Source organism: Cheilinus undulatus, linkage group 9 (assembly GCF_018320785.1).
Source record: "Cheilinus undulatus linkage group 9, ASM1832078v1, whole genome shotgun sequence".
NCBI classification, from domain to species: domain Eukaryota; kingdom Metazoa; phylum Chordata; class Actinopteri; order Labriformes; family Labridae; genus Cheilinus; species Cheilinus undulatus.
Genome location: NC_054873.1, coordinates 21,290,751 through 21,403,103, shown reverse-complemented (window position 1 = coordinate 21,403,103; position 112,353 = coordinate 21,290,751). Strand labels below are relative to the sequence as shown.

Below are 112,353 nucleotides of genomic sequence, written 5' to 3'. Positions count from 1 at the left end.
CCATAATGCAAATGTTAAACAGGGAAATTAAAATTCAGAAGCTTATAAGTCGTGAGTTACTCAACCAACTAGGGAAATCAAAGGATAAACGCTGTAAGATGCAGTAAGAAACATGAACAGCCCGTTTGAAAAGCACATAGGCTGCCTTAAATCTACTGTAATTATGCTAAATGTGACGTCACGTCACATTGTTGACGTAGTACGCTCTGCATACATAGGCTGTGTCCAAAATAATAATAACAATAATAATAATAATAACTTCATATGTATAGCACCTTTAAAAACAAATGTTTATAAAGTGCTTTAACAGACATAGCAAAAGCAAGAACTCAGGGGTTAATAAAAAACAAAGAACAAATTAGCAATAAACTAGAAAAAGAAAGACTTGATAATCAAACAGAAAGTTAAAGCAAACTGAGATACTGATGTCTATTGGCATAAATAAAAGGAAAAGGAAGGACATAGATGATGATGAAGGCAGTTAAAATAGTAAAAGATGAAAATATTTAGGGAAAGACAGAGTGCTATTATATGACAGTAAAATCATGAACACACATATAAGAAGACACACATAAGAAGACGACATCACATCATTAGCAATAAAACAAAAATAAGAAGATTAATAGCAGGTAAAAAGAGAAAGAAGGAAAGAAACTTGAAATGAAATAAAGTAAGAATAGAATTAAATGAGAATAAAAATCAGATGATATTAAGATGGCAATGGAAGGAAAAGTCAAGGTAAAAAGCAGTAAAAGCAAGAGAGCATAAAAAGAGTGATTATAAAATAAGCAAAATAAAGTTTCACATAAAAGCAATTCTGTAAAAGTGAGATTTAAGGAGTGATTTAAAAGATATCACTGAATCTGCTAGCCTAATCTCCTTGGGTAGATCGTTCCAAAGTCGAGGGGCCTTGACAGCGAAAGCCCTGTCTCCTTTAGATTTGAGTCTCGACTTTGGAATGACCGTATGACCAAATACGTCAATGTTTCAGGGACATGATCCCGAGACGACAGACTTTTGAAGGTCACATATTTTACCCCTTTAAGACAAGTTTATATTCGTCTCAGAAAACACAAAACATGCCTGTGAAGTCTGTTTCTGAAAAACACTCCAGTATTGGATTTTTCACATGTCTTAAAACCTCTCAGTTTCAGGACCTGTTTCTGTCTCTGCAGCTTTAAATGTTGCTGAGCTGTCTGACTCCACCCCTGTCTCCGCCTCTCTCAGGAAATGGATGTGGCTCTCCAGCCAAGAGGAGGATCAGGAGAGGAGGGCAGAACTTTCTTCCAAGCAGGGAGGGCCAGCCGAACCTGGGGGCAGTGCTAACTCCCCACATGACATCATGAGGGGAAAATCTGAGAATGGCCTCTTTCAGCACATATTTTCTGAAAGGTGGAGAAAGAGAGGGGTTGTGGCCAGGGGCACATATCTATGTTAGAAAAGCCTGAAAAAGTGATTTTTGCATAATATGTGACCTTTAAATTTGACTGAAAGTATATAACGTGTGTCCTAAATTGCATTCTTCTACTAAATACTTGGTGTAGGGGCTAATGTACTGTTAGCAAGCTAGTACGCTGGATAACTTAAGCATCCCCTACCTAGCTAACATGTTAATAGTAACAGCAATAATAGCAACATTCAATCAAGAAAATTTTTTATACAAATCAAGTTACTTGAATTTAACAAAAGCTGTCAGAATTCAGTTACCATTGCCTAACATTTGTTTACAACCTGCTGCTAACAAATAAGTAGAAGAAAACAGAGGCAGTTAGTGCCAAATAGCAGTAGGCGATTTGAGACAGTACTAGCCCGCTGTGATTTACAGTATACTAACAGAAGATTAGCAGTATGTAAAGGTAATAGTATGCCGTATGGGACCCAGCCATGGACACCTGATCTTAGTTTGAAAATTTCACAGCTGCAAAGCAACCCAAATTTTCTCCTCAGTCTTACTCTGTGGCCAAAAAAAAATCCTCCTCCAAAATATTGCGTAAAACTATGGATTTTTGAAGTCACAATAATAAATTACCCTAATATGACCTCTTTTATCATCCTTTTTCCTTCCATTTTGATGCTTTATTTCTTTTGTCATGCAAAACCTTTGTTAAAACAGACATACTGACTGCCTGTTTCTCACTGTTGCATGATATGTTTGACAATCAAAACCTCTGTACATCCCTTTTGCACAATTTGTGTATACTTTGAAATTTTCAATAAAGTTTGAATTTTAAAGAATAATCTCTATGTTAACAACAAAACAACCTCTCCTCAGTCTCCTGCTGTGATCGGCTTGTAACATGCAGGCTACCCGTTGGATGTTTGATTCAGACCTGATACAAACAAAATGCTGTAACTTAAAATTCTTAATCATAACCCTGGGTCACTCTGTGAAGCCATGCTGGATCACCAGGCATGTAGTTCAGTCTGCTAGCTGACAAGCTAAAGGCTGGCCTTGAGATTCAAAAAGAACAGAAAGAGATGGTCAACTCAAATGCAGCATGTATAATAATAATAATATCCTTTAGCTATTTCAGAGGTCAAGGAAAGTGACCTGCTCACAAGGCTGATGGTGTGGGTTTTGGGAGTTACTTAAAGTGGGTCATTTTATCATGTTGACCCTGGAAAGTATGGATGGAATTTTTATTGTAAAGCCATTTCTACAACCAGAAATCTCCTTGAAAGGTTTCCCCAATTAATGTTAAGAGGATAAAAGGAGGAGGAGAAAACCAAGGGAGTGTATTTACACCTGTTCAGTTACCTATATTTGGATATTATTGTAATCCAGTATAGGTTGAAAATAGATATCTAATTGGATGTTAAATTGTATAATCTTAAGTTTTTTGAATGCTACATGTATGTAACTGAATCTTTCAGTAGAAGATTTTTCAGGTTACAATGTGCTTGTTTTATTTTGACATATCTTTTATATGATTCCTACCGCAAAGTCCAGTGCACCCTTCTGTTTCTCATCCTTTCTCTTCGACTGTAAAAAAGAAAACTAACATGTTAAATGGGTGGCCTTCTGTGCCTTGTTATTAGAGATGATTTAACCATTACACTTCTTAGAAACCTTGGAAAGTAGTGCACACCCAGGAAGACCCACATGTCAAGGAGGAGAGGCGATATGAGGCTGAAGAAAAAGTGGTCGTGATAATAAGCGGTTGTATTTCTGTACATGGCCACACCCGACAGAAGAGGATGAAATAATTACACCAGTACAGGGCTGTGCAAACCACTTTAAGGGCGACACAGGGGGAGCAAGCTCTGCTACTAAATTTGACCAGAGTTGAAGTATAGGCTTGAGAGATGGCTGGGAGGAGTATGGGAGCTTCTGATAGACCCTGCCCTGAAGTCTCTGTCAAAGTGGGAACAGGCAGACAGATGTGTGGATGACTGGTAGGAGAAGCCATCATCTTTAACTAAACAAACACTAAACTAAACATCTGAGTGACAGCTCAAGAGTTCACCAAGAATCTTTGAAGGAATCATCAGCAAAGAACTGAAAATATAATGACTATAAGGACTATGACTATCATAGCTGAAATAGAGGGTTCAGTTTTAAATTACAATGGAAACAGATGCTTCTGTTCAACTGTCTTGACATAATGTTTAGTAGTTTAGATGGGGTGAGTTAAAGACCATTTGGCTGGCTGTAAAGGACTTCCAGGAAATACTTGAAATTTTGCTAAACAAATTAGATGTATACCTAAACAAATAATTTATCCAGAGGTACATAGAAACAGGATATGAAACTCAACTAAGAACTCAAATCATTGTAGCCTCTTATCTTTGTTTAGTGCAGCTTCATTTGTATAGTAACAAATTATATGATACTGATTACAGATGTTGCCACATGGTCTGGCCATTTATTTAAGTTGTTCTTTTTTTAACTTGGTTCCACTTCCAAGTTTTTCAAACCCTCCAGTGATAGTTTGCCAACACCAGACATAATATATGTAGAGGCCATATTGACTGGCTGGCCGTACGTCAATGTCAGCGTCAGCTATGTAAGGTAATACAAGCAGACCAGGGACATGTGAGTTTTCAGAATAAAAATTACAAATGGTCACATTAAATTGATTTTAATTAATAGTTTTATTCTCATTGATCCATATTCATATAAGTACTGATAAGGAAAACCACTTAGACAAAAAATAAATGAGATTTTATTGGTGAAACAAAGAATCACATTGCACTTTCTTCCAGAACTTGCAAAATGCATTTTTACTCTTTTGGTACCGAAAAATGGCCTTAACATCATAACTAACCAGGATAGTCTATAAACTCTTACATTATAAGGGTGAATACTAGTGCTGAATGTCATGATAGGATTTATTTGCATAGGATTTTCAGCTCCAACAATTACTGAAATTTTAGCGTGGAAAAATAAAGGAACCCTAAATGGAAACACATTTGTTCAGGGTTGAGTGACCAGTTTAGAGTGACCAGTGGTAATCTTACTTTAATTTATAGAAATTTTGAAGGTATAAATAGTAAAATAGATGGGATTTTTGGTCATTTTTATAACCTTACAACAGCGTTATTATACTTAAGTCGTTAATATCAGCTTTAATTTTTACTGTGAGCCTAATAACAGCTTAAATTGATTCAGACATGTAATATCTGTAATGTCTTTGCATTTTCTGGTGAATATAAAAAGAAAAATAAGTGGTATAAGTAGTGAAATGTATGTTATTTTGGTCAGTTTAACATCATTTTTACTATACTTAAATTGCATAAGTTTTCCTTTTCACCGTGAGCCTCATCGCTGCTAAAATTCACAGTCATTTATTATTAGTGGTGATCACAGGTGTGCTGATGGAATAATAAGATAAAACTGGCAGTAACATTACTTGTACATTATTCTGAAGCAAGTCACTCTATGCGTCCAAAAGAAAAATTCAATCAAAATCAAAATCAAAATTTTTGTTTAAGTAACTTCTTAATGTGCAAATTAAACTCGATATGTGTTTATTTTTCCATTATAAACGTCTTAATGTGCACTTTTTTTATACCATAAAAGGGTAAGGAACCATATATGGTCACCTTGTTGACCTTGAAATACTTGTTTCTGATTGGCTACTTATCAAGTTCAAGAACCTCCTGGACCATGGTAACATCTTTACAAGGTGTCTTTCTGTAAACATTAATATTTTAGACGGTGAAACTGACTTTACACTGAACTTTCTATATTTTTTTTTTATTTCATGGTAAGAAGAATACAGAAGTGTTAATGTATGCTCCTATTTATATTGAGTTAACGAATTCTGTGGATAAAGGTACTCCCTTAAATTAGTCGGCGAGCTAAGATTAGCTGTCGTAGCTAATGCTTCAAAATTAAGCTAGCAGGAACTATGACGTTTTACTTTAACTTGTCCTAAGTGTCTTTAATGAAGACATTTGGGTAGTATCTGCTCAGCTCCAGACACCTCCGTGCTATTGGTTTATGGTGTTGGAGCCACTCCCACCGGAGCCTCCCTTTGTGACAGGGATGATGCAGCAGTCAGCAGGGCTCAGTGGGTGAAGGGGGGGCACCCTGGCAAGCAGTCTAGTCTACTAGAGGAGGCGTCTCTGAACCGGCCGACTGTGAAGGGTCGGGACGGCAAGATAGAAGTCGTCTGGCTGGGTTTATCCCGGTGCACATGAGGACCGAGAAGCTTGGATACTCAGAGGACTCAAAATGCACCGAATAACGGGAAGGGCAGGAGGGGACAGTTTGATTGAGATGAGCCCCACAGACTCTGTCAATGGTAAGTTGTGAGCGAAAAAGACTTGACTTCACCTTTTATTTTTAGTTATAGTGTTAACATGTGGTCTTCGTCAGTGTTTGTGTTCTCCTGGGGGACTGAAAGTAGTTTGATAAATGCCTGAATGTTGGCAACAGCTTTAGAAACACTTCAAAAATCACATGAAACTTGTGAAATACCTCAAAGCTGATTTTTTTAAAGCATATTTTAACAAAAAAAACAACATTGCAAAATTTGAGTATCTTTTTAGAATATTAAGTACAGTTCACAGGAACTGAAACTTTCTTGCCCACACATTATTACATACTCAGTTTCAGCTAAGGCACACATTAAACTTAAGATTTACCGCTACTGGTAAGCCTTTTTGGCACTAGGCCTACAGGAAAATTACAGTGTTTATGAGACCAGCAACAACAACCTTCATCATCTTCAATTATACTCAAGAGATCTTGAAACCGTTGAAAAAATAAGTTATCAAAAAAGGAAAAAAAATCCACTCTTCGCCTCTAAAAACACCATGACAAGCTAATAGTCTGACTTTCTTTCCATGAAAGAAGCGGTGACTTACAGCCAGCCACACTGACAGCTGGCCTGCCTGCTGGAAACTCTCTGTCACCGGCAGACAGCCTCTTTATCCACCAGCACTAACCCTGGACCCCTCTCTGCCTCTGGCTGAACATGAGTTTTAAACAAACTTGCACTAGGCTGTGTTTCTTTATCCATTTATGGTGTTGCTGAATGAAGAGTGAATCACACTGGGTGCTCTCTGGTAACAGTGGTGTTTTTGAATCAAAGTAGTGCTGTGTTTATCTGCAGAATAGAGAGAATTGTATGATAATCGTCTAGCTTAGAATGAGGTGAGAGTGATCACTGCAGGATCATGACCTATAGTTACTGTTACCTTGGTGTTGGATGTTTATGGTGTGTGAAGATAACACTGTTTACCATTAATCACACTGACAGCTCCATGTCTGCAATAATCCAAATTGTAATAATTTTACTACAGAGGAACAATGGTGCTCTTTTTTAGACTTTGACTATATAGATTATGTTCTATTAGAAATACAGTCCAAACCATATAATGGTTCGGCTTCTTATCTCCAGTTGATTAAGTTTAGCTAAGGGTATCTTAGTTTAACAACTTTGTGTGCTCTTTGTCCAGATTAAATTACAATGAACCCACTGTACCTACAGATTACCAACCTATTAGAAGTTGTAGTTTGCCCTTAGATTAAGACTATGATTGTTGTTGCATTAAGGTCCGCTATAAGGTTAATATGAATGTTATTTATGTAACATTGTCTTATTTGTGATTGAGCTTGTTAAATTAGAGCAGTTGTGATGAATAAGAGTATTTATGCAAAGCAAGTGATGCACATTCCTTGTGATAAATAAATTCCAGTTCTTGATGAATTGGCTGCTTTTTGATTCTGTTTTAGTTTCAGTGGGATATTATTTAGCCAACAGGTTTTGTCTTAAGCTTGAAGAATGACAGAAATAGAGATTAATATTTGTAAGATTATTGCTCTTTAAAATATTGAGCAATGCAAGCACACATTGCATGTTTTTCTCACTTTGTGCAGGTCTAGTATATATCTGCACGTGTGTACCTGAAACCTGTAACCATAAACAGGATGAAGGCCGATGGTTTCCTGTGATAGAGAATCAGACAAAACCCACCCACTGTGTGAAGCAACTGGAAGTAGTGCTCATTTAGTTCTGTTGACAGCTTTTCCCGGTGTTAGTAGTAGCACAAAAGAACAACATATACACAGCTTGACACAGACACACTAGCAAGAAGTAAGAGCTCAGAGAGAGTTCTTTGTTTTATCAGAATGAATCAGCTGTATTTTTCACCTTAGGATATTTAATTTACTGTATATGTCTGGTTTAAATGTAACAACGGGCACTGTCCTATGCCTGTTTGGTTTCTGTGCTAATAAAAAGTAACAGAGGCAGCCTTGTGGCATTTCTACTGTGATCAGCTGCTCCCTTGAACAAAGCTGTAACTGTGGAGGCTTCTTAGCTAGCTGGCAGAAGGCTGAGGCCTGGCTGAGTGGCTAGTACTGAGTGATGCATTATGGTGTCCTACTGTGAACAAATATGTTCAGCTGTTAGAGAGGCATTCTCAGATTCTGTGAAAGAACTATATCGTGAAATAAGCCATGTTTGACATCAGTGTCATAACTGATAAAAAAAGACACTGGCTCAAACATTGTTTAAAAAAAACACTAGGCCTATATAACTCAAGAAATTAGATGTCATGTCTTATTGTAGCTTAAGCCAACATTTCCTCTAAATTATACCAGTACTGTTTCAGATTTTTCAAGTGGGTAACCTTTTTTTTAAAGTTCCACATCCTGCCTTTTTGTGAAATATTTACAAGTGTAATATAGCAGTAAGTGTGCCCTTTATATAAAGGACAACAGCAAGTTTGGTTTTATTTTGGTTTAAACATTAGTTTGAGAAAGTATCAGGAATCTGCAGTGGTAAAACCCAGTAGGAGAAGTACTATCTCTAGCTCTGGGGAGGAGCTGTGATCGCAAATATGTTAGTTTACAACCCCTAGCATCTATTTTGTAAACCTTATACATAGTAGCATTGAGACGGAGTAGGTTTAGCATAATACAAGGGTTGAATTCTTGTTTCAGGCCTGTGTAAGCACATTTTCTGTGACTAAATATAACCTTAGAGAGACCATCAATTAGGATGGCTGTACTTCTGTTTCAAACCAGAGGCTCTAACCCTCCTTAGCTGTATTGTTTTTGGCCATGACAGTGTACTTGTCCATTTTGTTTTTTCAACCTGCCCTGCCATTTGACTATGTAAATCTTCTATCTCAGAACAAGAATTAGTTGTATTTGACAGGCAATGAAGGGCAGGTGAATCAGAGCTCTGAAGATATCACACAGTCAACTTTCACTTAGAGTAATATATAAGAAGCTTTACCAGACCTTTCAGTCTCACTTCCTGCCGTGTAGTGTTTGGGTCACGCACAGAAACATGGTGGGGAGTTTTCTATCTCAGTGAACCTGTTAAGTCATGCTGTCTGGCCCGTGAGGGTGCTGCCACAAAATGTTGCACAAATTTAGACCACAACATTGGCTCTGTGTCGGTCCTCTCCTGTTAACCCTGTCAGGCAGCTGTTCGCAGGCAAGAGACGCAACTTTACTGCCACCAGCCTGGGTGTCTTGAGTTCACTGTTCCACTTACAGGGTTCCTGCAGATCCTTAAGAAGTCTTAAATTGGATTTTGAAATATTTACGGCCAGAAAGTGGTCTTAAATTTAATTTATTTTTTGTGTATGATTGTTGCATATGTCACAATGAATATTATTTTACCAAAAAGTGATATAAAGAAGGCCTTTAATGGTGTTTATGACCAAAAAATCTTATTCTCCTATATCAGTTCAGCTCTTAAAAAGGAATATAAAGTCTTAGACTTGATTCTTAAAAGTGTGTAGGAACCCTTACTTAAATATTTTCATAAAACACTTCTAAATCAGTTGAATTTTTAGAGATACATGATATTTGATTTTTGCCTGATAAGCAGATCTTAAAATTAAGTGAAACCAGTACCAATAATTAAATGTAGTTCAGACCTAAGAGTTTAGTCCTTAAAATACACAATTTAAAGTTTGAGGACAGACACAAACTTTGTACAGCCAATATTTACAGCTGATACAGGCAGATATTTATAATCAAAAAAGTGGTTGTTAATATCAGCTGAAATTTTTACATCTGACGATACAGTCATCAGCCAATAATACTGTGCATCCCTATTAATTTTCTTTGTGTCTGTGTTGCAGATGACATTAATGGCTACCACCAACATGGCTCATCCGGCTCAGGATCCCAGCAGGAACAATCAGGGGTAAACACCAAACTCACCCCATGTTTACATTCACTCACCACCTTCATATATTTCTACAAAGCATTTTCTTTTACCTTGGTTATGTAGAGAGGTTATTTTCATACAGATCTCAAGAGATGATCTCATAACATCCCACATTATTGTTCATGTTGGCACAAATTCAACTGAATTGTTTGCATATTATTTGACTGTTTAAAAATAATGAGGCTACATTAAAACACATCCATGTTTTTGTTTATTGCTAAGCTTTCCAAGACATATTTCTTTTTGACAGAATCAAATCTCAACTTCTAGTGTAGCTTGTAAACATGGTAGCAGGAAGTTCATTGTGTACCAGTCAAATGCTTGATTTAGAGTTCCTCCCTTCCTTCTGGTTTTCCCATTAAATCCACAGTCGACAGCAGGAGAGTTTAGCTTCTGTATTTTAGCTGAGTGAAAGCTAATAGCCTCAGATTTAGAATAACGTTCGTTTTTACAGTAGTAGTTTACGGCATGTAATTTTCATGAGTCAGAGATAACATTCATACTTCTGTCATTTCTCCATCTGCCATGCTGTACTTAAAGTCTCCTGTAATGCCTGATGTCAGTGTAGAGACCTGTGAGTCTCTAAACACCAGCCTGGTCTCGCTGGCCCCCTCTGACCACAGTGACAGTCCGCCGTTTGAGACCCAGACCTTAGAGCGTATTGATGATTTGACTGGGGTAAGACACCAGTCCAGAACAGATGCATGCTGGTGTGTCAGTGTCTGCGTGTTTTTGTTAAAATATTAAACTCTGTAACTGAGAAAGACCTGTTTATGCCTGATATATAACACATTTAGAGTGTTATGAGCATAACCTGTAACTGTGTTCACACATAATAAAAGTGTGCCTGTCAGTTTGGATATCCTCAGTATTACTGCAGCTACAGATTTAGCTGTATGGTGTTGACTTTGTTGTGTTTGTAGGCTTTCCCTCACTATCCACTCGGTTCCTCCACAGCTGGCAAGAAAGCGGGCACTTTTCCTGAAGTTTCGTTCCAGGGTATGGCATGGTAAAACAGGCTTTTGATGTGATGCAATCTATGCATATGTCTGCCTGCCTTTATTACCTTCTTCAGGAGTCTGTTCAATGTTGAGCTCTTAGTCCACATAAGATATGCAGAGAAAAGCGCTGACATGGGAGATGAAATCAATAAGTAGAGAGCTGATGTTGACTTCAAGAGAGCATGTCTTTTATGTTTCCTGCAGAGAGTAATGGAAAAATGGCAGCATGCGCTGTGTGTTGCATCATGAGAGTTCATTAAACATGGAAAAGGTCCTGATCTTGCTTTTTTCTCACCTGTGATAGTTGTCTGCTTCACTGGGCAGAAATCAACAGTGTGCTGGTGTTGTAGCATAATTAAAGTTCACACCTACAAAAGTACACAGGCTTTATACTGCAAATTTGTCTGCCTAGCTGTTTTTTTTTTACGCGCCTGTCCTTTATAAGTGTAAACAGTCAATGCTGTAATCATGTGGCTGTACTGCAGGTTTTTCTTTCCTTCTTTCTTCTCTAAAATGTGGTCTTTCTGAAACAGCTTGTTGCCTGTGTTACAAGAAGTGACGTCAGAACAACAGCATTTATTTAGGAACCAAACAAAAAGCAGCATTTCAGTTTGAGTGGGAATACATGAAGGCGTTTTAGAGGGGAGGCAGCTGCAGGTCTATTAATTGCCTTGGTAATGAAGAATAGAAACATGAGCTGAGCGTATAGCCCTCTTGTTGAGAGATATTTAAACTACATTTCTACACTGTTGTCAATGTGAACTTTAAGAGAGTCTTACAGAACCACAAACCACTTTCTGTAAGTCTTAGAATTATAGCGTTCATACTCCTTTTTTTAGCCCTGAAGAAAATCATAACATTTGGGGATGTAATGGATTAAAGCTACAGTAAAATCCTGGGATCAAGACGTCACAAAAACATTGATTTAGTTTTGATAATGATTATGACTGTCAGCATTAATCACAGTTAACTGAGGTCCACATTTAGAACATGTTTTTTAAAATTAAAGTGATTAATGCTTTATTTTCCATTTCACCACACTTTGTTTGAGACACTGCAGCATCTCCCTACAGCAGGGGAGCCCAAACTATGGCAAAACAGGTAATTATGTAAATAAATGGGAAACATTTTGATTCTCAAAATAACAATATCTTGATTTATAATGCCCAGATGGCCTAGCAGCAATTAGCTGCATAAATGATGTCCTTTTCCCCACTATCTGCTCCGTCTCAAGGTCTGATATACAAAGCATATTACGTAAACCATCTTAAAGCATCGATACTCCTATGAAGTTTAGCAGCTTTGTGCAGTTTGTTCTTGATTCACCAGCCCCGGAGCTGGCCCCCTGGAGTCCTGGACTATAGCCACAGTAATGTAAAAGAAGTATACCACTACTCCCCAGTGTCCTATTTCACTTTAAAAAACCTCACAGACAGCTCTCACAGACACTTTTTATAATCAGTCAGTTTTTTCAGTTCCTTTACTTCCTTTTCAATCCAGCACAAGTTCCCATTTCTGGGCGACATGGTCTTCAGTGTTGGAATTATTTGACAGTTTTGATCCACCAGTGTTCGTTCAACTCTGTATAGAGTCAACTGGTCTAATCTCCGCCCACTAGGATTTTAAATCCCGGAGAATTTGTGGACTGAGTTACCCATCATGCACTTTGGTGCAGTGTTTAGGTGTGTTTTATTATAATTTACAGTGGGGTTCTTTTGCTCATGTTTCTGGTGGATTTTTGTGTTTTGTGATGTGAGACACATTTGCACCATGAGTGAAGTTAAACACTGAGTTAGCATTCCCGCCTGTGAATTTAAGTGATCCTAAAGGGCACTTAGTAAATCAGCCTGCATTGCTTTGCATTGGGTTTGACTCTGTGTTCTGTGAACCAACTTAAAGTCCTACATTTGACTTTATTTTACTTTATTAAAAAGCTACGAATTTACCTGAACAATCTGGTTGGAGATCTATTCTCTTTTTTTTCTTGCCATGATAAGTAAGATCACATTTTACAGCACAACTCCTCAGCAGCTATTTAGTACTTAAAGTACTAAATAGCTTACTTAAAGTAAACTCTCAAAAAATTGACAAAAAGGGAGATTAATTCCAGTTAACCAAAATTTGAGATTAACCGCATTTAATAAGTAAACCATTTGATAGCCCTAATACTAAATAAAATGTTGTTTGCTTAAAACTGCTAAAACTATATATTTGAATGTCTGCAATGTAATGAAGCAACAAAAAGAGAAGAGAGTTGAACTCTTGTCATTAGATCCTGTGGACCTGTGCATATTAGAGAGTGAGAGGAGTAGAGAATAATGATAGACAACAGAGTTGATGTCAAGAGAGGCATGGGGTGAAGAGAGGATTCTGGGTTATGATACAGTAGCTGTGATATATTTGAATCAAAAACATGACCAGATCTATTTTAAACTCCTTTAGCCGCCCTAAAAAAAACAAAGCTGTGGAGGTACTACTTACAGAAACCTCTCCCTGTAACTGGTAGCCCATTTATCTTACACCATGTTTCACATTTACCCTCCTTAATTAAGATAAAAGGCATTTATGTATCTGAACACCCAGTAGTTAGGGTTTAGTTGGTAAATGTATAGAGAGTTGTGGCATTTACCAACTCTATGAGCAGTGGCAGATGCACTGATTCCATACAGCTAATCTGTAATTACAGAAAATTAGAGAGTCTGTGCAACGACGTCCCAGTTTAAGAAAGCATCCACCCTGCCATGTTTAACATGGCCCGATGTAGACTCTGAGGCAATCCAGTCCAGAGGTTAATATGCTTATATTATTTTTGGATGGGAAAACATTTGAAAGGTGGAACAAGTAAACAAAAATGCTTGTAGCAGTTAGGCAGATCAAGCCTTAGAGCTGAAACAGCTTTTAGAGTGGATCATTGCCTTTATTTACCTGCAATAGTTACTGTATCTCATTTGCACTTTGAACGCTGTTGTTGTAAGTAACTCTCCAGAATGTTTCATCGATTAGTTACGAAAAATCAATCACAATGTGGAGATTATGCGCTATTTATCAGTTTTTTCTTGACTGGAGTTTGGCCTTACAAGACAATATTTTAACCACGTTAAGCTTTCTTTTCAGCCGAGGTTTTATGTGAGTTATTGAACTACATGCCTCCGGACTGATGTTGTTACTCTGCAGAGTGTCAGTGTTGTACAGTCTAGTGATGCCGCCTCTGTTTTCCAATGCTGCTCTCTTATTACATTAGCAAGCTAGCTGGCAGTAGCTATGCCATCCCTCGTGCTGATGTCATCTCTCAGAGTCCCCCCTATGCTCTCTCCTAGTATCTCTCCTCCTCTCCCTTGTCTCATACTCTCTCTTTTCTGGACGTGAGTAAGTAAGCGAGTAAGTAAGTAAGCGAGTAAGGGCTTGTCTTAGGGGGTGTGTGGAGTGGATGGAGCTCCTCTGGCCTGGGGGATCAGTGGAAAGAGAGAGAGAGAAGAAGGGCTTTCAAGGCCGGACACTGCTCCCCGGAGAAAGGCAATTTTGTCCTATCAGGCTGCGAGTGCTTCCGCTGATGCATCATAACCAGAAAGGAAGATGGCTATGGAGGTGAAGTACTGCTTCTTTCTCTGTTCAAACACAGTGTTGTGCTGGTGGAACAGGCAGACTCCTTCAGACCTACAGTCCTGCAGCCATGTGATGTGGCTGAGCACCATGATGTAGTTTTTGTGCTGCTTCTCTGAATTGTCTGCAGTCCTGTGTAGGTTGTCACTGTTGTGATGTGTTGGGTAGACAGGGGTTCATGGCACGTGGTTATTTTTAGCTTTCTGAGCAGCTGAAGCAGCTACATGAAGCAGTCATGCCCTCCTTTCCTCTCTTAAAGCATTCCTGTGTAGTTCATCACTCTTTAGCCTTGTTACTGAAAAAGAGACCACTGGAAGGCTAGTTTCTGCTGATACATGCATGCTTGGAATTTCCTAGCCACTAATACAGGTTTTAGACACTGTGGACTGAGGGTTTACAGAGAAAAGCACAAGAAAATGCTGCAGTGTTTGGCCTGATAAGGCTGCTTTATGCTCCTGTTGTGTGGAGAGTGCTTTCCACGTTCTAGTGCTCTTGCCAGTCTTGTTTTTTTCAGTGAGAAGTAATATTGTAGGAAATCAGAGATCTCATAGGATTATGTGGATATCAGTCTGTTACATAACAAAGATTTCCTCAAAAGCCCAAATTCTTATCTTAAAGAAGTAATGAGCACCATGAAAGTACTCACAGCTGCTGCATTTTGCTGCCTGTGTTTGGAGTGTAAACATGGTAATCAGTATTTGTTGTTTGATGTGGATTTGAGGCCTTGTTCTTTGGGTTTGCTGTTAGCCACCGACGCATAACTTGACTGTCTGCTGGGCTGCTGTGGTGGATGCATTCAAAGGCTGCTGAACTAATGTTTTATGTGTTGGTATAAATGTTGTTCCTTCTGTTCTATCTCATTATAGATTGACAAACAGCAACAAAGTAAAGACTCCGTGTTCTTCCGGGATGGACAGCGCAGGATTGATTTCGTCCTGTCCTATGTTGACGATAAAGATGGTGAAAGAAAACTGGTAAGACAAGCTTATAGTCCTGTTAATCCTAGTTTCATTTCCACGTATGACTCACTGCAGCCATCTGTGTCTGGAGTCATGACTTCATTATTTGTGTTACTTCCAGCAGCATGGCAGAATTATTATATATTTTGACAAGAGCTAATTATATTGAAATCCTAAATTAAATAATATTGTTTCCATTTTTTTCGATTGAAACGTTAAAAGTTGTTCTTACAGGAAATCCTCAAAGTTCACAGTGTGAGTCCGTGGCATACCCTAAATACCACAACACTGATGAAGTTATACAAACTGTTTTGCTCATCTTGAACTCCTAATCCTCTCAAGAGTTTTTCTGAGAAAGTCACATCTAGAGACAAACTTACAACCCTCTTTTCAGATTACATTTGAAGTATTTTAATGCTGATGTAGGCTACATGTCTTTTCCTGGCTTTGTTTCTTTATCAGCTGAAAGCCGCTCAGTTTGATACTAGGCTGTTAGTCTTGACATCCATGTGTCACCAGCCCTCTGGTATGAGGCATTTTGTCTCAGCAGACTCACATTTAGCTAAGCTTGGCCGTGAGTCAATGCTCAGACCTCTGGCCTGGTCAGGAAATCGCTCATACTTTCCACTGTATGAGGAAGGGCAAACATGAGGCCTGTTCCTGTGAATTGTCCTCATGGGGGATGAAATAAGACTGTAAATGTTAGCTCTTAACAAGGGGGCGATGATTTTGATGACATGGATGGTTACCTCTATGTGCCAGTTTATGAAAGCAGCATATGGTGTAAAGTTATGCCTTATTAAACACAGGTAATTTTCACTACCTGTTTACACAGCTTGACTGCTGCTCAAAGTACTGAGCTAACTGATTTTACTGGCACTTAACAGTTTAATCATTACCTGTTTAATTTTCATCACTTAAACATGCTTCACTGACTGACTTCATCTTTTGGATGTTTGTTATTGTTTCTTTCTAACTTTTCACTGTAAATTTTATGTGATCTCTCATTTTCAGAGTTCAACATTATTTTAGTTGTATATCATACAATTATTACACACCATGTATTAGATACTGGACACTTCTTTACATTTACATTTCTGCTCATAGTTTTTATATATGAAGTTCAACCAGTATTCAGGCAACATTTTTTTGTGTTATTTGTTTTATAACAGATTTTACTGTTAAACTTTGACAAAAGAAAGATTTTTATCACATGAATAAGTATTTTTGTATTTGCTTTGTTTTTCTTCTAAAGGAAAGGAGGAAGGTGTACGAGTCAAATCTTGAGAAAGTCGGCCTGGAGCTGGAGACAGAAGATAAAATGGTAGGAATCTTGAGACATTGTTGTCTTATAAAAAAGGAAATACAGCACACAAAAACTTAACAGATGCAAATTATATCCCATGTCTGGTCTATTGTTTTTAAGTGTTTTTAATGATATATTTTGGGGCTTTTTTATGCCTTTACTCAGAGAGGAGGACAGAGGATAGAGTCAAGCCACAGGCCTGACTTGAACCTGCGCCGCTCATGTACATAGGACTTGACCTAACCACTAGGCCCCCTGTGCCCATTATTTTATCATTATTTTTTAATTCTTCCTGATTTTATGATGACAAATAAAGAAAAAAAGGTTTTACAAACCAACACTGGGAAAATCCAACTTGGTTAATGTTGAGTGAACAAATGAGGATGAATTGGGTGCACTAAAATAGATGACACAACACATTGTACTGAGTTTTTAAACTGTGAAGGATGTCTACCAAATAAACATATAGATTTAAGATAACATTTTTGGGGGAGGGGCATCTTAAATATTAACTCAAGTACTTAGGATGAGCCAACTAATTTTAAAATTTTCTGCCAACTCACCGTTTTTAGCTATGAGCAGGTTTAGTCATTTAAGTGGCAATTTAAAGTATTAAGTTGGTCCCCTTAACTCAAAAAAGCTGTGAAATGTTTTGCTGAAGTATTTTTTCAGTTTGGCTCTCATATTTGTTTTTATCGTGCAATTCCTAGCCCCTGTGATATTTTGCATGAATTCTAGGTCTAACTTTTGTTGTTTTCTGTCTTATTGGCATTTTCCATTGTAATGAGATGCTAATTCTGAAAGTTAGAGCATTCAAAGATTAAACAAAACATGCTAATGTCATCTGATACCCTTTTTACTGGAAAACATGATTATTCCTCTGCTTCTGTCTGTCTCTTTCTATCTGTTCTGTTTTTTTTTCTTCGCTTCCCTTTTCTTGTAATATTTTGTATCTTTTATGAAGCCACATATAAAATCTGGCCAGGGACCTCAGACATAGTCTAGCTTTTTGGCTAATTCTGGCATATTTACAGAAATGTTCATTGACATGCACCATTCCTGTAAAGTAAAGTAAATAAAGAGATAAACAAGAGGACAATAAGATAGAATGACTTCTAATAATGAAGATGTGTATTTTGCAGACCTTTTTAGCTCTGTATCAGTATTTACATGGTAATAAAGTCAGTGGTGTGTTGTTAAAGAAGGTGGGCCATGACCTTATTTACTTAATAGCAGTCCAGTAAAGATCTCACATCAGCACACATGGGTTTTAGTTTTAGTGTTGTTTGCGGTGCTGTTAGCTGGTGGCAAAGAAAGTATAGTACTTTAAAGCAGGTGTAGAAAGGTAAAAATTACATTTACTCAGATTACTGTAACTGAGTAGCTTTTTGGTGGACCTGAACTCTTTTGATTACTTTTTAAAATCACCACTTTTACTTAAGCTGGGTTAAGTTTTGTACCTCACTACATTTGAAAAAGCATCAAGCACTGAGTAAAAGAATAAACACTAAAAGCGAAACCGACAAGACCAATAAGAAAATTGCCAGTTGTTTGGCTTTCACAACACATGAGGGTCAGTCATGTGTTGTGAAAGCACATAGCATGAGAATGGTCCAATATGTCATCCCAAATCAAATTAGGTTAAGTCAAATCATAAAAATCAGTCTGCCTGGACATCCATATAATATTGTTATTGCACATTTAGGAAAGATCATATTTTACTGTGGAAGCTAAATTTGTGAGTCGCTAAATCAAAAGTAGCTAGTCACTGCTCAGTACTTTGAGTAAAAAATCAAATGAATTAAATCTACTGTTATTCGAGTAGATTGATAGTCCAGTACTTTTACTTCGACATAAGGAAGTTGTAACCAGAGTAACTGTACTTTCACTAAAATAGTCTCTGCTTTGAAGTACATGCATTGTAAACACAAACTGCTAGCACGGCTCACTGCTGTCTATTTCAAAACAAGCTTAATTAAAGCTTGACATAAATGTTAGCATGGTCACTAAGAATCATCAAGTATCATTGAACATTCGTGGATGTTCTGAAATTCTAAATATTTCACAGATTAGTCTGTTTGTTTTACTGATGCCATGATTTATGTTGTTCACCTTTTCAGGTTGGTAAATCTGGAATTCTCCATTAATTTAGAAAGGATTGAAATCAGGGAATAAAAACACCACTCTCAAAGAAACGGTCTGATTTTAAGTACAACAACAAATGGTGGAACAGGTACCAGAACTTTCAGGACATTGAAGAGGCTATAACTTCTAATACAGTTTAGTTATATCTCATTCAAAAATGAAGCAGTATTTGCTATATTAATGGGAAACATTGTTGGTAAGCAACAATGGCTAGCCACAGGGAAACACATTTTTCCTACTTGTGCTGTATCAGTGGGGGTTCCACCCATAATCATATCTACAGCAGAGCCCCCAGGATAAGGTGGACATAAAACCTGCAGAACAGTTAGTTTTGATATTGAAATGAAATCCTCTCGGGGATCTTCTTTTTACTTTTGTTTCTGAATCAGCAGCATTTATCTGATATAGCTCCATTTGTCTCACTTCATAGGAATCAGAAGATGGGAAGACTTATTTTGTGAAGATTCACGCTCCGTGGGAAGTGTTGGCCACCTACGCAGACGTGCTGAAGATAAAGGTGCCATTCAAGGCCAACGACATCCCAGACAACAGCGAGATGCCCATGAATTGGCTGGCTACTCCTTTCCGTCTGCCAGAGCACATCATGCATCCTGAGCCGGATTATTTCACAGCCCCATTCAACAAGAGCAAGTCCGACTTCTTCCTGATTGATGATAAAGAGACATTCTTTCCCCCTTCTACGCGCAACAGGATAGTAAGGATGCTTTGACTGCAACTTTCTTATCTTTTCATGGCCTAAAATCACATTAATGTCTTCACATTCTGCAGTATGATTTCAGCTCACAATTTTAGTAAAATATATTTAAGTCTAAGCTTAACAATTAAGGAGGTTGCTGTTGCCACTTCCTTTATGTCATAATTGTCTCTTTCTCTGTGCAGGTCTACTACATCCTGTCCCGCTGTTCTTACACCAGGGAGGACTGTGCAGATAGAGACAAGAAGGGAATCAAGCGGTTACTTAACAATGGCACTTACTCTTCTGCCTTCCCACTACATGATGTGAGCCTCATTGTTTTAAATTTTCTGCATTTTTTTAATGCATCTAATAGAAGTTAATGCTTCACTTTCAAGCAATAACTCCTCTTCAAAGCTGTTCTAGATGTTGATTTTCTAGGATGTTTTACCTTGTAAAGAATGTGGTGAAGTGTGTCTCTTGTGTGTGTGCAGTGTAGATACTGGAAAAAATCAAGGGATGCAAACTGCGAAAGTGAGAGGTACAATCTCTACAGATACTGGGCTGGATTTGGCTCATTCTTCAAGGAGCAGCCTCTCAATCTTGTACGGTAAGACTCTAAAGCCAAGTAGTCCAATATCTGATATATGTATTCCATATAAATGTGGTACCAAAGGAACTTATAGAAAATGTATTTTCTTTCAACAGGAAGTACTATGGGGAGAAGATAGGTATTTATTTTGCTTGGCTGGGTTTCTACACAGAGATGCTTTTTTTTGCAGCGGTTGTCGGGACGATTTGTTTTGTCTACGGATTCCTCACCTTTGATGACAATGAGTGGAGGTGACTGTTTTCCCAATGTTGCAATCCTTTATTGTTAGTCTTTAAATTAATATGTGTTTTATATTTCTTGTATTGTTTATTATATTAAAAAAATGATTTTCCTGCAGTAAAGAAATTTGTAGTGAAGAAATCGGAGGCGAAATTGTCATGTGCCCACTGTGTGACAAGAAATGTGGCTACTGGAAGCTTAACTCAACATGCAACTCCTCATGGGTGAGGCATCCTGGCTTTTTTTCTTTTTGAATCATGTCAATTTAACTATATGCCACATTTAAATCATGATTGTAGCTAAATGTCAAGAAATTCCTTTTTTTCTTTGTCTCAATTTTCATAAAATGTCTTCTTCCTCAGCAATCACATCTGTTTGACAATGTGGCAACAGTGTTTTTTGCCATATTTATGGGAATCTGGGGTGAGTAAAACTGCCTGATCTAAACTTTCAGGATTTTTCCAAACCAGTGATACGGTGCTTTTAATAAGTATTCACCCCCTTAGATGTTTTACCCTTGTTATTGATTTTAGAGATTACTCATGTTCAATATTATGTGGCTTTATTGACAAAGAAAACAAAAAAAAAAAAAACTCTTTACTGTCGAAGTGAAAACTGATTTCTACAAAGGAATTTAGATTAAACAAAAATATGTAAGCTAAAATAACTGACTGCATGAATATTAACCCCCTTTAAATTGACTAACCTAATTCAACAGAGGTCCAGCCAATCAGTGCCAGTAGTCTCACAGTTTGTGAAATGAGATTCACCCGAGTGCAGTAAATGTGCCTCAAGTGACTGTAGTATAAAGACACCTGTGTCTGGGAGGTCCAGTCACTGCTTAATCAGAATTCCTGGCTACCATTACACCATGAAGACAAAAGAACACTCAGCAACTCGGAGAAAAGGTGACATTTAACATCCCCCGAAGTTCAGTTGAATAATCACCTAAATCCTAGATCAGGCCGTCCTTTCAAACCGAGTGACTGTGCAAGATAGAGACTAGTGAGAGAGGCCACCAAGACACGTATGACCAATCTGAAGGAGTTACAAGCTTCAACAGCTGAGATGGGAGAGACTCTGCATACAGCCTTTGCCCAGGTTAAAGCTTTATGGGAGATTGGCAAAGAGAAAGCCACTTTTAAAGAAAAAAAAATCAAATCTCAACCACAGTTCACCAAAATGCATGTTGGAGACTCCATGGTCGAGCAGGAGAGAGTTCTTTGGTCTGATGAGACCGAAAGGGTGCTCTTTGGCCATCAGACAACATGCTATTTAGGTTGACACCAAACATTACATATCACCATAAACATACCTTTCTGACTGTAAAGCACGTTGGTGGCAACATCATGCTGTGGGAATGCTTCTCAGCTGCTGGTCCCAGAGGGCTTGTAAAGGTAGAGAGAAAAATGAATGTTGCAAAATATAGGAAAATCATGGAGGGCAATTTTGTTAAGTCTGCAGTAGAACTATAGCTTGGGAGAAGGTTTATTCTCCAGCAAGACAATGGCCTGAAGCATACAGCGAATGCTACACAGAAATGGTTTAAAGTCTACAAGGTGAATGTTCTAGAGTGGCCAAATCAAAGCCAAATTATACTGACCGTGGTTGATTTATAAAGTCAGTAAACAGGTTAAACATCCAGGGGGATGAATACTTTTTAATAGGCACTATAGATCTAGAACTGTGATGACTCATTTAAAGGCACATTTTCTTACTCTGCTCATCGAGGGCCTTCAAATTCAAAACCAGAAACAATATTACTCAGCTTGCTTGCCAGATCTCTTGATAAAAACTCAGACATATTAATGGGGGTAAAAATGGTGGAAGCTCTGACTTCTTACATTTGGTGGTTTGTTTGTTCTGTAGTGACACTCTTTCTGGAGTTTTGGAAGAGGCGGCAGGCTCGTCTCGAGTATGAGTGGGATCTGGTTGACTTTGAGGAGGAACAACAGCAACTGCAGCTTCGACCAGAGTATGAGACCAAGTGCACCAACCGCAAGCTGAACCGCATCACTCAGGTGTTTGTGTGCTCATGATATGACTCATGACTAACATACTGTTTGATTATGTTCACATATAAAGCTCTAGGTTCATATGCCTTTACTTTGGCTTTTCTACAAAGATAATCTGTAAGGTAGGCTTTGAAATATTATGGTATCAGATGCATTTATTTGATAGAGGTTCTGACTTTATCCCAGTTACTCATCGGGCAGCTGCTGAACTAAAAAACGATGTCAGATGGAGCCCTTTGGTTTGGAACATTATTACTAAGTGAAATTTACAGGCGCAGACTTGTGAAAAAACAGAAACTGCTTGCTGTAATTTTCTTTGACCACATCCCACCCATCTGTAGGAAATGGAGTTGGTTCTTCAAAGGACTCCTACAGATATAGTGGGGAAAATGTTTGTGTGCTGGGCCACCGTGATACTCTGGGTAAGGGTAGCACTTTACGTAGTGTCAAACTGGTGACACAGAGGTTACGGTGTGGTGTATGGATAACAGACTTTTCTGGAAAGACTCAGGGGCACGAGTTTCCTCCTGTCTGTCTGGTTGCTCAGTATCTTGAGATGATTTTGAAAAAGCATGACTTCACCAGGAGACTGCTTGGTGAAAGATTTGGATTGTGATTAAAACGCCTACACTTAAAGAGCTCTGATTGTATGATCTAGCTCTGCCTCGATTCTGAGGCCAGTGATGATAAAGGAGCCAGGCCTTTTAGAGACGTCTTTTCAGGATATAACAATGGATGACTTACTCCTGTGTCCATGCTTTGCTTGCCTATTATTATTTAGGAAATGGAGCCATACTTACCCATAACAACCAAGTGTGCACGCACATGTCTGTCTGGAGCCACCGTCCTGTTCTGGGTGAGCATAGTGTCTTTGGCATACTTGGTAAATCTATACCTGATCTTCCACTCTGTATTTTGTCTTTACCATCATACCTAAGTAATGTATCTGGAGATGATCTGATGTCTATACCAAGAACAGAAATGCCTCTGATAGGACATAAAATGTATATTATGAGCAAGTATGCACTGATGCTAGAAAACTAAATGTATAAGCTCTTATCGGAATTTACTTTTTCCCTCTTCTCTAAGTACAAATAGGAATTATGGCTGCAACCAGAGCCACTGTTTTAGTTGGCATTGAAGAACTGATTGATGGTGAATTATAATAGCAAATCAAAAACAACAACAGTGCAAGGGTAGCATAGAAGGTAGAAAGTCCAAATGTCTGTAATCACCAGAGGTGGAAAAAATACACAACTAGTGTACTTAAAACCCTTGCTCCCTTGTATTTTTTAGCTCCATCTGTCCTTGTTTGTCCAGAAAACGGACATGCAGAAAGGTGTTAATAAAATACTTATTTTACTCACTGCAAAGAAACAGTTGCTATAAGTTGTTTTGGTGCCATAGACACACAGTCAAAAAACGTGTTTTTAATGGAAGTCTATTTGTCCAATTTCGGACAAAAAGGATGGATGGAGCTATTTCGTGTCAATCGAGTTCTATGGGCAACACGTTTTTTTGTTTTGTTTTGTTTTTAATATGAAGAAAAATAATAACTTTGGCCAAGTTTGATGCCTCAATCTATAAAAATGTGACTATCAACTTAAAAAAATGATGATAAAAATGATGAATTTCCTCAAAACGGACATAGTAGGATCCGAGGGTTAAGAAAAAGTACACTTATTCTGGTTAAAACTTACTTAAGTAAAAGTAAAAGTACTGGTCTATAAATCTACTCAAGTAAAAGTAAAAAGTATTACATTTGAGGTTTACTGAGTAGCTGCTGAGGAGTTGTACAGTTACATGTAAGTATGATCTTCTCTTAGCAAAAACAACAAGAGGATAGATCTCCAACTAGGCTGTTCAGGTAAAGTCACAGCTCTATAATAAAATAAAATATACAGCAAAATTGACAGTGTTAAATATAACTCATATAGAGTTATATTTAACACTTTGAAGTGTCTTCATTGGTCCGCTCTACATATAGTTAGCTTTCACTTTTAAAGTGTTAAATGTTTTACGATATGGCAGAGCTGCAGTAACTCTTTAAATTTGTGGCAAGGTGGGTTTCCTCTGGCAACAAAGCCAGAGGAACAAAGCAGAGAGTCAAACTCACAGCAAGGCAATCATACTGATCTAGGATAGATACTATGCATCTTTTAGGAGGATCTGAAGTCACAGGTGGAAACTCTCTAACTCAGTCAATAACTTCACTCATGGTGCAAATGTGTCAAACAACAAAAACAACAACAATCCACCAGAAACATGAGCAGATACACCCAGGAGGGATCATTGTACAATAGGCAACATCCACACACAACTACACACTCTGTCAAAGAGCATCATGGGTAACTCTGCCCACACATCTCCCTAGATTTAAGATGGCAGTGGGTGATCAAATGACACTGATTAGATCAACTGACTCTTTACAGAGTTGAACTAGCTCAAACTACTTCTCTATATGGACTAAATATTGATCAAAACTGTCAAATAACTAATACTATGGACGATTTCACTCAGAATAGAGATAAAATTTGACTCAGAAATGTTTAACCCTGAGATCAGCCCTCCAGTTTTTGCTGTTTTTGGATGTGAAATGGGATCATTCTCTCTATTCGCTACGATGTAGTCAACAGAAGTGGAAAAGTACGAGTATTGCACTCAAGTAAAACTACAAAAAATTACAGTTACTGTGGTTAAAACTTACTTAGGTAGAGGTAAAAGTACTTATTTCCAATTGTACACAACAAAGTACAAAGACCAAAAAAAACCCTTCCTCAATTACAGTAATTTGAGTAATTGTAATTAGTTACTTTCCACTCCTGGTGATCACTTATCTGGTCAGATAATTACAATAATGAAACACCAGAATTAATGGTGTTTAATGCTATAAAGTATTATTATTGTATCGACCTTTAAGGTGCATCACACTGATAGTGAGGTAGTGGGGTACTCTGCATCAGCCAGTAATTAAGTTTAGATATTGGAAGTAAATTAAGAGGTAAAAAGTGGTATCAGGACATCTCCTTATGTGAGCAGAGCCAGTGTGTATAAAACTGTACGCAAAGAAGCTCTCAAGTTTTTTTGAACCGTTTAGAAAAAAGACAATTGAAAAATAAAGATCACAGGTTTCCCAATAATAAAAGTTAGGCACAATTAGTAATTCTGGTAATACTGAAGTTACTGCTTTATACATACTGGCCTTGATATTATCACTCTTTATATATATGTTTGTAAACAAAACCTAAAGCATTTGAATGAGCTGATTGTATGGTTTTGGTGGATTTCTTTTCTAAGGGCATGTGTGCACACTTCAAGCATGATAACAACTTCTAACATCTTTTTTGGTGATAATTCAGCTTGCTCCATTCATATGTCTTTTGTGTTTGCTTTGCATCACAATTGGTGTGCTGTGTTCGCTGTACTGTTGTTTATGTGACTTGCCTTGTAGTTGTCTTTCATGTTGTCACTCTCGTCCCTGTCCTGAAGATCTCATTGATTATTGCCTGCATCATTGGGGTGATAGCGTACCGCCTGGCGGTATACGCAGCCTTCGCCAGCATCATGAAGGACAACCCCACCACCCAACTGCAGGTGGTTGGTCCGTTGATCACACCGCAGTTGGCCACCTCCGTCACCGCCTCCTGCATCAACTTTGTCATCATCATGGTTCTTAACCTCATGTATGAGAGAGTGGCTGTCTGGATCACTGACATGGGTGAGGGTCAACAGAAAGAGAGCAAACAGATTACAGTAGTCTTCTGTTTTTATAATGCTTTTTCATTTTAGAAATATAGGTTTGTATTTTAGTTGTGTATAAAATCTCTTTTTTATCTGGCAGAAATCCCCAAGACCCACCTGGAGTATGAAAACAAGCTGACAGTGAAGATGTTCCTCTTCCAGTTTGTAAACTACTACTCCTCCTGCTTTTATGTGGCTTTCTTCAAGGGCAAATTTGTCGGCTATCCTGGAGATTATGCTTATATGTTTGGCAAGTGGAGCAAACTGAGGAATGAAGAGGTGACCGATATATTGAATCAGTTAAGAAAAGCACTGGCAAATAACCTAGTTACCTTGAATTTAATGTTTATTTTACTTCTAAAATCCTGTCTTCATCCAGTGTGACCCTGGTGGCTGTTTGATTGAGTTAACCACCCAGCTGGTGATCGTGATGACAGGTAAACAGGTTTGGGGCAACATCCAGGAGGCTCTCGTCCCGTAAGTACTCCAGCAGAAACAACCATCCAAGATTCCGTTCATCTTTAAGACCAGGATTTTTATCAGAAATTTGGCCAATTAATTTATAAGAAATTCTATGTCAGTGTCAGTGTGTCCATAAAGATGTCTCATAGCAAGTGTGGAAGATTCAAATTCAGCTCCTACAGGAAAATCTGTGCAAACTACTGAAAGTTGGAGTGCCCAGAACCTAATCCGTGAACATTTGAATCGCTTACCTTTGTCTTAGGTGGCCCTTTACAGGTCAAGCTAGGTGTATCTTCCTAATATTTCCTAACTGTACATACAGGAGATATACAAGGGTTAAAAATAGAGATGTCTTTTGTTTACAAAAAACAGACATGAAACTCTAAGGAAAGGAAAAAGTGGACAGCTAACAGGGTCACTTAAAAAAATCAGTCCCATGTGTACTGCACTGACAAGACAATTGTGTTGGGTGCGGACTCCAGGAAGAGTAGCAATGGTTTTAGCCAAAGCTAATGGAGATCCAAATAAATGAAATGAAATGAAATCACTAATGTTAGTATTAATATCTGTACTTTCAGCAAATCAACAGTACAAATTTCTGCTATGGAAACAGGCTCTTCCTCTGCATCAGCCAGTTTTGAATCAGAACAAGCACAGAAATAAGTCATTGTTTTGAGTTAATTGCAACTCAGTGCACATTATGCATTTCAGTTGTGTAGTTCTAAAGCTCTCCATCGCCCTCTTGTGGCCTTCAGGTGGTTGATGAACTGGTGGGGCAGCCGAAAAGCACGAAGCCACCCAGAGAGTCTGTACAGCCGCTGGGAGCAGGACCATGACCTGCAGGGCTTTGGACAACTGGGCCTCTTCTATGAGTACCTGGAAATGGGTAAACATTCAGCACATGCAGTGGTCCATCTGTAGTACTGTGACAAGATAGTCTGCAGTCAAGACCATCAAACTGGAATCCAATAACAGCTAAGACTCTTTACTGAGGCAAAAAAGCAAAAACTACAGAACTATAAAAACTCTTAACAGTAATGCAGTAAAGCTTGAGAATATGCAGGAACATTTAATTCTAAATAGACAGATGCAGTTACGCCTGAGATTCTGCAGATGGTACTGTTTCTTTCTTTCGTGTCTTACTAACTTCACTCCTGTCTGTGTCCCAGTGATCCAATTTGGTTTCATCACCCTTTTTGTTGCCTCCTTCCCCCTGGCACCCCTGTTGGCTCTCATAAACAACATAATTGAGGTGAGAGTGGATGCCTGGAAGCTCACCACACAGTTCAGACGTCCTGTAGCAGCAAAAGCCCACAGCATAGGAGCCTGGCAGGAGATCCTTAACGGGATGGCTGTCCTCTCTGTTGTCACAAATGTGAGTACTGGGCTGCATGTATGTCTAATCGTTACTTAGGCACAGTCACATTTCTAGTTTTTACCCCTAATCTTTGTTTTTAAGTGACCCCTTGTTCCTAGGATCAGAGGTACAAGGGGTAGTGGTCCTACAGAATAGGACAGCCATTCAAGATAAGTCATAGGTAGTTGTCAACAACATTTACATGAACAGACAGGACTACACTATCTGATGTTTCCAGTATGCCGTCTTCTTTTATTTGGTTTTTACATGCTTATTCAATATGGAATTACCATAATGTACTGGACATTTCTTTTGTTACTTCAGCAGTCTTCTTGCCAATAATTTCGAAGGAATTTTGATATTGCCATAACATTCAGTTTGGAGCATGCCTCTTGAAAATCTCTGTTTAAAGGGCCATGTACCCTTCGCAATTCACCGTAGCCAGACATTCCAACAAGAATATGGATAGGCTACCCAAGAAGAGCACATGCAAAACATAGGAGTAGGGCATAGCGGTAGGGACAACAGCTGTTCGGACCAAGCCTTTGTTTTTTGTCCATGTTTGTTTTGATTTTCAAACTGTTTTTTTTTTCCCTGCTCTCCAGGCGTTCATCGTGGCCTTCACCTCTGATATGATCCCTCGGCTCGTTTACATGTACGCCTATCAGCCAGACGGGGAGATGAATATGAAGGGCTACATAAACAACAGCCTGTCTGTGTTTAACATCTCTGAGATCCCGCTGGCCAATAGGCCTGAGGATGGGGAGAACCCTCTCTGGTTCAACAGCTCCATCACAGCCTGCAGGTGAGTGGGATTTTAAAACAGAAACATTGATTACATGCAGCCACCTTAATGTTTGTATAATATAACTGCTGTGCCTGAAAAAATCTGATCCTTTGTCCAGTTTAAAGTAGAAGTAGAATTATGGTTAATAGCTCTGTTGAAAGTTAAAGTCTTCATTCAAAACCGAGAATTATTACCTGAAATAAAGTATAAAACAGTGTTTATTTCATTGACTTAAAGTATGAGATATCAGGACTCTAATCGGGCTAATACACGCACTTCAGTAGATGGTAACTGTCACATCCCTATGCACAAAAACTCTCTGGACAACCAGCCTTCTCTGTTACAGGAGCAAAACTGTGGAATAGTCTACCCACTGAAAATTAAACATGATTTCAAAGATTTTAACAAAGGTTGAAAATTATGGCTGAAGGACTAACAATATTGTTCCCACACATAAAATGTGTTACTGCCTCATTTTAAAGAAAATGAAAACATTTGAACAGAAATAAGTTAATTAGACCAAAATATTTATTCGGTTTACTTTGTTTGAGAGTCTGGCTCCCACAGCATCTGTCAAGGAAAAGCTGGCCCTTTTACCTATGTAGGTGATGACCCTTGCTTTAAATTGTATAAAATTACCAGATGTTTGTTAGTTAAAACCAAAGCAACTAGTGAATTAAGTTGTTCAGTTCAATAAAGTGTACCCTCTGGGTGGTAGGATACAAGACTTGGTGTCATCAATTAATGATTTAAAATTTTAGACAAAATAACTGAATGACAATTATTGTGTGGTAACTGATGTACAAGTTGCAACGTTTAAGTGCGGCCGTATTTATCATTAGGGTTTCTGTCCCTGTGCCACAGTATCAGAGTTTTTATTCCCTTTCAATCTCTCGTCTCCATTTTTTGTAGGTATCGTGATTATCGCTACCCTCCAGGCCATGAGAAGCAGTACTCCCACACCATGCAGTTCTGGCACATTATAGCTGCCAAGCTGGCTTTCATCATCATCATGGAGGTAAAATCAGAACACTGTGTTCCTAACAGCACCACAAAAACACATTTAGTGGAAAATAAAAATCCCTGGTGGAGATTTTTTATCTCCCTATGGTTCTCAAATTTAAGTAAAACTGAACCCCTGTCCTCTCTTTCTTATCAGCACGTCGTCTTCGTTGTGAAGTTCTTTGTGGCCTGGTTGATTCCTGACATTCCCTCCGATGTCAAGGCTCGAGTGAAGAGAGAGCGCTACCTGGTCCAGGAGTACCTCCATGACTACGAGGTGGAGAAGCTGAAGATCCAGCTCAGCCAAAACAGCCAGGATGGGTGTACCTGCACACCTATGATCTATCCGTCCTTACCCAGACATGAGGTGCTGTCAGAGTGTCTCTAGCCCAGCGAGCAGCTGCTCAGTCAGCTCCACAGGAAGAGAAGTCACAGTAAAATAGATTGTCCTGCTTGTTTATTTAGATACTGACCATCACTCTGCTGTAGTTCTATTTAAGAGCTTGAGGCTTCACTTCTACACCAAACTTCTTGACTAATCTGCTGACAAAGAAAGTGCACACGTGAAAGACTAAGTCTCCCTGCATGCTGAAATCTGAGGCAGATTTAACCCTGCCTCATATTTATGTCTTGTCACTCTCTGTTATAATCAAAGTGCTGAAGATAATCCAAACTTGCTGTAAGGGAAGGAGAGAAACTAGAAAACACTGTGTCTAAGACAAGCAACATACGCTTGCCGTAATACAAGACTATTTATTGAAGTGCCACTATGAGTAACCAAAGGTTAGATGCCTTAATATATCACACACTTACTGTATTATTGTCTCCATCAGCCTTTCCAGTACAGCTGATATTATTGAAAACTGAGAGTTTGCTTATTATGGGGCTTTTATTTTTCAGATGCACAGCTGTATGAAGGCTTACAGTGGCATAAATTGTAAGTCAATATTAAATTCTACTTCAGGCCAAGATCTGAGTGAAGTTTTTTTTTTTTTTTTTTTTATGAAGGGTAACCTGTGCTGCTGTTGCTACTGTGAGGACACATTTAGTCCAGCCATGGCCAGTTCGAAGCACTATCAGCTGTTCGAAGATCACTGTTGACATTTTTCTGTAGAGTAGCAGCTTTAAAACAGAGAAAGTGAAGAGATCCCTTTTTAATGTGCCTCTGTTTACCAAAACAAACTAATGACAGCCTGCTGTGCTCTATGAACTTTGTTCACTCCTTCACACAAAGCTCATCAGCCATCGCCTTGCTCCTGTGCTGCTGCTTTCCTCAGCTGTGTCTGTGTAAAGGAGAAAGGATACACATTCTGTTTTATTGTTTATTTTTGCACAAAGCACTTAATGAAACAAGACTACCAAGACATAAACATGTTGGTCTACTTTTTAAGACACTACGCGTTCATAATCAGTGTTTGGAAGCAGCTATGTGGATTATTTTTGTTTATTTCAATGCGACACCAGTTGTACTGTAGGGAAGTAGAAGAATTTGATGTTTGAGTTGATCCGAAAGGGGAAATGTGTAGCTTTTTGTTTAGGAATTGTATGAAGGACTTTGTGTTTATCAGGCTGCCTACATAAAACTCTGTGTTGTTGAAGAATTTAAAAAATGCTTGCTTTGCTACAAACTCGGGCAACTAAATGCATGTAACTGTAGCTGAGAGCAATGTTCAAGTTTCCACATACTCTGCTTAGATAAACTCATGCCTGGTGATGCCTTAATATTTACATAACCATTTTTTCTACATTGTATTTAATTTCCCTGTACATCTCTTTTAATGATTTTTTTTAATGTCTTTTTTTGTTATGATTCAGTTTTAATTTTATACTACTTGGAAAAAAAGGTGAATCTGTTTTACTGTAAAACAAATTACATTTTAGTTTTTTTTGTAATTGTCCTGTATCCAAACTGTAAACATTGATAAATGTCTAAAAATAAACTTTATCAGTTCAACTTGATTCATTGTTGGATCAGTGTTGTAAACTTTTGATTAGGACTTCTTATCTGAGGACATTAAAGTGTGCTAACATGACAGATGGCCGGAGAGGACACTGATCACTATTCAGTGTTTGTTCACACTCGTGGTGTTGGTGGGTTTTACACCTAAATACTATGTTGGCAGGGCAGTTTGACTTGGCACACAGAGAGGACACTGCAACAAAGACATGGACTAAACTCAGGTTCAGGTAAGATACAAAGACTCAGACTTTCAACACAGTAATGATGGTTAAGAAGCTTCATATGTATATCTGTAAGGGGAAAAACGCCAACCTTTAAATTCAACATTACTTGTGTGCACCCAAGTTTAGTTGCTAATAATTAAATGAAGATGTACAAAAAGAGTGAGGAGATTTAAACCACATAGACAATAATGTAACTTCCTTACCTGTGAGCCTGCAGCCTACAGAGGAAACCTTTGTAACCAGGATCCAGCTGAAGGTTAACAGGTGGTTCTTCACCTCCTGATGCTTTCCTACTTCTTAGGCATGGTTATTCAAAAGCAGTCCAGCAGGATTAAAGCTGTCAGATAGGGCCAAATCTTGAAATCAGGTTATTTTAAAGAAAAGAAGGATTATATAATCAGATTAGATCACATTATCCAAATCTGCTTTGCATCCAGATAAAATCCTCTGAGTATTTAAATGGATGGCTGTTATAATTTAGCTGGCAGGAACATCAGTTTGAATTTTTTTCATGGACAAAATCCCAACATAACAGTCCTACTTCCTTAATAGGTTCATGCCAAAAGATCTATGTATAAACTTTCTACTATTACCAAGGTGTATTAAAAAGAGTATCTGTTGATTTAAAAAAATAATTAAAAAAAAAAAAAAATCAAGTTCAAAAGCTTAAATTCAGGGGAAAAGGCTTAGTTTTCTTAACTTTAAAAGCCAGAAATTTATGTGAAGGAAAACTTACAGTTTTTGAGATCATGAAGTTGAAAATAGGTGTTTGTGTGGAGGAAAATCCTACCACATGAAGTTGTTTTTCTTTGCACAAGTCCTGCTGTTGAGAGCATAATCACTTCATACTATGATTGATCAATAAGGAAATACTTGTGGTTTTAGCCCAGAATTATTAAACTATCAGGAACTAAGAAGAGACATTTCTGTAAACTGGAGCTTTCCAACCGCTGTTTTCAGTTTGGTGTCTCCTCAATTTGCAACTTTATGTCTTAAAATTATGACTTGAAACAATTGAAATTTTTGAATTTTTAACATCAAAATCTACAACGATTTAAATTTGTTTTCTTTCACATAAATCAACAGATACTCTTTATGTAATAATTTCAGGGTTGCCCTTAAACCCTGCCACACATTCTGTTTCTAACCATGATTTTTGAAAAGTAAATAACCATCTTATTTGACAATATCAGCACAGACAGGGCCAGCTTTGGCCTCCCACCCAGGGGTGCCAAGACCTCAGGTTGGGTACCACTGAGCTAACAGGATCTTTATGTTTGAGGGAAATTTGGCGCCCCCTGTGGACAAAGTAAGCAGTGTGAAACCTCCTTTAAAGCACAGGGAATCCATAGATTACTGGATCAAGCCAAACCTTTACAAAAAACTACCTAAGAAAGGTTAAAAGGTTAAAAATGAACTTGATCATTGCTTGAAAAAAGTACCTTACCAGCACTGATGATACTGATTCTTGTGATTCTTCCTCAGTCTGCCCTCCCTCCATGCTTTTTATTTTGCTGGTCATCCAACCTAGACACTTGCCTCCTAGCTGAGGGCAGAACAGCAGAATGAAGACACTTTTTCTGTCATCTTCTTCTATTTGGCACTGCCATGATTATGAGACCCCTGAAAAGATATCAGATTTGGCCTTCCACCACAACAGCCATAACTGTGCTGTAACCACATCTCCATTACAAAAATGACCCCTTAAAATCTTAAAAGCTTTACGAAACTATCTAATGCACAGTTATGTAGATGTTCTACATTTGAAAACTCCAAGCAAACCAAAAGCAGGTTAGTGGGATGATCTGAGGAAATGATAGAAGTCTTCATCAGATCAACATTGAAACGGCTTTTTATGGTGGAAAGTCACTTATTGGAGTCAGCTCCGTATTAAAGCTCCATATAGTGTACATCATAAAAACCGTGTGGATAAAACAATACGTGTATGTTTTTAATTTGCTCAGGAGGAGCCTGGCATTGCTGGAATGAGGTATTATCTGTAATGGTTTGATTTGGTTCTTACACAACACCGCCTCTCTGTGGCTGACTGAGCACTCTGCTGTACAGTCTGATCACACATGCGTGAATAACATGTTAAATTCGCCTGTGAAAACCAGATAAACACCCTGTATGTTTGATTTAGAGGCAAAGCACATCAGAAAATAGTGAGTCAAGTTCCAACACTCTCCACAAGTATAATTAGCCCCAAATCACCGGATGTAGAGGAAGGGTGTGGAGGTGTGGATGCGCGCTTTGTGGCCGCTACTGAGAGTGATTTTTAAGTGTCTGCCCGTCTTTTAAAGCATCCCTGTCCCGTTTGTGAAGCCGGGAGGTCGTAAAATTGACCATCGAGGCCGTTAACAGATTTTTCGGTTGTAATTGAATGAGAGCAGAGCAGAGAAGGAGCAGAGAGGAGCGGAGGGAGGGAGGAGGGGCTGCGCGGAGCTGCTGACAGGTAGATGAGCTGTGCGCTGTCCGCGGTGCTGAAACCTCCTCCGGCTGCTGCTTACCGGAGATCCTCACCTCTGATTAAACCGGAGATCTTCTAACCTGCACCGGATTGACTTTGACCACTTTCCTCCCTCTCTGGTTCTCAAAGGAAACTCCGAAAAAGTCTACTTTTTCTTCCCTTTTATGGCCATTTTCTTATCGCTGCCTGGATCTTAAGATGGCACTGCATGGATTAACATTGCGCAAGGCAGAAGCGGACTTATTTGACTGCTGTTTTGTGACTGTGAAAGCAGCCCTCTCACTCTGAACGGGTTCCCCCTCTCTTTTCTCCATTTTCTTCCTCGTCTTTTTTTTTGTTCCCAGGGACATCTAGGCGTTTCTGCTTCAAACCAGAGGCGTGCTATTTGGATTATTATCTCAACAATATGCTCTTTATTGCAGCACTTCCATCTGGTGTAGTAGTATAGAATTTTTACAGAGATTTTGGACATGGAGCCAGGACAGGAGCGAGCTCTCCCCTCTGCTAAAGAGGGGCTCAAACAGATCGCAGGAAAGGCCCTGGGGAACCTGTACAGGTAATTGACATTTTTGCACGATTTTTTATTATTACACATTCACAAATTATTTGAAAGAATAGAACAAATCCTGATGTTAACACCACATAAAAAGAAAGCTTTGCTTTCATTGCATTTCCTATTGAATAAAAAAAGGACAATAAAGGGGGAAATCTCTTCTTTCTGAGATGGATCACGCACAGGATGCTGGATGTGGCCCGAATATTTAAGGATCAGATATTTCCCTGGAGGATGATCCCTCCACCAGCAGCTGTGGGTGTTTTTTTTTTAATAATTAATGAAACAGAGCGAGTCGTGACACAAGGTCGGAGGATATCTATTACCTTATGAATCCATCTGGATTCATTCAGGATCGATGGACTTCATATCAATTATTTTTTCTTACACTGGCACGAGAATGTGAATGAAATGGGGTCCAATGAGGGACGGCAGAGAAAATAGATCCTCAGTATTAAATCAGAGCAGGGGATGTGGAGGTGGTGGAGGAGATTTTTTACATTAATAGAATCTTATTAATTTCATTTTTTAAAACACAAATTAACGCAAAATAAAGACAGGGAATTATAATTTGTTCATAAAACACTGAAAAAATCATCGCTGCTATTAAATCTGCACGTTTAAGACGAGCACTAGTGCACGTGCATGTCCTATTATTTTACAAAAATGGATGCGATTGATTGAAAATAATCAGAGATGACTCAAGCCTATCAAAGCAGAACAGAAATGCTTAGGTTTGACTTCAGGCCTGTGGCAGTGGTGGATGAGGCCTTCACATTTTCACGATTCCCCCCCTTTTTTTTTAAATGCACCTCAAATTCCTTCAAACAAATTCCACATTAAATCCAAATCAAAATAGCGACGCCGCATTTACGAGCTCATAAATAATGAAAAATGGCAGAAATGTCTCCAAACAACGGTTGCTGCTGCTGATATTGCTGCAATGCGGTATTAAGGTCATTTTCTCTTCGTTTGCCAGCGAGCTTTTTCTCTCACAGGAATGTGGAGAGTTTGGGAATGGAGGGAAAAATTAAAAACAGTGATTTTACACGAAAAGCTGCTGATTTAAAGGCCTGATCCAAGTTAGATGCTAAAATTAAGATATTGTAAAGGCCTGAGGTTGTAAGTGAAGATGAAAGGCATTTTTAGAGGCTGTATAAATGTAAAAGACTGCACTTATAATAATCATATGATTGATTGTTGCTGTTATTGTGGAAAATCAGCAAAATAATAATTAAAAAATCCCGATTAATGCTCTTAAAAAAACAAGGAATTTTGTTCCATTGAAACCGTGAGTTTTACCTAAAAAGAAATGATATTTAACCGAACAGGAGGCTGGAAAAGAAGCAGCAAACCAGTGAAGCGATCGAGCTGACGGAGGATGGGAGACCCAAGGCGGACACGGAGCGGAAGGCGCCCCTGTGTGACTGCACGTGCTTCGGACTCCCGCGCAGATACATCATCGCTATGCTGAGCGGCATCGGCTTCTGCATCTCCTTCGGTATCCGGTGTAACTTGGGTGTGGCCATCGTCAGCATGGTCAACAACCACACCATCCATCAGAACGGCAAGATCATCATCAAAGAGGTGCCGCCCCCTCAAACCCCCGCACGAGCCCCTGTGTTTGATTAGTGATGAGGGCCTAAAGACACACCCTCACTGTAGCTACATGTAGCAGGCTAGTCAGTCCTACTTTAAAGGTGTTTGGCCTGGTTGGAGTTTTATCAGTATTTTTTTCACAACTTGTTTTTTCTATGAGAGAAAAAAATGTAGATTGAAGTCTGGATTTTTTCCCCCTCTAACGTCATTACGCAGGAAAAAAACTCTCTTGTACGGTATTTTCCACCCACAAGAGGCTTTTCATTCATGACTGATCTGTTTCCTGAAAATATGTCTTCATGTGTTTATGTGAATGTGTTTTAAAGAAAGCTAAATTCAACTGGGACCCGGAGACGGTGGGGATGATTCATGGCTCCTTCTTCTGGGGTTACATCGTCACTCAGATACCAGGAGGGTACATCGCCTCCAGACTGGCTGCAAACAGGTAACAGCACGTGATCACTGCCTAGAACAAATCCAGATGTTATGGGTGGGGTCTAAAGATATCTTAAGTAAAGAAAGAAGGAGGATTATATTGTCCTTTCTTTTTTTATTCATGTATTATTTTAGCAGGGAGAAACCAAATAGACAGTGGTCTCTTTTCCAGGGGTGCCATGGAGCAATACAATAAAAGAAAGAAGAGAAAAAAATCTGTGGAATAATGGCAAAAAAATCACATGCCCTGGTTAATAAATCACATTGTGATACAGCTGTTATTTCTTATTATTAAAGCAACAAAACAGGAACTGTATCTATGTAAGCGGCTGTACATATATAGCCCTTTTCCAAATGAAAACCCAGTTTCTTAAAACGAAATTTCTTTTTATAAATAAAGTTAACAATGTGGATGAGCACATTGAACTAAAGCATGTGGAAAGTAATGTTAGACTTCAAACCTAGGCCATGATGTGCACAAATATCAGGATGCCAGAAAATAAAACAGAAAAATTGAGGTAACTCTAATGGATATGATAACATTGTTATGAAAAGAGGCAAAGAAGTGGCACAATTGCCAATAAAGCAGCAAAAATATGTAAAAAATAAAGGCAAAAATAAGAGGCAAAAATGAGTTAAAAGCAACTTAAATTGGCTTAAACAGCAAAAAATTAATGGAGTATTAATGCCAAAAAGAAGTGGCAAAAATAGGTGTTGAGTGGCAAAACACTGAGAGGGACCCAACTGCAGTCAAGATGGCTGACATGGGCGTTGCTATACATCCAATCCATGCCGGAAGTCCCAAGCGGAAGTTTCTTCTTCATGTTGGACTCAGCTGCCAGTGTTTGTCAGTCTTTTTCGTGCCTAAGCCTAACCCTTGGTGCTTGATCTCAAATATATGACCTTCTCCACTGCCTTACCCTGAACTTAACCACTCAGGTTTTAATGGCTAAGCCTAACCTTAGACGTACGGACTTCCAGGTGAGACTTTCGGTATAGATTGGATGTATGTCGGCCATCTTGTCTGCATCAAGGTACTCTTGAAAACAGTGAGAAAACTGTCCAAAAAGTGGAAAAAAATTATGTAAAGTGGCAAATAGAAGCTATAAAGGGCAGAAAAATGGGTTAGATTGGTTAAATGTAGTTCTAAATGGAAAACATGGGCAAAGAGTGTTAAAAAGGAGTTAACAATGGTGATAATTCAACAGAGGCAACAATAGGTGGAAAGTGGCAAAAACAGGCAGAAAATTGGGGTGGAAAGGTTTAAAAATGGCAGAAATGGGTGGGAAAAAACGTTGAAATCGGATAAAAAAGTGGGAAAAATTGGTTACAAGTGGCAAACATGGTTGGTAAAAGTGAGGAAATTTGTGGGGAACAGTGTGAGCTTTGGATTAATCAGAGTTTGTTGCTAAAAATTGAAATCATGTTTCAGTTGAGAGAGAGCTTGACTGTACAAAGGTGCATAAGTGTATAAGACTGTATCGTCAGTATAAGGATTAGTCTTACATTTTGCTATTGGTTTAGTAATGCCATTAATATACAATGAAAACAGAAGTGGTCTTAAGATTCAGCCCTGAGGTACCCCTGTATTTATCACCATATAGGATGATCTTACATGATCAACAAAAAGTATTTGGTAAACCAGTAACAAGCCAGCAAATCTAGACCAAGTGAAGGAAATCTACTCATTAAGAGTGGTGGACTGAAGATGGGTACACATTTTGATGAGATAAGACCACCCCTGATGAATGAAATGTTTATTTATAATCCTTAAATATTTTGGAGCAATGATTAGTCTGAGTAGTATTATTCTACCAGGCGTCTACTTCTGCCTTCCATTTTTTTGAGTGAATTCTGGTGTCTGGTAAGCCTGGGCATATTTTCTATTCATGACACAATAATGACATTCAATCAATCAATCTAAATATTAGCTTCCCTTTCTCTGACATTTTAAAATGAAAATATGACTGTAATGTTTGTAGTATGAGTGCATGTGGTGTTCCTGGTTTGGAGGAGTCGGTCTGACCTTACAGCAGATAAACTGGGGATTTGGCTGATGCCCACCAGGCGTGCCTCCTCATGTTAATGAGATCCCATGGGACCACCGTGTCTAATCCTTTATGTTCACAGACATGGCAACCACAGCAGCCACAGCTCGGTGTGAAATGCTTCTTGGTGATGATTGGTGTATGAATTCAATGGCCATGCAGCCTCTTTTTAATATGATTTCCACAAACATTGATTATTCTGCAAAAGACACAAGTTAAATGTGGCTAAAAATGTTTTCAGATGTTTCTGTTGTTCAGAAAAGTCATGCACCATTAAGCATGTTAGGATAAGGTTACACCATACTGTATGTTACACATGAATATCATACAGGATAATGAGATTTTTTACAAGAGAGATGGGATCTAAATAAGATGCAAATCTTTGAAGAGCTTCCTCATGCCAAGTCAGCTGAGCCCACTGACGCCTTCTGCTGCAAACACCTCCTGTCTACACTCCCCTCACACTGAAGGACGGCCTGCTGTGTGTGTCTGTGTCTGTGCTGCCCAATTAGGACTGATTTTTCCTCCTTTACAAAGAGGATCATTGTATGCTATCTGAAGCCTCTTAAACTGCCTTAAAATTGAACATTTAAAGCTCCTGTATTGAATTTAATGGTCTTGTTTTGTTGATATCCTGACTAATATTACTAACACATTGTTCATGCAGAGTTTTTGGAGCTGCCATCGTGCTGACATCCACCCTGAACATGATCATTCCCTCTGCCGCCCGCGTGCACTATGGATGTGTCATCTTTGTGAGGATACTGCAGGGCCTGGTGGAGGTACTGATGCTCTGTTTATCCATCACATCTTGACCTTTTAGACACTCGAAAACAACGGCTCATTATCAAGCTAAGGGCTAAACTCGAACCCCTAATGAAAATGTCCTGACATTCAGAGTTTAAGCAGTTTTACTGTCCTTCTGTTTGAATTTTCACTGGGAAAAAAGCCCATTGTTTAGATGATCTAATCATAATACTGTCTACAATTACCAGACTAGCACACAGGCAGCAAACGTAAAACCTCTGAATAGCAGGAGCTTATGTGTGTTAGTTCAGCCTCATGTTCACATAGAAACACGTAGAACAAAAGGGATAAAAAGCTCTGGATGAGGGCGGCTCCCACAGCTCCACAGAAAGGAGAAGACTTCAGGGAGGGACGCTTTTATCGGACTGAAGGTCATCCTCTTTTGTTTTTTTTGTTTTGCTGCGTGCTGTCGATTCAAAAGCAGCTCATGTAAGAGAAAGCGAGAGAGAGAGAGAGTGGACCATGTTCTCGCCCATCGACTTATTACTGCAAATTAAACATTAGCATTTCAGGGTGTCTCCCACTGCAAGCCCCAGCAATTTGTGTCTATCAATAGTTGATTGTATGCCACTTAGTGTGTAATGAAGATTTAATAGGGAGCGATTCAGTTTTTTCTCCATGAAGCGGGTAGTCCACTTGAATTTGCACTGACTCACACCTCAGCCATTAGTCTTTATTAGAAAGGTCAGGTACGATGCACGTCAGTCTGTTTGTTATTAACTACAATTTATCCTACGAGTCTGTGACAAATGAGAACTGGCTGCGTCAATCAAGGAGAACTGCTCTGATGTTACAGAAATGTAAAAACTATCCTAACTGATCAGTTAGGAATCATTATTTGCCTCGTGTGGATAAAACTGAAGTGATACTCGTGTGTTTATACTATGTGAATCCTTCTGTCTGTGCAGGGAGTCACCTACCCAGCATGCCATGGGATCTGGAGTAAATGGGCTCCACCCCTGGAACGAAGTCGTCTGGCAACCATCTCTTTCTGTGGTATGAAATAGCCACATTTCTGTGAAAATACACCAACAGGTTTTGTCGTCACATACACTGGGATGCAGGTTTAGAGTTACAAAATATTGTCCCTGAATTGTGCATTTACATTCACTGTACACGTTTGTCACCAAACACTGCGACAACATTTCTCTCAGAATCAGCAGTCAGGGTCAGATTCTGCTCCGTCATGATGTTCTGTCTCTTGTAGGATCCTACGCTGGTGCAGTGATAGCCATGCCTCTGGCCGGGATCCTGGTCCAGTACACGGGATGGTCCTCTGTCTTCTACGTGTATGGTGAGTTTCAGTGTCAGGAGATGATGGGATTTAACATCCTGAAGCAAAATTATACAGCCTATACAAGAGTAAAAAATACACCTAAAGCAGTAACCCTTTCAGTTCCACTGGACTTTGTTTCTGCAGCTCAACCAAAGAGCCATAATGTTGGAAAATACCTTCATAAGAGCTGCAATCCAAACTTGGGGGTCCAATCACTATTTGATTAAAAGCAAAAATAAACAGAACATGTCCAGAGCTTGCTTTTTAGCTTTCATTTTTCATTATTTTTCTTTATCTCCAGTTAATTAAGATTATTTGGGTTAAAAAGCTAGTTTAGGCCAATAATTTTTACCCCTATGGTCAACTCCGTAAGATAGTCAACACCATCATGTGATGGTTTTGTTCATTTTACAAAAACACATTTTTCTCCATTCACTTTATTCTGCTTATTTTGTTAAAATGCTTTATGAAATATTAACTCGTTTATTTATAAATAAATATTAGTTTGATATAGTTAGTATTAAAGGTAAAGTAAAAAATCATAAGCTTCAGATGAGATGCGTTAAAAAAAGGTGAAGATTATGCATTTAGTTAAAAAAAAATACCATTACTAATACCAGGGTTGGATAACTAAAAATGTTAAATTCATCTTGACTTGATATAACAAAAAAGTTTTTTTTCAGGCTGTGTTTGTTTATTTTGGAGTGTTTGATTTAACATTATTTGGGGATGGGATGCTTTGAAATTTTTAGGTACTATATGGTAATTTGAATTTATTTTTATTATTTGATTTGGACATTTTTCCTGGAATTTCCTTCTAATTTTTTTTTTTACCAAGTTTTCAGAGAAATTTTAGTGAATTTGTTTGGATTTTTTGAAATATAATTTTTGATGGATTTGAGGGGAAAGTAATCTAAAATTTTGGGGATTTTTATTGAAGATATCGGGTGGAACTTACTTTAAAATTTTGGGAAACTTGCTTGAAAATTTTCCTCATATTATTTTTTATTGGAATGTTAATGCTAGGGTACAATAAACAAAAATAAAAAGGGTACACAAAATAGGGTAAAAAAAATGGGTAAAAAAATAAATTAAAAAGGGTACAACAAAGTTTCATGAAACATTTGTGGAATATTTTTAAAAAATCTTGGGGTACTTTAAAATATGTTGGCACTTTAGAATATGTTTAAGAACTATCACTGAAATTCGAGGTAATTTCTTTGAGATTATACAGAATTTGTGTGGATTTGGGAAGGGAAATTTCCAAGAAACCTAGAACTTTAAGTGAAAATTTTGTTGTTGATGCATGGCCTCAACAAGTCCTTGTGGTCCATCATCAAATTGACTCCACCCTCCCTCTCTCAGATCTTTTCTTACCTTCAGGAGATTTTTGGACATCCTTTTAGGTCGAAATGAATTCTTTTTACACCTTTCAGGTCCTACTTATCCCAGATAAATGTAAGAAACTAAAAAAGCATTTCAATCAAAAGCTCAGGACTCAGAAGGATATCATGCATCAGTGGTGTGTGAATGTTTATGGATGTGCATGAATGGGATGACCACAATACTTAGCAGCTTTCAGTGTGAATGAGGAGTGAATGAGTGTGAATATATAGTGCAGTGAAGCTGATTTTACTCAGCTTGCTTCATTTACCCATCTGCACTCTCACAAAAGCCCGAACCTCAAGGCTGACCATGAAGCCAAAGCTTAAGAGCTCCTCTCATTTTCACTTGAGGCTAACTCCAGAAGCTTATGTATTCTTATGGACTCCAGTACGAAAAAGTCTAACAAAGAATGTAGAAATACACATGCTCACCAACTGTTCGGCCTCTTAAGCTCAGTTCCCCATCCACTACATTAGCCTTTCTTAAGGCAACGTAGAAGCAATTAAACAAATTCATTACTCCTTTCGATTCTCCTTTCAAAGCTCTGCCTCCAGAAGCATAGATGCACATTGCCGGCTGATAGAACTAACTAGCTACATGCAAAATGACTTAACACAAACTAATCTGGTTTCTGACGGCTGCTTTGCCTCAATGGGGTGAGCATGTTTCACTCACTTTCATGGTGTTGCTGAATTGTTTTTGAACCAAGGCTCTAAAATGAGCTATGGTGCTGGGTAGCGGTTGGTGGTTGTGCTACAGTTTAGGCCTTAATTGATAAAAAATATCAATTTAACCAAATAATTTTAATGCTGATTAGGGAGGGTGCCACTTTTAGTCAAGCAATTGGCAAATTCCAGATACTACCCTTGTTGTATGCCGGCTTAATGGTGCCACACCTTTCAACCCCATTGCATTTCACATGGTAGAGCATGGGTGCCTTGAACTGACAATGTAAAAGGTGCTGAAGATGGCACCAACCACAAACCAAATGTTATGTAATCTTACTTCCATTAGAATCTGACATTTGACTCGGTTGCTTAACAAACCTAAATAAAAACAACAAAGACCTTTTGGTGTGAGCACTATGAGTCTGAAATGATCAAAGTTTTATCCCTGAAGTTCCAATCTCATATTTTCAGGATGCTTTGGGATCTTCTGGTACATGTTCTGGATCTTAGTGTCCTACGAGAGCCCAGCAGAACACCCGACCATCAGTGACGAAGAGCGTCGTTACATCGAGGAGAGCATCGGTGAAAGCGCTCAGCTGATGGGTGCAGTGGAGGTGAGTTCTCGGTCTGTCTGTTATTTATAACCATACGCTGAGTGCTGTACATCCAGCTCATTCTCTGTTTGTTTGAACAGAAATTCAAGACTCCCTGGAGGAAATTCTTCTCTTCCATGCCCGTCTATGCAATTATCGTGGCCAACTTCTGCAGGAGCTGGACCTTTTATCTGCTCCTCATCAGCCAGCCTGCATATTTTGAAGAGGTGTTTGGCTTTGAAATCAGCAAGGTAAATAAATCCTTTACACCGCCCTGTGTCAGACATAAAAATATCCTTCAGCATCATGTGATCATTGTTCAGGATTATGGTTATGATCTCCTTTAATTATGCACAATATTATTCATCAAATATGTTATCACAACACATTTGAATGGTTTTATTCTTAAGATTTAATCCCATTATTTTCCATTCTATTCTAGATAGTGACAGCAGTCTTTACTTTTCAGTTGAAAATGAATAAAGTGTTGGACAAGTATTTCCCTAATGGGAGAACCGGTTGCAGCTGTGAACCTACTGAGATTTATAAATTCCTTTGCAATCTTTCTGTGTTTTGGCTACTTTTTAACATCTGGTTACAGCTTTTCTACTCTTCATAATTCTCATCACTCTCATGGTGGTTTTTAGTGTCAGTAGTCAGCTTCATACAGTAAGGAAGTTTAAATAATGCAACTCACACTATCAACTGAGAGCCATTTCAGACTGTGGTTTCGCTGTCATTATTCCTTGTACTTAAACTTTTCATCTGTGACAGAGCACTATCAGTGTCTCGGTTGTGTAACATCACTGTGGAGGTTTAAGAGGCACAGTGTGTATGTAGACACACAATAATGTTACAGATTGTCATTGTCCTTCCCTCAGTATCCCTCCAGCACCACTTATTATGGCACATCAGGGGAGCAGTGCTACATCTTCGTGTTACACATTGTGAGCAAGGTCTAACCAGTATAAAATTTGCCATTAAAATTTTCCGTCTTCTGTAAATGCCAAAAGTTAGGGGTTAGCTTGAAAGTACAGGGGAGCTTTTAACCTCTAAGGCCGGCCACACATGACACGATATTTAAATCTGAAACGATTTTTAAAACTGTGGGAGACCACAGATATGAGGACAATTTCAAAAGATTTTTCATCTTTAATTCTCTGAACGCGCACACTAAATGACTGAGCCAGACTGTCAGATCACTGGAGACCACACACCTGCCGACCTGCCAGCAACCTCGGTGATCACCAGACTTTAGAAAAAAACAATCAAACATGAAGGTCTGTCGATATCCTCTTGCTGTCCCTCCACAGCAGGCTGCCCTGGCATGTGTTACAGTTGAAGCAAAATCATAAAACATGGGAAAGACTCAGGATGAAATCCAGGCTGGAATTAAGTTAAAGCCGTGTTTATGGTTGTGAGTGGTGAAATTACGTATGATCCGGCTGTGACGCTACCCCGTCTGCTCACTCTCATTGGTTGTTGTGGGTACTCCGTCAGCGACACTACGACCTGGAATCATAAATATCGAACGTGTTTGATATTTATGATTCGGGATTTTGGAGGCTACAGTGCGATTTGGAGCAGTAAAACAATCGTGCTGATACCACACACACGAGGATTATTCAGGCAAACAGTTGTTTGTGACGAGGCTCCTCTCAGGATCCCCCACGATCTTGCCCCATATCAGGCTTTAAATCCTGTTGTGTGTGGCCGGCCTAAAGAAGCAAACACTGTAAAAAGACAGGGCAAACACCAAAAACAGAGGTAAAAGAGCGTAACTTTTGAACATTTTTTCTTATATAGACACAAACATGATAGACTATAAAGTGTTTTTCTTTTGTACTATTACTGAGGGTGTCAATAAACAGCTGTCTACTGATTCGATGTTTGCTAAAGCTGTTGTGAGTTTAGATGTTATCTTTACAGTCATCTTTAAAATTAACTTTGTTTTAAGTTCCATTTGAAAGATACACTGAGTACAATTTTTGAATTGAAATATCTATATTAATTGAACAATGACTTTCCCTATGTTGACAATTTTTGCTCAATCAATCAATCAATCTTTGAAACCACTTTACAAAGAAGACAGGCCTAGACCGTGCTCTCTGTTGTGGCCTATTATAATGCTTATTTCTGCATATATTACTTATTTATGAGTTAATCATAAATATCAGCATAAAGATTATACCCTATCATAATTGATACCAGTGTTAATCACCATGAGCACAGCACTAGCAGCTATAGCTCTGTACAGCTTTGACATAAACCTTCCCTCTGCTGAAGCTGCACTGGGGTTTTAAAGGGCTAGAAGGAGAAAGCAGGAAGAAAGGAGGGACGTACTTTATTACCAAAGTATTATGGTCTGTCTGAAACGACCATGTTTTATTTTTATTTTTCTAACCAATAATTGGAAACTGCTTGTTTCTTGATTTTGACTGTTAAGTACATTGAATGTTACAGTGACTTTCTTGACAGAGCCACCGTGACGGACATGACTTGTCATGGAAAACACTAGATATGACATGAAAGACTGCTTCATAGTGCAGAGGGAACTGGAAGCTGCCGCTGTGTTGCTGCATCTCATTCATGTTTTGTGCTGCTCACTTGTGATAGACAACAATTATTCTCTGCCATCCCTTATGAGTTCAATTGTCCAAGCTCAGCGCCATAATGACAAACTCCCCTACCTGTAATGTTTTAGCCACACAAGGCACCCCAAGGTCAAGCAGAGTCTAGACGGGCCGAGGACTGTGTTAAATAAAAAACACACTTCATAAGGTGTAATTACTAACAGTAAACTGTTTTCTTGGTTTCGCTGATGATTTACACATAGTGGTTTGTGCTGCGGGATATTAAAGAATGCCCTGAGGTTTGTTAGCACTAAAAAGGAAAGCCCCTTTTTTTTTTTTTTTCAAGATTTATTTTTGACAGGACAGTGGATAGAGCCAGAAACAGGGAGGAGAACGGGACCCAGATTCGAACCCCGGTTGCCTGCGTATATGGTGCGGGCCTTAACCACTCGACTACTGGTGCGCCGAGGACAGCCGCTTTTAACAGCTTTTCTCACTCATTATGCGAAATTCATCAATGAAACAAAACACTGGTTTACAGAGCTGAAGGGCTAAACTTGCCATCTTTTGTTATTGTTTTGATTGAGAGCACCCAACTGCAAAATTGTCAACGTTAACGTATCAAATAACAATCCTCTTTACTTTTAATCCTCTTTGCACTGCTTTCCTTTGGAATAATCTTTCACTAGTTACTGCTGCTGAAAAAAAAACAGTATTTAGAGAACGTCTTCAGCAGTTCCATGTAAAAATACTCTGATTTGGTTATTACCTCGTCTTTCAGTAAGTTTACATTTCAGCCGTATCAATAATTCAGTTTAGTCTAAAAATTCCTCAATCTTTCTCCTCCCTGTGAGAGTGTGAGACATAAATCAGGCGGTTCGGGTCTAAATCAGGCTGTGTGGATTACTGCGGATGAATTATTGCTTAGAGCTGATGTTGGAGTCAGAGGGTGAAACAGACTCACAGATTGGCTCTGAGACAGAAAGAATCACTTTTGTGATGAAAGTGTCTTTGTTCTTGTCACATTTTGCTTCAAACAGCTGTTTGATGTTTTCTCAGGTGGGAATTGTGTCAGCACTCCCTCACCTGGTCATGACCATCATTGTGCCCTTAGGGGGCCAGTTAGCCGACTACCTGCGGACCCACAACATCATGTCCACTACTATGGTTCGCAAAATAATGAACTGTGGAGGTGAGAATCATTATAAGGCCTCTGGCTATAGAATGGATATGATAGAAGTATCCCTGATTGGATAACGCTTCTTCTTTGTTGTTGTTTTTAGGGTTTGGCATGGAGGCCACTCTCTTATTGGTGGTGGGTTACTCACACAGTAAAGGGGTGGCTATCTCTTTCTTAGTTTTGGCGGTAGGCTTCAGTGGATTCGCAATATCAGGTAAGCCCAAACTTTTTTTCAGTTCATAATTTATCAAGGTCTGTCCTTCAAATCTGTGCAGAACTATAGAACTCTACCTTTTGTTGCTGCAGGTTTCAATGTGAACCATCTAGACATTGCTCCTCGCTATGCCAGCATCCTCATGGGCATATCCAATGGTGTGGGTACGCTGTCAGGGATGGTCTGTCCACTAATTGTGGGAGCCATGACAAAGAACAAGGTGAGACATTTTCAACACAGTCATCTTCATTGTAATGTACACTAGCAAGACTTACACAAATTCACATTAAGATTCCAGTCAACAGTCAGCTTGAGTAAGTGGACAACAAAAATGATGGCGGTTTCGTAACTTCTGTTTTTGTTGCTCACAGCCAGAGGAGGCTGGCTCCTAAAGAGAATCAGTTCCTTAAGACCCCCATATGAGAGTTATAGAAGATATAAAAATGTTAACAGTCTGATACAAAAATAACTTCTCTGCGGTTAAATTATCTCATTTATGTGTCATGTTTTAAAGTTTGTACTCAGCCTTCTGTATGTTTTACCCTTTTATTTATTTTTATATATCAGACACAGTCAAAGTATTTTGGCTTTTTTTGACCAAAAAAATTGCAAAAAACTCTTTCGTGTCTCAGTGGAAACAGATTCCTACCAAGTAATGTCAACTAAACATTAACATGTAATGTAAAATAAGTGACTACATAAATATGCGGATCAGCCCTTTTCAAGTCTAGCAACAAATTCTCTATTGGACTGAGGTCTGTGCTTTGACTCGGCCTCTCCAGAACTTTCACCTTGTTGTCTTTAAATAATTTCTGTATAAATTTTGATGTATGCTTCAAGTTGTTGTCTTCCTGGAAAAATAAATCTTAAATTCTTCCTATATTTTGCTGCATTCATTTTACCAACAACCTTTCAACCTGCTGCTACCTCTGCAGTTTACAGTGGGTAGGTGTGTGTGGTGATGTGCTGTGTTTGGTGCCCGCCAAACATAACATGCTGTCTAATGGCCAAAAGGCAACATTTTAGTTTCTTCTGACAAACAAACTTTGGTGTCTCCCACAAGCCTTTGGCTAAACTCTCGCCGAGTCGAAATTTAATCTGAGTTTTCTTCAACAGTGGTTTTCTCTCCCATAAAGCTATGACTGATGAAGAACCCAGACAACAGTTGTATGCAGAGTCTCTCCCATCTCAGCAGCTGAAGCTTGTGACTCCTTCAGAGTAGCCATAGGTGTCTTGGAGGCCTCTCTTGCTCAACTCCTTCTTGCATGGTCACTCAGTTTGTGAGGATGGCCTGATCTAGGCAGATTTACTCTTGTGCCATACTCCTCCCATTTCCTCATGATTGATTTAACTGAACCCTGGGGGATTCAGTGCCTTGGAAATTTTTGGAAATATCCTGTGACTCATACTTTTCAATAACCTTTTTCTCTGAGTTGCTTGGAGTGTTCTTTTGTCTTCATGGTGTGATGGTAGCCAGGGATTCTGATTAGCCAGTGAATGGTCCTTCCAGGAACAGCTGTCTTTATACTAAAATCACGAGACACATTCACTGCACTCAGGTGATCCTGATCCTTTAGCACCCATTGGCTGAACCTCTGTTGAATAAAATCAGTCACTTTAAAGGGGGGAACATTCATGCAGCCACTTTTTAAACTTGCATATTTTTAATCGTCATTACTTTATATAAATCTGTTTTCACATTGACAAAACCTTTCACCAACTACATCCATTAATTCAGAGTGAAAAACATACACAAAAACCAAAATACAGGAGTCTCTTATGAGAACACGGCTCAAGCCCATTTCTGATGACAAGAGGTCAGCATCAGGACCTTGAATAAGTGATTCAGCCTGACTAACGCCTCCCTCTGTCTGCAGACACGAGAAGAGTGGCAATACGTCTTCCTCATCGCCTCACTGGTGCATTATGGGGGCGTGGTGTTCTATGGCCTCTTTGCATCCGGGGAGAAGCAGCCGTGGGCCGACCCTGAAGAAACCAGCGAGGAGAAGTGCGGCTTCATCGACGAGGATGAGCTGGCCGAGGAGACGGGCGACATCACGCAGGGGTACGGCGCCATGGGTGGTCCAGCTAAAAGCTATGGGGCCACTGCGCAGCTGAACGGCGGCTGGGTGCAGGACTGGGATAAGACGGAAGAGTATGTGCAGGAACCAGCGGGGAAGATGTATTCTGAGCGCGGCTACTCTTAAACCAGTGGTGAGTCTGCTTCCAAAAGAAAAAAGCACAGACTCTCCATGTTGGATTGCACAAATAAGCATTATATTAGATATTTAATTCATTCTGTGTATTCAAGTGAAACGGTTACTAGTTCCAAAAAGCCAATGTAAAGAAATAGTTTATTGCAATGCAGAACAATCCTCATTAGATTGTCCCATGTTTCTCATCACATCTACAACTGTAGGGCTTCACTATTCAGAGAGCGGTTGCAAAGAAATCAGCAGGCCGATGTTGTACTTCTTCTTAGGCATCCTAACCTCATCAATCTACTTGAACATGAGCCAGATGACACTGCAGTTGACCATCATATAGGGTCTTTACCACTCTGATTGCACTGAAACTATAAGTATTCAAATACAAAATTCTATTCTGTTTCTCAAATGTGTTTTATGTACATGTATATACCTGTATACTGTTTCTGTGAGACTATTGTGGATTTTGGGTCGTTGATCTGTGTTAACATTAATATAAAAGGCCATATTTTTCATGGACAGTACCTTTTCAGGGAGATGTCTGCTTGCAAAAAAGGTCTTCTTCTTTGAGGCCTGTAATACTCTATGACAAAAATAGCGTGAGTGAAGTTGAACTGTAGAGTTTTAGTGTGTGTTTGCATGAATTTGCTCAGATCAATGTTTCAGATGCAGCCGCCTCACGGTCATCGATAGTCTTCATTCAGCCGATACTGCTTCGTTCTTAGATAAGTGTCTTCTGACATTAGAAATACTGATATTAATAATAAAATGAAACTTCATGATCAGGTTCCAGTCGTGATGTGAGACAAATCAAAAAAGTTTTCGAAGGCGATCGCTCAGAAGACATTGTTTATTGATGTTTGGTGTGCACTGCAATAAATTCTGTGTACCAGCCTCCACTCATCACATCCTGTTTTTGTAATGTAACACTGGCCTGCTGTATCTAACTGTAATTGTTTTGGAGTCATGTGATGATAAACATTAAGGTGTGTGTTTTAACAAATTACTAGTGTCTGGAGAATCCAGCTTTAGTGCTCATGATGCCGGACGTGTTGCATTTTGACAGCGAGGAATGCAGTACTGTATATGAACAACCAGGTTTTTGTGCTCGCTCTCTCTCTCTCTCTCTCTCTCTCTCTCTCTATCGGTGTTTCTTGGTTGTTCTCATCGTCACCAGAAGTACTTTAATGGACACTTTGATATTGTCACGTTTGAGTGGACCATATGAACTAATAGATGGCTCTTCCACCTGATTTTATTTGCTATTTGAACACTTTATTCATTTGCTGTATGAACTCTGCAAGGATGTTTAAAATATATGAATATATAAGAATGTTTAAGATGACCAAAAGATGCTATCACGGCTTTGTGCCTGGAGTTTATGTAAACAGATAAATGTGATTTTATGGCTTCTAATATTGTGTTTTATGAAGAGGTATGTTGATGTCAAAAAGTGTTATAAAAATACTCATATCATTTTATAAAAAACAAAACTACCCAAGCCATGTTTTTGTCATTCTTACTTCTATTTCAGTCTTGTGCACTGGGGTGATTTACAGTAGTGGGGGTGTCCAAACTTCTTTCAGTGAGGGCCACAGGAAGTCAGATGTAAGCATCACTGAGCCACTTTAATATACCTGACCTTTAGTGAAGTGTTACTCAACCCAACTCAACCAAAGGGCCAAACTGTTGAAAAAATACCTTTGTGAGAGCCACAATCCAAACCTTGGGGAGTGAATCAATAATCTCTAAAAATACAGATGAGCACGAAATTATTAGCCCCCCATTAAAATTTCAGTTTTTAAATATTTCCCAAGTGCTGTTTAAAAGAGTGAGGATGTTTTTCAACGGAGCTGTACCCAACACCCTAGCTTTATTTTGGGTGCTTACATTATTTTACTTTGCACACAGAAACAAAATGATTTCATGAAAACCAAATTATTAGTCCCCCCATGGGTCTCAGACACGTCTCTTGAGGAATCCCAGCCCATTCTTCTTTGGTGAATTTCTTAAGCTCCTCCAGATTTGATGGTCTTCTTGCATGGACCTTGGTCTTTAGTTCACCCAACAGATTTTCAGTGGGATTCAAGTCAGGGCTGTGTGTGCAGGCCAGTCAGTAACGTTCACTGTGGTCTGTTCTGTTCTGAGGTAGTTCCTCACGATGACCCAGGCCCAGTTTTTCTGCTGACTGTTTGAGGTTTTCTTTCAAAATCTTCACATATCCTTTCCTCATGATTCCTTCCACCTTTACATGATTCCCAGTACAAGATGCAATGAAGCATAATACTCCCATTGCTGCATTTCACTGTGGGGACGATGTTCTTTGGCTTATACACCTGTCGCTTCTTTTTCTGATATAAGCAACATCTCTGTGGTCAAAGAGCTCTAGTTTGGTCTCATCTGACCAAAGATTCTTACACACTCCAAAATCTTCTCCCAGGTTGTCCTTAGCCTACTTCAGTCTGGCTCGAAGGAGTCTCTTTTGCAAAAGTGGCATTTTTCTTGATCTGCAACCTTACAGGGCTCTAGTGCTTTGAGACTATAATTTCCATTGTCTTGTTAGTTGTTCGTGGGTCTTTAGACACATCTCTTACTAGTTTTCTTTCCAGAGTCTCTGAAATCTTTCTCCTCCTACCTCTGTCAGGCTTCTTCAGGACTGTGTGGCTCTCTTTGACTTTCTTGATGACACTTCTCACTCCAATTCTTGACACTTGGAAACGCTGTGATAACTTTGTATGTCCTCCCCTCTGTTTTGTGAGCATCAACAATTCTTTTTCTCAAGTCTTTCTTTTGTTTTTGGCGTAATGCTTTCACAGTGACAGCTCAAACCTTTTCGGAGGTTTTTATACTGGGTCTAAATTGGAAGATAACCCTCAGTTTTAATTTGATTTTACAAGTTTTGAGCATTACAAAGTTAAAAAACATCATTTCAAAACAGTGGTTTGTGCTGAGACTCAACAGAAAGGTCAGTTCTAAAGGGGGGTAATAATTTTGACCCTAGTAGTTTTTCTTTGTTGTGACATAATTTTGTTTCTGTGTGCAAAGTAAAATAATATAAGTATTCAAAAACAACATGGATGTTTGGAAATGTGTTAAAAATTCATTGTCCTGTTTAACATCACTAAGAAATACTTAAAATAATGTATGGGGGTCTAACAAGTTTGTCTTCATTTTTATATCACAAATGGCCCGTTTGGCTGTAGTCTGGACACCTCTGGACTATACTCTAATCTAAGGCTGTCAGAAAGTGTTGATGCTTGTCAAGACGTCATGTTTTAAAAGATAAAATCTCTTATTTTTATCATTGATAGTGTCAAAATAAAGACGATTAAAAGAAACTGTGTATGTAGGAGAGGAATAAATCCATCAGAATCAAGTGAACTCCTGCATACTGTCTAAATTGTGTCAATACATCACCAAAACATTGACAGATTTGTGTAATTTGGAAAGTGTGCAGGATTTGCATTGAATTTATTTGTAATAAAAAATAAATTACACATTTCTTGATTCTTCTATGTTTGTTTTTTTGCAATTGATATAATTTGATTTTCACTGGCAAAGTTTAAAAACCTGACTGATAACAGCACTCGTGTGTTCAGCAGTTAATCTGAAGGTTACCGGTCCTCAGAGACCCCGAGGAAGAGGAACACTATCAAACCTGTTGACCGCCTTCTCCAATCAGCATTGTGCATCTCCCATTCTCTCCACGTCCTTCATTAGTAAATCAATGACTGCGGTCTCTGGAGTCCAGGGGAGAGTATTGGACCCTGTGGCTCTGTAATTTGTGAAAGGAGAGAGAACACTAATGTTAATGCTATTACTAGAGTTTACATCCCTACAAACCACTACTATGGTCTGTCTACCACAGGCTACTGACTTTAATATGCAGCGTAAACTCTCCTAAGAGGTGTCATACAGCTTTATAAAAGTGTGATGAACTCAGTAAGCAGCTCCTCACACTTTGGAGAGGAAAAAGAAAGATCAGAAGCATAACTAAAAGTAAAACCAATTTTGATAAACTAAGGAGTGTATTAATGTATACGATACGACCTCAGTGTGTTTTCTGCCACACACAGCGGAGGTCAACAGTGTTTCATGTAACACATTCAACTATTGACCGAGCTCCTACATTAAATCTAATCACAACACAAATCAATACTGTTTAACTCTCAAGTGGTTTGAAATTAAAACAAAAATGCTTCAAATGAAAGTCTGACCTTCATTCTTGGGAAAGAATGTCCTTCCATGCGACTTTGCTTCATGGTTATTTGCGTTTGATTTTTGGTTGGAAAACAATAAACAAATCAGGTAGAAATGGTCATAACAGTATACCAAACTGGAGTTCCAATCGTATACTTGATATGAGTGAATACTGATGTAATGAACGCAGATTTAGACTGAGATTATCTCTTGGATGTCAATATCATTGGATTTTGAAATGTTTTGTGTGAATTTGTGCTCATTCATTCAGTTAGGAAGTTGTGATGTCAGGCACTGTGCCCTCTACCGTTATCCCTCCTTCACCAGACTTCACAGTTAGCCCAATGCAGTCAGGAGGGTAATGCTCTCCTGGCATCCGCCAATCCCAGAATCGAAATGTAATTCATCACTCTACAGAACACATCTCCACTGCGCCACAGCCCAGTGTCGGTGTGTTTCACACTACTCCATCTGACACTTAGTATTGGACTTGGTGATGTGATGCTTGTATGCAGCTTCTTGGCCACAGAGACCCATGAAGCACCCATCGTACAGTTTTTGCACTTACATCAATGCCAGTGAAAGTTCCTAACTCTTCAGCTTTAGATTCAGCTGGTTTTTGGAGACCTTCAGACACAACACTCCTTAGCAGTCATTGACTCTACTCTGTGATTTTATGTGGTCTTCTGCTTTGAGATTGAGTTGCCATTGTTCGTAAATGCCTCCACTTTCTAATAATATCATTAACAGTTGACTGGGGAATATCCAGCAGGGATGAAATTTCACAGTCTTACTTTAAAGGTGGCCACCATCACAGACCATGCTTAAAGTCACTCAGCTTTTCAGACCGACGCATTTTGTATCTCAAATGTTTGCAAATGAAGACTGCATGCAGGTACTTGACTTTATACACTTGTGGCAACAGGTCTGATTGAAACACCTGTGTTCAATGATTAACAGGTGTGACCAAATACTTTTGCCCATATAGTGCATTATCCTAGTGGCATAAATCTCAGCTATTACAAAGATGTTTACTGCTTGCATGTGGGTCACACAAAGGAATTTGTATTCTTGTAGCTAGTATAAGAAAAGAGTGCTGATTTGTACACTGCAGATCTAAATGATGAAGCTCTGCACATTCACAAGAGTCTAATGAAGAACTGACTGCAGTCTTATGGACCTGATTAGATCTGAAATAAGAAGTGTAAACAGCAAACAGAAAGTTGATATCACCTTTTGTGGCTCCTCTGCTGCATGTTCAACAAACTGCTGTGCAAAGAACGAGCTGCAGTCGATCAGTGAGATGACTAATTCAGGAAAACATGGCATCCATCCATCTATCCATCCACGTTCATCACTCCAAGCTTCTCTCCACAGCAGGAACGGCTTGATGGTATGAGCTTCTGTAACTGCATATATGCTGAGTTGAAGCTACTCCTAACTTAACTTGGTTTTAGCTTTTTTTTAAGGTCTGTCCAAGTTTTTACTTGTTCCCACTCATTTACCGCCTTAAATCCATCGATAACTCTACATTGTCAAAGTTCTGACAGCCAAGAAGACACCACCAAGTCACCCAAACCTACCTGGCCCTATGTCAGAAAGTCATGGTCATGGTGCACTCTGTTCTCGAGCATGTCTTGATCTCAGGTAGTGTGGTCCTGACTACAACACTGATGACAGATATGCAAAAAAAAAAAAAAAAAATCAGAAGTGGGGGAATACTTTCTCAGCACTGTATCTCTGCTTGGCTTACCACATTTCAGACAATGCTTTGGAGTGTAAGGTGGACTTTTACTCCAACCTGAACTGTCAGTATTTCTGCTCTGTGATTGACTATTAGACCTTTATAAATAGATATACATTATCCTCATAAATAATGTAAAAAAAAAACCCTATCAAGGTGGTTTTATGTCTCAACTTTATGACTAGCAGGGAGGTTTTCCAGTTTCCTTTGACTGTATGACTAGCTAAATATAAGCAGAAAAATTCTCCGTAAATGATAGACAGGCATGAAGAGTGTGGGGGTGAAGGTGTTGACTGTCGGTTTTATGCACGTGATGGACAGTTTGAATCAATTAAATGTGCAGCAGCAGAGCTGAATCCAGAGCAGTCTTGTTCTGTGCTGACTGATGCTTGGATCATAGGAAGCAGCTCTATGTCAGAAACAGTTCAAGCAGCAGCAGTAGCAGCAATTACAATAAATCTCAGTTTCTCCTCCGATTATCCGCCCAGCCAAGGAGGGAAACCATTAATGCTCACCACCAGCTGCTGCTCACTGCACGTGTTAATTTGACAGAAAATACAATTGTGTCACCAGCCACGTGGAACATGTTTTCTCATGCCTAACCAGCCACGCCGGTCATGGCTGTTGCACCCCGGTGACGTGCCTAATGTGGGGCTGATAATTGGAGGAGATCTGGTGTTGACGTTTCCTTTCTACCAAGAAAGTCTCTCAGTGTTTATCCACCTCCAGCAGTCAACCTCTGTGATTTTGCAGCGTCTGAGGCTCAGTCATCCTGATTTTTCTGTAATAGTGAGGGTGAGTGAGGAAGGATTGAGTAGTAGTGCATCAGTGGGGCAGGTGCAGTGTGGCTCCTCGGGGACTGTAATGGGATGAGGCCCAGCCAGAATGAGTGTTTGATGACGGGGTTGCACTCATCCCTTGGGACTCCTGTCTGCATGCAATTATCCTCCTGATCCCTTCTCTCTCTTGGACTCTGCAGCTCAAATTGTACACAGGGATCTCTGCAAAGTGCCGCCTGGATTTTCTTTAACTTACAATCTAAAATTCAGCCAGAGGGAGAAGTGACTATAAGCCAAAGTTTTAAAGCAGTATTGGAGTAATTACTGTTTTATGACACCCTGCAACATGACATTACTCTACCTCAGGGCAATTGAATTTACAAACGCCCCCTCCTCCTCCCTTGCAAATTGCTTTATTAATGGAGAGCTTGGCACCCAAAATCAGTCTGTCACACCCATAATAATATTAAACATCTCTTTCTGTACCCAAAGCCCCACAAACTCATTTTTTAAAATCCCATTTTTTTTGCAATACATTCTAACAAAAGGCATAGCTCCCTTTTGAGATAATCTAACATCATCCACAATTAGATAGCCATCATAGAATCACATGCTGCCACGTTTCATCCATGCATACCTTCCACAGCTACTAAAACATTTATGAGTATTAAACTAGATAGATTTCTCCCACAGTAATGAGGCAAACCACAAGAGCTACATCTCCACAGCTGCCATGTTTGCAGTAAGAACTACATCTTCCACAATCACATGAAAAAAGGAAGGAGATTTTCTACATCCAATTGTTTTCGCCTACAGACCTGTTTTTCTGCAACGCATGTGAGGTAATCTATCACAGGTCCTTCCAGCTCCCCTCCCCCATATCACATTACATTGACAGCTTCATACCCTCTCTCTGCAGCACACTGCTATCGGCCTTGTATCTCCTACGAGACAAAGGATGAGAGGATGATAAGGTTTTACACAATCCTAGAAAGGCTGCCGGTGCTTTGCTTCAAAAATAGAGATAAAATGATGGGAAGATTTGCAGATAATAAGGGAAAAATTGAATTTTGATCTTCTGAGCATAAAGAATGTGAGATTACCATAAAAAGCCACAATATACCCTTTTGGGGGTTAAGTGCTTTTTTTTAAACAGATCCTAAACAATTGATGAGTTATTCAAATGATTTATGGGAAACTTTCTGTTTGTTTTACTTTTGGGCAGGGATTTACCAGTACCTGGCCATGTGAAGCAAATTTGGTACAAATGAAAGACAATTTACACCACTTAGCCAGAAAAGCATGATAAAACATGAAGAAGAAAGGCGTAAAATAAGGAAACAGCAGTTACACTGTCAGAGCAGTATGATCCTCTCTTATGTCGTGCAAAATTATGAGGGAAACTGTACGAAACAGGAGAGAGCCGGGGTGAAGGAAATATAATGTTTAACTGAGAAAAAAGTCAAAATAATGAGAATAAAGTGAAAATTTCAAGGATAAAGTTAAAGTAAATTTTTGAGAATGTTGAGAAAAAAGACAAAAATACAATTTTGGCATTAAAGTTGAAAAGTTGAGAGTAAAGTCAGCTCTTGGATGCGACTGACAGCAGTTTGAGCTGCCAGAGTCTTTACAACGTAACACTGATAACATTTAAAGCTGACAACCAAGCTATGTTTGTTTATGAGCTAAAAGAGAAAGAAGCTCTTTGTTGTTAGATCCAACTCTGAATCTCACGTTCATCGATACAAGGTGTTTTGTACAGACAGTCAAGACAGGCAGTTTTTTAGTCTCATAAGTAGGGCTGCCAAGATTAATCGCCAAGGATGCACTATGTTTTTGAATTGTGATTAATCATATGTTTTATTGTCCCTTTCAACAATCTTTGGTTAAGCCACATTGGTGTCTCCAGTCACAGCAGTCTAAAATAAGTCCACCACTGCTCCTTTATGTTTCCTTTTACTTAAAAAAAAAAAAAAAACTCAATGCGACAGCTCAGCGGACAACTCAGAAGTTATCTGAACCTTGTGTTAGCAAACATTTACCTGTTTACTGTCCTGTTATTTCCTTTTCATGTGGTTGATTTCATGTTATGATCTTTGATCTACCTGTAAAAGCCTGTATCAAAACAAGTCAGTTACTCTTAGTTTAAGGCCTTGTTCACATTGAGACAAAAACAATATATTTCCGTTTTGTTTTGAAAAGGTTTTCCATAAACACGGGATTGTGTGGGCTATCCTATGAATGACACAATCGTTTCAAGAAAGATGTGGCTGGCTGTCCACACGAAGACAAATTGGTAAGCATTTACAGATTTGTTCACTCTGGGACCCGGTCTCAAAAAGTAGCATTTACGGCCTCCTAAAATATCATTTCTGTGTGGATGAAACGCTGATATACTCCTTCTTCTGACCTGTAAAAATCTCTTATTTGATTCAGCAGCTAAATAAACCAGATGCCAGCATAAAAATTACAGTACACAACAGAAAAACATTGGTAACTGATTAATGTCCATGTAACATCATTTGGTTTGAACATTCGGCCTGTTGGTAACCGATGTTAAACCAATGTGATTGATTACTGCATGGCAATGTTGCTTGTAGAGTTTTCAGCCATGATTGGACCAATATCATTTATTTGTTGAGATTTATGCTGATTTCTAAAGAGCTTTATCAATAAAAAGGATGTTAATATTTATCCAACTGTCTTCACTGATGGAAAAGCAGCCATGAGCACAGATTGAGGATGGCACCCATTGTGATATTGAATCATCAAATCAAATTGTGAGACCGGTGAAGATGCACACCCCTACAAAAGACAAAACACCTAGACAGTTTCTCTGCAGCCACAGCACCTCACTCGGTGTCTGACGGGGCAGATTTTCTGGGAAATTCTGGTGTGTATTTCTTTCATCCTCTTCTTTGTAAGTTACAAAAACACCACCTGAGTGCAAAAACAAATGCCCCAGTCACGTCCCCACTTTCCCCTCACAGCTTCACAGAGAGAAAAATTAATTAAAGCCCAAGTCCCTCTCCCTCCGTGCATGCCTGATGAAGGCTACTGCTCATCATCAGCGTCCACAGAGTGGGACACAGGTGTGACGAGGGGGCCCTCCCGCCTCTGTGATCCGTCACCGAGGCCAGACGAGGGCCGGGCTTGAAGCAGCTTAGGCGCGTGCCGAGGGAGGGCTCTACACCCCCTCCTCCACCCTGCCCCTCAGAGGACTCCCTATTCACACCGCCAGATGGGGGCTGGATCAGAGTTTTAATGAATGCTATCCTTCACGACCCCCTTTAGAAGCAGCAGAACAACAGTGGCCCTCAGCACGTCTCTGCAGTTTGTCACCTCACGCTGAAGCACAACAATAACACAGTGAATGGAGGAGAAAACAAGCAGGGAGAGGATGCAAGATGGACAAAATACAAGTAAAACAAGTGTGTTACTTCACCCAGAGGTGACAGAAATACACAACAAATACACACTATTCAACAGATTGGGCTGGTGGTCGACCTCCTGCAGTTTAAAGTGATATCATTACACTACCCAGTAATTTTACCATTAAGGTTAAGAGGAAAGGGTCATTTATGTTCATTCATGAGCCAAAACAAGTGCTAGTTAAACATACGCTCTGGTAACGGAGGGATGGCCCTGATCATTAGCTTATCTTTGTTACAACAACACCAGTCGCTCTCAAGGTAAGGACTTTTTGGTACTATTAACCACCCATAAAGGGGGATAAAGGAGGAGAGCTTTCTGGGGCCCTGCCAAAGTGGGGGCCAATAGAGTTCAGCAAAATCATGGTCCATTGTAAAGTAAAGCTGTGACAACCGTTTCTTTTATTTTTATCCAAATGATAACTCTTATCAGAGCAACACAGAATTTTGGTGTTTTTATGCTGTAGTATATAGCCTTCTTAAGAAGTAAACCCCTTTTCTTAAAACAGAATTAAAATGGGATTAAAGTGGCAAAAAAGGGCATTAAAGACACTAAAATACCGTTAAAATGAGCAGAAATGGGCAACACAAGTGGTAAATAAGGAATAATGGTGGCAAAAATGGGATAACCATAGGTGGAGAAAGAGGAAAAGATGTGTAAAAGTGTCAGAAATGGTGGAAAAGGAGGTGAAATGAGATCCTTATAGTAGAAGAAATAGGTTAAAAGTGGCAAAAATGTTCTGAAAGTGGCAAAAAAGGGGTTAACAGAGGCAAAAAATGCCAGAAAGTAGGCAAAATGATCTCAAAGTGGCAAAAACGGGTATAAAAATGGTGAAATACAGTTAAATGGGCAAAAATCATTGTGAAATAGGATTAAAAAGTGGCAACTATGTGTCAAAATTAGGAAAAATGGTTTAAAAGTGTCAAGGAGAGAAATGGGCAGAGAAGGTGGTGAAATTGGATTTAAAAGTGAAAATCATGAGTACAGGAATGAGCAGAAACTGCAGTATAATGGGATTTTGAAACTAAATACATGTGTTTACAGAGGCAAAAAATGGTTTAAAGTTGCAGAAATTTGTTAAAAATGGCAAAATGGTTGGAGAAGGTGGTGAAAATGGATTTTAAAAGTAGCAAAAATGAGCTCAATTGGCAAAAATGGGTAAAAAGAAATGTAAAAAGAGACAAAAATGGGTAATAATTGTGCAAAATTGATAAATTTGATAAAGTGGGAAATAATGGTTGCAAAAATAAGTGGAAAAATTTGTTAAAAAGTGGCAAGAATACATCATTTCAACATCAGAACCTTACAATAACGGACACACTTTTCTGCTCCAAAATGAAATAACCATTAGCCAAGATGGTTTATATATACTTAGACACTGATACTGTCAATACATCATAACTGTAGGGACCATTCTCTTGTTCGTCAGGGGTCCAGGCAAATCTGTGGGCAGCCTGCAGTTGAAAGAAATACTTACCTTCATTTATAGTATGCAGAGGCCCGAACAGAAGTATTATTTGAACTGTTCTTCAAGATCTTGACTTATTAATGTAATTTTCTTGGAATAAAAACACTGGTAATAATGACTATTAGTAATTTTCACTGGATCACAATAAAGTGACTCATTATCATGGGAAAACCAGTGTTGTTATGGTATAATGATAAAATACAGTATGTCAAAATCTAAACTGAAAATTTTAATGTGATCACTGGAAAACAAAGTAAAGCTTCTGCATTAGTATCATTTGTTAAACATATGGGTTTTACCCTGTCGAAAATAAAACGCTGAACACATTTTCTCTGGTACATATGGATACAGGCATTGGATTAAATTGTGTGCTGCTTTTCTTGCAGGTTTCTCATTTGGAGTCAGACAGTAACACACATGAATCATCACCATGACTGCTTACACTCTGTGCCAGTTATGTGTAAGGCTGTGAAGAAGAGTGAAAAACAGAAAATCTATAAAAGAAAAAAAAACAGCTCAGAGGCTGAAGAGCGATGTGCTGCTTAGTAACATGTGGCAGAAAAAAGTCCATGTTTATTTGGCTCAACAAGCTCAGTACGCCTCTGTGTTTGTCCCTTAATTATTTGTCTGATTTCCTAACACTGAAGTGGCTCAGGTGGGATCAATACTACCAAAATGAAAATTCAAAGTAAATGACTCATGTATTTATAACACAGAGCAGGTGAGATTTCTTTAATAAGTGTTGGTTTCTATCCAGCCAGATGCATATGTTCCTCACTGGTTGAAAATAAATTGGTTGTGTACATGCTGCCCTTTACTCAGTGACCCGTGTCTGTCTCTACGTGGATTGCTTTCACGGCGTGTTAAACGAGCCGTGGTCGTGTTGGTGTTTCCCTGCACTCTGCGGGGTCTGTAATCTGCTGTCTGCCAGAGTTATGTCACACACCAGCTATTGTGCGGGCTTTGATTGAAGACGCCTGATCTGACTAACTGATCCCTCCTCGCAGAGGTGCTCCGGCACATGGGCGAGCTCTCCGAGATGTGTGAATTGGCAGTCGAGTCACATGACTGGCAGCAGGCCAATCAAAATTTTCAGACCAGGCACAGCTTTGTGGTGAAAAGGCAATGCTGACAGATGGTGTGTGAGAAATTATTTTAGGTGTGAACGGTGATAAAATTGGATCAGACAATGCCTGTTTTTCCTTTGCTTATTGCATTTCCTTCTTTGTCTTAAAGCAGCGAATTACCAAACACATCTCTCTCTGCAGCTTTACACAAAAGGGAAATCATTTCTTGAAGACCTCGTAAATCAGCAGCTAAAAAATCATTTTAAAACTGCACATCTATAATTATCTGGTGGTAAGCTGGAATTTATGATGCTGAATGAATCCTTAAATCCCCAGAGACTAGTTTGTTAAGTATTCAGGTGCTAACAATTACTTTCACTGTAAGGCACAGGCTGCTACTGCTTACAAGGCCGCATGTGCTGCTATCAAACCCTGTGGCTGTCAATTTATTTTTACTGATATGCATTTGAATCACTACCACCTTTAATACAAGGAGTCTAGATGAGATAATATGCCAGTATTTCATATGGAAATGTCAGGTGAGTGCAAGTGTTTTTTTTTTTCCTGAAATGTGTCATTGATTTTTTTGCACACCTGCAGTATAAGATTGTCTTTGAGTCCCATGAGTTAACACTATTATATTTTGCTGTTATTATCTGTAGTATCAAAACTTAAACTTGAATAAAAAGGGAACAACAGTGATTGTATTAAAAACCTACATGAGTGTGCACTGACCCTCAGGTGTTTGGTATTGATGAGAATTCATGAATTTCTAGTCTATAAAACAAAGAGAACAAAGCTCTGCACTAGATGCAGATTAATGTGAAGATCAGGTCAGATATCGATATCAGTGTTTAATATAATTTAGTGATGCTGATGCAGTTTTTTTTTTCAATCATGTCTTTTAGTGTAAAACTCCCACTATATCAACATTTTCTCCAAGTTTGATCATGGAAATAGATCGGTGTTTGTCTTAATGGTCACTTCTGCTCTGTAAAAAAATCATACTAAAATTGGCAGCTTGACACTTACAATAGTAATGCTTTTTCTTTCTTTTGTCTCTAATCATTTCAGCTCTCTAAATGTTTTTACTTTTTATTACCACTCTTTTAATTACTTATTAAGACTTCCTCTTAGTCCCAGGTTTTGTAGTTGGGTTCCTGTGCTGGCTGGGTGCTCATGGGTTCTTATGAAGTCTCAGGATGTCTTCATTCTTGAGAAATCTTGGGATGTCTTAGGTCTAGGGAGGTCTTTGTTTTTATGATGTCTTTAGATGTTTTAGTACTACTGATGTCTGAGAATCAATGTTTTTTGGGTTTAATATAGGGATGCACAATTTCATCGGTATGATATTGGTATCAGCAGATATTAGACTAAAAAGAGAATTATCGGAAACAGCAGATATGACATTTCAACCAATATATTTTGGCTATAAAAAAACTGCGTTTATCAGCTGTAGACATGGTCGTACCAACTTTTTAGTTAGTGAAGTTTTAGGTTGGACCAAGGGAAGTCTTGTTCTTTATTCATCAACATTTATTACACTTAAAAATGTGTTTAAAGGACTGTAATTTGTTCCTCCTAAAAATTTCAATCGTGTGTTTTAAAAACTGAAGTTTCAGATCTGAACTACATTTCCTACTACTACATACCAGCATATCGTATCCCAGCAAACTGTGATATCCTTGAATATGTAGATTGGGGTTTTGTTTTGTTTAGGTTTGTTTACCTCTAGGTTTTTCTTGATGTTGTTTGGGTATGTGACGTTCTTTTGCTGTCTTTCTCTCTTGTTTTGGGTTCTGCTGCTTTGTTTTACCTGCATGTCAAAGCACTTTGTAAACCCTTGTTTTTGAAAGTGCTAGAAAAATGGTTATAATTATCATCATAGATGCCAACATAAAATTACTGAGACACAACAGATAAACATTGGTAACTAATATCTGTTCATGCTACATCATTTAGCACATGGGCGATACTGATGTTCAACTGATGTATCAGTGCATCCCTAGTGCACACACTTCTCAGCTCCCAATGAGTAACTTTAAGATTATATATTCCTTTATTAGTCCTTTATTAGTTATTGCTTTAATCTGTCCCAGAAAACAGAGATATTAAATATCTTGGCAAATTTTATATGTTGACTAACCTCACACTTAGTCCAGTAACACTGCCTTCAGAAGGAAACCATTGAATGATAGGAATATATGAACTAGTAGAGACAACACATAGTCTTAGCTGCTTTCAATAACTGCTGCTTCTGACACATTTGATTTAGTATTAGGAAAGTAATGTGCTTTAATAACCAGTTCTCCACAAATACAGCACTAAGACATTAACAGATGTGAACATTACAGCTTTAAATAAAAAAATACTGACAGTCAGCTGTTTAATACTGACAGAAGGTCTCCCCAAACACTCAGACCTCTGACATCGAAGTCTCCATCAGAAATTTTCAGTGCATGTAGCTCTTTTCCCACATCCTCCCTCAGAGAGGGGCTGGCTGTAAACAACGCCCTAAAATGCTCTATTAGTTTCTGATAGGACACAGTGGTTTGGTTTGTGCTGGTTTGAACCCATTCACCTTCAGTTACATTGTACTCCATATAAGAGGCCCACTTCTTCAGTATGTCCCAGTACAAGTCTTTAAACTTCTGATGTTTTTTGGCCAGGTTTGTTAGCTGAATAATGGGTAATGCAGAGCACATGTGCTGCAGCAGTCTGTGCTTCCCCCACAGCCAGTCCAAGAGAAAATCCTGTGATGCAGTTTGTGAGTTTTTTGTTATCAGCAGAGCTGCAGTGATGACCAGACAGAGGTGTTCAGCTTGTCCTTCATGTCCCTGGACAACAGAGTCCAGAAAGCGCTGTGTGTGGCATGCATCACTGCCTTGGCTCAAAAGAGCTCCCAGCCTCTCCATCAGCATCACCCCCTGCACCTCAGCCTCAGCACCCACAGATGACAGGTCTGTGAGAGGACTCAGGAGTTTACAGGCTGATTTGCACTGGATTATTTGGCTGCAAAAGCCGGTAACATCCTGATCCTCACTCTCTTTGGTGTTAAGAGGAACAACAGTGTCAAAAAGTATCTTAATGATGGAGACTGGTAGGACAGGATTGTTTAACAGTCCATCAAGCAACAAGTGCTGACATCGAGAGAGATCCGAGAAGGAGACATCGGTGTATGAAGGAAAAACGGCTCCTAAACTTTCATTTGTGACCTGCAGCTGCTTCTCCATAATCCTCCTTATGGTGGGGTTATGTTGAAACCTAGAAAAGAGGTTTTCGCAGTACCGTGCCCAGTGAAAAGCTCGGGTCAGAGTTTGTTTATCCCACTGATCCACCACACTGCTGTGCGAGGCTACAGCTAGCAGCTCCGCCGTCTTCGCTAAGTTTATCAGCACTGCCTCCATGTGGCGCTCTCTGCGTTCACAGTTCAGCCAGAGAAATCCGCCGATGAATCACTACAGAGGAAAGACTTGACTTTAATAGCACCAAAACTGCCCTCCGTCGACAACTACGTAAACAAAGCTAGCCCCTACGTGGCAGGTTAGCGAAAGTAAGCTAGTTTCAAAACTAACTGTTAAACAACACTTCCGGTGGTACGTTTCTGAAAAAATATTGTATTTGCTCCATTTTTTAAAATAGAATATACAGCTTTACGTCCATACATGATTACGACACATTCTTATATTAATTTTAAGTCGAAATATCTAAAATAGCAGGTAGTTGTCATTTAATTTATACTCACTTGTCAGCATCAGTCTCGTGTCAAGCTGTTGTTACAGCCCAGTGCCGCTTTCACAACAACGCATGCGCATTGAGTGCAACATTTCCCCAACTTTATTTCCTTCAAAATAAAAGCCATGGAGGTATTAGATTTGAAGTCTGAATGGAAGTTAACTCGGTCATTACACATACATTATGACTTTTTAGCCGTTTATATTTTTGGGATTAAACGAGTGTATTTACAAAAAAAAAAAATTTACCCATATTGTACAATCGACACTAATGGAAAAAAAAATCTTGCTAGAACGATTCAATTTTAAATATATATATATATATCACCATTGGGCTTTTCATCATTATTCGTATATGGTGTGGATTACATAACTTTACTTAGTCTAAATGAAAGGAACGGTGTCATTCTCGTTTTCTCAAAGTAAGCATATGTAAATCCTACATAGTCTATCGGTTTGATCAGATAACGTGAGCACACACAAACAAAGAGAAATCCACTGAAACAGGCGTGTCGACATATCAGTTCGAGCTGACCTGCTGAACTGAATCCAGAAATGTCATAATGAGGCAAAACAAAGCGGAGAGAAGAGGGAGGCAGTGCCAGCAGGATTAAACTTCCCTCCCATCAGCAGCAGCAGCGGTAGTGTGCTGTGTGAATGTACATATGTGTGTATGCAGTCAGATCCTTGTACAAACTCGCTGTGAGAAGGAGAAAGACCTCCCCAGCTAACAGTGGTTCAGTGTTTTGGACCCTAACCTGTGGGTCGGTGCACCGCTCTGCAAAGCATGAAAACTGGGATCCAGCAGCTCACAGGACGAGAGAGAGAGGAAGGTGCACAACCAAGGAGCTGAACCCTCGGGGTGAGCACGGATAACGAGCTTTGTTGTAGACCTGATGTTTGAAACTTTTTGCTTCTTTACTGCTAGATAAACGCCAGAGTTTTAAAACTATCTCTACTTTGCTGTTATACTTTTATTTGTGCTGAAGAACCCCAAGCTACTGTCACCACAGTGATGAGACTGAATTCCATCTTTTGTGGCTTATTTGAAAGTTGTGTCTCACTTTTATCAGTCTTAAAGCTGTTAAGTTGACTTTTAATTTCTCTTAAAAATAAGTTAAGGCATTGTATGTTACAGAATCTATCTTCATTACAGCCTGTGCATTGGTTTTAATTAGTGTCTGCTATGCTAGATTTGAGTCATAACTCATCAGGCGTCATCCCTTGATCCCATTTCCAGACTGGTTCCAGTGTCTGTTGTGGCTGTTTTTATATGTGACAGTAGTAAAGGAGGAGACAGCTTTAGTCTTAAAGCTGTAAAATAAATAAGTGTTCAAAGAAGCCAAAGCTAAACCATCCAAATAAAACTCATTGTAGTTCTTAATTGAGTTTCAATTTCAGTTATAATTCTAGCTTTCCATAATCATGAAAAACAAGTTAATGGAGATTAAATCATTACTATGCTGCTTGCAATGTTGTGTTGTTTTGTCCATATGCTTTACCATGTATGGTAAATAGAGCACATTCTCCCATGTGCTCTGTCCCTTTGACCAAAACAGCTCTTGCTTTAATTTAAGTGAGGAGCAGAGAGAGCCATGGTACGCACTCAGGTTAGTTTGAAAAAAGGGAAAGCTGAAGTAGATGATTTTAGCCAGATGATTTTGACAGCCAAAGAAAGGTAAAACTTGAACAATGCCAAAAACATGCAGAATTTGTTGCATGTTTGAGGCTGCCCCTACGACATATAGGGATGCACAATATTTTCGAATCATATCGGTATCAGCAGATATGAACATTTCCAAGAGGATCTGGCCGCAGATCACTATGGTGGGGTGTTTTGCAGACACCTACAGTGGGGCAACCTCGGCCGTGGGGTTGGAAGTGATGTACAGTTCATTTCCCAAGCCAGAACCAGAATGACGTACTGAATGACTTATATTTTCTGTCAGAGGTTACAGTAAGTGGCTATTTTTCACAACCGAAGAATGTTATTAATAAAAATTTACTGGGTAAATTTCTGTCTAACACACCACAAACTAAGGAAACTCTAATGAGGGTTAGGGTTAGGCACCAGAACCCTAAAGGTTAGGGTTAGGGTAAGGGGGGTTGGGGTTGAATTACCCCATTGTAGAGGTCTGCTCATATATACAACCAATATTTTGGCTATAAAAATCTGCCTTTATCAGCTGTAAACATTGATCATACAAACAAGTAAATGAGTGGAGTTTTTGGCAGAACCATCATACCTTCTTCAGCTAGAGTCTTTTTCTTTTTTATCATCATTCCTTATAACCTGGCACGCCAGATGGATGTGTTTCACACAACCATCTGGTAAACCACTCATAGACAGTGTTTGGGAAAGGGAAGAGCCTTTGAAAAACAGCTGCACCCCTACTGAAGGTGTAAACTCCATATAGAGCTGCATAACGCAAACCATGGTGACTGTAGACATGTCAGTACACAACTTTTGTCGTTTTTGAAAAGAAAACAACTCAATGCTGTTCTTTGTTCTTTTTAACGAAGAAATGTCATCAAGTTCTGATAAAACTGGCGCTTTAGCAGCATCCACGCTAATGTCCTCCGCCACAATTGCACCGGCCTCTTGTTGCTACTTGCTTACGTCATGACTCTGCCGTGCCCAAAAGTACTGCCCCTCGACGCTGAGTGGTCCTGTCACTTTCTAACCAGGTGCAAACGGTTCAGACGGGAGATTTGCAAGATGGATTCACTAGTGAGAAACACAGAAATGGGCGAATCTATCTGCTTTGCAAGGTTACATTATGTACACTTTAAAGTGGGATTTAAAGGCAGAAGTTTGTTAATTGGATTTTCCTTCAACTTTAATTTGTGTGTTTTAAGGACTGAAGGTTTTGGCCTGAACTACATTTAAATATTGCTATCAATATCAGTATTGGCTAAAATTAGTTTGTAAATATCAACATATTTGATATTAGCAAAAATCCAATGTCGTGCAGGCTTACATATATCTGTAATCATTTGAAATTCATGTACAAATTGATAGATCATATTTTTGATCTTATTATCTTACAAAATGACCAAATTATGATTTCTATTATAATCAAGCAGCCCTTATACATTGCATTGAATTCAGGCAGTGCCCAGTTAGATCTTTCTCTGTAAGTCTTTCTTAAATATTGTCTGTCTGAAATTCAGTTTTTCATATTTAAGTTAAAAAGTTAAAAGATTATTAAAAGTGTGCAACTCATGGACCTGTAAGAAGACTTTCTTCTTTAAGTCAAGAATAAATCAGTCCATGGTTATGGCTCTTGATTTACACTCAATGTGTTGCACTAACAAACACCATGACATTTTATTTGCTGAAGGCTGATTGTGTATTTTGTCTTGTTAAAGTTAGCGTAGTGCAATTTTCTACTTTCTACTCTAAAGGTCTAAAGGTCACACAACTGGTGATACACGGTGATGGCCAAATACAATGCAGAGTTCACACAGTGCTTATTTGCAGTGGAAACATGCTTATATCCCTTGTTTAAATGCGCAAATTAGCCCTCAGACCAGTTTGCTGTTGTAGAGGAGAAAGACATGAAGGAGCTGCGTGGTTTATGAGGACAGAGCCACTCTTGTTTTTTGCTAATTGATGTGATTCAGCAGTTGTGTTCCCATCCCTGGAGCAATCTGCAGCAGAGCGTGCTTTAGTGGCTTCACTGAAGTCACAAGGCTCTTCTCAATGGGATTATGCACATTTGTATATCCCTGTATGTTTGAATATGCTGGGCTGATAAGGGTTATCTTATTCAGCCTACTTTTGGAGTCTGATTCTAAGAATAACTCAGTATTAAGCTGAGCAGAGTGGCAGCGCTGGCTGTGTTTTTGGCGTGCAGCTCAAAGGTCAGGCTACAGTGTGGTGAGAGGAAACAGATATGTGTAACAACAGCAGATTGTTTATTTGGTACTCTTTCCTGGGAGAAAAACCCAGTTTGATGTTTAGTTATGATCCTGCTTAGGAGAGCTTAGACAAATCATTGCATTATATTAAAGTTATAAATGGCATGTTTTACAGCTGTTTACCCATAACTTCAAGCTCCTGTTGGAAACTTTAAAGTTGTGCCGATCATGGTGCCCCCTGTGGACAAAGTGTTACATCTTGTGTCTTTCCTGATCTTTATCTGAATAAACCCCACCTCATCCAGGTAATATTTTTACAGTCAAATGAAGCGCTTTACATTAACATCCGCCAACCTGCCAAATGCAGCTGGATTTAAGCTGTGGCATGTAACACGGTGACTCCTACCTATCATTCTTGTAGGCTAAATTTCTTAAAGTTTTATTTGTTTCAGAAGGCACTTAAAATAAGAAACTAAATGCTGTATGACACAAAAATACATTTCCTATGAGCACCAGTGTAACACCTGATTTCACTAGTTGAACCCACTTATTGACAATCATATTTTTGGCTGACCACTGAGGTCAGCCCTACACATGGCAATGTCTGTGTCTGAGTAACTGACTGAGTAAGTGACCATAATTCCAAAGCCCTACCATAACAGAGTTGCGTTTGCTTGTACTGAATGCTGGCAGTAATTTTTGCACTTCACCATTGGTTTCATTTTTCAGGATCGGAGGGTGCCACTTGGCTGGGACTGAGCTGCAACGGCGCTTTTGTCTGAACCAGACAATGTGTCTAAATCCGAACAAGAGCAGAGAGCAACACTGAAAGCTTGCTGTGACAGAAAAAATATTCTCGCTCTACTCCCGGTTTGTTTTGGCATAGCTTTCCAATCATAGTGGTGGGCTTGTCCAGTACTGGCCAGCGTTAGCTGTTAGATTGGATGTCGCCATAGGACTGCTGCAGTTTACTCCGAACTGGACTGCTGTTCTTGTTAAACCCAGAGCAGAGCCATACCGACAGCTTGTCTTGTGCAGAGAATAAAGAGAGTGTATAGCTTCACTGCAGTTCTCTAACTGCAACTCAGTCATTGAGTGTGTGTTGTATTTCAATCAGATGCGGTAGAAGGAAAGCAGGAGGGGAGGGGGGATGACGCTACTGAGGGCTTCATTAAAAACAGAAGGAGACAGACAGAGAGAGGGCAACATGTAGCTTTTTACATTTCAGACTCATGATTTGAGACTCCTGCACAATCTTCGTTTTTTAATTTTTCCATCATGATCTCTAACAACGCTAACATGTTGGTAGTGTAGACCTCAGGCTTCTATCTGTTGAGGGCAAAAGTTTAAGAATACTGGAGGATAAACACCTGAACTTTCTCCTCTTAAATCTCCTCTCTGACCACGGAGGATCAGTGTATCAGTGCTGTGTGTGCGCGCTTTAGCGTTGTGTCTCTGTGTCGCCCGCGTGAGCCAGGGGTGTGGCTATGTTAAAAAATATATGGTAAATATTCCTTTAATACTATATGTTTGTGGGGAACAAATTAATGTTAAAATTTCAGCATTTGCGTTCTTAAGAGAACACTACCTGAAACGTTTAGCATGCCTTTATTTGGAGGGAATATAATAATTGTGCTGTTTATAGATAATTAATGGACATAAAAGACGATAGGAACACTAAAGTGGAAATTCAGCTTAATTTTACACATATAAAGACCCTTACACACCTGTCAGAGGAGAATTAGAAATGTTCATGAAACCTGCTGCAGTTTTTATTTTATTTTAGAATAAACTGTTCATTAACTGTTAGTGTTTTATTGTTAGTATAAACTTTCTACCATTAAAGTCTTATATCTGACAAAAAAAACATTTGATCTCCAATGACACTGTCTTACTCACCATTATATGCCATACTTCATCCTTAATTTTGGGCCCAAAAAGGCCCAAAAGTTCTGCACAGCAGTGTTAATATTGGCAGCTATTTTTGATTTAAGTGTTAGCAACAAGGGGGGTTAAAGTCAAGCCCTGTGATAGCTTTGCCAATGTGGTAACTGGAGGCAGTAGCTACAGACATTGAAAATAACTTTAAAGAAATATGAAGATTGTTCCTGATGGCCTTTATTTGCTTTTGGAGGTCATAAGGAAACATCAGTATTAGCAGTTAAAACATCCCATATGAGGTTTAAGTGCAAACACTCCCTGTTTGGCTTTTTGAAAAAGCATTTTTCATCTATGCTTAAGGGTTTTTAAATGATGTTTGTTTGAAAAAGCAGGATAATTGTCACAGCCTATATAGGATGACCCCTTTTTTACTGATAAAGTCCAGGGATAGTAATAATGATAAGAGAGTAAATAGAATAGGCAAAGGTATAAAAGAAGAAAGGTTTTTATAATGCTTGAAAACAAAAGTCTGTTTTAATGTTTCCCCCTGACAGATCTGTCCAGCACCCACTTTTGTGTTTGTTTACACATAACCCCAGTGAATGGTACGATTGAGTCTTGTGCTGTGAGACATCAGACGTTGTCCCAGTGCCCTTGTTCTGTCCGTCAGCCTTCACCTCAGTGAACGTGGGAATGTAGCACCTGCGTGTGAGTGCTGAGCTCCACAGTTTAGTTTGTGTACGCAGCCAGGATCGCTTGTGTTCGGGAAGATAACACGACCTTGGTTGGACATCAAGGTCCCGATGTCCAGTGTTGCGCCTTGGTGTTATTTGGTTACAGACAGACTCCACAGGGACCTTGAAATGTTCCTCAGCTTTAAAGGTCAGATTCCACACATTGTGATACACTCACTCGGTATTCAGAGGAAAATTTTCAGCACTCTCAGACTATGAACTAATTGTTTCCCACAGCTTCACCTCCTTGTTTGAATAAATCTCTTTTATGATTTGCATTGAAAATCCTCTTGCTTTATTCTACAGTGAGAGAGATAAGAGGATGATTCTGCTTTTGTTGAAGAGTTCCTTTTTTTATGTCAGTCACAAATAGTAAGATAAAGACATTCAAATCTCCTATGCTGTAAAGATAAATCATGAAACGGTCAAAGAGTGCACCAACTTTTGAAAAGTTGGGGAATAGTCCTTGCTTTTCTGTTTTATAATTAATGAAATGACAAGAGCAAAATATTTCATTTTTTTCTTTATTTTGCTTCTAGAAAATCTGACATATCCCTCTACTCATGATTCCTTAAATTAAGGCTGTTCCCAGGTGTCTATTTCCTTATTCAGCTAATGCTGCATTCCATTTGTCATCGTAACTCGTATTCTGACTTGTTTTTCTGAATTCCGACTGGAAGTGGCAAATGGAATGTCTATCCAAGTCGTATTTACAACTCGTAAACTCGGTCTTGCACAGAACACCCCGGCCTCGACATCACAACATGTTGGCACAAAGTATTAAGTGTAACTTTGATTTTGACCTGTTTTCAGAACCTTTTGCTGTTTCTCAGTGCATTTTTAGAAATTGTAGACACAGCACTACCCTGCGGTTGCATGTTGTGTGCAGTGACAGTCTTTTAATACATGAATACTGCGCAATGTGCTGTTTTAAAGGTTTATCAGCTAACAACTGATAAATGTTGCTGAAAACAATGACAGGCTAACACAAGAACAGCATACGTCATTTTTCCAACTTTTTTATTGATATATGTGAGTCACATATATGCATATTTACAAACTTTATTTAAATGATTCACCTGTGTATATACAAATTAATACACTATATACATGGGGTACCTAGAAATTAAATAAACACATTTAGGGATTCACAGTTGACCAAAGTTTTTAGCGCTTTTTTGTGTTTCATGCCATGTAGTGAGCTCATATAATATTCTATTTCCATTTTAAATTGTTGTGTCTTTTGTAAATTTTGAGTCCATTTACACTTGTAGATATAATATTTATCAAACAATACAAATAAATTCAAAATATAAAGCTTTTGACAGTTTCTATTTCCATTGTTATAATGAAAAATTGCATACCTTTGCATTCCTTTAAACCGAACTTTGGAGCTGGTTTGTACATTTTAGAGTTGCTCTACATCCAACCAAAATAAGCGACTATGGAGACACTTTTTTTTTCCTAACTTGTCGTGGTTATGACAAATGGAATGCAAAGAACTGGGAAATCCGTATTTGCAGACAAATTTAACGTCATTCCAAGTTCTGACTCCTGACCTCCGAGGAAAATGGATCGCAGCATTAGTGCTCATTTAAATAGCATTTAACCGACTAGTCGAAAGAGGAGAAACTGCTTGGAGAACAGTCAAATTGATCACAGGGTCATTGTTTCAGTGGGTGTGAATTGAGGCCAATATGCTGTAAAGTGAGGCTAACATTAGCAGCTAGCTCCACCAGCCTTCATTCCTCTTTGCAGATCAGTGTCACGTTTGCTCATCACTTTGGTTGAGAGTAATACATGAGAATAACCCTCAACATCCTACAGACGACTTTATTTCAATTTTCTTGTAAAGAAACTGTCATACCGCTCTGTTCCTAAAACATGTTAACAGCTAAGCTTTTCATATTTACGTCCAGTGAAGTGCTAGGAAAGCACTGGTGGGTAGACAGCAGACATTAACTGGAGCTAAAACGGCTAATAGTGGCAGCAGACTTCAATACAGTTTTAAAAGAGCATTTGACTAACTGGAATTTCAGGCCTGTGTTTATAAAAAAGATTGGTAATTCATTTAACTTGCTTTTAAGTCTTTAAATCTCTCTAATTTGATTTACAAATATAACTCTTTAGCCAGCTAACTGCATACATCCCTACCTTCAATGCACAGCCAGTCATACATTAATTTGGTAGGCAGGGGTGCAGGCCAGCAGTGTGTTTAGTTTCACCCTTTAGGGTTAGATAGGTACACCAGCAGTGGTGTGCCAAAAAAGTAGGATGGTACGTATCAGTTATTTTGGTACCTTTCCCAACTTTTCACGGTGGAAATGCGAATGCTTGTGTACTGACTGCTTTGGCAAATACTGTATTTTCTGTGCTATGATTTATACTGACTGACAGAAAGCAGTACCTATCAAGCAAGAGTTGTGAACAATTTAACACTGCACCAGAAACTTCCACTAACCTCTCCAGTTAGCCGAGCAATTTGCTACTATCCACTTTGTCAAAATAAAGTTAAACCACACTTTACATAAAGAGCACACCCTGTTAAAATGAATATGAGGACCCAACCTAAGACAGCTAAGTAACAAGTTTCCCTGCTTTTTGGAGCTGAGGGCCCCAACTTAATACTTCATGTTGCCGTGTAGTTGACATAACGTGCTCATAGCTAAAAATATTAGGTCAGCAAACTATTTTTTCTATAGAAATTTAGATTTCAGTTGGCTCAGCTAAAGTGAACCGTCTTAAGATAAGACAGTTTGTGAAATTTTATGGATATTCCACCGTCAACTGTAAGTGCTATCATTGGAAAGTGGAAGCATTTAGGAACAACAGCAACCCAGCACGATGCAGAAGACCACAAAAAATCACAGTGGTCAATGACTGCTGAAGCACAGGTTGCATAAAAGCTGCCAATACTTTCTGATTCCATAGCTGAAGAGTTCTGAACTTCCACTGATTATAATGTAAACACAAAAACTGTATGATTAGAGCTTCAGGGAATTGGTTTCCATGATTGAACAGCTGCATGCTAGCTTTACATCACCAAATCCATGCAAGGGTCAGATGGAGTGGTGTAAAACACACTGACACTGGACTGTAGAGCAGTGGAAACATGTTCTTTGGAGTGACAAATCACACTTCTCTGTTTGACAGTCAGGTGGGTGAGTCTGGGTTTGGCAGCTTCCACAAGAGCATTACCTGCCTGACTGTTGTGCCAACTGTGAAGTTTGGTGGAGGAGGGATAAAGGTATGGGGCCTTTTTGCAGGGTCTGTGATAGACTTATTATCTCCAGTAGAGAGCAGTCTAAATGCTTCAGCAATCCAAGACATTTTGGGCAATGCTGTGCTTCCAACTTTGTAGCAAAAGTTTGGGGAAGGCCTTTTTATATTCCAACATGGCTGTGCCTCAGTGCACAAAGCAAGGACTATAAAGACATGGTTTGATGATTTGTGTGTGGAAGAACTTGACTGGCCCCTACAGAGTCTGGACCTCAATCCCATCGGGCACCGTTTGGATGAACTGGAATGGAGATTGCGAGCCAGGCCTTCTCATCCAACACCAGTGCCTTGCCTCATAAATGCTCGACTGAATGAATAGGCACAAATTCCCCCAAAACCCTCCAAAATCTTGTGGAAATCCTTGAGACTGTAATAGCTACAAAAGAGTTGCCAACTCCATAATAAAGTTCATGCGTTTGAAAACATGAATCATTACAGTCCTTGTTGGTGTAATGGTCAGGTTGAAAAATACTTTTGTCTGTGTAAAGTGTGTCCCTTTTGAGTTACCATAGCTGTCATAAAACAATCTTACTTTTTGTTCTTTCTTAGAAAGTATATTGAGTCAGATGAAGAAGCCACAAAGTCTGAGTGTTCACGTAATGAAAAATCAATCTAAGTATTGCAGCTTAAAGCATTGCTTGAACGATGATGGCCACAATGATCCCTAAAACAGGCACTTACCTCAAGTGGAGTCAGACTCATTTGTGGACAGTCATCTACCAATGAGGAGACGGACTAACGAACAAGCAGAGATAGAATGTGAATGTACAAAAATAAAACAGTGTAGAAATGTAACTCTGTCTGCATCATACTCTTCAAATATGAGTGTGCAGAAGTATGATTGCAGGCACTTCTTTTTATGGCTGCAGATATTGGCTGTTGATGTGTGTTGTCACTCTGCTTGTGTCTTACATCTGGCCTCCAGTTGTTTCGTCAATTACTCACTTGTTTCAGCAGCAGATCCATTAATGGAGTGACACTGCACTGAAAGACTGTCTCATTAAAGCTCATTCAGAGAACTCTTGGCTGACACAGTATTGAAAACGGCTGTGAGAACCGTCTTATAAGTAACTGTTGACTATTTCTCTGAATATTGATGTCATGCAAAAACATAAGGTCTGCTGCAGTGTGGACTGGACTGGATTGATTCAACCTGTATGATGGACTGTATCATAGAGAGCGGGGTAATCTGAAGGGGCTCTTTGTTCCCGTCTGCTGTTTGTTGAATAGAGGCCCTTCTGTGTAAGTCTGGCTGGTGTAAAAGTGTCTCTTGTCGGGGAAAAGGGCGGAGAGGAACTGTTCTGTCAGTGTCTCATGTCATCAGGTGGACTGAAAACCAAACCAGGATTTAGTCAAGAGGACAAAAGTTTTCAGATCTTCTTTTTCTTTCATCCTTTTCTTTCATTTGGGAACATTTGGCCTGAGCTCCAGATGTCAAAATATGCTCATCAGTCCTTACAAAGAGGCATTTATGAATACTCTTACTGTTTTCAACATCGCATTCAGTTGAAAATCACCAGTGTACAGGGTCACAGCCATCCTCTACCATGATACCGGTGTTTGCTAGTGTTAGCCCTTTCAGTTAAATGATTTGCGAGTAAGAAAGGCGTAGGAGGAGATACATTGTCCCTATTGATATTCAATCAATGATAGATAACTGATTGATCATGAAGGCAATTCATGTGTCCGGGGAAATTAAGAAAGATATCAGTGTATATACACATGTTCAATATTTTAATTCTCATGTACATTTAAAACTGATTTCTTGAATCTGTACTTTAGGGCATCATCTTTGTCATCTTTGTGTAACTTATCTCCCTCCCCCACTCCTTCAGACCATCAGTAGGGAACCATGTGCAGCTCCCTGAGCCCCAAACAGCCCAGCGGGCCTGGCCTCACTGACATGCAGCAGTATCAGCAGTGGCTATCCAGCAGACATGAAGCCAGCCTGCTGCCTATGAAAGAGGACCTCGCCCTGTGGCTCAACAATATTCTTGGTGAGCAACATGAATCATATGACTGCAAATTGGTGTCTTTGCTAATCTATATATTTTCTCAATCAATCCATTTCCAATTAGAATACCTTGTATGTTGATATGATACTATGTTGATACAAAAGTGTAGATTTTCATCTCTTTGTATTTGATGCAGTTAAGTAATAACTTTTACTACATAGGTTTCTCATTCCTGTATTTCATATTACTGAATTAAAACACCTTGATTTGTGGTATATGAATGACTTCCCACAAATATAATAAACTTGGCTCACAAATGCGAGGTGCTGCTGATTCATTCAAAACTTTGTCGCAGAAAGAGCTTAGCTTTTCTCTAATATTAATTGAACAGGTATTGCTGATGTAAACACCTGTGCATTGTGCTGGGATCAATCTGAACCTCATTACAATCTGTTTTAAAGTCCTCGTGTCCCAGAGTCATTGGTCACGCACTGCCATAGGCTTACCGTAAGTGAATAATGGGTGTCATTAAGGGTCCCTCAAATAATGCACACTCGGTGGTGGAGACTGAGCAGCAGAGGGAAAACCAGCGGGAGCTCTGCGTAAGGTTGCTATTGCATAATACATGAGCCTATGCAGCGCTCATATTTTACTGTGTAATAACTAAACAAATTTATGATGCACTCTGAAGATCCAATTAAAATTGGAGACCTAAATTTAAATAGATCCATGTATGCAAAGATTTTGGTTTACAAATATAGATTTGGTTCAGTATGATAAGATTTTATATTGATTTGATTTATCGTATTTATTTCATGAAATAGAAGCCCCAGATAAACTTTCAAATCTGGTGGATGTGATGCAAATCCATGTGATGGAATGTGATACAATACAGTATGACAATAGGCAATACAACAGGACATGACAAGCACAAAAGTTACCATATAGCATCTACCGTCCAATACCGTGCCTTATAACTCCATACCATACCTTACCATACCAAGCCATATTATACAATACCAAACCATACCATACCATACCATACAATACCAAGCCATGCTGTGTCATGCTGTACCACACTCTACTGTACCGTACCATAGAGTACCATATCAAATCATACCATATGATAAGATAGATCAGGCTTCTCCTTTGGGAAATATGTCTTGGACTTCTTGTTGTTTATTTAATCATGGGGGAGATTCAGAAGTAGATTCAATAACTCAAACAGTTATTTATAGTAAACAAGTTAAATACATTTGGATTGATTCCTGATTAAGCTCCCAATCAGCTTTTTTTCTATAGCTTTGGAGCCAGTGACAATCAAGCTTTTGTGAGCAAAACACAGATTCTTCAGATTCCTCAGGCAGATTAGGTTTTAATTTCATAATCAAGTAATTGTTCCCTGGATTATACGAGGCAAAATGCCTGTTAACAAGTATTTTATCCACATGTTTTGTTAAGTCTTTAAAAGGAAACTAATCTGCTCAGTTTGTTCACCTGAACTTGCTTCTGAACTGTGCATAACTGCATTCAGTATAGCTGATACTGCTCTTAGTTACTCTATGTTAATTCCTTTGGCCAACAATGATTTCTCTAATCTTTTGTAAGTCAGTTAAACTTCTGAAACTGTTGTCTGCCTGTGTTAACAACTATAAAGGACTGGACTGTGTGTTTGTACCACTACCAGCTGATCCGGAGAGCTTCTGTCTGCTTTTCTGCAGGATCAAGGACAAATAAAACTTTGGACCACGGTTTTTCAGCAGCTTCAGTGTGTTCCCAGTAAATACACAATATCGGACAGTTTGTTGGTTTAAGTCATATTGTGTGTGTTCAAATGAAGAAGGCACTGACATGCTTACACATCCAGGTGGGAGGAGTGGTGCTGTGTATCGATGATCGAGTGGGAGTGGTATGGTTGTGCGGATGAGTCATGTTGTTGTTGTTGTTGTAGGCAATTTATAGGACTGAATATAAGAGTTTAGTTCTTTCTTTTAGAGCCCTGGGGAAGTCTAAGTCCTCCTGGAGCGAGGAAGAGTTTGAGTGTATATGACGGGAGCTTACTTGTTTCTCAAGATTTCAATCTCTCTTTTCTGGGCTCAATTACAACATTTGGAACTCATTTAACACAGACCCCTCCTCCAATCCGATGCAGAGAGGGGATTTTAAAAAATCTCCCTGGGTTCTTTCCACAGACCCCCCTCCCCGCCACCACCTCCTATTTCACAATGATCTAACTGAGAAGGAATGGTCGTCTGGAAGTCAGTCAACTGGACACCACATGTTGATCACTAATCTATTTCTGCAACCGTGCAGCATAATGAGGCTTTACTGTGCACAGTCTGACGCTCCCTTTTAATGCTACCCTGTCTTTACCAACCTATGGTACACTTCCCAGAAATTCCCCTTAAGTTTCCCTCAAGTCATGTCGTAATATTTGAACATTTGGACCCTGCAGCGCTGCTTAACCCAGCAGCTCAAAGCCAAGCTCAATCAGCCAAGCAGACTCCAAGAGTCAATAACATTGCATCTGGAAATTAAATTTTATATCCCTATACTGTATATATGTTCAAAAATGAACATTTTTACTTTGGATTTATAGCTTTACTTTTTATGTGTCCCCTGTCAAGGTCTGGAAATCACAGCAGAGAGCTTCATGGATCGCTTGGACAACGGCTTCCTGTTGTGCCAGCTGGCTGAGACGCTGCAGGAAAAGTTCAGGCAGAGTATCGGAGAACTAGCTTCACATGGAAACAGCAAGGTACAGAGAAACCTCAGGATGGTGATGACACAATAAAAGATAGGGAGGCCTTGACTTGTGTTTCTGGACCAACTTTGAGTTTGCATTATTCAAAGATTATTTACTACTGACTCATGATCACAACTATTTTAACATTTTCCTCCTAAATTTGAGAAAGATGATGAAATCTGGCCTGATAAGCAGCATATTTTAATTTAAGTTTGATATCAATTCTTTTGTGTGCTGTGTGGGACAAAGCTGCTTGAAATCAATGGTATTGAAGGTATATTGACTCTCACCAAGGCAGGAAATAGCAATTATATCATGTTTCCCTCAGTAGGATAAATAAAGACCTCCTGTTTTAAATGAATATTGATGTCATTGCTTTGAGAGAATAACATAGTAAAGAAAGGCAATACAAAAATAAACACACCTTTTTCAAACTGTGGGGATTTGACTTTTTCAGTTTTTTAACTTCATGAATCATTTTTTTTCAAGGAGCTCTAGAATTTCAGAAAATTGTGCACAAAGGGCAGGATGGAAGGTGAGAGACTGGGGATATGATCTTGAACCTTAAGAAGGCTGTAAAGAAAGAAAACCAGGCCAAAAAAAGAAAAAGAATCTAAGTCCACAAGGACACATAAGCCAATGGGGCCCAAAATCTCCAGTGAGAATTACAGGAATATGGAAAAAGCTAAATCCTTGTGAGCTTTAAGTGAGGTTTAAATTAATTTCAAGACACTGAAGGATCTATATCATCTTGTTTTTACCAGTAATTCAAACCAATAGAAAGTGCTATAGCCAGAAGTATTTAACTGGGTCAGTGCTCAAGAAAAAACAGACAGGCTTGAAAATATTGAGACTACGCCAGCATTTAAAAAATGCTATAGTGCCTATCAAAAGTATTAATTCCCATGTTTTATTGATTTTACAGTTTAGTCATGGTCAATGTTTTTTTTTATGAATAAACCCTCTGAAATGTCAAGGTGCAAACGGATTTCTACAATGAAAATGTCAATTAAATAAAAATATGTAATGTAAAAAAGATAATTGCATAAATATTCACTCCCCTCAAGTCAGTATTTAATAGCTGCACATCTGGCTGCAGTCCAGCACTGAGTCTGTGTGGATAGGTCTCAATGAAGCTTGCACATCTGGACTCTGCAATTTAACTCCATTCTTCCCCTTTATAAAACTACTCAAGTGCCGTCAGGTTACTCAGGCATCAGGCATGAACAGTCCTCTTCAAGTCCAGCCACAAATTTTTGGTTGGATTGAGGTCTGAGCATTGATTCAGTCACTCTAGGCCATTCACCTTGTTGTCTTTAAACCGTGTAGCTTTCGCTGTATGCTTCAGCTTATTGTCTTGCTGGAAAATAAATCTTCTCCCAAGACATCTCCATCATTCATTTTACCCTCAGCCTTGACGAGCCTTCCAGGGCCGACTGCTGAGAGGCATCCCCACGGCATGATGCTGCCACCACCGTGCTTCACAGTGGGCATGGTGTGTTTATGGTGATTTGCAGTGTTTGGTGTCTGACAAACATAGCATCTTATCTGCTGGCCAAAAAGCACCATTTTGATCTCATCAGACCAAAATCAAGATTTAATATGAGTTTTCTTCAACAGTGGCTTCCTCTTTGCCTCTTTCTCATTAAGCTTTGACTGATGAAGACCCTGGGTAACAGGTGTTCTATACAGTCATTACTATCTCAGCTGCTGAGGCTCATAACTCCTTCAGAGTGCTCACAGGTGTCTTGGTGGCCTCTCTCACTGGTCTTCTTCTTGCATGGTCACTCAGTTTGTGAGGATGGCCTGATCTGGACAGATTTACACATGTGCCATATTCCTTCTATTTCCCGATGATAGATTTAACTGATGCTAAATCAGAGGCTCAGTACCTTAAAAAAATTCATCCATCCTGACTTATACTTTTCCATAGCATTTTCTCTGAGCTGTTTGGAGTGTTCTTTTGTCCTCATGGTGTAATGGTAGCCATAAATACTGATTAATGAGACTGGAACTATTAGACTCAGGTGTCTTTACACATTCACTGCACTCAGGTGATCCCCATTCCAAAAATTTTTTTCAAAAAAAATTTCATACCATGATTGATTTACAAAACCATTAAAAGTGTAAAACATCGTAGGGGGCTGAATGCTTTTTATAGGCACTATACCACAACAAGGGCTTCTTCTGCTAATTATTGACATGGGGAAAGGAGCACACTCCAAACGACACAAATCTCGTCAGGTGCAAGACAAAAAATATGGCAAAGAAACTGAACAGTCAGTGCACAGATATCTTCTTTTAGGGCCTTTAATTCTTGGCAGTGGCAGTGAAAATACCACAACAAACACAAAGCTACAAGATTTAGAGTCCCCTGTCCTCAAAGTGGATGATGGCTTAGTGCTGAAATAAGTTCTTCGTGGTCTGTAAGTGCCGCTGCTCATGGTTAAAGACCCTTTGAAGTACATTTATGTGTGCTGACTGCTCCATTTTCTGCTGCTTTTAACAAATCAGAAGCATATGCTGCATTAATTTAACATGTTTTTCCATTTTTTTCACCCTCCATAGAAGTTGGCAGAGATGCCTTTTGTGGGATATTAGCATGTTCTTGAGCACAAGTTGCAGCCTTCAAATCCTAAAATTTGTAATCAAAGGTAGTAGTTGAAATATATGTGATTAGCATTGAAAATCAGTCCCCATAAACCGAAAAAAACTGATTATTCAAGCTAAAAACAAAATACTTTAAGGAATTAAGCCAGTCAAAAAAGTGTAAGTTAAAGCTTAAGCTTATTATAGCTACCCTTTATACATGGAATATGCTTTAACACAGTCTCTTTGGTTTTAAGTTGCGTCATAAGAAAGCAAATTTTCATACATTTCATACATAAAAGCTTTACAGAACCAACTGAGATTTTATACTAATGAATTAGGAAGCCAGGAACAACAACAAAAAAAATCACCTCAGTCAATGAAACGCTTTAATTGCAAACCTTTATTCATGTACTATATACTGTATGTTGTCTTCACATTGAAGAAGCATCTGTTGCCCAGTGGGATTAAATCTTTCTAACAGATCTGGGAGTGTTTCTGCCCAGAGAGGAGGAAGTGAGCCTCTTTAGTTGGCTCTGTCTTTAGTGAGAGTTGTTGTTTGCACTGAGGCATCACTGTGCTGATGACGGCGGGTCTCCTGATCTTTGTGTGAGTGTAGATGCACAGATGTGAGGAAATACTCGAGGTCATTGACTGTGGGACGCTGAAATAGAGGAGCTTGTTGATAGCAGAGTTAGAAGAAGAGCCCTGATACAGAGCCTGAGATAAAAGAGATAGTGGTTTATCCTTTAAAATCAAAGAGCTGCATTATCATCTTTGAAAAAGCATGATTTATTGCTGCATGTCTGTATAATGGCTTCTTACAACTCACATTAAGAGCTTACTATTTAATGACACATGAAAGTTTAATCATATTCTCCATAAGTGATTCTCTGTACATCATCTTAAGTTTATCATTCATGTCAAACAATTATGATGATAACAGCTTAGCACTCCACTTTATGAGCTCTAGTTGTTTGCCGTTGTTTTAAACCACTTTAAAGAGAACTTAAATCTCCTTTAAGTCCCGTCATAATTCGGTGTGGCGCTTGAGGTCAGACTAAGTAATCCCAGCAGTGATGAATCTCTTTGAAGTTGCTGTCCAGCGCACATCTTCCTACACATTTCAAACCATAAATATCAGCTGCAGATGATTGGACATGGTGGTTCCTCTGTCATATAGCTTCCATGTGACAAGTTCAATACAACCTCCTCAAAATTTAGCATCAGTAGATGTATAACATTTAAGATATAAAACTAAGTTGGACTTCTAGTTCCATTAAATGTAAAGACACAGATAATGGACATGAACACAAATAAAGATGGTTTGTATGGAAGAGTATTGGGGCCACTGAAAAAAAAAATTTGAGACGAAATTTTTTTTTTCACTTGTGAGATTAAAGTCAGAATTCTGAGATTAAAGTCAGAATTCTGAGATTAAAGTCAGAATTCTGAGAAAAACGTCAGAATTCTGACTTTATTCTTCAATTGAAAAAAAAGACTCAAATTTTTTTTTTCAGAATACTGTCAGAATTCTGACTTTTTCTCAGAATTCTGACTTTAATCTCAGAATTCTGACTTTAAACTCAGAATTCTGACTTTAATCTCAGAATTCTGACTTTTTTCTTACAAGTGAAAGAAAAAAATTCGTCTCAAATTTTTTTTTTTCAGTGGCCCTAATACTCTTCCGTAGGTTTGTGATGGAGAGTCACTAAGACATTTTTCTTTGTTGCAACAATGCCTCTTGGAAATGATTTTACACCGTTGGAAAGCCTGTTTATTTCTCTTTTTAATGGTGCCACATTTGTGTAATTTCTCATGTGTTGTGCCCATGAGAAATTAGCCAAATCTTTGTCATTGCCAAACAGCTTATTCTGACTTTGACTCTTGTTTGGTGTTGTTCGGTGGATTGGATGATTGAAGTCTGAGGAAAATTTGATAATGCATTCATTGAACAAACAGTAACCTCAGTAGTGTGTGGAAGAACCATACACAGCCACAACAGCCTGGCACTTCCTCATGCTGGTTACTAGTCTGGTCACACACAGCTGTGGAATGGCATCCCATTCTTCAACCAGCCTTTTATTGCAAGTCAGCCAGTGTGGTTGTGTTGGTCACTCTGGCACACCCAAGCTGATCCCACAAGTGGCTTCTAGCAGGCCATTCAATCCTCTCCACCCCCAAATTCTGGAGATAGTCTCTAAAACCCCACTCTGTGGGGGAGAGCTTTGTCATATTGGAGGACAGAGTTTGTTCCCTGACTGTGGGGATATTGGATTGCCAATGGTTGAAGAATATTATCTTAATATTTCTCTGCACTGAGATCACCTCTAATGATAACAAGCCTTGTTTTCCTTGAAGATTTGACACATTTTTCATTGATGCAACCCAAATACTAAGCTCAGCTGCTCATCCCACAAATGCATATTCCTTACAAATGTGGCACCATCCAATGGTATAAAATATTTTGCCGGGAGGCACTGTTACAACAAAGAAATAATCTACCAAACACAACTTTTTAGCTTTTTGTGCTAAGTTTATATATATTTTCAATGCTTGTTTGTTTTTTTAAAAAAGATTTTTATGTTAGGCTTTTTATGCCTTCATTGACAGCAGAGTACAGTGGACAGAGTCAGAAACAGGGATGAGAGAGCTGGGGAGAGTCATGCAGAAAAGTGCCGAATTCGTATCCGGGTCGACCGTGTACATGGTGCGTGCCTTAAACCACTAGGCCACCTGCACCCCATATTTTTTATGTTTTTGTCAAATTTAGTGAAATTGATAAGTGTTGTTACATACGAGTAGGGGGGAGCCCTGTGGATAAAAAGGCTGGGAACCACTGCTCTTATAAATAGGCTACTGTAGGTAGGCCTTGCATGTTTTATCTTATTTTGATCAAATCAAGCCAAGCGCAATAGCACCACCTTATAAAACAATAACATTTGTTGCATTAGCAGGAAATTTAACTAAGAGATAAAGCTTGAACTTGTCCATGATGATGCTACAGTAAGCCAAGCTTAACACTAATATTAGAGACAAACTCTAACTGCAAAATAAGTCCATGACACCTCTAAATAAGCACCACAGTCTAGTAGCTGATTGTTAGATATTGCTACTCCTACTTTTACACACTGTACCTTTAAATCTTTCTAAAATGAAATTATGTGGCTTTTAGGTCTTTTGAGCCCTTCCTTAGGCCTATTAGTGGTTACCATTTCATTAGGTGAGCCTTCTGTGCACTTAAGAGATTTGTGAAGGTCTAGATAATTAGCCATCCCAGAAATTTTAAAATCTGATTTTAACCATATGATCCTGTTAATGTTCCTGTTATTATGTCTCCATGAATGCATAGACACTCAAAAACAGAAAGGATCACAAAAAATTCTCGGAGAGAGCCTGGAAAGAAAAGAAAAATACCCACAAAAGCCAGCATACTTCCAGCATGAGCTCATTGCACCTTTCTCACAGCACAGACGCACATATCCTGCATAAAAACCACAGCAAGGCGCATAAATCTCCTCGAATGGACCGCGTGGGGGCTGAAACCCATAAGTGTGTCATTTGATCCCCAATCATAGGAGGCCTGGTAAAGCAGCCTAGCCCACCATCTCCTATATTGATCTGTGTGGAGAAGGCCCTTGATCCTGAGCAGAAACCAGAGCTGGAGCATATGGAGAATAAATCAGTGTAGATAAAAAAAAATGGTTGGCTTTATGTTTTAAGGGAATTTAGCAAGTTGGGTAGGATGAGTCGCATTGTGGGGTGTTTGTTTTGTCTTTGTCTTACATTAATTCAAAGTGATTTTTTATTTTAAGTAATATTAGAAAGTCAGGGAAGTCCATCATCGTAGGTTCATATGTGTTTTTTTATTCACATAAAGTATCCAATGTTCTCTCTTTCTCTGTGGCAGAATATTCCCCATCAAAGGATACCATGTCGGCAGAGTGCTCCCTCTGGCTCCTTTTTCGCTCGGGACAACACAGCCAACTTCCTGTCCTGGTGTCGGAAGGTTGGAGTTGGAGAGACATGTCTGTTTGAGTCAGAGGATTTAGGTGAGTTGACTCTTTTCTGTGAGAAACAGCAGAAAAGCTACCAAACAAAGACAAACAGGGAGGTCTGTTGATCAGTACAGACTTTCAAAGCTTCCATACTAGATTCAGATTTCTGTCTCTTGTGAACGGCGGGATTGAGCAGAAAGCATGGACTGCCTCCTTCTCCTCCCCTTAGAGAACTCACATCAGCAGCGTTAAGTCAACTTCTTTGACACCTGCACAAAGCTCAGAGGAGCTGCAGTCTGTAGGGAGCTCTGAGATGGATGCAGCTCAAACCTGACTATAGGACATAAGCATCTCAAACACTTCGCTCATGCACAAAATGTCTGAAGTAAAACAAACCTGGCAAGTGAGAAAGTAGGCCAACATTATGCAAATGTTTCCCTCCGCCCCAGGAAGGGACATTTAGCTCTCCTGCTCTTCAGCTCTCAGTTTGTTATCTACAGTATGTCTCTGTGTTCAATCCCAAGGTTTTTCTGTGTGGTATATCAATATAGTATGCCACAGTTTAGTTATGCCTGTTCTCAAATATGATCATAACAGTCACAAGGGCAGTATGTGACCCTGCCTGGAACAGAAATATGTATATTTAGTCATTCCTGTCATTTCTGAGGGATTCTTGGTCGACCATAAGTATGCAATTCAAACCATGCTAATCATTCTTGAAGACATGTCACACACCTAGTAACCTTTACACTTCATCATCACACACAGTCAGACCTGGACACAGAATCAGCTGGAGCCCTGAAAACCCAGAGAATGCAGGCTCCATAGCTGGGATTTATTAGTGATGTCAGTGCATGTGTGCTGGATCAGTAACATTTGTGCTAATGTCCCAATTTACAGTTTCTGTATTTTGGAGCTGAAAAGTGTATCAAACTATTATTGGGTTCTGATTTTGAAATTATTTAATTGTACCATTTTTTAACTCCCTGTAACCACTTTTTCCATCCTTTTTGCCATTTTTATCTGCCAATTTTATCTATTTTGTGTTTATTTTATCCATTTTTGCCAAATGTATGCCCTTTGTTACGGCTGTGGCCGTATTGTGTTGCATTGTTGTATTGCTGTGTTTTGTATTTTGTATTGTTCTTTTGTGTGGGAGTGAGTGCTCTGCTGTTGTGTGGATCTTTGTCTTGTGTCGTGTGAAAGTAAGTCCTCTGTTCATCCCGTGTGTTTGTGAGTGAATGTGCGGTCTGTCTTGTGAGTGGATCTTTGATATGTCTCAGGGTGGTGTGCGTGATTGGCCAGTAGGGTCAGGGCTGGCAGCAGGGACATGTTGCGCTGATTGGACTTCCATGGGAGACCTCACTGACAGCAGCACCTTTGTTTGCTCCCAGCCTCCAAAATATCAAATTAGTGATAACTATGTTTTGTTAGTACTTTAGTATAGTGTAACCATAGCTGTGATTGTGTCTTTGTAGTCTTCGCTAGTCTTTTTCTGATAATTGGGTTTTTGGATTAATTTTACTTTTGAGTACTAGACCGCCTACATAGTTTGAATCCAGTCTTTTGTTTGAGTTTATTGAGAGTGACCTGTTTAATTTAACTTATTGAAAATAAATTGTTAAACTTCGCACCTTGACCTTGTCTATTAGTTTGGGGACTGGGAAAAAAACATTCTTTTCTTAAATATGTTATGTACCTTCCCCCTAGACGGGTGCATAACACTCTTTACATTCTTTAGACCCATTTTTTGCTACTTTTCTTGCCACTCTTTTGTCCATTTTGCCACTTTGAACTGTTTTGCCACTTTCTGCCCGTTTTTGCTTCTGTTTACCTATTTTTACCACTTTAAACAAGTTTTGGCACTTTTAGCCCATTCTGCCTTTTCAAACCTATTTCACCACCTCCTCTGCCCATGTCACCACTAGTGACCCCTTTTGCCACTTTTCAAACCCTTTTCTGCCTATTTTTTGCCTCTGATAACAGATTTTTGCCACCTTTAACCCATCTCGTCACTTTTAACCCCTTTACCTGCAAATTTTAGCTGTTTTCGGCTGGTTTTTGACCCCTTCTGACATTTTTATCTGTTTTTTGTTTGTTTTTGACTAATTTTTGCAATTTTGGACATTTTTTTTCCCTTTTAACCCATTTCTACCACTTTTTTTTTCCTCACTTGTTGCATCTGTTACCCATTCTTGCCACCTTAACATTATCTTTTTAAAGATTTTTATTCTGGGGCCTTTTCATGCCTTTAGATAGAGGAGGACAGTGGATAGACTTGGAAACAGGGAAGAGAGCGGGGAGAGACATACGGGAAACTGTGCCCCAGGCCGGACTTGAACCTGGGCCTCCCGCGTACATGGCACGCGCCTCAACCACTCGACTACTGGTGCGCCCCTTAAAATGATTTTTGCCAGTTTTTGAAACTCTTTTTCTGCCAAATTTTGCCACTTTCTGCCATTTTTTTGGCTTCTGTTTATCCATTCATTCCACTTTAAACCCATTTAAACCCATATTTTCCAATGATAGCAACTTGTCAATCCTATTTCCTCCTCTGCCAGTGTTGCCATTATTAGGCCCTCTTGCCACTTTCTAAACCCTTATCACCACTTTTTGTGCCATCTGTCAATTTTACATCATTTTTGACATTTTAGACAGATATTTGATTTTGAAACCATTAAGGCCTATTTTTAACACCTATTTTTGCCTATTTTTGCCACTTTTGGCTTGTTTTTGCCACTTTCTGCCCTTGTTTTTTCTTCTCTTAGCCCAACTTGCCACTTTAAACACATTCTGGCACTGTTTACCAATTTTGTATCCTTTTAATCCTATTTCACCAACACTTCTGCCCCTGTTGCCACTATTAGGCAATTCTGCCACTTTTAAAACCTTTTCCACTTCTTTTTGTGCCCATTTTTGTCACTTTTAACTCATTTTTGCTGTTTTAGGCACATTAAGTCACTTTTAACCCATTTATTCAACTTTTGCCTAGTGTTTTGCCTCTGTTAACCAATATTTTGCCACTTTTATCCCAGGTTTGCTACTTCTCACTTTTTTTTTTTATTTTAACCCGTGTTAACATATTTTTGCCACTTGAAACCCATTTTAATTTTGGTCTAAGAAAAGGGGTTAAAATTCTGAAGAAGGCTATGCACTATGATGTACACATTTTTTTTTAAAGTTGCTTAGATAGGAGTGTTTTTTTTTTTTAGGTTTAAAATGAAGTTTTGTTATCACAACCTACCTTTGCAATGGACCACAATTTTGCAGACCTTAATGTTCCCTGAGTTTGACTTGGCCCAAGAAAGCTCTCTCCTTTATAAACTCCTATGGGAAGCCTTGCATACAGTACACATTGATTTGTGATGTAAGTCCCCTAACAAAGGTAAAAGCTGACAATTTCCCTCTTTTTTCTTGTTCTTTCTTTGTTTTCTTTGGGTGGATCTATCAGGTCAACAGTAGATGTAAGACCACCAGGTTTGCTATCATGCAGTGGATATTTTGTCTTTAATGCATGATGTGCTGTGTCACGTGTACTGTATCTTGTACCCACTCTCACTGCCTTGCCATACATTTGGTTTGATTAGAAGAAACACCTCAAGCCTATAAAGCATACAGTGAATTCAAAAAGACCTTTCAGACCTTCTTCACTTTTTTCAGTCTTGTGATGTTGTAGCCTGATGCTGCAGTTAAAAAAAATCATATTTTTTTCTGACAAAATGAAACCAGACATTTAGACATTTTTGCATAATTACAGAAAATTGAAATATCATATTGACGTTAGTATTTAGATCCTTTGCAACAAAACTTAAAATTTAATTTCTACCCCTTGATTGGAGTCCATCTGTGGTAAATTTGTCACTGAATTTCTGAAGTTGTTTTTAAAGCGTAGGTACTTTTTGCGACATTGATCACTGTATCGTTTTAACACCTGTGCTATCAAGTAAAAGAATCAAGTATTGACCATTTAGTCAACCTTAAATGTCAGTTCATTATTTATTTGATCTAGGACCGTGATTGTTGTGGAGAGATATTTGAATGCATGAAGCTTGTTAAGTCATTTTTGTGTGCCACTCATCCTAACTCACCACTCATTATTCCTTATGCCATAAAATCTCTATGAGATTGTTTATCGTGCATGCTGAATCTTGTTTTTTTCTCCTGTAGTTCTTCACAAACAGCCAAGAGAGGTGTGTCTCTGTCTTTTAGAGTTGGGACGGATAGCTTCAAGGTATGATGTTAATACTTCATATTTTGTCTTTGCTCATGCCAGGCCACTCACCGCTTTTAAAAACATATTTTCAACACTTTCTGCACATGTGGAAAAATATTTTGTTCCTTTGATTGAAGGTACAATGTTGAGCCTCCTGGCCTTATAAAGCTCGAGAGAGAGATTGAACAAGAAGAGGAAGCACCTCCTCCATCACCATCACCTGTATCCCCAACACAGCCACTCCCTCCATCCCCCCCTTCATCTCCATCCCCATCTCCGACTCTAACCAAAGTCAGCTCCAGTAAAAAAAGTACAGGGAAGCTGCTGGATGATGCTGTAAGTTAGCTTACCTCTGGTTTTGACTGTATTTATAAAATCAGGAGGGAAAACTCTATAGAAGTTCATCTCTGTGTGTTACAGGTTAGACACATCGCTGATGATCCTCCCTGCAGATGCCTCAATAAATTCTGTGTGGAGAGACATTCACAGGGTCGATACCGCGTTGGAGAGAAGATGCTTTTCATCCGGGTGAGCTTATTACAAGAAGGTTTACACTGGTGTTACTAAAAGGTTTTAATACATTTTATTTCTAAGTTATTTTGGGGGGATTTTTTGCTTTTATGTAGGTAGGACAGCTAAAGAGAGACAGGAATTATGGGTAGTGAGAGTTGGAGGATGACATGCACCTAACAGCACCGAGACTAGGAATCAAACCCACGACCAGTGCGTTGAGGATTATAGTCTATATATATATATCTGGAGCTAAGACATGAAAGGGAGCTGGTGGAATCAAGGAACTGACCCCACATCCCTTTAGCTAACCTTTAAGCATACATTAAACTTACAGACACTATAAGTCTTCAAAATGTCAAAATTCTTATACAACAAATTATTACTATTTATAAGGGATGGACAAATTTGGATCATTTCAAAGCTCTGTTTTCCCTCCTAGAGTGCTCTAAAATTGTAAAGGTTTATAATTGGGCTGCTATTTTCTACTTATCTCACTTATCTTTTACAAGATGACAGAAAACAAACAAAGAAAACATCACAAAATGAAACGACTTATTTTCCTGATTGGATTCACATCTGTTCTTTTAATTTATTAATCACTTTGGGGTGGAAAACAATACACCCTCACATTGCAGTAAAAACTGCTCTCCATTCCCTCAGCATATGGCGCCGCGTGTTGATACTCGGGTTTGGCTTTGGGATGAAAGTAACTCATTGTGCGAGGAGCACTCGCCTTTGCTGGGCGCTCTCATTTACTGGTGATGGTATTCAGACAATGTCCGTCTGCAGCCAAACATAATGTGGCTCGCAGGCTATAAAATGAAATCACTCCCACACATTTCCATATGGTCTGATCACTAAGTTATTACTAGGAAAATATTTCACTAACTATATCATCGGTTACTGCCTTGCAGTTGTATTTACTTCATCTCATGATCACACTGAATCTAACAGCACAGGAGACAGTGCTCTGCTCTATTTGAGCAGAAGGACAAAGACAATTAGAGTAAGATAAATGGAGGCTAGTATGGATTAGAGAAGTAGCATTGGTCCTCTCAGGATCTGGTACCTTGGCAACTCACAAGCAGGATTCACACCCCTAAGAATGTGATTCATGCAGACAGTACGCTCAGGATGTGAGGACGTTCAGAAAAAGTCACTCTAGGATGTCCTCTGCTGACAGCACATTATATTACAACTACTGGTGTAAAATCTCACAAATTTAATCTCAGTTAGTGGGAAAGTCTGGATGAACAAAGAGGTATTAATATATAATACATAACAGTAAAAACTCAATATCCTGTCAGAAAACAATATACTAAATAAATTAAAATATTCACCATTTCTATCAACATTTAATGCTTTTTTGAAGACCGAATGCTTCAGTATTCAATGTGTTGCTGAGCAACCAAGGACAAGAGGCTTACAGTGTTGTTCTGACGCAGTCTGCTGTACATCATATTGTTAACAGCGCTGCCTAATGTGTCAAGTCAAGTAAATATACATATATATGTGTATATAAATATATGTGTGTATATATATACATATAAAGTAAAGTAAAATCACAAACCTAACAAAAAGGGCTTTGAAATGTTACACAAAACAGTATACTTCCACAATGTGAAAAAGGTTACTTTTCTAACATTTATTACTGGTTTTGTTGCTGTTATGATATGAAAAAGATGCCAAACCTCTGCATCTTGACTTTGTATGAATATTTAGTCTTAGCTCTATTTATATATCACTTTTCAAAAACAATGTATAAATCTCTGAAAAATTATAATGGGACAAAAAATTGAACATAAATTAACAAAAAACAATTGATTAGATAAACAGGTGAATAAGATAGAATCATAAAATATGTGTTAATAAAAACTTGGTAAGATACAAAAAAGCCAGCAGATAACAAAATCCCCAAGACAGACTGGCTGCGGACCACAGATCTCAGACACCCCCTCTGGCAGACTGGTAGTGACTAAGCAACATTTCATGAATAAAACAGAAAGGTAAGAGGTCTAACCTGAGGGTAAATTATGTATAGACCTGTTTTAGAAGTAGTGACACAAAGGGTATCTTGCTTTAGCTTTGTAAGCTTTAGCTAAAGCCAACATAGCTCGGCTAACTATGTGGTTAACGCTGCTATGTATGCCAATGTAGCTAAATTACCTTTAGCAAACACAGCTAAAGCTAATGTAGCTACATAGATAAGGTAGTTTTGTAGCTTACATTAGGTGACCAGATGTCCCCGATTTCTGGGGACAGTCCCCGTTTTAAGAGACCTGTGCTATCCCTAGAAATGTCCCACATTTTCTATGAATTTGAAAAAGAGCTTCTCATTACACTACAGACTGATGAAAACATTCCCCTGACATATTTCAAGCAGGCAAAAAAATAATAATAATATGTTTGCTGTTTTGTCCGTAGCCCAGACACTTTCTGATGAGCAGTTAAATGCTAACGCTAAAGTCTGGCATTTCCTGTAAGTGGTCTAATCTTCTATCAAAATAAAAGTTAACTTACGTTTTGCCAGTTATATATATATATATATATTTTTTTTTTTTTTTTTTTGTGGGAGGCTGCAATGGTAGGAAATGTTTGTGTTTCAGCAGCAGTAACTTGACACAGTATCATGGCAACCCTTATAATGAAAATGAAATAATAAAAATAAAAATTCCTGGATCCAGATTTTTTGGAGAGGAGAAAAAGACAGAGGAAGAGTGGAAGAGTTACAGGTGAACAGTTGCGTAGTTATTGTTAGTTTGCTACGCTATCCACATTGCTCCATCATCAACGTAGCTCCACTATCGATGGAGCTTATGCAGCTAGCAGCAGACATTAAGCTATGTTAGCTTTGTTAGAATGTTTTCATGAAGGACAATCCTTTTTTTCTCTAAGCAAACCATTTACTTAGCTTCATGAAAAGTTCTCAATTCAGTTTTGTAGGACAGGTTTTTCTATAACTTTTGGTATCATAACCCTTACCTTCACCTTTACCCTAACCTAAATGAAAATGAAAAAAAATAAAAATAAAAATATTAATATTGTAATTGACCTAAGTATAGACAGATCCGAGTTTTGTCAAACCTGGGTTATGTTGTGATATTGTTGGTATCATGCTGTTTTATGTCCAAATGTTGATTTTTTTAGTCAATTTTTTTATAAACGAGCTACAAAAAACCCCAGAGTAAAGTCAATATTGACAACTTTGGTGAAAAATGTAGCTCCTTGGAGCATTTTTAAATGGATTTAAATAGTATAAGAGGAGAGATGACAGAAAACATACTAAATAATGAGTGTCATTAAACTCTCTATAACTGTGATTGTCTGTTCCAAACCAGCACAAGATGCTGTTCGCCTATGGACAGTCAACACAATAATCAATGTTAAAATTACTCCAAATTTACATTTCTACTATAAAATGGTATCATGTGTACTATTCCCATCTACAGAATGTGAGGTATGTCATTTGATCAGGCTTTGGTGAGTGTTAAACCTCTACTCCTCTGTCTCTCAGCCAGCTCGCTACAGTAAAAAATGCTTTAATTAAAATTCCTTGGATGGTTTTGCCCCCTGCAGCTGCTTCCACTGAAAAGGCACGAATACTGTACGGCTGAGTCTCTGTCTGCACAGGACAACAGAGTAGGAGTCTGGTCCATGATAATTTTCTATACAGCCTGAGAGACTGACCTTCTCAGCTCCTGCAATAAACGAGGTGGTTGTAGCGTCAACAAGGGGGCAGAGTAACAGTGCAGTGTTTGTGGGAAGCGCTGTTCGAGCTCAGCCCCGGGCCTTCATCCTTCTCTGGGCTTTTAGGGGAGAAAGAATGGGCTCTGGCAAGGGTCTTGTCCCAAAGCAGCGTGATTGAAACCCTTGTGCATCACACAGGTCCATTACAGCCACAGTCACAAAGCCTGAAGGCCTGGAGCTGGTGATTGGACGCCCTGCCCCATCGGTGCCCCCCTTGATTGATTCTTGTAAGAGGCTTATAAATGTTGCATGTTTGGCTGCTGGAGGGCAGGAAGCCTCATAACAGACCTGTGTAAGGCGACAATCTCATGAGGTAGTTTACCCTTTTTATCAAGCCATTTAGCCTGGTATTTGTCTGAACCATCCTTCTACTGTTTGCCTTTTTAAAGATAAACATATCCTCTTTATATTCTTCAAAATAACCATTTTATTTCATTTTTTTCTGAGAAACATTCTCTGAAAACATGTTGCTTTAGCTGAGATATAATGAGGTGTTAATAAAGCTCAGGGGTGATTAGAGTTCACAGCCAGGCAGACATGTTTTATGCACACACTGGGGATTGTGAGTTTCTGTGTTTCCAATATCCCACAGCCTTTTATTTCTCCGTCTCTCATTTCTAATGGCCAATGTTGCCATGGTACCCAACCTTGAGAATGTGCCCTGATGCTGCAGGTTTCATCCCTTTGAAGCAAACACTGCAGTTTGAACAATGAATAAACGCTGAGCAAAATTCCTTGGATAGGCAGAGTGTATTTTACTCGTTCTAGGATACAAGGGTGGTTGTCAGAATATTTTTGGTCACTTGTGACCTGGCACCAGACATGTCAGTGGCAGTCTGTCCTTTTTTTTAACCAGTTAATATATCACCTAGGTCCAGACAGAAATATCCCAACACCAGAATTGCCAATTAATGAACCTCCATACATTTTCTGCAGACAATCATAGTTCAAAGAAGGTGAATCTGAGAGACTTTGATGAGCCTCTGATTTTTCCTGTAGCTTTAGAGTTATTTATTTATTAATCTATTTAGCTATTTATTCATTCATTCATTTATCTTAAAACTCTGAATAACTGTTTAATGCATTGTGATGACACCTGTTACAGACGATTAGCTGTATATTAAGCTGCACAGAGCAACAGTTGCCTGGGAATGAAGCCAAAATGTTTAGCACTCCCCCTGCTGACAGACCCTGCCTCCTCCATGTAAATATATGAAACATGGGTTGAACCATAAAGTTAAAATTCTTGTCAATAGATTTTCTTGTCAAGCCCATAATCTTTCATGAGAGTTAGCCTAGTTGTTGTCATGCTGATTTATGTTAAAGTGTACATTTTTTGAGTATTTTTTGTAATAAGCATAGCAGCAGATGCAACATCATGTTGATAAATGTGTCTTCTTGTAGCGCTCTTAGTCATGTTAGCAGGGTAGAGAAAAATGCTGACAATGTTTCGGCCTTGTACTGCACCCTTATCGTTGAATATAAACTGACATCAATGAACTGTGCTTCTTCTGCAGTGCTGAGGTCATCAGCTGGTGTTACCTTGTCTTGCTTGTCATGACCCCCCGTCATTAAACCGCACCCCCCTGGGGGGGCACATGGCCCACTTTGGGAGGCACTGCTTTAAATTATTTTTCAATCTATCTAGAATATTGGTACGCATCTTTGTAAGGACATTCAGGGTTCCCTGAGGATGAATCTTTGTGACTTTCCTGCGGATTAGTAGCATTGGTGCTAGCGTCCGGGCTAACAGTTACCTGACTCTGGATCTGAAGAGTGAGTCGATCTATTGTTGGTTTCTGATGTTGGAATTATTTGTTTGTGCTACTTTTGAACCCCCTTTCACAATGTTTTCCACCCATTTTCCAACTATTTTGTCATTTTTAACTAATTCTTGTCAGTTTTGCCACTTGATGCCCATTTTACTACTTCTGTTTGGAAGTTTTGTATCGGTCTTGCCATGTTTGCCATATTTCGCCTTTTGTCTCTTTTTTGGCACTTTTATCCTATTTTTGCTACTTCATTTAGGTAAATTTTAACCTTGCAAAGCAGATGGATTTGCCCGTTTCCATGTTTTTTACTGGCAAATCCATCTTGTGAAGCTCCCATCTGAACCGTTTGGGCCCGGTAAGAAAGTGACAGGACCACTCAGCAACGAGGGGCAGTACTTTCGGGCATGGCAGAGTCATGACGTATGCAAGCAGCGAGAAGAGGCCGGTGCAATTAAGGCAGAAGAGCTTAGCATGGATGCTGCTAAAGCGCCAGTTTTATCAAATCTTGACATTTCTTTATTAAAAGAAGAACAAAGAACAGCATTGAGGGTTTGTTTTTGTTTTTTTTTTCAAAAATGACAAAAGTCGTGTACTGACATGTCTACAGTCACCATGGTTCACATTATGCAGCTCTCTATGGAGTTTATTCTTTGGTAGGGGTGCACCTCTACCGACCGGGGCTATGATGTCACGTTTTGTTGCTCTGATTGGCCCGTAAAGATGTGACAAACAGAACGTTCATCCAATCACCCTCTGAGTTCTTTTTCAAAGGCTCTGCCCTTTCCCAAACGCCATTTATGGAAGTTTTTCCAGATGGAGATGGATGTGTGAAACAAATCCATCTGGCATGTCAGGCTAGGTGATTTTGCCACCTTTAACCTTTTTGGCTGCTTTCCATTCATTTTGATTGATTTTATGCCAATATTTTGCCACTTTTAAACTATTTTGCCACTTCATTGCCACCTTTAACCCATTTTGCCAATTTTTTGCCACTATTAACCCATCCTTGCCCCTTCTTAACCAATGTTTGACACTTTTCACCAAATTTCCTCTTTTCACAACTATTTTATTATTTTCCACTAAAGTCTTGTGTTTTCTTTATTTTCTTGCATTCTGGAAACCTGACATTGCTTTCATTGCCATGTAGTTCAGTGTGCCTATCCATTGTTAACATTATGAATAAAAAGATTATATTGTACTACTGCATAAAAATAAAATTCAAGTATTTTTGCTTTGATAAGAGTGGCTATTATTCAGGTTAGAAAATAAAATATGGTTATCACAGATTTACTTTGCAATGGACCGTGATTTTGCAGACCTCTATGGGCCCCCAGTTTGGCTGAGCCTCAGAAACTCTCCCCTTTATCCCCTCTTATGGGCAGCCTTGCCCCCAAACCTGCCATGCCAAAGTGCAGTTTCATAGTCTCTAGCATGTCTATAGAATCTTGATTATTATGTAATTCCAGAAATCAAACAGTGAAATGAATCAATCATTCTATTTGATTGCAGCTTGTTTAACAGACACTAGATTGATTAGAGAAGGAGAAAGCTCCCCTCCAGGGACATAAACCAAGGGTCTATCAATCAGCTCACACATCAAAGCCATGCCTAACAGATCATTCAGCCTCAATCAGTGAAATGACATTAGTCCTGGAGAAGGAAGGGCTCAGCTTTAACCATTTTAAGCTCTCTATTGACAAAGAGACATCAAAAGCAACCCTGTAATCCTATTTCTCTCTGCAGATGCTGCACAACAAGCACGTAATGGTGCGTGTGGGTGGAGGCTGGGAGACCTTTGAGAGCTACCTGCTGAAACACGACCCATGCCGCATGCTCCAAATCTCCCGAGTAGAGGGGAAGACTTCTCCTGTCAGCAGTAGCAAGTCTCCCAATATAAAGGACCTCACCCCTGACAGCTACCTGGTCGTAGCTGCCCACTACCGCAGCAAAAAGTAGAGACTGCACAGTGCCAACAATGAAAGGACAGAGGATGACTTCTTGCCATTGATTACTGCCAAATGGATGTCGCTACCAAACAAAACTCTGTTCTTATACAAATTATTTTGTTATATCAACAGACTAAAGAGCATCTATGAGAGCAGAGAAAGAGAAAATTCTACCAAATGTATCTATGCAGATGAAGTCTGGAATCACACTAGCAGGCCAATTAAATGTACTTTTTTAGTTTAAAGATCTGCCAACAGCTTTGAAATATACCAATGAAATGATATGAAACTGCACAGTAAATCTGTACATTTTCTTGAGTTGATTTTAAACTCAATAACTGTATTTTTTAGCAATGTATCACCTGTAGTAGTTAGACTCATCTCTGTAATTTAACACATATCTATCAGGCCTGCGTTATCAGGCTGGTTCTGACGTGTTAGTAAAGAACTTTTCTGAGTAAAATATAAAAGGTGGTTCTGCAAGTTGAAAGAACTGGTCATCCTAGGTAAATGTGTATTTGAGTGTGACAGTCTTCTCACAGGCCATGTCTTATCCCATTGTTTTTATTTGGTTGTTTTGCTCACACTGTTATCCTTCATGTCTTTATAACATACTGATGATACCAGTAGCTCTAGTTTGCATCTGCTAAAGATTGAAATGTAACTTTTGCATTGATTTTAGAAAAATAATATTCAAAAAGATATTATATACAAATCTGTTGATCCAGATACTCTATAGCAATGTTTCTCAACTTATCTAGCCCAAGGACCCCAAAAGAACTCCTTATAGACATATTGACACCCACATTTCAAAAATAAAATAAAAAGATAAAGAAAATAATTTTAATCACTACAATTTTGATTGTAAACCAAAATTGGTGCAGTTTGGATCTGAGCCAGAGTGCACAACTAAGCTGCTTCACTGACAAAAACCATTAGAAAAAACCTCTTCATGACAAAGTGAAAACATTTCTACAAAGTTATGTCAATTAAATGGGAATATGTAAGGTAAAATAATTGTCATCCCCTTCAAGTCAGTATTTAGTAGATGCATGTTTGGCTGCAACCACAGCACTGAGTCTGTGTGGATAGATCTCAATCAGGCTTGCGCATCTGGAAACTGTAACTTTATTCAATTCTTTGTTGCAAAATTGCCAAAGTTCTGTCAGGTTGCAGGGGGATCAGGCATGAACAACCCGTTTCAAGTCTATCAACAAATTCTCTATTGGATTGAGGTCTGGGCTTTGACTCGGCCACTGCAGAGTATTCACCTTGTTTGGCTTTAATCCTTTTCTGTGCAGCTTTCTCTGTATGCTTCGGGTCATTGTCTTGCTGGAAAATAAATCAAGTTGTAGTTCTCTTGTAAGGGGATGTTCAGTGCCCTGGATTATTATTATTTTTTTTTGTATTCATCTCCTGACTTACATGTTTTAATAACCTTTTGTCTGAGTTGCATGGGATAACAGTGGCCAGGAATTCTGATTAACCAGTGACTGGACTTTCCAGACACCGGTGTCTTTATACTACAGTCACTTGAGATACTTTCACTGTACTCAGGTGATCACCATTTCAGTAATTGTTAGGACTACTAGCACTAGTTGGCTGGTCCTCTGTTAAATTAGGTCAGTTGTTTCAAAGATATTTATGAAATCACTTATTTTACCTTACGTATATTTAATTCAATCGATATTAATGTTTAGAAATTGGTTTTCACTTTGACATGTAAGACTTTTTGTGATTTTTGGGGTAAAAAAGCCTAATTAGATTGACTGATTAATTTATAAATTCATTAAAAGGGTAAAACATCAAAGGGGTGAATATTTTATATAGGCACTGTAACTTTGAGAGTGATAGTCCAATACTACCATTTTGCCACTTGTTTAATCCCTGGCACACATCTATGACCCACTTTTAGGTCCTGGCCCATCAGTTGAGAACCACTACTCTATGGTATGTTTGTATCACTGCCATATCTCTCTTAAATACCAAATGTCATAAAATGAAAACTTTTCTGTGAGATGTAAATTAAGTAATATTGGAATGTTTATTAACTACTCTATGCAATGCAATCATTTTTACAATAATTTTTTGTAATTTTACAAACGGTGTCTGTTTTTTTACACAAATTCACTGTAAGAGCTTGAACAATCACCTCTCCAACATGCAGTATGTACTTTATATAAGAATTACCAGTAGATTGATGTATTTGTTCTTGAATTATTTAACCTTTTGTAATCTGAACTCCAGACAGATTGCAATCATTGAGACTTGGTCAATATTCTGCTTCCTGTAACTGGTTTTCTTTGAATTGATAAAATTTGTATACCATCAGCATGTAATTTTTTTTCCTGAAAATGTGGGTTTTATGAGAACAGTGTCTTTGCAGTATAACCCAAAGAACTCTTTGTGAATTACTTAAGTCCAATTTGTGTTTTGGGGTGTAAGTTTTCAATAAATGTCAAACTGTTAAACTTGGTTTCTTCAATATATTTTTTACTTACACAGGAGTGTTTGTTTGCCAAATTCTTTACACTGATGAAGAGTTCATCCATTTAAGTAAAAGGAATGTTAAGATCATCAAGAGCACTGCACAGGCTAGCCGCGACAGTGTGTAAAAAGTCACATTGTTAAATGATAGAAAGATCAATCCTACCTTATCTTGAAACATTCTGAGGATGTTGTAGTCAATGAAACCCACACAAGAGTAGCAGAAATGTGATTTATTGTTGCAAATAACATTGGCTGAATTTCCTGTTTTACAAAATATTTAAAGCACCGGGAACATTTAAGGATCGAGTGAAGGCTGTAAGAAATGCACTCATTAAATCTATTTCAATGCATATGCTGTACAAACTTCTCACTCTAATTCTCTTCCTTCAGCATCTTTCTGTTTCCATAATTTTTTTCTTTACACCTCCCATTACAAAAGAGCAAACTTATGTGCTGTCCACTAAATGTTAACAAACCGTGTGCAAATAAATGTCTAGCTAAGCTTTAATTCATCATATGGCATCTCACAAACAATTTAAAAAACTTAATTTAAAGTAAGCAGGCATTGCGTCAGTGTTTCACATATATTAGAATTCATTGCAACAAACTCAAATTATGTAGGAAAATAAAAGGGACCTTCTAAAGCAGCAACAACAAAGACCAGAGCAAAGTGCAGAAACCTAAGGTCTATAAAGATGTTTCCTATTTGCACCAGTCTGTGTTATCAACAAGCTGAGATCATAAAAGCTAACAAGGTGCCTATTAATGGGAACTAATCCAATCCTACAATAAGCCCACTTAGGAAACAAACAGAGTTTTACATGTGAAAAAGTGTTGTATGCATAACTGGCTGAAGATTGTGTCATCAAATGTAGTGAAAACTTTAGTGTTCAGAAAAGCTTTGTCTTCATGATATCACAGGAGAGACTCCTGGACTTCTTTTTAAATGTAGGGTTTTCTAGTTTTGTTTTTGTAAGGCTAGTTAATCAATAACTAAATATAACTAATGCTTTAGGATGTGTAACTGTTTGCGCCTTTTTTTGTCATTACTGACTTGTGCGAAGGTTCAAACTGGTTTTGTAACTTGGCATAGATTCAGAAAGTCTAGCTGTACAGTCTAATCACTTCAGATTGTTCTGCATGAAACAGGACAACTGCAATCACATCATTAAATAGGCAAGGTATTTAAATAAACATGGACAGCAGTTCAAAAATCTCTCAGGTCATCTTCCAGCAATACTTCATGTTCAGAGTCATTACTTCACACTGAGGCATCAAGATTTTCAGCCCACCTGCCACTGGAGAAGAGAGATAAAAAGAGTATAATACTGATGAATATGGGTGTATAATCAATCTTAATAGTCACAATGATGCCTGTCATAAGAATATAAACATGTCAGTGTTATCTCTTGGTGTGTTAAAAGGTAAAAGATCATAATTTTAAACATCATCTTAACAATGCTTGTCAAGGAAACCTTATATGTCAGCCATCATCACTAGTCCTCTTTTATTGCTTTTTAAAACAGATTAATTAAGGATGCATCACAGTTACTGGGAAAAACTTTCAAAAACTCCCATGGATTTTCTTTAAACATTTTAAATTTAATTTGTGAAGTTGAGTGGTTATCAATGAAAGTATTCAAATCAAAACAAGAAAATGGTATGATACTCAATAAAAAACACACAGTAGTGAAATGATTTAAGATCATCATCTTAAATTTTCTGAGAGAAAACTTTGTTGTAAATTGTTCAACATTTAGGAGCAAAAAAAGCTGAACACAGATTTACCCAAAACAGACTAAGACTTGTAAAATTGGACAGTAAGTAGAGTGGCCTTGGTTATGTCCGTTGGTCCGGTTCAGCACAGATGTTATGTAAGATAGTGTACAGTACATCCAGTCAGGTATTTATAGATAAAAACATACAGGTGTTTTTCACACCTTTGTGCCAGAGATGTCCAACCAACTTTGTTATACAGATTACAGTGATAAGTATTATAAGGATCCCGGTTATGAACCTGAGAGCTGTGTGATAAACAGGGTCCAGGGATATTAGCATTGGTTGGCTGGGGTACCATACCTAGGCTGTCACTTAAAAACAAAACAAACAAAAACTTTTATAGAAATCACCTTCTTTCTTTCTACAAAGCAAAAGCCATCACAGTGAGGTTAGCTGTGCGGCCAACATAGATGTACTATCATGGCTGCAACCCACCACTATTGCTTCAGACATCAAGAAATCGATCGTGTGATGACAGAAAACATCAACAGCGTGACACTTATGATGAGTTCTGATTAATCACAGCGAGCAAAACTGAGAGGGCTTTAGTTTTGAAAGAGTTGCACAAGAGTTAGAAAAACATGTTGGAGATATGCAGCACATCGTGTTTACTGTAATGAATAATAAAACGTTTCTAATAGTACTGAAAATATCTCGATTTTTTAATGTCAAGGCTTGGTGCTCGGTGTATCAAGTAGGAGACTGATGTTTTAAAATCATTTTCAAGAAAATAACGCTACAATTACTTTGTATGCTTTTAACAGAATCTCAAACTGACCTTCAAACCACCACCACCAGACACAGAGGTGGTCATCGCCTGTTTCTCAATTTCTTCCTGTTTTTTCCTTTTCCTTTCAACTGCTTCTGGATTTTTGACACCTCTGTATGTTGTCTGGAAAAGAGAGGAACATGATCAAGCACTAAGAGGTGCCCACTTTATCTAAAAAAAAATATTAAAGGTTAAAAATTTTCCAAGTCATCAAAAACACATGCATGTTACCCAAAAGCATACAATCAATTATTTACCAGAACATTTTCAAAAGCAGAAAGGTGTATTCAATTATGACTGGGAAAGGGCATTCAACTCCCACACTTGGCAGTTCAGATAAAGCATGAAGCAGCTAAAACTGGGGGTTAGGACTTAAAGCTCTCATCTGGAGTAGTAGGGTGTGAATTGTCAGGGTGTTGGGGGACTTAAGGATGTAAACAGTGATGTGGGATAGAAAGATGTGGTGTAGGGGACATCAGCAAATCCAAAAGAGGAGAAGTGTCCTTCCGGCCCACGTGTACTTACCTTGAAACTACTTTAGCATGCTTCTTACGGGTTTTCAAGTGGAATTTCTGTACAATAAAAAATTACTCACCACACTGTCAAGTGCATCTACCTTGTTAAGGTGTATGTGTTTATTAGAAGACAATAGGACAGATTTCTAGGGAAAACTAATGCATGTCAATCATCTCTATGCAACATGATAATAACACTAAGGCCATGTTCACACTGCAGTTAAGTGACCTGAACCTGATTTACTTTCTTTTCTTTTTTTTGCTCAAATGTGACTCATATCAGATTCTTTTCTGACAGTGTGAACAGCCCAAGTCAGACTGAATCTGAATTTTCTGATCAGATGCAGGCCAACTCCATATATGGTATTAAATCAGATATATATCTTATTTTTTGGAATTCGACCGCAGTGTAAACAGCCAAACAAACAAATCAGATCAGGGCAAAAGATCAGAATTGAGTGTTAAGGCCAGCAGTGTGAACATAGCCTATGTTGTCTAAGTGTTCAATGCTTTGTTACTTTTCAATACCACATTCTTAAATTATACAGTCAACATTATTTTAATGGCCGATAGTATTGAAATGTACCAAATACAACATACTGGATTTTTGCCAATAACTGAGTTGCCAATATTTCCAAAATCTTTTATCCAATACCGATATCGTCATGATATTTTAATAATGTAGTTCAGACCTAAAAACTTCAGTCCTTAACACACAATTTACAGTTTGAAGATGAGCAAATTAACAAATTTTAGGTCTTAAAACACACTTTAAAGTTATGGAATGAAGATGAATGAAGAAAAACACTTCAGCTGAAGTAGCTTAGTTGGTTCAGCCTGAAACTCCAAAAACGTATTTATTTGTACAGCCAGTACACCTGATATAAGCAGATATTTATAGCAAAAATATTGGTTGTAAATCTTGGCAAGGATTTTCACATCTGCGGACAGCGATATCATACTGATGACATTGTGCATCACATCCAGTTATGGGTGTCCAAAAATTCTTATTTTATTGCTGTAGTTTCAATCAGATGTCGATTTTGTTTAGTTAACTGGAATTAGCCTGTACTGAAGTTTAAAATTCTGATAACATGCCAATCTGAAATAGCACAATACAGTGCTACTACATTACAATAACATCAGAACCCCTACCTTCACAATGGTGGGGTTTATTTGAGCATCTTAATAATTACTTAAGTTTAACTTTATATTATAAATAATCGAGGGATGTTTTGATCAGCACTCTAAACAGTATCTGGGGACACAACAGCACGGTAAAAGGTTTCTTACCTCTTTTTGTCTCTTCTCAGCGGCCTCAGCTAGTTGTCGCCTCCTTGTCTCCTAAAAAAAACAATACAAAAAAAAAAAAAAAAAAAAAAGTAAACCTTAAACTAGCAACAACAGAGGAAAAATGTATTGAGTAAAGGTAAACGTTGTGGGGCCTGAGGCATACTGAACATGCCTGAGTTTACTTTGGGCTCAACACAGTCAACGCCTATGAATCATAAACACACCCTTGTAAGGGCCTATTCGTAAATTCTGTCATGAGCCACACTCAGGTAGTATTAAATAATTAACATAAATTAGTATTTAATAAAAGGCTAAAATGGAAAATATAATATAGGAGTAAGTTTAGTTTACAACTTACAGGATCCGGAGTGACAACAACATCGTCCGCTGCCCCACCAAAGCACGGTAAGCACATCCCCATACTCAAAGTTATTTCAGGCAGTGAAAGCAAAGGATAAAGTGACTCTTCAGAGCCTGTTTAGCTAAACTGGACAACTTTATATCTAGCTAGAGATTCAAGCCAGTTTAATTTGCTAGGATGATAGTTAAGGCAACAGAAGCAGTGTCTCCTACTCCAAACTACTGCTGTCGGCTCGTTTAACATAACGTTTCCGTTAGCTAACGGCTTCTGCTAGCTACAGTGACGGTAGCATTCTGGCTAGCTGCTAGCTTAAACCACAACAACGAGACCAGCAAACTCTCCAAGCAACTATAATGTATGTTATACTCCCTCAAACCTCTTGATACACCGCATTTGCATTTAGAAACGTGCACTTGATAAAGCAGAAACCTATCCTAGTCCAAATATCTCCTCTCTGAGTTTGTTTTGGTCACGGATCAAGCAGCTGTTAGTGATGTGTCGTTAGTGAAGGAGTCGGTTCAGAGAGTCGACTCTTCTATGTGAACTATTAGATCCGCCTCCCGTTTGTGAACCGTTCAGTTTAGCGGGGGAGGATCTGTTTTCCTCACACTAATCTACCATAAGCCTACATTGATGGTGTAATATGAATGCTTCATATCAAGTGTTTTATACAGCCCAGGAAACACGAGGAAACAATATATTTAGAAAAATAATTAAATTATATTTTCATTTGGCCTAATAAAAAAATTAAGCATGATTGGTCTAAAATGTACAGTACACTGCCCCCACACACACACACAATCTCACTGAACTAGAACCAGCAGACAGAATAATGCATGTTTATACAGACTCTGTGTCACATTGACATTCACTGGACTTTTTCTTCTTCTGTATATAACTGCACACTATGTGTGTTATACTCATTCAGAAAAACACCATAGAAGATATTCACCATTAAACCTGCACATCTGTACATTTTCTCCCTTTTAGACTTTTGTACATGAATGTTTATATTGTATTTTATATTACTGTTTTGCTACTTTATTTTTCCTACAACAATCTCTTTAAGTCTAACCCTTTAATAGTATATATTTTTAATAGCCTCTTAATATTTTTTAAATTCTTTCTCTTTGTGACTTGTTTGGCACCAAATACCAAGTCATATTCCTTGTATGTAAAAAATATAGTTGGCAATTAAATCTGATTCTGATACAAGCACAAACATCAATCATAGGTTACGATGATAGTAAATCTGGCAGTCCAAATGAAACCAAATTACTACCCTGATAAAAAGCAGTTTGGGAGCTGAGAGAGCCGGCTCTTCTTGCTGAGCTGAGCTAAATGACCAGTATCACTAAAAATAGCCGAAATTCCCATCACTCGTGGCTGACTACTCTGCCAGCGTGCGTTCAGTGACATTGCTTTGAAAACGGTTTAGTAATAGTATTAGCAGTCTTCTTCCTACATAATTCACGTAGAGTAAAATGATTTTTTCATCCTGTGTTTTTTTAATTCAGGAATTTAATTGTTGTGATATAATTATCAGCCCACCTTGGTTAATTATATTGCTTTTAATAGCCTTTAAAATAAGGGTTTGTGCTTCTGAATGTAGCTCAATGTGACGAGCTGTGCTCCTCTTCATTACTGGTCCAACACCGCCACCGCGTGGCCAAGGAGCAAAATGAACGACTTTCATATGAGGTATCTACGATTTTAACGTACTAATATAATTTCATTGAAAACTCTTTACAATAGAAAAATGCATTAGGTTGAATTTAATGTAAAGGGAGGATTACGAGGTTTTACAATCGACATCAATCCCACATAAAATACGAGTTTATTCATCAAGAATTAAATTGTTGCAGCAATTAGCTACAAAGTAGGAGCGTGCATAACAAAATATATACTATCAATATAATCCCCAATAGACGGTTTTCATGGGAAAACGGAAACTTTTAACACTCGACACTCGGTGTAAAGCAGGACGTGTAAGATGATTTATGACGTTGCTGCCCCACGTAAAGATTATATAGGCGACAATACAAGCAGACATGGATTAAGCGAATCCACAGGCTAGTGTAATTTACCCTCATGCTAAGAGATTATGACAGAGTAAACTATCAGAGCCAAGTCTTAGCTAAGAGAGTTGACAGGCTATTTCCTCTTGTAATAATCTGCTGTCCGTCCAATAAGATAATCATAAACCGCCATGTGGAGTGAGTGATACTCCAGACAGCGGGAGCTCCGTCCAATCAATAAAACACAATCGATACCCTGAGATGTTGTACCCCTCTTCACGAGACAACACTCTGAAACTCCACCCATCCGTCGTCTGTGCACCGCCCGGGTATACTTCACAGCTCAAAGCGAGGTGCACTGTGGGAATGGCAGGTCCATGAGGTAGTGTGTGCAGCTTTTGTAGTTTTTACTCAGGAAACTTGATGGGGCGTTTGTGCTGAAGGCGCAGGTAACAGGCAATGGAAGGGAAGGTGTCTCAGGCTCTGGGCAGCTCCTCAGGTAGGTTCAACTCACTGACATGATGACGAAATTACAGGTAGATGTAAAATTAAGACGAGCTTGTGTTCAGATTAAGACTATAATATTTATTATAATATGTTTTTGTTACAGTTTGATCTTTATAATTCAGCCATAATCCAAGTTACATTAAGAGAATACTTTCATTTAATTAATCTAAATACTAATGTCATTTAAACAAAATAAAGATGTTTGTAGTCACTCATGTGGATATAAATGTGAAAAATCTTGAGCAGGTAGGCTCAATTTAAATGGATATTAAAATTTAAAGACACAACAAATAGGATAAACTAAAGTAAACTTACAAAAATAGGAAATGAGTTGCAGTATTTAAAATTAAAATAGCAATAGAAAATTTAGAGGAAACATGCAGGTCTATACATACATAAACAGAGGCATATAGATTGTCACTTTTTTTCTGAGCTTTTTTTCTTTGAATTAGAGATCATTTGCTTGACCAAATAAGAGCAAACTTCAAACTGTGTCATCATTTATTATTTGTTGAAATTCTGATAAACATGCTGTCTCTCTGACACATCACCTATTATACAACATAAACCAAACCATAGAGAGACATGAAGGAAAAGTAAATCCTTAGCTAACATTTGCCAATTATAATAAGATACAGTAGAAAAGCCACGTGTTTAAGAGAGCATAACAAACACATTCTTCATAGAGAGGGTAAATTAATGCACAGACGGGTTAATGAAGCCGCAATAAGCAGCAACTCTAAATGTTACTTTTCCTTCAGTGAACAGGGATTTAGTGGACAATACTCCTTGATTAAACTACAGTAAAAACCCTAAAAGTTATTTTGTGTAAGTTTTACTGTTTGTTTTATCAATGGTATGATTGCACAGCAGGAAATGGCAGGCGAGCGTGACTGATTTCTAGGGAAATCCAGCAAACATGTCCAGTGTCATTCAGTTTAATGAGCTCTGTAATGCATGAATGCTGCCGCTTTTATTAGCTCCTCTAAATCATCACTGCCCCGGGCACTGATGAAAATGGCAAGAAAAAGAAAAAAGAAAAAAAAAAAGAAAAAGAGTGGCTCTGTCCCAACAGCTAATAAACAGTGTGTTTTCATGTGTGTGGAGCCATGTGGATAATGTTCAGTGGTGTGCAGAGACTTACAGAGATGAGGGGGTAAACTGTGACGTGGTGGCTCTGCCAGAAACGTTCAACAAAATCTTAATCATTGAGCATTTGATGCTGCATAATTTTTCTCAATGTGTGCCCACTCACCCAATCTACTCTAAATACACAAATACAGAAGAAGGGCCAAAGGTTGTAAGTAAGAGCTCAGACTTTAAAAAGAACTTTATAGAGACATATATGTGTTTTTCTGCTTTTCCGCTTTAGATCAGTTGAATATAAAATTACACGGAGAAAGTGTTACATGTGCAGCTACATGTGTAGCTTTATTTATTTATTTATTTTAGGACCATCAGCATTAAAGATGCAGTGTGTAAAATTGGGAATATTTTAGCATCATCTGACAGTCAGATTCTAGACTGCAATGCTTACGTCAGGTGTTAACTATTGCGAACAGTGGAGTTTAAAAAAAAATATATCTTTTATTTGGTCCCTTCTGTGGTACCAGAGAAACATGCTTGATGCAAAAATAAAAGATGGTGGAGTCTGTGGAGTGGACCCTCCCTGAGTTTAAATAAAAGGTTCATTGTAAGTTAATAAAAATAAAAGTTTTATATATTCAGGTGATTAAACACTGATTTTATGTTTCATTTTTACCAAGTTTGCTCCACTAAATGCTTTCAGGCTGAATATTAAACACTAGGGCTGGGGAGTTAATCACATATTAGATCTAGCAACAATATGGCCTGCTGAGATTTACAAATCGCAGAAGTTGCAATATTTCTGTAACTTGAAATGTGTCAAAACAGCAATTTAATACATCAATTTTTGTGGCAGCAGAGATTTTAACCCCCTTCAATAAAGCAAATTGGTATCAAATTTGCAGTTTAAGCAAAAAAAATTAGTTCATTCTATCTAATACTGATGAAGCACAGCATTAGTTCACGGAAGTCAAACCCCCAGCTGTGGTCAGCTTATAGCTAGATTCGCCTCCCCCACCCCAGCCGCCTCCCTTATAGCTTAAAGCTTGTTGCACCTTCATATTCAGGTTAATGCTACTATGGATAAATTGCTTCTGAAATAATTTCATTGTTTTCAACACACATTTTCATTTATGTATCTATCCATAAGGTGGTTTCTAGCCATGTGCTCCCTGGAAGGTCCAAGCATGCTGCTTGACCAACCCAGAGAGCATTTTTAGAGCAGAGCCTTCTCCACCATGTAAAACTGTATATACATTTTGTGATAAAATAGTTAAATGTATGATGAGCAAGTTCCTTACTGAATGTAGGTTATAATATATAATAATTTATTGCTTGAATTTGTTGAAAAATGCACAAGTTAAGGAATCTAATAATAATTGGCATTTTAAATCACAATTGCAATATGGGGGGGGGGTTACAATCAGATTTTTTTTGCAAATCATTCAGCCCTATTAACACTGCACCTTTAATGTATTACTCAAAATTATTTATGATTTATGATCCTTAATAAGTGTGTTTTAAGTCGCGATTAATCACATGCTTTATTGTCCCTCTCAGCACACTTTGGTTAAGTCACTCCCTTCAGCTAGAGTGACATAAAATAAGTCCACCACTGCTCCTTAAAGGCTCATTACACTTTAAAAACTCACAGATAGCTCAGTGGAAAAAAGTTATCTGCCCCTTGTGGTATGATACATTAACATTTTTATTATTTCCAATTCCTTTTGAATTCATAAGAAGTTTCTTTTCTGTGGATGAGTATTTGTGTCATAATCTTCAATTTACCCACAGTCCCTTATTTTCTTTCAAAATAAAAACAGATCCGTATCCAGATAGGAAGTCTGTTAAGCTTATTTAAGATATTAAAAAAATGAAAAAGGAAACAAAAACAGTTTTAAATTCAAAATAGTGCAATTTTAAACTGGGGTGATTAATCAAGATTAATCACAGGAATTCTGAGATTAATCAAGATTAAAGATAATAGTTGACAACTAACATAATTTACTCATTTATTTATTGAAAAAAAATGTTCGGATGCTTTTGAATTGTTTTCAAAATACTTTTTGATTGAAGTTATAAATTGTCAATAAAATTATCAGTTCAGTTAGAACCACTTTGTCAGGAAACACAGGA

General features: G+C 38.6%; 5 protein-coding genes across 10 annotated transcripts; 3 read left to right on the top strand and 2 right to left on the bottom strand.

Annotated features, from left to right (window-relative positions):
* Window positions 1-5,531: 5,531 nt before the first annotated feature.
* Window positions 5,532-31,504, top strand: ano5a (anoctamin 5a). Of its 5 annotated transcripts, none has more exons than XM_041796700.1 (22): window positions 5,532-5,750; window positions 9,556-9,620; window positions 10,185-10,322; window positions 10,602-10,643; window positions 15,112-15,219; window positions 16,460-16,528; window positions 19,086-19,370; window positions 19,556-19,675; window positions 19,844-19,959; window positions 20,058-20,192; window positions 20,300-20,405; window positions 20,544-20,604; window positions 22,051-22,202; window positions 22,978-23,052; window positions 25,686-25,914; window positions 26,038-26,216; window positions 26,317-26,414; window positions 27,155-27,285; window positions 27,569-27,774; window positions 28,362-28,561; window positions 29,456-29,561; window positions 29,703-31,504. In XM_041796700.1, the coding sequence occupies exons 1-22, from the start codon at window positions 5,681-5,683 to the stop codon at window positions 29,931-29,933; spliced, it is 2,922 nt and encodes a 973-aa protein (XP_041652634.1). In that variant the 5' UTR covers window positions 5,532-5,680; the 3' UTR covers window positions 29,934-31,504. The 5 variants fall into 5 exon arrangements, with proteins under 5 accessions (XP_041652634.1, XP_041652633.1, XP_041652635.1 ...); XM_041796699.1 differs by lacking the exon at window positions 22,978-23,052 and adding an exon at window positions 22,538-22,618; XM_041796701.1 differs by lacking the exons at window positions 10,602-10,643; window positions 22,978-23,052 and adding an exon at window positions 22,538-22,618.
* A 2,668-nt stretch (window positions 31,505-34,172) lies between these two features.
* Window positions 34,173-51,233, top strand: slc17a6a (solute carrier family 17 member 6a). The gene is made up of 12 exons (XM_041796729.1): window positions 34,173-34,755; window positions 36,084-36,339; window positions 36,678-36,796; window positions 39,502-39,616; window positions 40,550-40,637; window positions 40,849-40,935; window positions 43,443-43,585; window positions 43,666-43,815; window positions 47,197-47,329; window positions 47,421-47,531; window positions 47,624-47,751; window positions 49,409-51,233. Exons 1-12 carry the CDS (start codon window positions 34,670-34,672, stop codon window positions 49,736-49,738), a joined length of 1,746 nt encoding a protein of 581 aa, XP_041652663.1. The 5' UTR covers window positions 34,173-34,669; the 3' UTR covers window positions 49,739-51,233.
* A 13,375-nt stretch (window positions 51,234-64,608) lies between these two features.
* Window positions 64,609-66,244, bottom strand: fancf (FA complementation group F). The gene is made up of 2 exons (XM_041796745.1): window positions 66,174-66,244; window positions 64,609-65,886 (listed from the first exon to the last, which is right to left on the bottom strand). Exon 2 carries the CDS (start codon window positions 65,833-65,835, stop codon window positions 64,807-64,809), a length of 1,029 nt encoding a protein of 342 aa, XP_041652679.1. The 5' UTR covers window positions 65,836-65,886; window positions 66,174-66,244; the 3' UTR covers window positions 64,609-64,806.
* Window positions 66,245-66,783: 539 nt separating this feature from the next.
* On the top strand, window positions 66,784-101,851 carry LOC121515770 (growth arrest-specific protein 2). The gene is made up of 8 exons (XM_041796746.1): window positions 66,784-67,024; window positions 77,756-77,917; window positions 80,503-80,633; window positions 87,121-87,262; window positions 91,376-91,439; window positions 91,559-91,757; window positions 91,842-91,949; window positions 99,197-101,851. The coding sequence occupies exons 2-8, from the start codon at window positions 77,773-77,775 to the stop codon at window positions 99,407-99,409; spliced, it is 1,002 nt and encodes a 333-aa protein (XP_041652680.1). The 5' UTR covers window positions 66,784-67,024; window positions 77,756-77,772; the 3' UTR covers window positions 99,410-101,851.
* Window positions 101,852-102,104: 253 nt separating this feature from the next.
* On the bottom strand, window positions 102,105-107,123 carry LOC121515778 (small VCP interacting protein). Of its 2 annotated transcripts, XM_041796755.1 has the most exons (5): window positions 106,604-107,123; window positions 106,246-106,296; window positions 104,963-105,009; window positions 104,447-104,560; window positions 103,163-103,187 (listed from the first exon to the last, which is right to left on the bottom strand). In XM_041796755.1, exons 1-4 carry the CDS (start codon window positions 106,664-106,666, stop codon window positions 104,479-104,481), a joined length of 243 nt encoding a protein of 80 aa, XP_041652689.1. In that variant the 5' UTR covers window positions 106,667-107,123; the 3' UTR covers window positions 103,163-103,187; window positions 104,447-104,478. The 2 variants fall into 2 exon arrangements, with proteins under 2 accessions (XP_041652688.1, XP_041652689.1); XM_041796754.1 differs by lacking the exon at window positions 104,963-105,009 and having other exon boundaries at window positions 102,105-103,187.
* Window positions 107,124-112,353: the final 5,230 nt, after the last annotated feature.

Excerpts from the sequence above, each read along its gene's own strand:
- ano5a (XM_041796699.1), top strand. The coding sequence starts at position 5,681 with ATGCACCGAATAACGGGAAGGGCAGGAGGGGACAGTTTGATTGAGATG. Across the intron at positions 19,676-19,843 it reads CTGCCTTCCCACTACATGAT|TGTAGATACTGGAAAAAATC; the intron begins GTGAGCCTCATT and ends GTGTGTGTGCAG. Across the intron at positions 20,406-20,543 it reads CAACATGCAACTCCTCATGG|CAATCACATCTGTTTGACAA; the intron begins GTGAGGCATCCT and ends CTTCTTCCTCAG.
- slc17a6a (XM_041796729.1), top strand. The coding sequence starts at position 34,670 with ATGGAGCCAGGACAGGAGCGAGCTCTCCCCTCTGCTAAAGAGGGGCTC. Across the intron at positions 47,330-47,420 it reads CAAAATAATGAACTGTGGAG|GGTTTGGCATGGAGGCCACT; the intron begins GTGAGAATCATT and ends TGTTGTTTTTAG. Across the intron at positions 47,532-47,623 it reads CAGTGGATTCGCAATATCAG|GTTTCAATGTGAACCATCTA; the intron begins GTAAGCCCAAAC and ends TTGTTGCTGCAG.
- fancf (XM_041796745.1), bottom strand. The coding sequence starts at position 65,835 with ATGGAGGCAGTGCTGATAAACTTAGCGAAGACGGCGGAGCTGCTAGCT.
- LOC121515770 (XM_041796746.1), top strand. The coding sequence starts at position 77,773 with ATGTGCAGCTCCCTGAGCCCCAAACAGCCCAGCGGGCCTGGCCTCACT. Across the intron at positions 77,918-80,502 it reads GTGGCTCAACAATATTCTTG|GTCTGGAAATCACAGCAGAG; the intron begins GTGAGCAACATG and ends TCCCCTGTCAAG. Across the intron at positions 80,634-87,120 it reads CTTCACATGGAAACAGCAAG|AATATTCCCCATCAAAGGAT; the intron begins GTACAGAGAAAC and ends TCTCTGTGGCAG.
- LOC121515778 (XM_041796754.1), bottom strand. The coding sequence starts at position 106,666 with ATGGGGATGTGCTTACCGTGCTTTGGTGGGGCAGCGGACGATGTTGTT. Across the intron at positions 106,297-106,603 it reads TTGTTGTCACTCCGGATCCT|GAGACAAGGAGGCGACAACT; the intron begins GTAAGTTGTAAA and ends TGTTTTTTTTAG. Across the intron at positions 104,561-106,245 it reads CTGAGAAGAGACAAAAAGAG|ACAACATACAGAGGTGTCAA; the intron begins GTAAGAAACCTT and ends TCTCTTTTCCAG.